The following is a 143538-nucleotide window of genomic DNA, read 5'->3' on the forward strand; positions in this document are numbered from 1 at the left end:
ATCTGTCTTCCTAACCCTCTTTTTCTTCACTGACTTCTACTAATCTACAAAGTAACTGTGGACCCTCTGCACAAAAGAAACATCCAATTAATAGCCTTAAACACTTGTGATTGTGCTGCTGCTTCTAACAATCTTGACCACCACAGCACTAAAATCAGAAATCAATTCACATCCTTCCTGTTCTCCTGCCCCCACCACACCTTGGCTCCAGAAGAAATGTTCCCTACTGCAGCCTGGTGTGCTAAGAACAATCAAAGGCAGCAGCACTTTTCCTCAACATGCTGCAATCTGAATTGCACTGAAATTGCAGCTGTTGCATTAGAAGCTCAGCACCAGCACCCCACATCTTCCCCCAGAACTGAGGCCTGCTGAGGCCTGAGCTCTCCATTTCAACACACCCTGTAAATCAGGCTGCCTGGAAGATTGCAGGCCGGTAACTGTGTGAACACAGCAGTGCATTTCAGCAGAGTTATTGAATCAGTCTCGTGGAAGGCACATCCTTTAAGCTTAAGACTCTGTTCTACAAAATCTAACCAGCAATTGCTTTGGTGGCCTGTGCAGGTTTTGGGGACTGTGCATGTTTCCTTTGGATGTTGTTTTCTTTGTTTCTAAATACAAAATTCACTGGATTCTGAAGAGAAAGCCCCAGATTCATTAGGACAAAGAACCACAGGGACATATGTGGCTGACAAGAACACTCATCATTTCTAATGGTAACACCAGAAAGAGAGGAAAAAGATAATGATTATTTAAATACCTGAAAGGATCCAAAATGTCTACATAACCTGTCAAGTGATTAAGACTTTGGTAAACTCTAAAATTCCAGATTCCTATTCGGTAATTGTCTGAAAGAAAAGAAAGCCAGAAATCTGCTTGACCTTTATTTTGCCCGGACTTTCTCACGGGATTCTGCCACAACTTGGATCACAAGTGAGGGTGGCAAATTTTCACTAGAAAACTTTGATAACTAGGCAGCATTTTTTCCTCCTCACTGATTTACAGGAAGGGTTGAAAAGGAAAAAAATACAAAAGAGGGTGAAGAAATTCTGTCATACCTCTTAGGCGTTCATCATCTTTGGAGAAGAAAAAAAAACTCTAGCACTTTCTGTGCGTGGTAAAGAAAGCAACCTAGAAAAGGACAAAGTGATTTGAGCATCCTAAATTGTACTTTCAAATTCCATGAACACAAGTTAAAAACCTGTAGTACTTCAGAGAAATGGCATACATTGAAAAGCTTTATTCCCTAGGAACTGAATGGAGCTTTTTATTTTACAAAACCCTCTTTTAAAGAGAAAACTGACTGTGTCTTTGGCTTTTGGCCAAATTCAGTTTGGAGTTGGTCAAACCAAAATGACCCAGTTAATTTCTTGTGCTCTACTCTTTCTTTCCATATTCACATTCACATCCAATGGGCTGCTGGGAGTTTTGACTCTGTGCAGCATGAACGGTTTTCCAAGATGACTTTCATTGCTCAGAGGTGTGCAATGTCAGTTTCCCATTCCCTGAGTGCTGCTATTAATATTCCCACAGCATCCAACTACTACAGCCAAGTAGACAACAAAGAGAAATGGAACTTGCATTTCTTGGTCCTGTTCAATTTCTGACATCTCAGGCTCATCGTCACCCTCAGAACTGCTGTCCTGGAAACGTGGATCCTTTTGCCATGTGGCTTTTACCGGCTTTATTGTCCCAAGTGCGTAAGACGCTGCAATGGCAGCACCAATAGAGAAAAAAAGCCAAAACCAGATTATTCCTCTACTGGTCAGGAAAAATTCCTCCTTTCAAGTGAAATATTTACAGTGGAGAAGGCAGATTTAGGAAGGACAGAATCTGCCCCTGCCAGATTTTCTAAGCTACATCTCTGCTCCAGTATTTTCTACTTTGTTCCAGGGATCCCTTATGTATTCTTAAACATTTGTCATTGCATTCAGAAGACACTGAATACCTTCTCAGTTCAGCACAAGTGTGGGGGACTCGTTGCTTTGTGCTGTTGCATTGGGTTTTTTAATATTTTGGATAACTTCACATGGTTTCTTTTCTCTCCTACATGACTGGGACTCGAGTTAATGTTGTTTCATCTTCATTTCAGACAGCCTCATTTTATCTAAGGTTAGGACACCCCAATGATCATGTGTCATTCCTTTTCCTTTTTCTAAAGGTCCAAGAGTAGAATTCAGTAACAAACAGAATGTTCATGGATCTTGGGGTCAGCTCTCGGACTTTGCTCCTCCCTGTACATTAACGCACATTTCCTTAAAAACCTTGTTGGGTTCTATGAGACTTGATATGACTGGTGTGTCACCTTTTTCCCTCTTTGAGGAATTCAGGGCATGAGAACAAGCTTTTTCACCACTCAGCAAAAACCCCAATGCCTTCTCAAAGCATGCCTTTCGGAATTCCTGAGATGCAAGCATGAGGGACCTCTCATTAATCTACCACAGCCCTGGCAAGCAGAAATGAAGATCAAAATGCTTCTGCCTAATTACTGACTTCTGCTGCTGAAAATCCCCTAGATCCTGACCTTCTTTACACCATATTGCCCTACAGTGCCTGCCAGAAGCTCTTCCTTAGCAACGGCACTGTTAGAAGGGTTCTGCTGTTACCTTCTTTGATGCCCAACTCCTCTGTGCCTCCAAAGACGGCAAACTTGAAAGAAGTCGTCTCCTGAGCTGCGTCGTTCTCAGGCAAAGGTCCCAGATGGTCATCTGGGGCAGAGTCCTGTGCATCCTCTTTGTGCCAGTGTACTTCCTCAATCTATTCTGCTTTGTTCTTTAAAGGTCTTTCAAAGAACAAACCAGAATAGACGGAGGAAATATACCGTCTATTCTGGTTTGTTCTTCGAAAGACCTCTTTCAAATCCGCAGCAATATTGTAAAAGTTGTCTTCAGACTCTTGAGGCAGTGTCTCACTCTCTTTCTTCTTTTTTTGGCTTTACTGAAATGAGATTGTTCAAGGATAGCAACACAGCACACGTCCTTTTCAGACGCAGCTTCCCTATGAGCCACCTTGCTCTGAATGTCTCCCTAAGCATATCCAAGCCCATTAAGGAGTGGTTCATTATCAAGGGTAAGCAGTGGGGAAACATCTGAGGTTGGAGTCTAAAGGCAGGAGCAAGAGTCCTTTTTAATTAGCCACATCCTTAAGTGACTTTTCACTGAATACACAGTTACACAGAAATCAAGGTATTTAGCACAGACTTCTTCCTGCCAGTAGAAACACCAAGAGCTAATATGGTTTGCTCACAGAGCTGCACATCTCAGGGTCCCTGCACCGACCATTCTCACCTTCACTTCTGGCAAAGAACACATGGCCCAGAAAGAAAAGATGACGGTGCTACATGCTGCTGTTGGAGGTCCCAGTTGAGGTCCGACGTCGCTGGTGGGAGTGGCTGCTCCTGCAGGATATCCCCGACCATGTCCCCCTACGCCTGGGCCTCTCGGCACTTGCTGCTGTCCTCCTGCTCCTGTCCTGGCAACTCCTGGACCGCACACTTTGAGTCGAGGCCCAGTGCTGCTGGCGGGAGCACCTGCGTCTGGGGGGCATCCCCGATGATGTGTCCCTTCGCCTGGGCCTCTCAGCCCTTGGCCTTGTCCTGCTGCTGCTGCCACGGTGACTCCTGGACCGGACAGGTGGACTCTGGGCCCAGCCTTGCTGACGGGAGCACCTGCGTCTGGGGGATGGCCCTGACCATGTCTCCCTTCGCCTGGGCCTCTCAGCCCTTGGCCCTGTCCCACTGCTCCTGTCACAGCGACTCCTGGAGCGGACAGGTGGACTCTGGGCCCAGCCTTGCTGGCGGGAGCACCTGCGCCTGGGAGATGTCCGTGATGGTGTCTCCCTTCGCCTGGGCCTCTCAGCCCGTGGCCCTGTCCCACTGCTCCTGTCACAGCGACTCCTGGAGCGGACAGGTGGACTCTGGGCCCAGCCTTGCTGGCGGGAGCACCTGCGTCTGGGAGATGTCCGTGATGGTGTCTCCCTTCGCCTGGGCCTCTCAGCCCGTGGCCCTGTCCCACTGCTCCTGTCACAGCGACTCCTGGAGCGGACAGGTGGACTCTGGGCCCAGCCTTGCTGGCAGGAGCACCTGCGTCTGGGGGATGTCCGTGATGGTGTCTCCCTTCGCCTGGGCCTTTCAGCCCTTGGCCTTGTCCCACTATTTCTGTCATGGCGACTCCTGGAGCGGACAGGTGGACTCTGGGCGCGACTTTGCCGGCGAGAGCGGCTTTGCCTGCGGCCAGGCCCAGCACATCTGGAATAGACCCTGTCCTCAGGGTCAGGGGACCTGCTGCATGTTGACCTTGATCTGCTGATGCTGCTGGTGTCCAGTGAGGAAGATGGCAGCGCCTGCTGCCATGCTGCATGTTGGGGCCTGCTGTGGCTGCCCGTCTCTGGAGATGGAGGCGGGGAAACCAGCACCAATGGCACAGGGGTGTGGGAGCTGGGGCTGATGGCCTCAGATTCTGACAAGCCATGAGCAGATTGCAGTCCTGACTGTCTGGCTGGCCTGGGGCCATTGAGCTCTGACTCATCCCTGGAGGCTGTAAGGGCAAGCAGGAATGTCAAAGATCACCCAGGCCCAGGCCAGGCCAGGCCAGAGCAGTGCCCCCAGCCCTCCAGCAGTGGATGCTGTGCTCTGCCAAGCCCAGCCTGGGCACTGTCCCCAGCCCAGGGACACCGGGGAATTTGACTCATACATGTTCCGAGCCCAGCACAGGTGTCACACTCCCATATGTCTGTGCTGCTTCTCAGGCCAGAGCAGCGCCTGTGAGTGCCCTCAGCAGCACAGGAGGAGCACAGGAGCAATTCCCAGGGCCTGGGGAGGCAAACAGGCTCATAGCACTGACAACAAAGTGTACCAGCACGTGGTTGTCCGGCCAAGCGCTTCTGGTTCTTCCCGCTTTGAGCCCTTGCCGAGACACAGGTTCCCTGCAGAGCCCCAGGTGCAGCTTCCCAACTTACCCCTGTTCCTCTGCCTCCTCCCTGCCTCCAGGGTAAAGGCAATCCCTGGCGTTGCACTGGCTGTGCCTCATGTCTAGATCTGCGAAGGCATCGTTGTCCTCCCATGTTGGCACTCTGATGGAGAAAGGAAGAGATGATGAATTTCTGCTGCTCTCCCTCACGGAGGTCCAGGGTGTCCCAGCTCTTTCTCCAGTGCTTTTCCAAGTTGGGTGTGAAGCTGAAGCCCAGCCTCACAGGACAGGGCAGGGCCAGGGCTCCTGGGGAAGGGCCTGGCACAGCACAGCACTTGCACCCTCCTGGCTGGTGGGCCAGGCAGAAGGACACCAACCTGATGGGGATTCGGATCCCCAAGATGAACATTTCGGCAAGAAATGCCTCACTGTCTCTGCACAGGGGGCATTGGAAGCATAAAAGACCAGCGCGCAAGGCCTGTCCCTGCAGGGCAAACACAGGCAGGGTGAGCGAGGCCCTGCTGCCGCTGCTGCTGAGCACCTGCTGTGCCCCGGGGCTGAGGGGAGGGCTCCTACCTGGATGCAGTCCCTGTGGAACCAGGCCCTTTTGCACGTTGGGCACACCAGGGTTGTGAAGGTCTTTCTGTCCTCCACAGGCTCCATGCAGATGGGACAAACGGTGTCCGGCTCAGGAGTCGCCTCCACCTCCTGCTCTGGACGGTGCTCAGGGCAGAAGGAGCTGGGGGCAAAGGGATAGGCAAAGTGAGAAATGCTGGATCTTTCACCAGTGATGACCAGAAGGGGAGAGGCGGTACCTGAACGGGGTAATATATTGATTGACACAGCCAGCCTCCTTGGCACAGGGCAGATGGAACCATCTGTCACAGTCCTCCATGCAGCACATGATGGTTGCCCCACTCTGGCCGCAGATGCCGCAGATCTGGAAAGAGCCAAGCAGCCCCATCAGCAGCAGCAGCAGCAGCCTCGAGGCCTCCCCGGGCAGCCCCAGGGCTCCGGGCAAGGCGCAGGACGTGGCCGCTGCTGGCTCCCAGCCCACAGAGCCGCCAGCTGGAGGAGGGAGGCTCCTGTGCCAGGGCCTCTGTGCCAGAGCTGCTGGGGGCCAGACTTTGTCCCGGCTGTTGGGCCGGCCTTTCTTTCCTGCTGCCTGGGCTAAGCTCTGGCAAACCTCGCCAGGCACAAATCTCCCTGCTCTTGTCAGGCTCTCACCTTCTGTGCCGCCCGCCGCACTGCAATTAGGAGATCTCGAGGGAGAAAGTCCATGAGTCCCCCGCGGTCCGTCTCTGGATGAAATAGTAGAGTGGCGAAGAACTGCAGCCAAGGGGAGAAGCTGATGAGGAGAGAGCGGCAGGAGCTGCCCATTGCAAAGGTGGAGGGAGCGCCCGGAGCCACTCACCATGCAGAACGCGTGGGCACAGAGCCCACCCTTCTGCAGTTTGGCACCGCACATGTCCGGGTCAGCCTCGGCACGGCGACACAGCATGCAGGCTGCAGGGGACAGAGCCAATGGCACCGGGCATGAGCAGCTCTGCGGGGCTCTGAGCCTGCAGCAGCATCGGCCCCAAGGCTGCTCTGTCCCTGCCTGGCTGATGGGCAGGGCTGGAGGCCTTGCAGAGCAGGGGCCATTGTGGGCACGGCTGTCCCAGGAGCTGCCTCCTGGCCCAGCTGGGCCCCACTTGGGCAGGAAGGAGGCTCCCGGCCCCGGCATGGCCGAGCAGCTCCTGCCTCCCCCTGCCTCTGCTCTGATCCCCATGCTGCCTGCTGCCACAAGAGGCCCTGGGCCAGGCTGTCAGAGGGCTGCTTTGCCCTCACCTGGCTCCCTGGCACCAGGGCCCTCCTGCTTGCTGTCAGACATGGCGGCTGTCTACGCTGAGTCTATCTCCTCGACTGACGTGGTCACTTCGAGGAGCTGTTCCTCTCTGTCTGTGGGAGAGAGAAGGGGGGGGGAGTTTGCAGAGCAGGCCCAGAGCCACGAGGCTCTACTCCCTGCTCAGCCCTGCGTGAGCCCTGCTCCTGTCTGTTTCTCCTCCCGTCGTCGCCTTGAGGAACACCGCAGTGTCCTCTGGCTGTTCCTCCGCTGATTCTGTGATTCTGGGAAGGGAGAGGCAGGTGAGCCTGCCGCACAGGGCCAGAGCCCCAAGGTGTGGGGCCCTTCTGGTCCCTGAGCAGCCACGTCCCTGCCCTACCTTCTCCTCCCGTTGTCAGGTCGCACTGACACTCGGCTTGAGCCCCGCGTTCCCTTTTGTGGCCTTCCTCGCACAGGTCACAATGGCCACTCTGACATCGGCACCGTGTACCCAAAATCGGGGCAGCCATGGCCCCAGGTCCCTGGCAACCACTTGTGGCGGCCCCCTCGGGCACCGAGCTTCTGAGATGGGTCCGAGCGTTTGCTCAGGGTGGAAGCAGGGCCGGGACTCCTGCAGCAAGTGCAGGGTCAAATGCCAGGCCCTGGGGCAGCCATCCAGGGTGGCACTGTAGGCAGGGAGGTGCTGTTCAGGCATTGCCATGCCAGGGCTCCGGCCCTGGCCAAGGGAAATCTCTGCTCCTGCCCCTGGCAGGCGGTGGCCCAGAGAGCCCGTGCGGAGTCAACTGCACTGCAGGGATTCAAACCCTGCTCTAGGTGAACTGATGTTTTCCTCAAGACCTGTCTGCAGAAAACTAAGATGAACCTGATTTGATGCTGCTGCCGATCCCCATTGGTACAGGAGATAAACCTGGACACCACCACAGCTGCCTCCAGACCTCAGTTATCCTGTCATCCTATGAACTAACAACTTTGACATTTCATATAAATGGAAAAATTAGTATTAAGCTTCTGAGAAACGTCATCTTTTATACTGACTCAGCGGAAAGACAGAAAATTTACTGAAAATTTTCTGCGTACATTTGACAGGAGAGCTTGCAACTGTCCTCAACTCAAGTCAAATACAGGAGGATGCTTTTCCTACATTATAGGAACTTTGCCAGTTTGGTCCATGCTTTCCTACTAGAAAATACATTGGAAAAAACTCAGGAAGAGAAGCACAAACAATTCTTGACAATTTTTCTCTTTCGTGTCTTTGCAAACATGCTCCTGGAAATCCAGATCCATGGCTTCTAGAACAATCAATGGGATCTCTGGGAAGCAGGGCAGGGGCTGTGACACCTCAGGGAAATCGGCCATGGAGTGGAACTGGGGCTGTCAGCCCTCAGGGAAACCAGCCATGGAGCGGGGCTGGGGCTGTGACACCTCAGGGAAACTGGCCGTGGAGCGGGGCTGGGGCTGTGACACCTCAGGAAACTCACCACGGCAGCCACGTCCAGAGGTTTTGAAGTACTTGTTTTGTGGTTTAATGCCCTTCCAAGATCAATCTAGCATCTTTGCATATGAGCATGACATACAAGGGTATTTAAAATTGAGTCTGATCCAGTCATCAAAGGTAATGAATATGACCTGTAAACTTACCTTTTCATGATTGCCAAACAATATGGAACTTTTCTTATGTCTGACTTAAAATATGCAGAATGCAAAATTCATTCTCAAGACAGGAAAAAAGAAAACAATGAAAATAGGATATAGGCAATCTTCAAAAGGCACAGAGAAGAAAATAAACATTAGAAAGCCTTAGAAAAATTCATTTTTCTTCTTCATCTTCTCAGTATTTGTTGTTTGAATGTTTGTTGTCTTACTTGACCCTCTCAAAACAAGGCATGTTACACCTTTATTGTCTCAGTGCTGTATTTCCCCAGTCGCTGACTTGCCATTTAGGCTCTGCTTTATTGGAAATATACAACAAGGAAATGTACAACTCTATGGAAGAGAGTTGCACAAGCCTCTGGATTCCTGACTGTTCACCTCTGCCAATGCTCACAGTATTGTCCCAACACGCCTGAGCTTCCTGTCTTTCAGTGAGAGAAAGATTCAGCTGAAGTGAAGAAAACAGGGCAGGGGAGATGGAAACCTTCCCTTGAGATGCTTTTGGGAAGGCCTGCAAGCACCCTGCCTTCCCTTGGAACAGAGGTGGTCACCATGCATGGTGTTGTCTGACTTGCCCTAGGTGCCCGTCTATTCCAGAAGGACTTTGGCCCACTTCATCACTTGTCTGTCCCTCCAGTTCCAGGGCCTCAAACCTGCTATGTAAGGTACTAAACCTGTAAGTCAGCTGTAAGTTTTCAGAATAAGGCACTGAGCATGGCTCTAACTAGTTTTTTTATCAGGCTTACAATATATTTTGAGAAGAAGAAGGAGCAGAGAAGGTGTGAAAAATGCATATTATATGATTGGCTTTTCGCAAATATTAATATTAATACTATATGTGTTATGTTGGAAAGTTATGTTGTATTAATCCTTTTTTTGTAGTGCTACCCTAATCTTTTAAAGTAGTGTGGTGAATATAGTTTTGGGCTACACAAACTCTGTGATGTAAGATACTTTTTCTAAATAGCTCAAGGAGAGATAACAGTAGCAAGACACCAAAACTCTGAGAAAAGAAATATTGCCTCCTTATCCGGAAGAACCAGACTTTGAGGGACCAAGACAATTGATTTATAAGGTGAGGGAGGGGTTGACAAGAACAAGAAAACACCCATTGTTTGAAAAGAATTTTGGCATCATGTATGAGATATATGAATATGCAACAGGCTATTACTTTTAAGGGTTAATCCTTTGTTAGCAAAATGTGTTCTGAGGCAGAGCAGAGCACCCAGACATCTCTAATTCTGTGCATTTTTATTGTCATTTTTTGTCCTACCTCTAATTGTCCACATTCTTTTTTCTCTAATTTTCATTACTAATTTTATAACAAATTTATTACTATTAAACTTTTAAAATTTTAAAACAAGTGATTGGCATTTTTCACAGTAGGGGTAGAGACCACACAAGAATCCAGCAGAGTCTTCCCAGCTTTTGCATCTGGGTTCTATGAAGCACAACACCCAGCACTTGCACTGCGCCGTCTTTTCCTGAGTTCTGGTGACCAGAACCATCCCATGGCCAGGCCCAGGATAATTTGGGTGCCAAAGTCCCATTGCCTGCAAACATCACACTCTTTTTCACCCAGCTGGTGCTCATCTCAGCATATTTGCTGAGTTGGCTTTATGACTGTTTTCTTTATCTTGGCAGTTCTAGCAGATGTCCTTACGGTCCCTAAATTCTGCATCCTTTGTGTCCACTGAAATAAACAGGGGAGGAGACTTTGTCTCCTTTTAATGCCTTTATTATAAGTGATCAGCTCAGGATTGGGCAGCTTGGACAGGTCTGCAGCTTCCCGTCGTCTCTCCCAGGGCGAGGAGGAGGAGGAGGAGGAGGAGGAGGAGGAGGAGGAGGATATGCGCAGCTTTGTCCACTGAAGGCAGAGCTGAGGGGTCCAGTCCTCGTGGGAGCCTTTGGGGCATCGTGACCCTCTGTTGTTACTGTTCGCTGCCTCGTTCTGTCTGCTCCCGGTTTCGGGACGACTCCTGCTCAGGGTGAGAAGGACTATGAAGGTGTTCAGCATCTCTGCAGGCTCAGCACTCCTTTCCTGACGTCCAGACATCACTCCAATCTCTCAACTCTTAGGTGGCTCATTGTTTTTGGGGTCTTTTTTTAGCAAGTTAGAAGCAGTAGCTTCTCATGGCATGCTGGTCCTTGGAGTTAATTTGCATATCCCTCCCCTCAAGCCTCTTCTCCTCACTGTTCGGGATGTCCCCACCCTTCACTGTCTCAGAGAAGGGCCAGTAACTCGCCCCAGCTAGGGCTTTTACTGATACAAACACAACTATTAACAGCAACGACCCGTAATTACCATAATGCAAGCAGCACCCCAGCAGCAACAGTGGTAACCTTTTTCTCACAGAAAAAAATTGGCAGAATTTTTGTTCATGACAGTAGAGAATTTAGTGCTTCAAAGTAGAGGGTTTATTTCTTTTTAGCATGGATGACTTAATAGTCATGAAAATGTCAGCATTACAGGCAACATTATCAGACAGATGTGGAGGAAAAAAATACACTGATATTCCTGTGCTGGCACACATCTGCAGCTGGGAAACAGCAGAGGAGCTGCAGTGTACAGCTGTTAGCAGAAAATTGGGGAAGAACTGCTCTGGTGAAATTTGGGGTTCAGGATGAGGATTCATCAGTGGTGCTGTTAACACTGTCAGAATGGCTCACTCAGTCTCTGCCAGGCTGGTGTGGCCTCAAAGGCTGCCCTTGCTGCTGGCAGAGTGTGTGAAGCCTCTGCTGAGCAGGCAGTGGCATTCCCCCGAACACCTTCTCACAGCAGGGACGGAGATGGACCCAGCCCAGCACATGGAAATGGATCTCTCCAGCTGAACACTCAGGTGAAGCGACCAGAGAGCGTGTCCAGCATGAACCAGGTGAGCTGCACATCTCCAGGGTAATGATTCTTGCGCCTTCAGAGCCACAGTGTCGCTCAGCTTTTTTTTCCCCAGGCTTTCAATCACCTCTCAAACAGACGAATACTCCCCTTTGAGGCTGCTGTGCCCTGTGCACTGGGGAGCCTGGCAGGTGGCCCTGTTGGTGAGAGGAGGGCAGCTGCAAGCAGGCAGCCCCCAGGAAAACATGGGAATTTCAGTGGTTTCTGATGCCTGAGGAATGGGGAGATGGCCTGAGCTCAGCAGGAGTTAAGCAAAGTCATACAGAGGCCTGGCTGTTATGATTTAAGGTCGCTTAGTGAATATCTGTAGTTTCTATAGATATTTCTATATCTGTCAAAGTAGAATATAGAGCCTTGTGCAGGAGAAAAAGAACTCTTTATGTAAGATATGACCTGGAGGGCATCATGCCAGGCTCCCTAGTGCACAGGGCACAGCAGCCTCCAAGGGGAGTATTCGTCTGTTTGGGAAATTGTTGATGGGAAGTTTGGAAAAATAAGATTTCCTCTTTGGTGCAGGTCAGATGGGTGACACCTGGCAGCTTGTGCACTGCCACTGTGTTAACCTGTGTGCCTCTCCTTCCCTCCCTGCTCCACAGGCAGACCAACACGGGAGCAGCAGGGAGAGGTGGCTTTGTCCTGGAGGATCCAGGAGCTCGCTGTCGATATCAGAGCCTGCAGCCTCAGCACTTATTTCTTTCTCAAACTGTCACACACATAAAAGCATTTCTGCAGCCCACTCCTATGGGATTTTCAGCGGCATTGGATATCATTTCCTTTTCCCTCAGATATCTTTTCTTCCTAGCAGGAGTGTTCAAAATCCTTTCCTCCTCTTCAAGACTCTGTGTCTCTGCATTCTGTAGCAGGTAAGAGCACATAGCATGGTGGGACAGGGCAATCCCTTCTGCCTTGCAAGCAGCCTGGAGCCACAGAGGCTGCTGTTGGCCACGGGCATTCTCAGCTGCGTGTCATCGGGCCCCAGTCTAATCTGCGAGGTGCCATTGCCGTGGAGTGAAATCCTTGGCTGGTGGCCGATCAGCCCCAGCCCGTTGGATGGCACGGCCAGGAGCTGGTGCTCACCAGGGCAGGAAGGGTCTAGGAATCCTGGCTGCTGCTGCTGCTGCTGCTGCTGCTGACAGGGCTTTAAAGCGTCCTGCTCAAAGGAGGAGTGCGTGGGGTGTGACCCCTCCCCGAGCAGAGCTGAGAATGGCAGGACCCGTGACTGTGCTGTCCCTAAGGTGCACTCACACTGCCTAAAAGCTGTCGTACAGTGTGCCTTGGGATTCCAGAAGAAGGGATGTTGAGGGCATAAAGCCTGGCCAGGGGTGCCAGGGACTGTTTCAGTCAGCCCAGGGAACTGGTGCCGCTTTGCCTGGTGGAGAAGGTGTGACAAGGAGCCGGCCCAGAGCCAAGGCACCGTTGGCTGTGGCCATTGGCCTGCAGCTGGCTCAGCGTGGAGATAGAGACTGCCTGCACTTGTACAAACCTGTTTATTATTTAAAGAGCCTCCATTAGCCTTCACTAGCAGAATTAAGCATCTTTGGTTTCAAAACTCCCATACACAGACCCCGAGCATCTACTGTGGCCTGCAGGGCTTCTAGCATGGGAGAGGAAGGGATCCGCGCCCTGCGCCACCCATGCCCTTACCTGATGTGGAAATTGTGATGATATTATTAAGGTGTGTCTCTTAGTGCCTTGCCATTCGGGAATCCCGAGGCTTCACTTGTCCTAGTTTAGCTTTCTGATGTGGAGGAGCTGAACTGCAAACTGATATGGAATTTGGTGCTGTCTGTGCAGTGACATCCTGTAAAATTTCTGTCCCAGAAATTCTGTCATGATGGCTCTGCCCCATAAAGAATGACACGGCCTGACTGTCAGCAATTTTTAGTTCTGCAATAGTGTAAAAATGCTAAAATTTGAACACTGCGTATTATTTCAAAAGAAAATATTTTAAAACTTGAAGCGATAGCTAAAATTACACCTGCAAGGTAGCAAGAGCAAATACATAGAATACTTCTCCCTGTTTGTAGATATACTTTTCATTCAATAATTTGCTGATGGGGATATGCTTTTATGTATTTAGTGACCTTTACAGATTTATTCCCTGAGTTTTTTGAGTTCATAGAATCATGGAATAATTCAGGTTGGAAGGGGCTCTAAAGATCACTTCATTCCAAGCCTGCTGCCATGGGCAGGGACATGGTTCCATGGACCAGGTTGCTCTGAGCCTCATCCCAGAGCACCAGTGGGCCTTGAACACTTCCAGGGATGGGGCAGCCCCAGCATCTGTGAGCAACCTGTGCCAGCCAGGTGCCAGAGGAGGAAGAAAGCCCTTCTCACCTGGAGCAGAGGCTGCTGCAGCTTCGTGTAGCCTTGTGTACCCGAGTGTGTAAGACAGAAAGGCCCTTCCCAAGGAGGGGTAACAGCACTGAAAGATCATTTTTGGGAGAAGCAGAGCAATGGAACGCCAAAGCAGCCTTCAGTTCTTCCAGCAGATTTGGGAACAGCTTGAAGGATGAATGACAAGAGCTGGCCTGGTGCCTGCCAGCTCTGCAGGCAGTGGGGATGGAGAAGCTGCAGTTATCTGTCTTCTTGGCTGAGTCTTTAAAAATGAGGCACTTTTCTGTAGTTCCTTTTCAAGCATTACGTGACAGTTCCCCCTAGAAGTCCAAAGGCAGCTGTTTTCTTAGCAGGAGGAAGTCAGGAAGAGGCAAAGCAGGCAAAGACATCCAATAAGTCTGGATAAAAAACTTGGCTAACCTGTTTTTTCCCCCTGCTCCAAACAGCCAATTCTGAAGCACTGAGCAGAGATCTGCCCGGGAGGAAAAGCAGAGCCAATCTCTGAGAACTGATATGCGAGCTCTGGTGAGGACAGCTGCTCCCCTGCCTCGGTGTGGGACCTGCTGAGCTGCCGTTCCTGTGCTGGGAGTGTTTCTCCTCTCATCCAGCCAAGCCAGAGACCTCCTAGGGAATGAGCAGGTAAGGTTTAAGTACCCAGATCTCCCCAGTAAGAAGTGGCATGGCAAAAGGAAATGGCCTCAAGTTGCAGCAGGGAAGGCTTAGATTTGCTTTGAGGATCAATTTCTTCACTGAAAGGGTGGTCAGGCATAGGAGCGGGCTGCCCAGGGCAGTCCCCATTGCTGGAGACATTTGAAGCATGGCAAGATGTGGTGTTTAGGGACCTGATTTGGGTGGGGGCTTGGCAGTGCTGGGGCAGCAGCTGGGCTCGATGACCTTAGAAGGCTTTTGCAACCTAAAGGATGCTATGGTTCTGGAAAGCCTTGACCCCTCTGGCTCTGACACAGCACCTGGATGCTGACGGAAGGAGGCTGGTCATAGACCCTGGAGGTCCCTGTCCCACAGGGAGAGGACAAGGCAGTGTCACCTGCAGGGAGGGTCTTGTCCCCAGAGAGCAGCCAGTGACTCCATCCCTGCCCGGGGCTCTGGGTGCACCCTCGGGGTGGACACCTGCCCTCAGGTTCCCCTCTGGGCGCCCGGGAAGGGAACCAGGTCCATCCGTGTGGCAGCTCCAGGCCTGCAGGCTCTGGGGCCCTGCAGCTCTGTGCCCTGTCACAGGGCGGCAGGGACGTGACACTGCCCGGCCACACTGCTGGCCTTGGATCCTTGCTGCTTTCCTCCTTATCCCATATGGATGTACTAGCAATCTTGTGTCTTTTCTTTAAAACTGTCCTTGGGAGAGTTCAAAGAGAGGGTAATTAGTGATGTCAAAGCCTACATATTTGACCTGTTGGCACTCAAGAGAAAAGACAAAAACCTGCTTTGCATCCTTGTGCCTGGAAGTCATTGTGACCCAGGGAAGTGAGGAAGGGGCTGGCTGAGGTCACTGAGGCTCTGAGATGGAGGTGAGTTTGCATTCCAGTTTATTGGAACAGAGGCTCATCAGAAGTTTCCTCAGCTATCTAAGGCACAGAGCCCTGGAGCCAAGTAAGCCTGAGCTGCTGCATACTTGCTGTGAGCTTTGGGGTGAGGGTGCATCGTTGCAGGCCTGGGATGGATTGAAATGCGCTGAGGAAACCAGAGGGAGGGAGGGAGGGAGGGAAATCCCCTGTTAACATGTGCCAATTCTTCTGTCAGACTCATCACGGCGGGACAGCGTGAAGACTGAAAGTGTAAGAAAATGTGGAGGGAAACAGAGAATCTGACAGGAGCATCGAATGCACGAGTGCACAAATTTTGCTTTTTGCTTGGATGTAAACTCAGGAGTTTAAAGGAATTTGGGAGTGAGAAGGGACATTTCAGAAGGAGAAGAAGAAAAAGAAGAAGTTGTTGTTACAGTCCTGGCAAAATCTTTTGTTCTAGCTAATAAAAGAACTTCGTTTAAAAAACAAAATAAAAAAATGTAGGTTTTTTTTCTTCACTATTATGTTCATTGGTGGTATATGGTGTGTTGTTTTATTTCTTGGTATTATTAACTCTGTGTAAGTTGTTTTTTGAGTGAAGCTAACTTTCTGGATAGGTTGGTTTGTATTTGAGGTAGGATTAATTCCAATAGGTTTATTTCATAGATTTCTGATAGGTATTACTGGGATTTTGGTTTTGTTTGCTGTATGTATAAACATACAGCTTTGGTAGGGCCAGCTGGGCTGTTGGAGTTTTTAATTTTTGAAAGGTTTTTCAATGCAGTGGTTTTAAGATGGTTTTTAAGAATTCATTGTATTGTTTTATGTTGTTTGTAGTTGTTGTATGGTAAGGGATATGGTGTGACTTCTTGAACGTTATGGTTTTAGTGTTCCTAAGTTCTGATTTCTTTCTGGTTTGATAGTTTTTTTTAGTTTTATTTTTTGGTACAGGGGCATTTATATGGTGGGGTTTTATAGGCAATATGTTTTTTAATTTGGGTAGTGGGGTTTTTTTTAGTATTTTAATAGTTTAGATTTTTTATTTTCATGGTTTTAATTTTTTTTTATTTTTTCAAATAACTTTTATCGATTATATGTTATTATTTGTGCACTCGCATAAAGGTAGAGCTTTGGGGACTTCTTTTAGTAATGTTTTGGGTCAGTTGTACAGTTTTGAGTCTAGTGAGTTGGTTTGATTTAATTTTTACTCGGTGTTTGTTTTTATTAGCAGTTGTGTCATTTTCAAGGTGTATTTGAGTTTTTTGGGGTTTTTGAGATATTGGTTTAGGAGGAAGTTTATGATGAGAATGTGCAGAGGTTTTGAGCTACTTTATAGTGGGATTTAAAATTTATTTACAGTTAGGTTTATTTGAGTTTTTATTAGGGTTCAGTGTTGTGGGATGTTTGTTCTGTTAGTAATAGAAATAGTTTTTGTTTTGATGTGCTGCGATGGGATGAGCATGTGCTGCGTGCCGGTGCTGACAAAGGTACAGTATTGTTGTGGTTCTGATGTGTCAGGTTAATGACTGTATATGGTTTAATAGATAGATGAAAATAGAAATAAATATAAATTTAAAATAAATATAAAATTTGAGTGGTAAACATAAATATAGATAACAGATACATATATAAAACTATAATATATGGTATATAATTGTAACATATTATCATATAGATAAATGATAGTCTATTATATATATACAAAGATACATAAATATAGATTGTAAATATGGAAATATTTTAATATAGTTAAATTGGGGGGTTTTATTAGGTTATAGACTGGGTTTTTTTAATAAATTATATACATAGAATTAAAATGAAAATTCAGATACAAATATATATGCAAATACAAATATCTATAAATATTTAAATTAAAAAATATAAGTAAAAGAAATATATAATACAGAAATTATATATTTATTATTATATTAGAAGGTATTCTCTCTAATATATATAATATCTATCAATATAATAAATAAAAATTATCAATATAAATATGATTATAATTTTGAAAAATAAAATTAATTCTTAAATTTTAAATATGGTTTAAATAAAGGAGTGTCCTTGGTTTTTATTTGGTTAGAGGCAGGAGTTTTAGTTTAAATAATATAAGTATTATAGAAATGTGAATCTTAAGATAGAAATATAGAATAAATATATAAATAGAAATTGCTAAACTATGAATATAAACTTAAATATGAATATATGTAAGTAATATGAAGAGTTGTATTATAGAATATAAATAACATTATACAGCAATATAAATTATAAATGGGAATATAAATATAAAAATATGTAAATATAGTTTAAAAGAAAGGGAGTTTTTTGGCTTTTAGTTAAGTAGAGGCAGGGGTTTTATTTTAAATAAGTGTTACAGAAGTAAAAATCTTGACGCAGAAATATATAATCAATATGTAAAAATATGTATAAAAAATATAAAAATATATAATTAACTACTCGCATCAGATGTAATATAGAATATAAATTTATTTATCAATTGACATTGATAAAGATAAATGTGTAAGTAAGCAATATACATTAATATACATTATAAATACAAATATGAATATAAAAATCAGACATAAGGATAAAACCTATTGAAATATTGTTTAAAAGAAAGGGTTGGGTTTTTTTTTTATTCTATTTGGGTTAGAGGCAGGGTTTTTATTTTAAATAATATGAATGTAGATATTATTGTTATATATTTCTAAATATTGAGATATATAATCAAGATATAAATGTATATATAAACACAAAATATAAGTAAGTACAGATAATAGGAAGAGATGTGATGGAGAATACAAATAACAGTATACATAAGTATACATGTTAAATGTAAATGTGAATATGAACCTGAAAAATAGAATTTTTAAAAAATATTTAAATACAGTTGAGAAGAAAGGGGTTCTTTTTGGCTTTAACGTGGGTTGGGGCAGGGGTTTTCTTTTAAATACTGTAAGTGTTACAGAAGTAAAAATCCTAACACAAATAAATATATAATAAATATTTAAAGATATGAATAAAAATATTTGAATAAAATATAAATAATAGGAACAGATGTAACATAGAATATAAATTTATAAATAAATCAGAAAATATAAATGTAAAATTGAACATAGATCAGTATACATTTTAAATGTAAATGTGGATATAAATTCGAAATTATTTTTTTTTTTAATTTAAATACGCTTGAAATGAAAGGGGTTTTTATTTGGCATGTATGGGTAGAGGCAGGGGTTTTATTTTGAATACTGTATGTGTTACAGAAGTAAAAATCCTAACCGAAATATTACTTACTATGCAAAAATATGTGTAAAAATATACAAATAAATTTAAGTTTTAGGGATATATGCAATATAGAATATAAATGTATTTATAAAATGAAATGGATAAATGGACAGTATACATCAATATACATTATAAACAGAAATGTGAATATTAATATGAAAAAATATTTTTTAAAATATTTAAATATTTTTAAGAGAAATTGTTGGGGGTTTTTTTCTTTTGTTTTGTTTTTTATCCTATTAAATTACAGGCAGAAGTTTTTTTCCTCTTCCCGGTTGTTTTGGGGCATTTATTTCAGAGCAGTTTTTGTCGGGGGTCGCCCTTGTTCTTTTTTGCCGCCTTCCCTGCCCGCAGCCCCGAGGCACGCTGCGCCCCTGGCTGGGGCGGGCAGCAGTGCTGCCGCCTTGTGGGCAGAGCGCGGTACTGCAGCCCTGCACAGAGAGGCCGCCACCTTGGGAGTGGCTTGTCGCGGACTTTTCCTTGACCTTCTCAACATGGCAGCGAAAAGGGCGGGGAAGTGGAGGACCACGGTGGGTGTAACTGGACTGCCTGCATGGAATACCGACGTCATGGCGGCCCGATGGATTTTTCTGTGGCGTTTCAAGTGTATCCGACACATGCCGTGGGCTCAGCGGCGCCGCGGGCAGGCGTATTTTTGCGGGTTTGTGACAGGCATCTGGGTAAACGCCTCTCTGTGCCGGGGTCCTCTTATCGCCGGCTTTCCCGCCCTCAGGGAGCCGACCCGGGCCGAATTGTTCCGAAGAGCCGAAGAGCCGAGGGTGGCCGAAAAGAGCCGACTTGAGCCGAAGAGGCGAGTGTAGCCAAAAACAGCCGAGTTTACCCGAAGAGCCGAGTGTAGCCGAAAACAGCTGAGTGTAGCCGAAAACAGCTGAGTTTACACCAACAGCAGATGATAGCCAACTGTAACCGATAGCCGAGTGTAGCCGACATTGGCCGCGTTTAGACCATGTGCCGAATATGACCGAGTTTAGCCGAACCGTGCTGAGTTCAGCCCAAGAGCTGAACTGAAACGAGTTTAGACCAAGAGCCGAACCAAGCTGAATTCAGCCGAGTTTAATTAAACAAAACCGAACGACGCCGCAGCGCTCTGCCTGCAGTGCGCCGGGGCAGACAGCAGGGGGCGCTGTATAAAGAAAGTATAAAATATCAACTATCTATAAGAAGGAATAAAAGCTCTATGTCACGTGCAGCATTAAAAAATTTCAGGCTCCCAGGGAATAAATAGTTTTCTTTAAATAATTTTCATTTTGGAGGTTTTTTTTACTCCCAGGTAGCCTGAAAGTTTCTACTGCTGATTTTTTATTCTAAAGCTAGAAAGGAAAACCAAGATCAGAAATAGAAGAAAAGGAAAGGAAAAGGGAAAGGAAAGGAAAAGGAACAGGGAAAGGAACAGGGAAAGGAAAGGGAAGGGAAGGGAAGGGAAGGGAAGGGAAGGGAAGGGAAGATAATGTTCTGGGAAGGGAAGGTTCCGGGAAGGGAAGGGAAGGTTCCAGGAAGGGAAGGGAAGGGAAGGGAAGGGAAGGGAAGGGAAGGGAAGGGAAGGAAAGGAAAGGAAAGGAAAGGAAAGGAAAGGAGAGGAAAGGAAAGGAAAGGAAAGGAAAGGAAAGGAAAGGAAAGGAGAAAGGAAAGGAGAAAGGACAGGAGAAAGGAAAGGAGAAAGGAGAGGAGAAAGGAGAGGAGAGGGAAAGGGAAGGAAAGGGAAAGGGAAAGGAAAAGGAAAAGGAAAAGGAAAAGGAAAAGGAAAAGGAAAAGGAAAAGGAAAAGGAAAAGGAAAAGAAGCAGGAGAGCAAGAGGGAAGGGAAGGGGTGAAAACAGAGTAAAAAAAGAAAAAAGAGTTGGAGGGAAAAAGAGAGGGCATTCGGGAGGAGCGGTGCTGCCTCAGGTCCTTCCCCGCCCAGGGGTGAAGGTCCCGTTTGATGCCCGGGAGGGACTGCAGCTCCCGATGGCGTGGGACGGAGCCGTGGCTGTCAGCCCGAGACTACAACTCCCGGCAGGCCCTGCTGCCGGCGCGGCGTGTGACGCAACAGCTGACGCGGCACATGAGTGGCTGGCATGCCAGGCGGCCGCGCGGGGCTGTGCGCTGGCAGCTCCCGCGCAGGACGGCGCCGCGGCAGCGTAGCTGGAGGGGCGAAGCCTCCGTCTGGCCGCCCGCACGGCGCTGAGCATCGCGGAAAGGGCGTCCGCCGAGTTCCTCGGCCTCACTCAGCGGTGCCGGGGGCGGGGGCGCTGCCGCCTGCCGATGGTGGAGGGCGAGGCGGTGCTTTGCTGCCGCGGGCCGGGAGCTGCAGGAGCCGCCCCGGGCAAGCAGCGCCAGGCGTTCCCGCGGTCCCGGTGGGGCGGCTGCCCTCAGGCTGGCAGAGGCGCAGCAGCCCCCGAGCTGCAGCCGTCTCCCTCGGGCTGCTGCCGGTGCTGCGGGCGGAGGTGGCTCCGCCGCGTGTTGGGCGTTGCGAGCAGAGAGTGCTGCAATATCGCCGGAATGACAGGGCTGCTGGCTGCCTTAGTGCTCGTGGCTCTTTCTTCCATGAAAACGGATGGAGCGGCGCTGACCGGTAAACCCAGAGATGGCCAGAAGAATGCCCAGCGCAGGCAGCAGGCGGGCTGTATCCTTCGGATGGCACAGGTGCGATCTGCAAACTCACCCCCTTACGCCCCTGCCCTCCGGAGCCCCATGGAAAATGCTTTCCAACATTGTCGAGCTTCTGAAAGACAAGACTTGTGATTTGACACTAGCATCCAGAAAAGGTTTCTGTCTAGATTAGCAAATGCCTAAATTGTTCTTGGTTACATCCCATGACCGGTTTTATGCAGTGACTTTATACTGCTTTTAGGATTTTCTTGTACAATGGTGAGAAAATAGGCAGGTCTGGTACTGGTTCTTTTTTTCTACTTCACATTCCATGAGATTCTTTTATCCAAGCACTTGTTTTAAAATTCTACTGTAGGCGTTTATGGTTCACTTTTTTTTTCTTTGCAGCACCCGTGACTTTTTTTTTTGTCTAAATCGACAGTAAATATAACTGAGTAAAATTACCTTGGTTTTCTTCCTTCTTTTTTAACTGAATGGTTTTTATTAAAAATCCTATTTGAATATGTAGAAAAAGTGGGTATGTCCTGTAATATATCCTAGCTTTTCTTGTTTACAGGGTACTCAGAAAATATGTCTCCCTTAGAGTCCCACAGAAACATTCTCAGGGTGATCTCTATCAAGGTATGTATTTACAAATAAGTGATCCCTTTAGATATTTGCCTGTGTACCTTTTCCTGTAATTCAGAGCTTGCGTTCTGTGGGTTTTATGATAAACCTATAAAACATGTAAAAATGGTTTTGCAAGTCTTAATCGTTGAAAGCAGCAATAAGTGGATTTAGAGCCTGTTCTTGACCAGACAAAGGGAAAAAGTGTGACTTTGATGCTGAACTTGTCATTTTTCATTTGACTTGTCTTGAATTATTTAGGAATAGAGAGAACTAGAAAAAGAGAGAAATAGAATTGGTTATTGAGCACTCCTCAAATGCTCACCATGATTCAGTGTAGAGCTGAAGGGAAGGGTGATGGAACAGAGCTCTGTGCTTTAGAAGGAAATAAATTTAAACCTGACCTCCACACAGAGTCTAACTTAGTCTAACAACTAACTTCTGTTGTTTTAAAATACAAAATAGGTTTAGGAATGTTGGAAGTTAGTATTTTGGGGAAGAAATGGCAGTTCCACAGAACATTCCATTTAACAGAGGCTCTCGGAACGATTCATTTTGTAACTGCTGTCACTGCAATCAGTTGGTGGTTCAGCCTTGAAATGTGCACTCGCCCTTCTATAAAGCACTGTTTTGTTTGCCTTTCAGTGCTATGAGTCTTGATAAATTGGAGAAGAGCCCAAGAGAAATTTTTCATCACTTGATAAAAAAGGTAGGAAGTGACTTTTTTTGGTTTGGTTCTTTTTCTTTATTATTTTCTGGAAATAAAAGTAATTAAGTATAGGTACTACTGGTTTGTTTCTTCCAGTAGCAGGTGATAATAATAGTAGTAGTAACAGTAAAAATAATAATAGAAATAATAATAGTAATGTAATACTACTTAAACTGTCTTTATCCATTGAACTGGCCATTTCAAATCAAAACTTCTAAACACAAATCAAACCATCATCCTTGTAGAATCTTTCACAGCAGTGGCCTAAAGATCTTGGTTTTGTTGACAGGGTTTATTGGTTCTGGAAGAACAAGAGGGAAGTACAAGTCTAACTACTTCTAGCTCACAGACCCGTCCAGTGAATACAGCTTTTTATTTTGATGGGCTTGTGATGACTTTGAAATCAGTTGGTCATTACAGTAAAAAAAATTAATGTTTTTTTGAACATGACAGCAGAAATAACTTTAAGCACCAACTTAATAATAATAGATCACCAATTTAAGTTAAAAATTCATGCTATACTATCAAAATTTAAAGGTAAATTATTATGTATTAGGTGATGGTATAAAGTGTATGTTCTAATGTGTAGGATGTATGCAAAGATGCATATCTGAAAGTCCTTAGAGGAAACAAATTTTTATGTCTGCTGTTTGACTGTTTATCATACAATATTTGGTTTTATTTCCCAGGGATCGGTGAATTTTAACTTTGGAGTCCTCTATGCTAAGGATGCTCAGCTTACAGATGATGAAATGTTCAGTAATGGTGAGTTTTTCACCTTCTCTTTAATTGCTACGCTGATCTGAATAAGAAAAAACAAAAGCAAGAGAAAAAAAAAGGATGGTTTATTATTTTTTACACTGTTATGTTTGTTTCCTCAGTATTTGCTGCAGCTCTGCTTACCCAAGCTTTGGGTTCCTTCTGTCCCACTGGGAGTTGCCCAGTTTGGTTGCATCTGGTGAAATTCACCCTGAGACCTTACAGAACTAGCTCAAACTACATGAGAGCCATTTGCAGTTCTCTCCAGACACCTGGAGAATGGGTGATGTTTCTGAGGATCTGGCAAGTATACTTCTATCAAAACTCAGTCTGTGAAATTTCTGGGGAAAACCCTTCTGTGTCCTGAAGGGTTCAAACTCTGGTGAGGATCCAGTTATCAGGTGCTCACCTGGATGGTTCCAGCTCTTAAAGTGAACACTTGTACTCTTGCCCTGTAGTTTATATGTATTGTATTTTTGTTATTTTGCAAGATTTTACAGCTTTGCAAAATACTGGGCATTTCACTCTTTGGAACCTCTCAGATCGTTCTTTGGTGCAGCACCACCTCATGGGACACTTGGCTGCTGTCCTGAAGGGGTTGGTCGCTAGAATTGTAAATCCTGGAGAGTTTATAAGTCTTCTGTCCCCAGGGAGGTATCATGCTTTGTTTACTTTTGTTCTGTTTGTTAGGCACTGCTTCTCGTTGGAAGTATGAATTTCAAACTACCCTGTTCTTTTTTTAACAGTTTTCCTGGTTCTCTCCGTACGGCAGGGAAAGACTCTCGTATCCTTGTCGTCAGGCTCGGTGCTGTCCAAGAAGATACAGAGACTAAAAAAATCATAAGAAGCAAAATATGACTGCAGGGAAAACAAGCTGGAGAGAACAAAAGGTGATATTGTTATCCTTACCCTGTATTAGAAACATCCACTGTGCTTTGATGCTGGTAGCTGCCAGAGGCTTGTTAGCTCTTTGTAGGCAGGTGTAGGTGTTCACTTGTAGGCTTTTTCTCTGGACAAGTCAATTCAAACTTTGCTAAGCTTATATTTGCAGATTACTCTCTAGCACAGTCCAGCATGACATTTTTGAATATTGTAAAAATACCATGTTACTTGGAAATTGCTAATAATGAGAAGCCTTAGGGAAAAATAAGATTTCAGGGTTGGGAGACGTGAGAAGAATTTTGTGGGGATGTTAGACTGAAATAAAGCACACTTGAAGCTGGACTGGCACGCTGGCAGATCCCCTATTAAACAGTAGTGCTTAGATTAGCCTGGGGGTTGCCCATTGTTTCTGTAGAAATCAATGTTTCCTGGTCTTCAGAAGTAAGCTGCTTTGAAAAGCTGGAAGGTGCAGCATAGTGACAATCCGTGTGCTTTGGATTAAAAGTAGATTTCAGAAGGGTCCTAAGCCTTTGTCATTTCCTCGAAGTCGATGTAATCGTATTGAGGAGTTTTTAATTCTGTGCTGCCATGTCATCGATCAGGGCCCTGTCGTACTAATCATCATACAGATACAAAACAAAAAATCAGACCCTGTCCCAACCACTTAGAGCCCAGAACACGATTTCCTCAGGCTGCCATTTGTGTGCCATCGGTACTCACCACGGAAGTGAGCTGGGGATTGTTGCAGCTGTTGGGAACAAACCGCTTCTCGTCACACAGAAATGGAATTGGGATGACGCCTCGGCCAGCCCCTCTCTGCCATCGTCTCCTGAATCTGCAGCAGAGCAGTTCCAGTCCATCCGGGCACGTGTAATCCAGTTCCTGATGATCTGAGCACACGGAGCAGCACTCAGCTGCTGTGGGGGGCTCAGGGAAGGCAGAGTGTGCATTGTCATCTTCCTGAACCTACAGACGAATCAAAGTGAGAAGCTACAGCGTGGAAATCAGTCGCATATATGCTAAATAAAACTTGCAGATTTTTTAAAGAATTGTTTCTGCTTGTTCTTTGTTGTGCTTCAGCGCTTAGAAAACCTCTCTTTAAAATCAGTTCAGTTCATCAGTTGAACTTTTGTTTGCAGACCCTTGCTGAGCAGAATTTGTTGCAGACTCAGTGCACACTGTGCTGGCCTCCCGGGAGTGTGAGGAGCTCATGTGTGCTACTTTTTGCTTTAGGACACTCTGAGGTATTTATTCCTTTTGGGATACATGATGAGAATTCCCAAGAGAGGTAGTTATAAGGTATGACATCGTGAAAAAGCCTGTGTGGTTGCAATGTTGTTGCTCTCAAAAGTTAATTTTTTCTTAGCCAGTAGTTAGCTTTTTGCTTTATTTTTGTGGTATCAGTATTTTATTGTTTAAAAAATTGCTTCAAAATAACTTCAGTGGCTGGCCATCGGTACCTTGTTCAGATTTGCCTGTTTGCTTGTACTTAAAATGTTCACATCTTGTTTATCCTTCTATTTAAGAAACTGCTGCCCAGCCAACTAATAACTGAATATCTATCTGTCTGGGACACGGGGAGAGGATTTAGGTAATGTCTTTGTTTCCGGAAAAAAGTTGTAGTGTAGTTTCAAAGTAGAGGAGAAGGGGGTGAAGACTCTGATGCTGTTGGAGCACCCCAAGGTCCCCAGGAGAAGGAGCCCCACTGGGCTGCAGGAGCAGGTTTGTTCTCATGTAATATTGAACAAATTATAAATATAAATATGAAAATTATAAATATAAAAATATATTTTAAATAAATAAAACGGGCTTTTTTTATTTGTCAATAGGCAGGGTTTTGATTATAAAAATTAAAAATACAAATAATATAAAGGTAGAAATGTTAGTATAGGAACATATCATAAATAAATACAGATATATAGAGATATATATATATATATATAAAGTTTAAAAACAAGAAAAAAATAGTAGCAGTAGATATGATACATAATATAAATAATAATTTAAATCCATTTGTAGAATTTTATATATATTATATGTAATTATTAATACACTGCATCAAAAGAAACTATAAATATAAATGTGGATATAATTATACTAAGTATAAAATATTTCAATATCGTTTGAAAAAAGGTGGGTTTTTGTATTTATTTGGTTAGAGATGGGGGGTTTATTTTAAATAAAAGAAGTATTTTAGAAATATAAATCTAAGTCTAGAAATATACAGTCAATATAGAAAGATATTTGTAAAAACATGAGCGAACGACGCCTCCTTCGGCCGAATGGAACGAGCTCAGCCGAACCAAGGCGAGACCAGCCGAACCTGACGGCCTCGAGCGAATCGAGGCCAGGCTTGCGAGGCTGCCTGAACCGAGCCGAGCTCAGCCGAACCGAGCCCGCTGCTCTCGTGCGCGCTAATTAGCGCGAGTGCGGTCACAGCGTAATGAGCTCCTGTGCCACCCCGCGCTCCCGGTCGTGTCCGTGCGATGGCCGGGCCGCCCGCGGGACACGGCAGCAGGAGAGCCCCGAGCCAGGCGAGTTAAACGTGAGGCGGCGCCGCTTGCCCGCCCTCAGGGAGCCCCGAGCCGAGCTGAGCTCAGCCGAACGCACAGAGAGCGGCTCCGAGTTCGGCCGAATGAAGCCGAGCCGCGCCGAAGGCACAGAGAGCTGCTCCGAGTTCGGCTGAAGCGAGCCAAATGCACGGAGAGGCTCCGAGTTCGGCCGAAGCGAGCCGAGCCGCGCTGAACGTACAGAGAGCGGCTCCGAGTTCACACGAAGCGAGCCGAGGCGTGCCGAGCGCACAGAGCGGCTCCGAGTTCGGCCGAAGCGAGCCGAGGCGGGTTGAAGAGTCGAATACAGCCGAATTTAGCCGAAAATAGCCGAGTTTAGCCAATTACAGCCAAATTTAGCCGAGCAGCTGTGAGCCTTGAGGTGAGCGTGCATCATTGCCGGTTTGGGATTGAGTGAAATGCACTAAGGAAACCAGCTTTGGGGAGGGAGGCAGGGAAATCCTCTCTTAACATTTACCAATTCTTCTGTCAAACTCATCACGGCAGGACAGCGTGAAGACTGAAAGTGTAAGAAGATGTGGAGGGAAACAGAGAATCTGACAGGAGCATCAAACGCACAAGTGAAGGAATTTTGCTTTTTGCTTGGATGTAAACTCAGAAGTTGTAAGGAATTTGGGAATGAGAAGGGACATTTCAGAAGGAGAAGGAGAAGAAGTAACTTGTTGTTACAGTCCTGGCAAAAGCTTTTGTTCTAGCTAATAAAAGAAGTTAGTTTAAATTTAAAAAAAAAAAGTGGTTTTTTTTATTTTCTTCACTTTTATATTCATTGGTGGTATATGGTGTGTTGTTTTATTTCTTGGTCTTATTAACTCTGTGTAAATTGTTTTTTGAGTGAAGCTGACTTTCTGGATGGGTTGGTTTGTATTTGAGGTAGGATTAATTTCAATAGGTTTCTTTCATACACTTCTGATAGCTATTACTGGGATTTTGGTTTTGTTTACTGTATGTGTAAACATACAGATTTGGTAGCACCAGCTCTGCTGCTGGAGTTTTGAGTGTGAATTTACTAGATGGCCTTTGCTAAACACAGAATAATTATGTAAGGTAACAGCAAATTACCCAATTTCCCAATTTATCTAGCTATGTAACCTCACCACAAAGTTTTATATATTACCAGTTTTCTGTTCTTCTGCTCCAAGTAGTTGATGCAAAAAAGAAAGCGCCGTTATTTCTCTGAAGAGCTTTCTTCTATAGCAAGCTCTTTACTGCCCTTGAATCTGAGTCAGAGGAGCCAAACAGCTGCAGCTGCTCTGAGGGCTTTTATACCCGGTGGGATTCGCTCCCTCCCTTTTCCTGGGTGCCATGGGAACGAGAGGCGGGCACCATCAGGGGTATATTAACCCCAGCCTTGGCTGAGGGGCTTCATTCCCTGTCTGGGATGTGCTGGGGTGAGGGCTCTCCTCTCATTTCAGTGAAGAGGCTCTTTCAGCTTATCTCAGGTTGTTTCCAGCAGGTGTTTCTGGGCATCTAAAGCACAGAGGCTTGGAAGAGACTGTGAAGAAAACACCATGGAATACAGGGAGCATTTAGGTTTGTGATTTTGGGTTTGGTGTTTAGGGGTAAGGTGCTTTTGTAATTTATGGTTTTGCTCTTTTTTTTTTTTTTCTTGGATTTTTTTGGTGGAATTTTTGGGGTTTTTTTGTTTTCTTTTTGGGGTTTTTGGTTGATTTTCATTGGTTTTTTGGGTTTTTTTGGTTTTTGTAGGTTTGGTTTTTTTGGGGGGGTTCTGTGGGGTTTTTTTGTTTTTGTTGGGGTTTGGGGGGTTTTTTTTGTTTGTTTGTTTTGTTTTTGTGGGTTTTCAGGTTTGGCTTTTTTTGTTTTTGGGGTTGTGGGTTTTTTGTTTGTTTGTTTGTTTGTTTTTGTTTTGGTGGTGGGGGGGTGTATTTGAGGAGTGCAACTCCCTGAAAATCCAAGCTGTGTAAAGCACAACATTTTTTTCAGCAGATTCATCATATCACAAGAGGGATCTGCCCCGTGTTGAAATTGGGGCTTCAGGTGAGTTGAGGATTGTGACTGGGAGAGGGAAGGTGAGCAGGTATCCAGTTAGGAGTTATTGTCAGCTGGGAGAGGTTTGAAGGCAGCAGGGTGAGAAAGGGTGTTTATTTGTTTATTTCAGGGCCCCTGCACACAAGGCTTCTCAGAAGCCTAGCAGAGGCATTGCCATGTCTTACAGGACACAACGTCATCCACTGCACTCACAGGAATGCCATTTAACTTTGCCTTTCTCTGACCCTGGTGCCACTCCTAATAAAGGCCACAGCCTTGGACTCAGGATGAAGCTGGAGCCTGAAGGAGCCAGGCACACTCAGGAGAGGGCAAGTAGCTGCCTTGCTGGGATTTGGCCCACATAACTCTGGACTCATACTTTGGTTTTGGTTTTCTTTATTGTAGCTGACCGAGAGGCTCACAGGTGATCACGGGGCCCTCCGAGGCAGACTCATTTCAGGTGCAACGTGGATTCCCATCACCGATCATCCAAAAGATAAGTTGGTGGCCAAGGCTTGGAGATGGGAGAGTAGCAGGTTGGGTGTTCTTGTGACAAATTTAAAATTTAGCAGAGGAAAAGCAATCTTCTGCAAGGGCCTCCTAGGACAGCTAAAGGGAGAGGCACTACTTTTGATGGCAGCTTTCAGGCGGGCAGTGCAGAACAGCTCTGGTTTGTGTTGTGTTGTCCTGTTTTGCAGAGAAAAGAAGAAATCTCACAACTTAATAAAAGTTGTAAAGCCCGGTGTGCCTTTATTACGACACGCGCCAGACGCAGGCCCCCCCAAAAAGGCATGCGTACCCCTGAAGACTTCAGGTCTCCTTTTTCCCCCTTCCAAATGCATATGCATACAGTTTCACAATAAGTTCATACATATTCATTCCGCATGACATTTATCACCAATTCTCCTTTATCAAAGGAATTCTTAGGTGGGGGGGCAAATTGACCTTGTGGTCATTTCTGTTTTTCTTTCTCTGTCGTCTTGCTGTCTCAGGCATCTGACTTTTCCTTCAGCTTTGGCCTCACAGACTTTTCACCTCTCTTAGACACTTCACCTAATTCAGAATGGATCTCTACTCTGTCTCAGTCCAGTGTGGCGTGTTCCCTAGTGTGTCTTTGGGGTCCCTTTTGCCTTCTCCCCTCGAGGCCCTCACCACAAGCATGATGTGTCGTGTTTAATGTCCCCCTGTTTGTCACGTTCTGTGTCACGGGTGTCTGCACACATTTGTGCCGGAGCTGTTCTGCCCTGCCGCATGGCCTGCTGCAAAAGGACAAGCCTGGGGAGCTGGAATTTGTAATGTGGGGTGTAATTGGGCTCTAGATGCTATTCCTAGATTGATATAAGGTGTTTGCAGCTTGTGAGTTATCCTGGAGGTGTTTGACATATGTTCTAGCTTTCTTTCAGGTGCAGATGCATTGCATCCTTGGCAGTGGGTCAGGGTTAGGAGGTGCCGGGCCTTCTTAGGAGCACAGTGAGTAGCAGACTGGGGGCGTTTTGGCTGATGTGGTGCCAAGATCAGGCACTGATGTTTGGTTCTCTTTAATCTAGCTTTCTGAGAGACGCCAGTGTGGTGCCAGCAGGACCTTCCCAGCTGACGAGTTGGCCTTTCTTTGCACCTGACAGGGATCAGCATCCCCAGATGTCTGAGAGGTAAGTAGAGGGCTATGACCCACAGAGGAGATGAAAGCGGGGTGCTGGTTTAGGAATTACTGGCAGGGGTTTTTAAATTCAATTTGGAAGTGGGTGTTATTCATGAAGTAGCCCCTTAGGCCCCATAAAAGCAAAGTCTCACTTTTGATCACAGTGCGGAGGTGTGCAGGGCAGAGCAGTCCCGGTGTGTATTGTGTCACTTGTCTATTGTGCATTATGCGTTGTTTGTGTATCTCATGTCTTTTACCTTAGCACTTTGAGGGGCCTGTCAGAAACCTTGGCATCATTGTTAGCATCTGTGATCTCTGCATTCCTTGGCCTGGCACCCAGGCCATAGATGCGATTCTGATACCTGTCTGAGCTCCCTAGTCAAAAGTTCTCTCTTTGGAAGCATCCAGTCAGATGTCTTGTCAGGTCTTTTCCTGAGCTGTACGGACAGCTATGCCCCACCTGGATCCATTATCATGCATTAGGACTTGTAAGAATGTGAGGGCAGGTAGAGGATTCTGACCATAGGATTCCTAGGCATCCATCTTTGCTGTTCTTGGAATAAATCATTCAGGTTGCATCTTCTTCCTCCAGGGTTCTCTGAGCCTCATCAGCTCACCATCAGTTTGAACTCAGTCATCTCCTTTTGCATTCTCTCAGTCCTTGCAGCCATTTTCCTTGCCAAGAGATTTCTGTTCCTGTTGTGTCCTCATTGTCTGTCCTGTCCTGTCCTGTCCTGTCCTGTCTGTCCTGTGTCACGGTGTCTGCACACATTTGTGCTGGAGCTGCTCTGCCCTGCCACGTAGCCTGGTGCAATAGGAGAAGTCCTGGGGACTTGGATTTTGTAATGTGCGGTGTAGTTGGACTCTAGATGGGATTTGTAGATGGACACAGGATCTCTGGAGCTCTTCAGTTATCCTGCAACAGTCTGACTCTTGTCCTAACTTTTTTTTCAGATGCACCTCCTCAGGTGACTGCAGTAGTTCTGTAGGTTCCGTCTTCTCAAAGGGAATAGGGCTCAAGAATTCATCTTCCAGAGAGTTATCTCAAGTCCTGGCTTTTATTGTATCTCCCTATCTTGGCTTATGTTGTATGTACCTATATCGTGTGTACCTATTTTGGATTATAGTGTATGTACTCACATTGTATGTACCTATGCTGGCTTGTACTTTGTGTAATTACACAGCATGTAAGTGCGTCACCCTATATTGTGTGTACTTACAGTCTATGTACACTTGCACTGTTTGCCTCAGCTTATATTGTATGTCCTTATATTGTACCACTTATGATCAGAGCTGCCCTGCCCTGGCCCGTAGTCACAGTTAGGTAGAACAGTTACAGAAATTTTACTGTTCATCTGTCTTCTATTGGATTTTGGGTAGAAAATTTATCAGTCCAGAGTGGGGACAAGTCCTAGCTGTCAGAGAGCCACTCATTGACCCTTCCTGTCATCTCACAGGTCCCCGAGGCTGCTGATTTCCCCAGAATCTACTATTTGACGTCAGGGAGCAGCAGCCAGAAGATGTGTCACAGCACGTTCTTCAGCGTCTCGAGTAAGGGCCGCAGTGAGCGTGTAAGTGGAAAGAGTGTGTGAGCGTGTGTGAGAGCACGTGACTGTGTCTGTCTGTGTCTGCTCATCTCTGTGTGTGTGAGCGCATGCTGACTGGATTTAACCTTGTGTGTGTGACTTTTGCTTTCCAGGTTTTGCAACTCATTGTTAAATTTAGAATAAAAAATTTCCAGCCGGTTTATATTGTATGTACTGACATGGTATGTACCTATGTTGGCTTAAAACGCCGAAAAACAGACGAAGATGAGCAAGAAAAAACCCGGAAAAAAACCCCAAGATGGGCAAGAAAAAACCCAGAAAAAAATTCCAAGAAGGGCAAGAAAAGACCCAGAAAACACCCAGAAAAAATCACAACCAAAGGATAAATATAGAAATGTGTTTCAAATATATGCAGATATATAAAGAATTGTTAAATTATTTAAAATATAAAATAACATAAATCAATACGATCCGTAATACAAGCATTACTGTATATATCTTATATATTTAGTCATCGAAATTGGCAAGGAACACACAGGGACTCACTCCAGATTGCTGGCAAACCCACATCCCAGGTGCGGATGGGACTACCCACTTATTGTTTTTCCTGTTGGGCTTGACTACTTCGGTGCAGACGTTGCCTCTTCGCCTAGCTAGGGTTGCATTGCCAAAGCATCTGCCCCGGCCTGTGACTTGACTCAGGGTGATTCCTTTGCGAGGGGTATCCCATCTGCACTGGTGAGGGGCATCGGCTGTGGAGTAACTGAAGGGAGTGTTTAAAGCGACTCCTTCGTAAAAGGGGGGTTTGACATCGTAACAAAGCCAGCAGGATTTGGTTAGGTTAGGGTTGGATTCGTTCAGGGATACAAAGGTAGCTTCTAACATACGAAGGATTGGGTCTGATTTCGACCCGACTAAATGGCCTATCTGAAAGGCTTCCGCATGGCCGGTCGGGACATTGCTGACCCCTGTGGGTAAGGTTTTGGGGTAGGCTGCACTTCTCCCTTTCGGCACGCTTTTAATCACTTTGTTGGGTCCGACCACTCGGGGTGCCGATGGCTGGAACCTGATAATTCTCACATTCACCCTCTCTTTCGACCCTTGAAGGACTACTGTCCACGTTCTGCCTATGGCCCAACTGGGGTGATCTGGCTGCAAGACCGTCATGTTGTAGCCTGTGCATTTCCGAATTTTTGGGACTTTATGGCGCTTTCGATAAAAGCTTCCCTGGAGGAAGACAGGTGTTTTGCAGCCACTGGGTGCCCAGGTGAACTGTAAGAATTTGTCGGGCTCTTGTGGATCCCACCAAGGCCCCAACGGTCTGTCATCTGTGACTATGGTTTCGCAGCCCCAGTGCCCACAATATCGCCACCCTGGGTGATTGCAGTAGCTTTTCCCAGGGTTTGAAGCTGGGCACCAGTAGGATAGGTACATGTGTGGGGCGTGTGGGGAATTGGGGTCTACCTTTGGTTGTCCTGGAAACAGGTCGGTGATGCGGAGCACGAAGGATGGGGTATTCGGTGTGGTGATTTCTTTGAGCACCTTGTTGCTACTAAGGTGTCGCATGACCCACCTGAATGGCCGATGGGGGTAGTGATCTGGGTTGGCTTGCCCTCTGGCGACAAGCCCCAACAGCAAAATCGCACAGAAACACCGTTGATGCTTGGGTCTCACCCGTGCGGGTCTCTCGGGCGCTGCCTGACGGCTTGGTGGTCTGTCTCTTTCCTCTGGAATGGGGATGTACGCGTCACGAGGATGTCCCAAGAGCATGTCCTGTAAACAGAAACTCGCAATTCTCGTCAGTCTCATTCTGCTCGCTATGAAGGTCAGGCTTAATTGACTTAAGTGGACACCACCTGATTTTACCATCCTTTTTGACAGCTGCGTACCCTTGCCCCATGAGCATCAACCTCCAGCCCCGCTCCCATTCGCCTAGCTCGTTTCTAATTACCACCTGCGGGCCCTCCTCTAGCATTTGAGTAGCCCAGTGCTTTTGAACGGGACTGTTTGTTTCATCTCCCCTAGGGAATTGATTCAGTGCTAGCAAAGCAGTTACCAACATACGTGCCTGATCTCCTGGGGGAATGGAATTGGCAAAGCCCTCTGCTTTCGCCAATACTTCTATCTTGATTTTCAGGGTCTGATTTGCTCTCTCAACTATGGCCTGCCCGGTACTGTTATAAGGGATACCTTGCACTAATGTGATGCCCCATTTTGTGGCGAATTCTTGCACTGGTTTGGAGGTGAAATTGGACCCGTTGTCCGTTTTGATCTGCTTGGGGATACCGAGCCAAGCCATGGCTGTCAGCCAGTGCTGGATTGTGGCCTTGGAGTTTGTTTAGGGGTGCTGTGTGGCTATGATCGTTCCGCTATAAGTGTCTACTGTCACTGCAAGCCATGCTCGGGGCTTCAGCGATTGACGCCAGGTGAAGTCCGACTGCCAGATCTCTGAAGGCTTGAGACCTCTCGGGTTGACCCCACAGATCCATAGGGGTGACTTCTGGCAATGAGGGCAAGTGGCCACCACATGTTTCGCGTCCGCTGTCGGGATTCTGCGTCTCTTCGCCAGTGCTTTGGCTCTGATGTGGAGCGACTCGTGCAGTTGACGAGCTTTCTGCAACGTCCATACGCCTTTCGCTGTGGCATCCGCTTTGTCGTTGCCGACCTGGAAGTAACCTTTGACTGAGTCATGGCTGTTGATGTGGATGACTGACACGGTGCCTTGTCGTGAGGAGAGTGCTCCTTCCAGCATTAGGGCTGCTGCTGATGTTGACATTCCTGGTCCTGCCATGGCTAGACAAAGCCTTGCCACGAATATAGAGTCCATTACTATGTTGAAGTGTTCTTCTTGGAAGAGTCCGCACGCCAAGACCACTGCTGCTGCCTCCAGTTGTTGCACTGACAGTGTGGGGTCACATGCTTTGACGCAATGCCATTGTTCTCCTGCCTGCCACACTGCTGTTGCGGTCGAAGTCGTGGAGGAAGCATCTGTGAAGACCGTTGGTCCCAGCTGCGGTCGGTCCATGACCCTTGGTGGCATGTCCATGTCGACTACGGTCAGCAGCTGAGTCCAGGGTGGTCTGGCAGAATAGGAGATTTCTCCTCCGAAGCCGGTGAGAGCAAGGGCTAGGTACTCCGATATTGTGGCTGACTCCGTGGTCGGTTGCTTGCGGAACGGAAGGTGGATGCTTGTCGGCTCTGTCCCTAGGTGTTTCAAGGCGAGTTTCCTGCCTTTCTTGATGAAGTTAGCGATGCATTCGATTCCCGGGGAGAATGCACAAGCAGGTCTTCCGAGGACCACCCATTGGATTGGTCGGGCCTTTTTGCAAGGTCCTTGGGCCAGTGCTTCTACTCCCCCCTTCAGTGTAAAGTGGACGTATAGGTCCAGGGGCACGGCTGGATTCCACCTGGCAAGTGTGCCAGTGGACATCTGGCTTTCGATGAAGTCGAGGGAGCTTGTGGCTTGTGGCGTCAGCTCCTTGGGTTCCCAGGGGTGCTTTCCTTTCAGGAGGTCATATAGAGGGTCCATGACCTTGGGAGGAATCAGGACGATGTTGCGAAGCCACTGTAGCGATCCCACCAGGCGTTGCATGTCGTGGAGCGTCCTTATGTCTCGACTGACCTTCGCCTCAGGGGGTGTCACGTGGGAGCTTGTGATCCCTACTCCCAGGAAGGTCATGCAGGATCCTCTCTCGATCTTTGCACTCGCGATCTCGAAGCCGTTGGCCTGAGGGGTCTCCGTGATTGTGGACGCCAGGTGATCTACTTGGCTTGCCGATGGTGCTGCGACTAGGACGTCATCCACGTACTGAATGATGGTTGTGGTGGGATAGGAGTGTCGGACTGGCATCAGTGCTTTGTCCACGGTGATTTGGCATATAGTGGGGCTGTCAACAAGGCCCTGTGGCAATACTCGCCATTGGAAGCAGAGGTTGGGCCGCTTGCCGTTTCGAAACACCATGGAAAAGGCGAATCGTTCTCTGTCCTCAGGGTGCAGAGGTATTGAAAAGAAACAGTCCTTGATATCCAGTACTGCGCACGGCTGCCCTTCGGGGATGGCTGAGTTCGTGGGTAGCAGTGTCTGGACTGGATCCATGGGTCGGATCGTCTTGTTCACTTCTCTCAGGTCGTGGACGAGACGATAGCCTTCTCCGGACCTTTTGGGGATCACGAATACAGGGGTGTTCCACAGGCTGGTGGAGGGTTCTATGTAACCCTTTTACAGTTCGCGGTTGACCAGTTCCAGCAAGGCTGCCGCTCAAGGCTCTGTCAGGGGCCACTGCTCGACCCATATGGGGTCTGATGATTTCCAAGTCAATTTGATTGGCAGCAGAGGGTGTACGGCAGTGGCCCTCAGGATAAATTTGTAATCCGGAATCCTAGCATGGAAAGGACGTCCCTTCCTAAAAGGGATGGAGAATTTTGCAGGATATAGGGATAGATCGCCACTGTCTGTTCTGGTCCCTTTTTCGTGTGAAGTGTTATAGGCACCAGCTGGGTGCTTTTCCATGCCCGGGACTGCCCTCCTACTCCGTTCACTGGAGGGACTTCTTTGAATTGCCAATGTCCGAGCCAATATGCTTGGGGAAAAATCGTGCAGTCTGATCCCGTGTCCGCCCAGAACTGAAACCCTATGACGTGGGGATCCTGACTGCCGTAAAGGCGGCATGTCCCCCACACCATCAGGGGTTCCTTTCCTATTCTCATGGCCAGGACACAAGGCCACCCAGGGATCCCGCTCTGGGGCGTCCCCTGCTGGTCCTGTGACACTGGTGCGGCTTGTGGTGGTGGGGGGTGTGAAGGTGTTACTGGCAGTGCTGCATAGCTCTGCCATTGCACTGTAGGCAGGGATGCGAAATTGACTACTCCCTGTGGGGGCATGGGGTATGAGGGTCCCCTGCCCCACTGGGGGTTGCTGTAGCTGGGCCGCTGCATGCTCCAGGTGGGAGGAGGCTGGATACGGCCCGGCTGCCCCCTCCCTCTCCCGTTTCCCTGAGGCCTGGATCTGCATTCCTTAGCTAAATGCCCCTTCCTTCCACATGCCCAGCATGGTCCCCTAAGTCCCCCTTGGCGTGGTGGAGCAGCTGCTGATAGGCGTCTTGGCTGGGGGCAGTTTACTGCCAAGTGGCCTGCCTGGCCACACTTAAGGCACACCATCACGCTGGTTATTGCAGTGTGAACTGCTGCTTGGATGGGAGCTAGATGTTCCTCCTCTGCAACGTGTCTGATCATGGCTGCTATATTAGACCCCTGCGGCAGTGATCTTAAAATGTCCTTGGTGGCTGAGTTGCATTGCTGGCGTAGGCACTCTGCCAGCACCGGACCCTTAGCCTCTGAGGGTAAAGCAGACAAATCTAATGCGGCCTGAAGCCTGTCCACAAACTGAGTGAAGCTCTCACTCTCACTTTGTTTTATGGAGGACCATGGGGAGGGTTTGGCTACTACTTTAGAAGCATCACGGATGGCTTCTCGGGCAGCACGGGTTGTTGTCATAACCTCATGGGCCCGCAGACCCTTGGCCTGCACCTGGGGAGTGATCATTGTGGGGTCTGTACCCATTAACCTCTGTATGCTGGAGCCATGCAGTGGGTGGTCTGCCCCCGTTACCAAGGCTAGCTGCTTCATGCAATTGTCTTCCCACTCTTGTTTAAAAACTATCGTCCCTGCCCCATCAAAAATCATTCTACACGTCTGATTAATATCAAAGGGAATCATGTCATCCCCACCAAAAAGGCCGTCAATGAGTGTGGAAACCATGGCAGAATTAATTCCCTTGTCTGCAATCGCTTTAACAATTGCCTGGACATCCTTTGGATTGACTGGGGAATAGGTCCTTTGGTTTCCGCCTGCCCCCACCACGCAGACTGGGAATACCAGTGTCGCAGACAGGGCCCACTCGGCGCAAGCCATCTTTATTTTCCGCCAGTTTGTAAGCGGGGTCCGGTCTTTCTCTGATAACCCCTTCCCCCACGCGGGAGCACTGTAATTAGTGAACTTACATGCCGCTGCTCTCTCTCTGTTAAAGCTAGAATCCAAATTGGAATCCTCCGATTCCCTCTCGAGCCCGTCCCAGCTCGAGTCAGAGTCCGAGCCGGAAGTCGACTGACTGGACACTTCCGGGCTGCTCTGCCTTTTTCTCGGGCTCCGACCCCGCCCCTTCCTGCGGGGGTTGGGCCGTTCCCTCCCCCTGGGGTTCCCCTGCCTCCTGCTGGGGGAGGTCCTTGCCCTATAAGGACCTAATTTGAATAGAGCGCTCTGATTGGTCTTACGCTCCACCGCAGGGGACGCCCCTTCTCCCCGCTCGCCCGCGCATGCGTTGTTAATCAGGCTGACTGCATTTCCGCCCCCCGCCTTCTCCTTTCCGCCCTTGCCATGCAGCTCGGTGCCATTTTCAAACACATATGGTGAGGGCAAGTTTTCACCGATGCCTATGGGGTCTGACAATCCCGCCGCGTTCCGCGCCTCCTCCGCGAGCCCCTGCCAGAACGCCCGCGCGTGTTCCCCCCCTCCGATGGTGAGTCCGCTCGCTGAGGGGGTTCCAGCGATTGCGCCTCCGCGCACCCGCCCGGATCAAGACCCTCCGCAGTCTGTCTCGCCGCGCCCACCCCGAGCTGCGGCGTGGCTAATAAACAAGTTGGCGTGGCTTTCCAGGTTTCTTGCTCTTGTCGAGCTTTTTGCAGAGCCTGGACAACTCTGCCCCACGATTTTAGGGCTTTCCCTGAACCCGAAGACATAGTGTCCTCCGCCAGAGCTTTTGTACAATTACCCCACACCCCCGGATGTAGGATATCCACAGGGCTTTCTATAGCCCCAAGCTTAATCAGTCTCGGCAATGCGAGAGTTAAGTCCCTAAGTTTACATTCTATACCCCATTGTGCATGCATTTCTGTTACGACCTTCGCGATAGCGTCCATGCTCGTCGCTGCTCCGGAGGCGTCCCTCCCGCTGCACTAGGCCAGCTGTGCAGCCGCCATCCTCTGTCCAGGCAAATCCCCGTTCCCCAGGCGCTGATCGGCTCCCAGGTTTTCGGCACCAGTTGTTGCCTTCTGATATAAGGCAAGGCGACCTGGTTCTGAGGAACAGCATGGCGACCCAATTCTCCAGGGTCGCTCGGGCCAATGAGCACGCAGACACCAATGTGGTGGACGGTCAAAAGGCGTTTATTATCTCTTCTCGTGGGGTTTTATAGTCTAAGGGGGTCTCTACGTCAGAGGGGGGTCTGCCTCTACTATCTATGGTTAGTAAGGAGTGGAAAGTTACCAGGGGTAGAAAGTTACTGGGTGTGGAATGGAAAGTTACTGGCCCTACTGTTTGAGGGGCTACATTCCTAGGGTAATTTCTTATCTTAGGGGAACAGGGGGTCCTGCCTCTCCATTACATCGCGTAATCTTCCGACCGCCTGTCCCTATCTACCACAGAGTTACTATAGCACAGATGAGGAGAAATAGTATTCGTTTAACCCAAAGATTGCCAGGTATCCATGACAACATGTTCCATTCCCATCCTTTCCACCTTTGGACTGGTACATGAGCTACCTTTGTTATTTGTTTGACCTATTTTCCGTTGCCATCTCTTTGCAAACAGCAGTTTGAATAATTTAATTTTCCACAAACTCCTCCTCCTTCTGCTAATAGACAATTTTATATCATCCAATGCTGAAATATTGCATTCCTCATTGGAATAGATTGGTCGTCAAGAAGGTAAAGAGCTGTAGCTGACTGGTTGGTTATTTCAAACACAGCTTGTAACCTAAATATCTTATTCAAATTACAAATGGGTTCTCTGGTGTGGCAGTGGGGTGTTGGACTTTTATTTGTTTAAGAAATTATTTAAAATGTTGTAATTATTTGTTCCTATTCACCCCTGTTCGGTTTTCCTAATAGTCTCTCCCTAAAGTTGTTTACCATCTAATTTCCTACCTTTCCCCATGTCAGTTCTGGTATTTCCAGATCTTTCCCTGTCCATCCTCCAAACTCTGCCCCTGCAGCTTGTCTGTCATTATTTGCTACATCCATTTATCTAGAAAGTTAGTTGTCAGTTATGATATTTCCCTTCACTCGTTGGTATTCACTCTTCCCTTCCCTCTTGGTTTTATGTTTATGTATGTCCCCTATACTCCTCCTATCTGGCCCTTGATTGTTGTTAGGCTGTCTCCTCCCGGGGGACAGCCCCTCTTTAAAAATCACCTTTTTCTGTCTCCCCTTCAAGCTCCTGCACCTGTACCACTCTTTTCACAGGAAGTAATAATGACAGTTGTGAGATGCAAGCAAGGGGTCGTTCCCTCTTTCCTTTGCCTCAATCTGTCAGCATGGGTCTACACTTGTGTGGGGTGACGTTATGATGTTTGTATCCCCATTCATCTGTTCTGTGCCTTATAGACCGGCTCTGAAGAGTGGAAGTTTTGTTTGGGTTTCTCTTATCAGGAACACAGAGATGAGCAGTACATAGGGCTGTTTTTCACTTCTTGCTTCAGCTTGCTGCTTTGCTTGCTCCCTTTTCTGCCCTTGCCTCTGCTCTGCTTTGGCCTCTGCTTATTAGCTAGTTCTAGCTAAACAGTCCACATCCCTTCATGGACTGTTTCTCCTCTCCTGTTTCTGTGACCATCTCGAACCTGCTCCAGACTGGGACCCAGGAACACCGAAGGTTTGCACCGTTTGGCTGCAGCAGCTGCCTCAGCACCGGAGGGACTGAGAACAGAGCAACCACCCCCAAAAGAGACTTTCTGATTTTGTCATCTTTCTCAGAGTGGTGTCATCGGGTATTGTTCATTTTTTGTGCTAGGGGGGTGCTGGGCCAGTCAAATAAACAGGTTCTTTCCACCTCTCTCCAAGGAATTTTTTCCCGAACCGGTTAGGGGGAGGGGCCGTGTGGGTTTTTCTTTCTGGAGGGGCCCTCCTTTGCAGATTCTTTAACAAATTTGCCCTAAACCAGGACAACTTGTCGGCCGCTTCTCTCAGTATGGGACCTCAGCTTGTGACTGAACCGCTGCCCTCTGCCTGCCGGTGGCTGAAGTGGGGAGTGGCCACTTGTGATGCGTGCCGAGAGGAAAGGGGGTCAGAGCTCACCGGTGACCAGTGTCATCTCCTCCTCTTGTGACCGGGGCACGGTGTCACTCTGGCACCTCATATTAATTCATAAGCATTGCAAGTGGCTGGTCCATAGTGTGGTATCATTTTCTCTAGTGGCCATTCATCTTTTCCCCATTTTGGGGTGCTCCCTCCAGCCAGGGCTGCTAACACTGATTGCTTTCACTACTTAAATCATCATAGATTTTGATTCCTAAGTGATTTCCCTGAACTTGTGGTAGGTCTAATATGCCCCATATAACATTCCTGAGCAGTTTGGAGGTAAGCTGTGACACTCATGTTGGCTTCAATGCCAATGGTGTCTTTTCAAAGCCCATGTTCTGTTAGCAAAGGGGCCTTCCTACCCTCAGTCATCAACTGGTGGGTCAAAAGACAGCTCGTGTCCTGGCCTCAGCAGTGCTACAACAGTAGTTACCCCACTCGAAGAGTTACAATGTTTTTATTTCCAAGCTCCCCTGCAGGATTGCCAGCTACATTTACATCTGCCATCTGTTTGCTCGGATTTGGAGAAGAACTCGCTAAAAAGGGCTCAAGTTCTATTCTGGTGTTGACATTTGCACTGATAATCACAAACAACATGTGTTCTGTTTGGGGAACTTTCTTGGAGGCAACTTAAATATAGGTGGTCCTATTTTTAGGGGTTTCCCCCCCCCCAAAAAAAACCCCTTGTCCCTCCCCACTGCTTTACAGTCTTCAAAATATTTTTGGTAATGATGGTAGGAACATCTCAGCCAGCTGCCATTAGTGAGCTTCACAGGCATTTGATTGATGTTTGGAACAACTGAAAGAAGGGTAATTGGGAATTCAGGCCCAGTTGTTTAAACCCAAAGATAGTCAAATCACAAATGCTTTTCCAAGTAGACACCCCCTGTCCTATTTAGGCAATAACTGCCTGATTCAGAAGAATGAAGTCACCATGGACTTCCTTCTCCCCAAATCCTGTCCCATTATGGACCTCACTTAGGTTATTGAGCCACTATTTAGATTCCACTGAACTAGTCACCCGTAGCTACTCTTCAGATCCTTCTGGCCCTCCACAAACCCAACAATAGCTAAAGTTAAAAACTTTGGCTGCTTCTTCTCCTAAGGCTGGAAATGGATTCTTCCATTCCTGGCCTAAACTTAGCTGACAAAAGAAAAGTAGAATTAGTAAGGAAAATATTCTAATAGTGTATTCTAATGACCTAGTCTAATTTTCACATTCTCTTCTACACTACCTGTGGCCAATGGATGCACTACCTAAGATAAAGAAACTACCTAAGAAACTACCTAAGATAAAGAAAACAATGACAGCAAGTAGTAGCCCCCCCAGTGAGCATAGATTCTAAAGGAAGGATGCTCATACAGACTATTTCAGCAGACAGTCTGTGGCTAGGTACATGTGGCTTGCCTCCATGTCAACGCACTGGCTGCTGCTCCAGACCACTCCTGCAGAGTGTCAGTCAAAGCCTGCTGTCCTTCTTTTCCAGCTGAGATGTCCAAATCTCTGGGGCCTTAGAGACATTGACCAGAGTGTGATAGGTTCATCTGTGTTCAGCTGTCTAGATGGCTCTTTCTGTGGTCAGTAACACTTGGAAAGTTCCACGCCACTTTGCAACCCATGGTACGTCTTTCCATTCCTTAAGCAGAACTAAGTCCCCTGGTTGGATGTTATGAACAGCCAAAGTCCAAAGGCAGGGGCTGTGCCAGCTGAGCCTCCTGTTGAAGGGATTTCACAAGAAACAGCATCCTGGCCACATATTCTTTTAAATATACATCACTTACATCTACACCCCACTAGGTTGAGAATTACTTGGGTGAAGAATGCTAAACAATAATTCAAGGGAAGAGAACTGATTTTCTCTTTTGTCTGTCGTTCATTCTTGCCAAAGCCAATGGCAAAAGCCCTACTCATGGCATCTTGGTGGCTATTGCCAGATTCAAAAGGTGTTTCTTTATTTCTCTCTTTGATTTCTTTCTACCTGACATAAGTTCTTGTGGTGGCACAGGGTATGGAGGATCAATTTTTTTCCTAAAGTAGCCATAACCCTTTGAAGGATCTTTCATATGAGTTCCCCTGAGTCTGTTGCTTCTACAGTCCTGTATCTTGGGATAATTTGTTCCAAAAATACCTTAATAGGTGATTCTGTAGTTGCTGAAGGAGTTGGGAATGCTTCTGGCCACCTTGTTAGCTGACATACTATTACCAGAAGATATTTAAGCCTTCCCACTTGGAGCATCTCACTTGGCATTTTTGGAAGGGACATACAGCCTAATGCCTCCCTCCTCTGGCAGCTTTCTTTGTAACCCTGTTAATTGGCTTCAGCACAAATCAAACAAACTTCAACAGCTGCTTTGCCAGACTAAAAAGACCCACAGCAAAATACATCTTGAGGAAGGCTTCCGCCAATTCCTCCAGAATTCCAATGACTCCCTTCATGGAGTTGTTCTAATATTTGTATGGCCAAAGCTTCTGATCTCCATTGTTTGCCATCTCTTGTAAACCAATTATTCCAGTTTTTCCTCTGCCCTGCTCTTTTTAATTATCTCCAGCTCCTCTGGTGGAAAAGACAGTTTGTCTGGCAGGGATTGAGTCACTGGGAGCAAAGGGAGGGTCTTGGAGAGTTCTGGCAAAAATATTCCTTTCTGAGTTTCTTCATCTGCCAGTCAATTGCCTATTGTCTCCTCTGAGTACCTTGCCTGATGTCCCCTAATGGACATAATTGCCCCCCTTTTTGGTAAATTCACTTCCTGCAAGAGAGGAGTAATTAAGCTGTCATGCGCTAATGTTTTTTCCTCTGCAGGTTAATAAACCTGTTTTCTCCCACACATTTCTAAGTGTGGGAGGAAACAGGTTTATTTTATGCACCCCACATGCATGCTTAGAATAAGTACGAATGTTAATTCACAGGCTCTTGCAAGCACATACAGCTCCGCAGTCTGACCTGACCATGTGGGCAGCAACATCCTCCCGTCTTCTAAATCCCATCCCTTAATAATAGCGTCTCCTGTAACTTGCTTCCCTTCTACTGCCCATGAAGGCTCATTAATGAACACATTTTCTCCCTTAGGCCAGGGGGTGCCTCCTAAATTTTCCCTAGCCCAGGTCTGAAGGTTCATCACGTGAATGCAGTCATGGGTTTCTTCCTGGCGCCCCTCTCCAGGACTGTTCAAAGTCCTTGTTTAACAGGAGGCTGGGTTAAAGCCTTTCCCACTTCTCAATCCTACATCTTTCTCTTCCATCTCTTCCATTCAATAAGTTTTAGACTGTATTAACCAAGCCCTGGACATTCACTTAGAGGCTTTTTTGCTTCACAAAACTTAAATTCTATGTGAGGCTTTCGTAAGTCTCACAAAACATTATCTTGTCATCAATTTTCAGGCTTCAGTTACTACTAAAGCCATAGCTGCACAATTCTGCAGACAATGAGGCAAGCCTCCTGGCCTCAGGATTTAATATCTTAGAAAAGTAGGCAACAGGCTGCCCTGTAATCCAGTGTTCCCATGGTAAAATTATTTTAGTATGCTCCTGTTTAACATCCACATAGAATTCAAATTCTTTTTCCATGTCCAGAAGGGCTAGGGCAGGAGCTTCACAAACTTACAATAGGGTTAGTTTCTGTATCACTTTTTACAATGTTATTTTGCATTCCCCATGTAACCAGCAAATCCCTCTCCAGTGACCTATAATTACAAGTAGGAATAAACAGAAATTCATGCATTTCAAACCTAACCCCCACATGTGCTAATCTGTGGTTGAAAGAAACATATCCTCATGTCTTTTCCACTTACCCCCTGAAGAATTAAAGAACTTCTTGACAATTTTTCCTTTGAAGGCATAAAATTCAAAGTGGATTGAGAGGCCCTTGTGTCTACCAGGAAAATACCTCCTTCCGTTCCAGACGCACCATAAGTGTTATCAAGGGCTCCAGTGTGGTGGGTTCCCGGATATAATGGGAACCTCTGACGCACCTAGTAATCCATCTCCATTCATCGCTGGACTTGATCCTCCCAAGGATCTAGTTTCTGTGGGCAAGCTTGCTTTCAGTGTCCTTGCAGATAGTACACTGATTCCTTCCAAGACGCTCTTTGGGTGGGCTCTCCCCTGCTGAGGAAAGGATCCCTCTGCTCTCTCCTTGTGGCCAAACTCATCCTTTCTGTCCTGGGGGCCCCCTTGGGCCCTGCAGTGACTCCCTCCACAGCAGTAAGAACACTGCCATCACCTTTGCCTTCACCTTTTCCTCATCCCGTTGTACATACACTTGCTGTATCTTTCTAACCAGTTCATACAGGAGCTTTATTCTGCCCTTTCTTTAGCCTCCAGCCCCCCTACTGCCTGTGGGTGCTCAGTCTCCCACAGCTCAAAATCATTTGTTTCTCCAGTGACCCAAATCAAATCCTTAAAAGAAAATCCTAATCCTACCATGTACAATTTGCATTTCCCAGATATTCTTTGCTCCTCCTCTTTGTGCTCACCCTCTTTGCCATACGCCATATACTAGAGCCAGTCTCTGTCCTGCTACAGTGTCCAAACGTGGCCCCTGCCGGCACACCCAGAGGGCACAGCTGGCAGCACCACAGGCAGCTGGGGTGTCTGGCAGCTTCATGGGGCCCAGGATGTCTAGCAGCCTCGTGGGGCTTGGGGGCCAATGCTGCCCCTTCCTGGGGGGAGCGGTGGTGGGGTCAGGTACTGCCTGGAGCTCAGCCCTGGCTGCCCCACAGCCCCAGCCCTGGCCCGCACCTCCCCATGAGCCCCAAGCCCATGCTCACAGTCCTGCACTTCTGTGCCTGTCCTGCCATTTCCCACCATAAAGAACACCTCTTCACCCTGACTCCTTGTTTTCCCTGTCCTGGAAGCTGGGGATACAAAGAACCTGCAGCTGGATCAGCTGGCAAATTTTGATGATAAATGCCTTCTGCTACTACTTGCCTTAACCATATTCCTCCACATTCCGCTTCAACCAATCCTTTCCCAACATACCAACACCATCTGTCCCCTGTTGCTGAGACCCCTTCTCAACTCCCCTTACTGCTCCTTGGGCATGGATTGTCTTTATTTACCTCTGGGAGAATGTGCAAACTACCTCAATATTCTCCTAAGGGATTCTTTGGGATCGTCATCCCTTTTGCCAGGACCTGTTGCTGGCTTTACCAATGCTACCCTCTATGGCTGCCCTCTCAAGTTTACTCCCCAAAAATCCCATTGACTGCTGACATTTTCAGTGGTCCTTCCCTGTGGACTCTTCATGGACCCTCTAGTCCGCTACTCATCTGTCTCAAGTGGACACTATTGGGTACCCAACCAATTACCCAGTGTCAGCTGCCACCAAAGGGAACTGATCACCAAAACTGGGTGAGGGGTGCCTTCAGCTCTGCTCACTGCCATGGGATGGTGAAAGGATCCCAGAGGAGTGCTCATTTTCTTAGGAAAATTAATCCCTGATGCCAGAGGGTTTTGTCCCAGAAAGAGACAGAGGAATCCCATAACTTTATTGGAATAAACGGTGAGGCCATGGGGCATTTCCCATGGAGACATTCAAGTGGTTAGGGGATGCAGTCCCCTAAGTTTCCCCCTGCATCACCCTCTTCTTTGCTTCATTGACTGAGGTAATCAGACAGACAGTACAGACTTCCTGAATCGCCTACTCTATGCTGAACTCTAATATGCACTCTCACTTTTGCTATATAAAAGAAAGAAAAAGAAACTCTTCCTAATTCTGTCAAGTCACTGTTCTCTTGCTCTGGCTTCAGGAATTTAACATAGCTTTGGCTGAGCAATAGTCTGTGTTGATTAGTAACATTTTCTAGAACTAAGAATCTCTTCTATTACTTCACTAGCCATAAGTGGAACAAAAACCTGACATAATGAATCCTCGTCATAACGACCTTCAGAGCTCAAGAAAAAGGAGAGAGAGAATAAGATCAAGGCTACTGAATGCAGAAAAGGAGTATTTATTCCTGGGACATGGGGAGTTAGACCTGAGCAATGGCAACAAACAAAGCAAAGGTGGGAGGAGAACAACCAAAGGAGACAGAATAGGAGAAGAGCACAAAGAGCAAGAGGGGCAGTCAGTTTGGGTTTTTTCCCCTAATTTCATAGGGGAAGGGTTCTTTGCCAATGTTAAGGATGAAGAATAGTCTTAAATTAGTTGTACAGGTTTTTGGAGGTTTCTGTTCCTTGTGATCTGTGGTGTAGATGGCATCATGAGAACATGTGTCTTATTTGGGCCAATGCTACTGAGGTGGATTTCTTTTGTTTATCCTTAACCATGCCAGGAGATCCTTTCCACACATGTTTAATTGGTATCCCAATAAGTAACTTTACTGGTTTTGCAAAATGGGTAGGAGTTGGAGGAAAACAATAGGTGGAAGCAAATAAACCAAGTGCAAAGGATCGCTGGTGTAACATAGCCAGCAGTGGTACAAAATTGGACATATGCTAAAGGTTGGGGATTAAGGCAAACAGCGAGGGCTTCCAAGCAGCTATAATAACACAATCACAGAATGAAAGCGGAGTAGAGCCCCAAGAACTAGATTTGTTAGGATCACTACCTGGAAATTATTGCCTGGTTTTTAACCACTTTTTAAACCCACAATCAACTTCTGCGAGCAATGTCCTAGTCCCATGACCCAAAAATAATCATGTCATCCTTAATCTCAATTCTACATGGTATCATATAAATATTGCTACAATTGGACTTATCCTGGAAGTGCTGGTGGAAATGCAACTGTAGGAAAGCTTCCACCAGGTGTCTTTTTAATCAACTAAAACAACTAAACATAACTTCAGCTGTTTAAAATGAGATGCTCACTGATGTAGATACTATTAGACATGGCACACTGCAAAATAGAGCTGCTGTAAATTTATTGTTGTTAGCACATGGGCAAGGGTGTTAGGATTTTGAAGGAATGTGTTGTATTAACCTCTCTGACCATTCTGCATCCATTCACAGGAAACTCAACTACAAAATAACACAAATAAATTGACTGCAAATGACTGGGGTTTGGATGAATGCTTTGAGGGATGGGAAGGAACTGGATGGTTGAAAGATATTGTAAAGGGAGCTTTGTTATTACTAGCAGTCATTATTATATTGCTTTGTGTTATTCTATGCATCATGAAATTGGTGAACCGCTTGGTAGAAAATACGGTGGAAAGGGTCTGGATGGTGCAAGAAGGAGAAGAAGGGGGAATTGTAGCAATGTATCTGAATCACTTAGACTACAGGGTGCACCAGCCATCCAGCTTGGAACTGTTCTTATCAGAATTTTCTCAGGGCCCTCTGGAATTCATCAGGGTTACTAAGACATAAGCCGTGGTAAAATAACGAAGGAGAAGCTGAGAAACCAAATTCCAAGACCGAAAGAACTCAATAACGGGAGGCGGCAAAGCACCTGGACTGTAACCAAACACATCTTCTGAGAGGTGCATGCAGAATGCCTGGACACGACAAAGGCACCAATAAGAAATACCTGACTAGCAGGTGCCGAGAGTTAGAATGTATAAGTTCATCATGTAAACAAGAAATGGCTTCTGCTCAATCCTAATGGGCTGCTGTCCAGAAGTCCTGAATTTCCCACAAATGATACTTACTAAAAGGGCTCCTATTTTAATGATAGAGTTACTGTCTACAGAAGGATTAACGGGAATAGTTCTTTCAAATCCTTCCCTTGCTGACATCAGTAAGTTTCACCTTTTCCTGATTGTACTGGTGGCTATACATTAGTTATGAATAGAAGGGAATGAGTGTTGGGATTCATAAAATTAGAGGGTTTTGAGAAAGTGGTTAAAAAGGCAGGCCTCAGACAGCAGACTTGTGAACATTGCTAATACAGCAAAAAGTTTTCTAAGCAGTAGAGCAGACGTGAGAAATAGAACAATAAGCTTCTGTGATCTGCCTTTATAAGTTGCAACAAGGTTATTTAATGTATATCTTTAGAAGGTTAGTATGAATGAGTCTCTGTGCTTTGTCTCTGTCGAGGTCCGCCTGAATGAACGGGTGACGGATGATTTTTTGGTGCAAGCTAACCAACAAGGCACAGGGGATTTGCAGTAAAAAATCAACAAAATGCAATTTTATTGAAATAACCACAGCTGAATATGTGTTGGTGAGGGAATCTGGGGAAGAAAAGGGTAAGACAAGGGAAGAGGGAGGAAAGGAGGACAGGTACGGTCTATAGCTACCGAAAAGTGTCATTGTCCTTCGGGGGTCCAGCCCTCAAAGCTCACTGGTGCACATCCCGGGGAGATCTCAAAGCACGGTCAGATCGCACCCCAAAATATACCGTTTTTCATTGGGGGAAGGGTGGCCGAAATTAAGTTTACCAAGGAGGGAATAGAATAGGGACAGAAGGAGGGGGTTGTTTATTCCATTGTTTTCATGGCCGAATGCTCGCAGGTACGTTTATTCTGGGCAGTTTTTCCCCCTCTCCCTGACCTGGGGGGCGTTCAGTCCCAGTCTCTGGAAGGGGGTGCCAGGGGGGTGCCAGGGGGGTGCCAAGGGAGTTTCTTGTCTTGTCTTGGTTCCTTGATGAGGGGATTCGCATCTCTGTTTGTCTGTCACGGTGGTTGAAGGCAGGCAAGAGGGGTCTTCTCTTGGAGGGGAGGAACCACCCCAGAGCTCAGACCAGCCAGGTCAGGAGGTAGGGAGAAAGTCCAGATCCATTGTTCGGAAAGGGCAGCATGCCCCTTTTGATTTCAGCATGGCATGTTCTGCAAACACCACCTGTGAACACACTGAATAAGCATAAGACTTTCTTTCCCAACTGGCTCAACAGTTTTTAACCTTTCAGTGGTCTTTTCTCTTCATGACAATCGTGAGGCAAAAATGAAAGATTTTCAGATAGACTCTCACAGTCTCTCATAAACGAGCCATTGTGTTAGAAAATAAGTCCCTATTGTGTTAACTACAATTACGTGTGTTTCAATGATTGGATAGAATTATTGTCAATATACTTTTGCTCTATGTGTGATTGGCTGAAACTTAGGCTGAGATGGCTTTAGGCTACCCTGTAACGTGACGCTTCCTTGGCATTCCATTGGAATCAGAGAGCTGTGAACATCCTGTCTCCATTGTCCTAACAATGTACTGAGACTGATGTGTGAAATAAACAGCTCACGACACTGATTCGGATTGCCCCGTCCCCGTTCATGCTTGTATATAGTAGCCGCGGCAAATGGTGCCTCGTGTGAGGAAAGTAGACAAGGATAAAAAAGAAAATTGTGGAAAACCTGGCCGCCGGACACCCAGGTGTTAATCAGGAGGACTATATCATCCCCCTCATTGTCGGCAGCCGACATGTTTGTAAGTAATCCTTTTCTAGGGGGGGGCCTGGGTGACAAAAATGGGAAATCATTTATCTAAAACCAGGCGCCCCCTAGAAAAGGATTCTTGTTGACTCAACAAGCAACTTTCATTTTCTTGTCGTTTACTACTTGAGTTTCATAGCTTTACTGTAAAATTTCTGCTTACTGTCTGCTGGAGGCCTATTTGCGCTGATCCTGAGCATTGCTATGTAACAGCACAGCAACTTAATGCTGTGAAAGCCTAGTCTTTGAAAGAAATATGAATCACGTCTGACAATAGTTACAAGTCATTGTTCAAAAAACTGCGGTCGATTCTAGGGTCTTAATTCAAAAGCTTCTTCCATTCCAACACCTTCGTCTACTATTTTCGTGACATTTCGAACACTCTCTGTGCTTCTACTTCCTAATTCTCTCTCTTGTATGACAAAAGCTTCTCGGACCCTTTTGTTCATCATTCGCTGCACACACTGAAGTATGCAGGGTATTACTATCAATATCAATACCAGAACACCCAATACATAAAGACTTATCTTGCAAAGTTGCTTTAGCTAAGGTGCAAAGCTCTATTCTTGAAACAAATCATCTAGCCAGGAATCACCATCTTCTTTAATTTGAGCTGTCAAATCTTTCAGTTTTGGTATGCTTCTGTGAATGGATTCAGAATGATCGGACAAATTCATACAACACAATCCTTGAAATTCCTCACAACCATGCTCTTGTGCCAGTAAAAGAAAATCAATTGCTGCTCTATTTTGAAGTGTAGCATGTCTAACACTATCAACATCGGTTAACATATCACTAATTGCAGAGGATGTGGCATTCGTTAGTTTGTTCAGCCAGCACCCAACATGATCTAATTGTTTCAATGCCACTGCTGAAGCCAACTGGGGTAAAAACAAACCTGCTCAAACTTTTCCTGCAGCTTTCCAAGGCATAAAATCACTCTGACAGTTCTCCTCATAATGAGGAACGGCTCTCGTTCTCCTTTGTTTCTTTTTCATAACTGCTTTTGGAAGTTTTTTGGACTAAACATTCCAATTCAATGAGGGATTGGTTCCATTGTCAATTCCACCCAGCTTACCATTGGATGGTTTTTTGACCAAAGGCAACTCTTTTACTGGCACACCAACCAGACAGGTTGAAAAAGGTTTTTCTGGTTCCAAGTTAGGCAAACATATAGTATCTGAGCTGGCTGCCTTGGCTAAGGTCACCCAAACATTTGTTTTTGGTTATTCCACAGGCAAATCTGCACAACAAAAAACAATTAAAATCCACCAATACGAACATACAACTTGCATTTGCTCCATCTTTTTCTTGAGCTAAGTTTTGGCAGAATCCTTACAGATATATCAATTTTAACATTTTGTTCTCCACAAAAACAATAACCTAAGCTTTTGCCAAAAATCAGCTCTGTTAAACAAACATTTAACATACAATTGACATACTCATAAATAACATTTGAGGAAAGTGAAGGGAGACAACCATCCGATTGATGAGCATCGATCTTCAATTTATTGATCCAGCTAACACACTTTTACAGTAGTCTTAATTAAGCGCATACATATTGCAAAACCTGAGCTCATCATTGGCCACAGATTACATGCCAACCCCTCCTTTGCTGCCAACACCTGTGATTTCTTGTTGAGGCCAATACTTGTTTTGCTCATCCTGTTGTTGACTTGTTATTGACCATTCTCAAGGCCTCCACGTTTTCCACCATGTTTTTCTCATCACTTACTCAAGGACATGGTGTTTATTGTTGTTAATGAAAAAAGCCTGAGAACTTGCTGCTTACAGCTGCCTTTTACTTTTTAACCAGCTGTATGTGCTCATGGCCTTTTTCTATAAGCCATGTTTGAACAAAGCTCTCCACAAACATTAACACAAAATCAGAGTTTGCAGGTTCCACTGATGCACAAAGAACGTCAGGCACAAGGAACGTCAAGCGTGACTTAGGATCCCTCTGTTCAGCTCACGTCTGCGTACTTGCTTCTTCGATTCTGGGCTCGTCAACAGGTTCTGAGGTGCAATATGGTTTGACGTTTTTGGCAGGGACTTACTTAATTCCAGCACCTGTGGAAATAGAAGCATACCCTTTGCCCCACGTTATTAATCAAAAAGGACTTTCAATCTGTCTAGATTCAGGGTTTCTAATTAGAACAGGAGGATTTTCTTTCAGTTTTGCCTGTGTGTTATTTGAAAAGTGCTTAAAGATTGGTGGATCAGGTTCTGCACCCAAACTGTTTGGAAAATTAAAAACATACAAAGCCTTGTTCAGCCTCATCTGTGGTGTGACCACAATTCCCCCTCTCTGTTGATCTAAAATGCATTTTAATGTTTGATGTGCTTTTTCAATAATTGCTTGGCTTATGGGAGAGTGAGGAATACTAAAGATGTGACGAACACTTCATTTGTTTAGAAATGTAGGTAATTTATGAGATATATATGCGGGACTATTGTCAGTTTTTACTTTTTGGGGTAGAATTAATGAAGCAAAAGCTTGCAGGAAATGATGACAGGCATGATTGCTTGTTTCACCTGTGTGAAGAGAAGCAAAAATTGCACTAGAGAACGTGTTTACTGGGACATGAATATTTTTGAATTTAATAAAGGAAGGGTATTTAGTGATGTCTGCTACAACTGCAGACTTTGCAAACTTTGTGTGTTGACAGCTCTTGGAGAAACAGGAGGTTGCACAAGCTGACAGTCAGGGCAAGTACTGATGATACCTTTAGCTTGAGATTTTAGAGATTTGAAACGTTCGCACAAGTGCTTGTGTGTTTTGGTGGAAAAAAGCATGGCTCAATTTTGCTTGTTCAAAAATGTTTGGCAAAGTGTTTGAAATAACCATTTTCAGTTTGTCTGCTTTCGCGTTTCTTTCTACTAAAAATCTAGGAAGTGAAGAATGAGCTCTGATGTGAGAAACAAAATATGGATTAGTTCTATATTGCAAAGTTGTAAAAAGACCTGAAAGGTAATGATATAAAATTTCATTACTAACGTCTTTTATAATTGACTTTTTTTACATGACTTGTGAGGGTTCCTCAGGGTGAGAGAGATAGACTAGAATCTTGGCTTCATGATCAGAAGGCTGGATTTATTAAATTATGATATATAATACATTAAGACTATACTAATAGGAATAGAGAGACAAGTTCAGAAGCTGCTCAGCTAAGAATAGCATAGGAATAGAATCTAAAACAAAGTTCTGTGTCCAGGAAGAAAGCAAAGACAAACTCTCCCGTGAGTGGTCAGTAAATCCAAACACTCACAGAAGACCAATCGCAGATGCACCTGTTGCATTCCACAGCAGCAGATAATTATTGTTTACATTCTCTTTCTGGGGCCTCAGCTTCCCAGAAGAGGAAAACTCCTAAAGAAAGGATTTTCCACAAAAGATGTCTGTGACAGACTTTTCTAATCTCTTAACTACAATAGCAACATAAGCAGAATTTGTGATTAAATTAAAAGGTTGAGGGAAAAGCTGAAAAGTTTGAACTACAGCAGCAAGCTTAACAATTTAAGGAGACTTTTCTACTATTTGAATGTTGGTCTTTTAAGCATTAGTTTTTTGATTCAACTAAGTTACGACTGATTTCTGACTTTTGCTAGAGCTATCAGTGAAGAGGATCACTGCATTTAAAGGTTCTTCACTTAATTTAGGTTTTTCTCTGAAACTCAATTTTGCTTGCAATAGTTTGTGAGCTGGGTAGTGAACAGAACAAATTTCTGGGAGACTTAAGAATGCATATTGTAAATCGTCAGAATTTTGCATTGCTCAATTAAGGTAATCTTTTTTCAATGGTGAATAGATAACTGAAAATTCTTGGCTTGCTAAAGTTAACAATTTGGTTCTGGCTTTAATTATAATGTGTGCAACTATTTCTAAAACTGTGAAAATAGTCTTTGGAAACCTGTAGGGAGGAAAAATTTACTCTATTATCAACAAAGGATCTGGCTCAGAAGGGTCTTACTGAAAAATAAGGCTACAAACTTGCATCGTCTCTCTTAAAGCTGCAAAAAAGAAAGGGCTTTTCGGAACACAGCGATGAGCTTGTCTTCTTTGAAGAGTTAATGTCGCAGCTTTGGATCTTTGTCGTAGAAATGTCAAGTCCAGCATTTGGATTTCAGTTTTAACAGTAGCACAGGTTCGCTTTATCTCTGTCTGTGTTGAAGCTGCGATGAACAAATCATCCATGTAGTGTAGAATTTTGGATCTTGGAAACTTCTGTGAACTGAAGACAAAACTTGTACCACTAGATATTAGCAAATCATATACATCATGACAACCATATCTTATGACAGGTAGAAAGTTGTTTTGGTTGGAATGCCTACACATGACAATCTTTTTTTCACATGACTAGGTTTACAACAAGCAAAGCAATGAGGCTTTTTATCAGAGTCTAACCACACAGTGCTAACAGAATTTTTCTAATTTTTTTTTTGTTTCTCTAAAAGCTTTTCAATTTTATCTATTCGTTGTGTCAAATTATTTTTCAATGTTTTATTTAAAGCATTGACTTGTAAATTTGCAAGATTTTGAGAGTTCATGACTCTGCTGCAAGCTGTCAGCATTTGTGGGACAGTTGGAGGCTGATCAGGCAAAGTTAAAATAATTTTTCTACATCCATCATTGGCATTTACAAAAGCAAGGTTTTGAACAATATAGGAACGGGCTTGTTCATCTGGGCATTGCCTTTCAACTGCTTGAGTTAATTTATCTAAAAACGAACTATAAGGTTCTGCTTCACCTTGTTTAATCAGCAGATAAGAATTTACATTTGTGCTAGCTGGCTGTACTGAAAACAAGGCTTTCTTAGGAGCATCTTTAATGTTTGCTAATACAGGCTGGCGTAAGTCTACTGCTTGATTTTCTGCTCTGTGGTAAGGTGGATCACTTGCTAATTGAACAACATCTAAATCTGTATAATCAGTATCTGCATATTTTTCAACTAACTTATTAAGAAGTTTTTTCTATTGTAATTCTCATAGTAGGTACTGTGAATTGGTTAAAATTAGAGAAGCCACATTTCGACAGTCAGCAGGGACTAAATTATAGGAATAAAAAATACTTTTCAGCCCATTGTTAAAATAGGCAGAAGATAACTCACTTTCTTTCAAAGCTTGACGTAATTCTTTTATGTCATGGTGGGTAAGTCTTCCGTATTGTGGGTTACGATCATTGCGACTATATCTTAGAGGTAATGCAAGGAGTTGTTTCTTTGAGTCTAAATATTTTTCTAATTTTTGATTAATGTGAGACTAATTAGGCAGCTTTAATGGAAAGTCAGAACTGGAGCTGACAGTTTCACTGACAGCAGCTGTTTTGGGAACTCTGCCAGTGTCTAAATTCTTGGCAGGGACGTTGCTGTAGCAACAAAGTTTCTCAGGAACTCTGCCAATATGGACAGAAGAACACGCCCTTGAATTCTTGGCAGAGACATCTAAACAACATGCTCTCTTTGGAGCTCTGCCATGAGGGACAGAGGAGGGCTCAGCTAAACAACACATTCCTTTTGAAGCTCTGCTAGAAGGGGCTGGGCAAAGGGTGTGTTCTTTGGACTGAGGAGGAAAGCTAAGATTCAAACTTCTTTGGGAAAGCAACTTTGAGTTTGTACTTCTGATAATTTCTAAAGAACAATGACATGTTTCACAAAGTCCCTTTGCTTGTGGAGATTCAGCTGGAGAACAGCTAACATCAGACTGAGAATTTAACATCTTATCTTTTCTCTCAACAGCAAAAGAAATAGATTTCTAATTCTTTAAAATCTCAGCTTGTTTCTCCTCAGAAACCCTTCAAAAATCTCTTGCTCTTTCCTCAAACTTCTGTCTGGGCAGAGTCCCCTTAGTTTGGCTCAATTCTTGGCTGCTGCTTGCTGCATTTATCTTCTCTTCTGCCCTGTCCTGTGGATGAGCTCTATTCACTGCTATTTCATCTTGTACTTCAAAAGGCTGGCGAACAACAGAAAAACCTGGCAGAGGCTTATTTGAACAATTTACCAAAAAAGAACTCTTTGAATCACAAAGTACTTTACCTGCTTAAACCGAATCTGAGGGGTTGCTTTCTTGAAAAGGGAAAACAGTCACAGGAGTGACCCTTACAGCTCTTTGACTTGACAAAACAGACTCTAAACTAGTTTCTGCTGTCTTTGCATTTACAATTTTAGAACACATAATTCTTTTATCACAAAACGTCTGCAAATTCACATCTCTTCTTTCTGCGCTGCTGGCACTCGCCCTGAAACAAACTTCATGAACTCTTACGTTCTCGGAACACAACGAATATTCTGAACGCTTTTCTCGACATGGAAAGAGTTCATCATTTTTTGGAGGGATGCTAGAGAGATTATTTTCTGCACCATTTTGCCATCAGCAATTTATATACAGCCACAACCAGGGACGGGACACTCGAATCGGTGCCGTGAGCTGTTTATTTCAAACATCAGTTTCAGTACATTGTTATGACAATGGAGACAAGAGACATGAACAACTCACTGATTCAAATGGAATGCCAAGGAAACGTAATGTTACAGCATAGCATAAAGCCATCTCAGTCCAAGTTTCAGCCAATCACACATAGAGCAAAAACATATTGACAATAATTCTATCCAATCATATGAAGCACACGTAACTGCAGTTAACACAATAGAGACTTATTCTCTAACACAATGCCTCGTTTATGAGAGACAAAGCACAGAGACTCATTCATATTAACCTTCTAAAGATATACATTAAATAAACTTGTTGCAACCTAAAAGGGCAAATCACAGAGGCTTATTGTTCTATTTCTCACGTCTGCGCTACAGCTTAGAAAACTTTCTGCTGCATTAGCAATGTTCACAAATCTGCTGTTTGAAGCTTGCCTTTTTTACCATTTTCTCAAAACCCTCTAATTTTATAGATCCTAACCTCCATTGTCTTCTGTTTTCCTTTATAAACTTTTTAAATTTTCACAGGAGAGTGAACGTGTTTTTCACACAGGGAATACCAACAGACTGGGGAGATTTCAAGTAGGAGGGGACACAGAGACACACCAGAAAGCCCCCCTAAATCGTCCCTTTGCCCTCCCTGCACTGGCCTAATTAACCCCTAAAATGCCTCCAAAGTGTCCCAAGTCTTGTCCATGGATGGGGGGGGGGGGGGGGGGGGGTGAGTGGGGGCATCAGGACACACCCATGTCTCAGCAGATGCATGCCCAGACAGGTTGAGGAGCGAGGCTGAGAATGCTCCTAAATTTCCCCCGGCCCGATGACATAGCAGGGATTATTGCATCTTGTCAGGCCACATTTGTCAGAAAAAATGGGTTCAGGCTGAGCATTGAGCTTGCAGAGCGTCTCTAGGCACTACCCCCAGGCTCTTTGTAGCTTTGCCAGCCTGTTCCTACCTGCTCCATTTCACCACACAATGCAACTGCCTTTGAATGTGCAGTTCAGACTCTGGTCTCCTGGATTAATTAATTAATTAATTAATTAATTTTTTAATTCAGGTTTAGAGCTTGACTAAACTTGAAAAGTTGCCTAAGCTTGAAAATTTTAGGGTTCCTTGCCTAAAACTATGAGGGCTGTCATGACCATCATGGACCTGGTGAGATCACCAGTTCTCAGATTCACTCTTGGGTGGCAGAACATGCATTGAATTTTCTTGGCTCCTTATGGATCTGTCAGCAACTTAAATTATCATATTAAACAAAAGGCAGATGCCATTTAGCCCACGAGCTGCTGGGAGCCAGCAGAAGAGATGCTTGCTCTCATTTCCTCCACTCAGTTTCTCCAATCTCCAGCTGTCTATTTCCCAGACAGAATGAAAGTGCTGATTTTACTCCTGATCCTGTGGAAGGGCATTCTAAACTGTTTTTACATGAAGTAAATGGACAATCCTATGATCAGAACCAGGGAGACCCTGCATGCAGCCAGGAGGAGGAGACGCACAAATGGGTTTGTGGAGTGTGTGCATCTGAGGGCTTGGCACAGCAGCCCCACCAGAGTACAAAGCTCCAGCAGACACTGGGGCACAGGGTATCCCAATGCCATCAGGCTACAGAGGGACAGAACATGTCTGTATTTCTGGAGTGATGTGGGATCCCAGCAACTGGAATCAGCCTGACTGGGAATGAGTGGCTCAAAATATCCCACTGTTACATTCCCAGATGCTCTGTAGATTCTTGGCAAAGGCCACCTAAGGAGAATGTGTGAAAAAGGAGGTTTAGTCTCCTGTAAAAATTTAAAAGTTTAATAAAGGATAATAGGAGACAAAGATAATAAAGCAAAGATTTACCACTGTGTGCTTGGCATTTTGCCAAGACCACACCTGCTATTTCTGTCTTTATGTAAAGATGCCCTTTACATACCTTTCCTATTGCATCAGCTTATTGCATATTCATAAAGAATTATGAATATTTAAAATTTTCTCCAAACTAGTTTACATGTTGCAAGAACTGCTTACCATGGCTCCTTCTTGGATCTGCCTTTTTAGAGCATGCATATTTTTTGGCCGTAGTTTTGGTCTGTTCTTGTTACCACCTCCACTTTGGACTTTGGTCCATATTTTCTACAGATGGTGGGTGCTGATAATTGGCAGTAGCAGGGGTCTCCATCACATGTTCATTGAATGTTATCCCAACCAAGCAGGCATTTTAACACAAGGATCTCACTAACATTTCACTACTATGTCTAAGTTTAGTTAACAACAGAAATAACAAAAAACTCCTATATCTTTATAGCAAAGTTACTTTAATATTATACATGTAGCATCCATTAATATTTGTGAAAAGCCAATATTATAATATGTATTCATAACAAAGGGATTTCAGTTTTCCATAGCAGCTTCTGACAGGACTTGTCCTCCAACCCTTGCATCAGCTTTGTTGCCACTCTTTAAATAACTTCATATTCTTCTTAAATAGGGGGCCTAGAGTTGCACATGAGGTGAGGCTGCAGCCATGCCCCTTCCAAGGGAGGCTCCTATCTTCCTTAACAGACACCTGTCTTTCAAACCAAGACAGTTTTCTAGAACTCTAGGAGCCCTGGCAATCAAGCAGTTCTTCACTTATGGTACCACTTGTCTCACAGCCGGGCTGCTTGTCCAGAAGGTTGATGTTAGGGTCACTATCAAAAGCCTCACTATAACCCAGGAAACCTTCAGAAAACATCTTTCTGTCATGAGACAGGTGGCTCATAGTAGGATATCAAGTTACTTAGAGAGGATTTTACTATATCAAATAATTTCTAGGGCAATGAGAAATACTTCTGGCACAGACTTTGAAGGAAGAAACAGCTGTGAGAAGTGACACTAAGGGGCAAGCTGAGTGGGAATCCAAGAGTACTTCAGATGTCATCCTCTAGAAAAACAGAATTGCTCCCATTTCAAGTTAATTTCTCTAAAGGGTGACCGTGAAGTCCCAGGAAAACCCCACCTTCATTCCCTAGGTAACCTGTCAACAAAATCATCAGTCTTACAGAAGAATGATCCTTGATCTTCAAACAGAGTCACACCCCAAGTTAATCCCTGGCTGTTTAAGTCTTAATTTCAGTTTAAATCTTCAAATTTACTTCCTTAAGGAGCTGATCAAAGTTCACCTTTCATCTATAGATTGGAGACGTGGCAATCATTCTTACCTGACAACAGGTAAAATCCAGCTCTAATTCTAAAACGGCATATTTTGTGGTGTTGAGCTGGATCTCTGCTTATCTTAAAACTTTCATTGACATTGAAGCTCCATTTGCACCTAATTGCCTATGTCACCAACACAGAGCTCTCATATAACAGATAAGATTTGACCTTCAGGCAGCAAAGTGAGTTTTAGGCAAAGAGATACCACATTTAAACTTCAGGATCTGATTCTTCTGTTCATTTTCCTTCCCTTCTGCCACTGGAAATTTCTCTGGCAAGAAGAAAAATACCTGTCCGATATCAGTGCTCATCTTTGCTGACTAAGGCAGGTAAGCAGATCTCTGTTATTTCTTTCACTCCTGAGCAAGTGGTGAATATGGTGCTGCTGTTGGGGTGGAAAGGAACTGGTCTTTTCCTTTCATCCCAGTTGTGCACACAAGCTCTTCCCATCCCCCAGGTCTCCTCAGGTGCAGGTGGCAAGAACTGAGGGCATCAACAGCGCAGCTGTTCTCAAAAGGGCTCAGAGAGGAACTAAAAGTTATAGGGAATGGTCATTTGGGGGGAAAGTTGAGATCTGGACTGGCCTTCTGAGTCTGATGTTTGTTTCCCAAGGACTGTTGTGCTACTGTCCGGGAGAGGCAGCAGAGCAGGAGAGAATTCCCCCTCTGGAAAGGACAGTTGGGCCCAGGGTACCCCCTTAAGGCAGGACCTTGAGGCAAAGTAGGACTAATTATAATGCTGGAACTTCCTTCTCAGTAAGTGAGGCTGGTTCCAAGTATGACCACTCAGAACTCTTTCCTGTTGGAAGTTGAAACAGTGTGAAACTGCCTTGATTTTATAGTAACTCAGGATGATGATAACTCCCAGAGCACCCACAGGTGAGTTGCTCATACAGAAACATTATTAAGCTTAAAATTTCCCAATTAGTACCTTGATTGATTGATTGATTGATTGAGCTTACGAATTTGTAAGCAGCAAACCTCAGGTCATCATGGCATTGTCTAATTAATTAATCTCATAATTCCACAGTGTTCAGGGATCTTTAGGGATCTGACAGGTGTTACAGAGTCAAACTCACTCCATTTTCCGCCATTCTGCTGTAGCACTGATTCTTGCTGTTAGTTGCTCTCTGTCGCCGTGTGTCTGTTTAGCAGGGCTAAACAGGAAGCTTAGAGGGATGGAGAAATTCTTCCTTTGTGTGTTTCTTGTTGTGTTGAGCTTTTTACACCTATGTTCCCATGGCAGGGCTGCTTGAGAGGGCTTAAAACTAGGTTTAAAGGGGTAGGGGGATGAAACCAGGCTCTCCAGAAAGAAGCCCAAGGGTGGTAAGGCAGAGTAAGTGCAGGTACACTAGTGCATGCAGCATGGATAACAAACAAGAGGAGCTGGAAGCCACTGTACAGGAGGAAAGCTATGATGTAGTCTCCATCATGGAAACGTGATGAGATGACTGTCATGACTGCAATAGATGGCTACAAGCTCTTCAAAAGAGACAGGCGGTGAAGAGGTGGAGGGGTGGCTCTATGTATTAGGGAGGCTCTTGACACCATGGATATTAAGATTAATTAATTAATGATAAGGTCGAGTGCTTATGGGCAAGAATCAGGAGGAAGGCCAACAGCCTGGTGGGAGTCTGTTACAGATCACCCAGCCAGGATGAAGAGGGGGATGTATTATTCTACAAGCAACTGGAGGGTGTTTTAGGATCACCAGTGCTTGGTTCTTGTGGGACATTTAACCTGCAAGATTTCTGCTGGAACAGAGAAGAGAACACAGCAGAGAAGTGGCAGTCCAGGAGGTTCTTAGAGTGTCTGGAGGAGAACTTCTTGTCACAGCTGGTGAGTGAGCCTACCAGGGGAGGGACTACACTTGACCTGCTGTGTCTGGGGTACAGTGATCATGAAATAATAGAATTCTCAATATTCTGTGAAACAATGAGGGGCATCAACAAAGCTTCCACTCTGGACTTCCTGAGAGTGGACTTCAGCCTATTGAAGGACTGATTTGGAGAGCACCTTGGGAAAAAGATGAACATACTTGAAAAGAGAAATCTTGAAGGCACAGGAGCAACCTGTCCCTATGTGCTGAAAGATGAGCTAGTGTAGAAGATATCTGGCTTGAATGGACAGGGAGATTTTAAAGGAATTGAGGAAAAAAAAAGGCTTATTTTCTTTAAAAAGAGGGGCAGGTAACTCAGGAAGTGATTAAGGATGTTGTTAGGTCATGCAGAAAGAAAATTAGAGAGGCTAAAGATCAATTAGAACTTAATCTGGCCATTTCTGTAAAGAACAATAAAAAGCATATCTAAAAATTTACTAGCAAAAGGAGGAGCAAGGAAAATCTCCATTCTTTATTGGACTTGGCGGGGGATATAGTTACCAAAGAAGATGAAAAGGCTGAGGTATTTAAAACCTTCTTTGGCTCAATTTTCAAAAATAAGACATATTGTCCTCAGGACAACTGGCTTCCTGAGCTAGTAGATGGGGATGGGGAGCAGAATAGCCCCTCTGTAATCTAGGAGGAAGCAGTTAGAGAAGCAGTTAGAGACCTGCTGAGCCACTTAGATGCTCACAAGGGACCAGATGGGATTCATCCTAAGGTGATGAGGGACCTGGCAGAAGAGCTCACAAAATCACTCTCCATCATTTATCAGTTTTGGCTCAGCAGGTTGGCCCCAGAGGACTGGAGGTGCCAATATGATGGCCATCCACAAGAAGGGCTGGATGGAGTGATTTGTGGAAAGAAAAAAACTCCACAATTTTGGAAAAGTTGTAAAGCCGGTATGTTTACTACAGCACTGGGCACATGTGGGGATCACTCCCCTTAAAAGACATGCATACCTCTGGGAACTCCAGATCCTTTTTTTATTTCCCTTATTAATCCATATGCATGGAATTTCACAATAGGTTGATATTGACACATATTAATTTTACTGATTTCACATTATATTTGTAGCTAGTTACACTTGCAGCTAGTTACCCTTGCAGTTAGTTTTTTATCTGAAAATACAGAAAGAACTCCTGAGTCATCCTGCCCTGTCTCCTGCAGCCTCTCCATCTGTTTTAAAGCCCAAGGAGCCCCTCTCTTATCTCTGTCTTTTGGCTGAAGCAGCTTCTTTGAGCATAGATTTTTTTGCAAGAGCAGGCAGTCAGAACAAAAGGCTATGTTTGCAAATTACAGACTTAATTCAAGACTTAATTTACCTAAATCCAAAATGGATTTCTACTCTGGAAAATTTCTACTCTGTCTCAAGAGGATGTCAGAGTGGGAAACTCTGGGCCTATCAGCCTGACCTCGGTGGCAGGCAGGTTATAGAACAGTGCCATCACCCTGAGTGCCATCATATGGTATCTATAGGGTGGCTAGGGGATCAGACCCAGCCAGCATGGGTTTAGGAGGGGCAGGTCCTGCCTGACCAACCTGATCTCCTTTTATTAAGAGGTGGCCTGCCTGGTGGATGTGGGGAAAGTTGTGGGTGTATCTACCTGGACTTCAGCAAAGCCTTTAACATCATCTCCCATAGCATTCTCCTGGAAAAGCTGCAGCCCACAGCTTGGACAGATGCATCTTTGCTGGGTTAAGGACTGGGTCATGGTGGACCCAGAAAGTGATGGGGATGGTGCTGTATCCACCACACTGTGGTCTCCCCCAGTGATCAATGTTGGTCCCAGTCCTATTCAATATCTTTATTGATGATCTAGATGGGGGATTGAGTCTACCATTAGCAAATTTATGGATGACACCAAGCTGTGTAGGAGCATTGATCTGCTGGAGGGTAGGAGGGCTCAGCAGAGGGACATGGACAGGCTGGATAGATGGGCCAAATCAAACTATATGAGGTTCAATAAGACCAAGTGCCATGTCCTGCACTTCTGCCACAACAACCCCCTGCAGCACCACAGACTGGGGACAGTGTGGCTGGACAGCAGCCAGGCAGAAAGGGACCTGGTGGTACTGGTTGACAGCCGATTGAACATGAACCAGCAGTGTGCCCACGTGGCTATAAAGGTCAATGGCATCATGACCTGGATCAGGAACAGTGTGGCCAGCAGGACTAGGGAAGTGATTCTTCCCCTGTACTTAGCACAGGTGACGCCACACCTTGAGTTCAGTGTCTAGTTCTGGGAGCGGCCACCTCACTCCAAGACCTTTGGCTTCATTAATGATATGGGACTTGATGGTGATTTAACACCAGATGGCCGCTAAGTACCACACAGTTGCTCACTCACTCCCTGGTGCCCTACAGCCCCTTGGAAAACTAAAACTTGTTGGCTGAGATAAGAAGAGCTTGAAACAAAACAAAACAAGCAATGGCAATTAAAAAAAAATATTGTTGAAAAGAAGAGAGGGAAAAGAGAAAGAGATAAATAGAGAGAAAGAGAGAGAGGAGCAAAACCCAAGTGATGCCCAAGGTAATTGCTTGCCAACCACTGACTGATGCACAGCCTGTACTTGAGCATCAATCAGCCCACTTCCAGCCAGCTTCCCACAGTTTACATAAAGGTCAGGATTTTTTATGGTCTGGAATATTCCTCTGGCCAGTTTGGGTCAGTTGTCCTGTCTGTACTTCCTCCTCACTTCTCATGCATCTGCTTGGTGGCAGAGCAAAAGATGTTGAAAAATCCTTGACCTGGGGTGAGCACAATGGAGCAATAATCTTATCAACGTTGTTCTCAATACCAAATCCAAAACACAGCCCTAGACCAGCTACTTGGGAAAAAAGCACCTCTATCCCAGCTGAATCAAGAACAGAGAAGTCACTATGCTCATTTACCTCCATGTACCATAAATAGAGCTCAGAACAACCAGTGAAGAGCCTGTGCTATGGAGATCAGAGTGGACATGAATCCTCATCTTAGTGGTCAATAATTAATTTGAAGAAATATTTCTGGAAGTCCCTGTCTTTCCTTAGGAAGTGAAAAGGGGGAATTTGTGACTAAAACCATGTGAATTGAACATTTGCCCTGTCACTGCTCTTGATCCATCACCATGCCTGTTCTAACAGCATCCAATTTAGTCTCATGAGGTGTTGCTCTGAGGCCTGTAGGTCATCTTCTCTGGGAAATATCCACACACTACAGTGTAGGGTGAATGACTCCTGCTTGGAAGTCATCAGGATGTCTCACCTTCTCTACTGCTCATTAAACACGGAATGTTGAACGTGAATAAACTAATAAAGATATCACACCAAATGTGCTGCTGTGGGGGCTGAGGTCAGGCACATCCTGGAAATGCGAAAATGCACTGAGAGAGCTAGAGCCAGAGAAGGAAAGGATCTTTAGTGTAGTGCAGCAAAGTCAACCCTGGTGCAACTCCCTAAATGATTTCAGGTTTATTCTGGAGCTGATGCACTGTCACTCTTCAGCCTAATTGTTTCCAGAGGGTGATAACTTTGGGATAGCAAGTGCCATGGATTCCCCTTCCTCCAAGGGTGGGCATGGGATGGCATAAACTGTTTCTTCCTACTTTTCCTCCCATTTCAGTGTATGGACAGAGACACTCTTGCAACCCAACCTTCCAGAAAGGCTGTACATATTTTCAGGAAGAAATCTTGAAGGTGTAGGAGCAACCTGTCCCTATTGCTGACAGATGAGATGGTGGGGGAGGAGACAGGCCTGTCTAAATGGGGAGATTTTGCAAGAAGTCAAAATAAAAAAGATAGTGTATGACCTTAAGAAAAAGGGGCAGGGATCTCAGAAAGAACACAAGGATGTCATTAGCTCATATACAAAGAAAAATAGAAAGGCATAAGCTCAGTCAGAACTCAATGTGGCCATTGCTTTTAAAAGATGATAAAAAGTGGTTTTATAATTATATCAACAACACAAGGAAGACCAAAAAAACCCTCTATTCTTTATTGGATGTGGGGGAAAGAGTATCACCAACAATGAAGAAAAGGATGAGGTTCCTAACGCCTTCCTTGCTTCATTCTTTAACAGTAAGATCTCTTATCCTCAGCACAAACCTGAGCTGGTACATAGGAACATGGAGCAGAATGGACCCTCTGTAACTCAGGGGGAAATAGTGACCTATTGAGCCACTTAGACTCCCACAAATCTATGTGATCAGATGGAATTCATCTGGGGCTGATGAGGAAGCTGGTGGAAGAGCTTACCAAGGTGCTCTGTATCATTTATCATCACTTCTGGCTCGTAGGGGAAGTCCCAGATGAGTGTAGCTGCCAATGTGATGCCCATCTTCAAGAAAGGCTGAAAAGAGGCTCTGGGAAACTCCAGGCTTGTCAGCCTGACCTCAGTGCCTGACAAGATTATGGAACAGATAATCTTAAGAGTGACCACAAAGCACATACAAGACAACCAGGGAATCAGGCCCAGCCAGCTTGGGCTTAGAAGGACAGGTCCTTCTTGGCCAACCTGACCCCCTTTTATGACCAAGTGACCCATCTGGTGCATGGGAAAAGGCTGTGAATTTGTCTATCTGGACTTCATTAAAGCCTTCAACCCAGTCTTCCACAGCATTTCCTGGAGAAGCTGCAGCCTACAGCTTAGATAGGTGCATCTTCACTGGGTTAAGAGCTGATTGGAGGCTGGGCCCAGAGGATGGTGGGAATAATGCTGCATGCAGCAGATGTCTGGTCGTCAGTGGTTTCCCCTAGGGAGCAGTTGTGTTTAAAATCTTAATTGATGAGGAGATTGAATGGACATTCAGTAAATTTGTAGATGACACCAAGACGGGTGGGAACATAGATCTCCTGGAGGGTGGAAAGGCTCTTTAGAGGGAGTTAGGCTGGATCAGTGGGTCCAGACCAACAGCACGAGGTTCAACAAGACCATGAGTTTTGTCATACAGTTTGGCCACCACAACTTCCTGCAGCACTACAGGCTAGGAGCAGAGTGGAAAGTGGCCAAGCAGATAAGGATCTAGGGGTACTGGTCAACAGTGTCTGAACATGGCCCAGCACATGGCCAGGTAGGCAAGAAGACCTCTGTTGTCATGCTTTGTATATGGAATAGTGTGGCAGCAAGACTAGGGTAGAGATTGTCCCACTGTACTTGGCTGTAGTGAGTCCACAGCTTGAGTGCTGTGTCAAGTTCTAGGCCCATCAAAGACATCAAGGTGCTGGAGCAAGTCCAGAGAGAAGGGAAGTGAATCTGGTGAGGGGTCTGGAGCACATGTCCGATGAGGAGTGGCTGAAGGAATTGTGGTTGTTTAACCTGGTGTAGTGGGTTGACTTTGGCTGGATGCTACCAAGGTACCCATCAAAGCTTGCTCCATCACTGACCCTCTCAGATGAACAGGGAAAGAAAATATAGTGGAAGATTCATGAGTTATGGACCAGGAGATATCACTCACCAAATACTGTCAAGAACAAAACAGACTCAGGGATATTAATAGAATTTGTTACTAAAAAAAGCAGGGAAGGGCAATGAGAAGTAAAATTAATCTTAAAAACACCTTCTCCCCACCCTTCCCTCCTTCCCAGCTCTACCTCTTCCTCACAGTGGCACAGGGAGATGGGGAATGGAAGCAATGGTCAATTCATCACACCTTGTTTGTGACCCTGCTCAGGGAGAGGAGTCAGAATCCTTCCTCTGCTCCAGTGTGGGGTCCCTCCCAGGGCAGACACTTTTCCACAGACTTCTTCAGTGTGTGTCTTTCCCATAGGGAACAGTTCTCCATGAACTGTTGTAATGTGGGCCACACATTCATGTTCTTCAGTTACAGTCCATGCCAGTGTGTGTTGCTCACAGGATCACCAGCCATACCAGGAAACCTGCTCAAGCCTAGGCTCTTCTCTCCATGGGTCTGCAGGTCCCTGCCAGTACTCTGCTCCAGCACGGGCTTCCCATGGGGTCACAGCCTCTCTTGGGCATCCACCTGCTCCAGAGTGCAGCTCCTCCAAAGGCTGCAGGTAGATCTCTGCACTGTGTACCCTCCATGGGCTGCAGGGGCACAGCTGCCTCACCATGGGCTTCCCGACAGACTCTCAGGGGAATCTCTACTTTGGTACCTGGAGCACTCCTGCTCATCTTTTTGCACTGACCTGGCTATCTGCAGAGCTGTTCTTCTCACATGTTCTCACCTCACTATTCTCTGGTCTCAGTTACATCTGCACAATAACTTTCTTTTTAAATATGTTATCACAGAGGCATCATCACAATCCATGTGTAGCTCAGCATTAGCCAGCAGGGAGTCTGTCCTGGAGCCGGCTGGCATAGGTTTTGTTGGACACAGGGAAGCTTCTCACAGAAGGCACCCTTCTGGAATCCCCCTGCTACCAAAACCTGCCCATGTAAACTCAACAGAGTGAGAGAAGGGGTGACCATATAACTCTCTATACCTGAAAGGAAATTGTAGCAAGCTGGGAGTTGACCTCTTCTCCCAGAAAACTAGTAAAATGCCAAGAGGAAATTCAAGCCTTAAGTTGTGCTGAGGAGGTTTAGGTTGGATGTCAGGAACAATTTCTTCACTGAAGGGTGGTCAGGCATTGGAACAGGCTACCCAGGGAGGTAGTAGAGTCAACATCCTCAAAATGCTTAAGAAAAGACTGAATGTGGTGCTAAGTGCCTGGTCTAGTGGTCTTTAATCAAAGATTGGACTCTGTGATCTCAGAGGCCTTTTCCAACCTAAAGATTCTGTGATTCCAAACCAAAACTGGTGTTTTAAGGTGTCCATTAAATTTCACAGCAGGAAGTAGGGACTGGATTGAATTTTCTCTTGCATTCCCTGTCACAGCTTCCTGAGAGCATGCTAGACTGAAATTCCCAGAAGCTGCAAGTATAATTGAGATCTCTGGAAAGGCACAAGTTTTCTTGATTTCTGATCTCAGCTTTTTGAGATTTGGCACCTTCAGGAGTCACAGCTAGTGACAAGTGCCAGGAGAAAGATCTGAAGGGGTTGGGACAGGATTTCCCTTCTTTTCTCACTTCCCTTCTGTGACTGTTCCAGGTCAGCTGCAGGATCATCCCACCCCTTGGACTGCAGGGATGGAGCAGAAGAGATGGGTCCTGTTGGCTCTGGCACTTCTTCTGGCTATCCCTTTCTCAGGTAATGCTTCCATGAGCTGTTCTGTTCCTTTCATTCTGTTCCTTTCTGTTCCTTCCTGAGGGATTCCAGCCTGCAGATGATCAAAAGTCGTGGAGCTGAGGGTCATGGTCTCCTGAGCAGCCCTGATTCGAACTCCACAAGAGCCAGAGCTGTCCTGCCCCTCTGTTTTGGGGAATCCAGCTGTTTGAAGTCAGAGGTGAAGCCAGGGAAGACCTAAGCCAAGACAGCTGTGCCCTGTGCAGCTCTGCCCCAGCGCTAGGAGCATTTCCCTGTCTGCATTGGCAGTTGGCATTGTCACAGCCACCTTGCTGCTGGTGACACAGGGCTGAGAAAGGGCAAGGCCAGCTGGGGAGGTGCATGAAATGGCTCTGGATATGCTTTTATGCATTTATTTTTTTTTCTTTTCCCCAAAATAATCCCATCCTGTACAACTTGTATCATCCTGTTTTCTCCCTCTAATCTATTACTTTCAGTTGTTCCCCACTGTGACTCCTAGACCTGTTTCCTTCACACCAGTACATTTTCTGATGGATTTCAGCCTGATGCTCACTCACAGACAATTTTGAGCTCACCTCTCCTGAAAATGTAGTTGGAATAGGATACAATGTAGTTGGTCAGGATGCAATCATTCCTTGCACCATCTCTTCCACATAGCCACTGGACAATCCCGAAGTGCAGTGGAGAAAAATCACAGATGGGCACAGAGAGGACATCTACACACGTAGGTAGTTTGGGGGTGAACAGATGCAGAAATAGCATGGATGGATATCCGTGCCAACAGATGGATTAGACACTGGGAATGTGTCCCTGACACTGAGGAATGTCCAGCCAGCAGATGAAGAAATGTACAGTTTCACTGTGATATCCAGGGATTGGATTGTTGATATGGCCACCAAGCTCAGCATTGCAGTTGGAGACTTTCTGGGCTGGGCAGGGAAGGGGGGAAACTCTTACAGAAGGAAAAGAGCTCTCCAAAATATTACTGTCCCCCAGCTGATGCCCCCCTCATATGACCCAACACATCACCTCCCCACTCCCAGCATAGGCCAGCTGTCAAGATGTTCTGCAACTTCCATGCCTAGCCTGAGCCCTGTTCTGACCACATGGGGCTGGAAAATTGCAATAATCCCTGCTGGGGAGGTGTGAGGCTACCTGACAGACATCCAAGTGCTCAGCATCCGTGGCTGTGGGACTGATGGGAATGAGGCCCTCTGTCTTGTGACTTCTCAGCTGGGGTAAGGGCTAAGGAGATGTTCTGTGCTGCCGGTTCCCCCCAGCTGGACAGTCACCACCATTTGTGTGCAGGTATTGATAATGTCAGATGGAGCTGGTGAACCTTGATTCACTAATGAGAAAGAGCATAGAATGATGGAACCAGGGAATCTTAGAATCACGCAAAAGCATGAGTTGGAAGGGACCTTAAAGAATTTCTCATTTGAATTTCCCAGCCATGGGCAGGAGCAAATGCTGTCCAACCTGGCCTTGAATACTTCCAGGGATGGGACATCCACAGCTGCTCGGTGCAAGCTGTGCCAGTGCCTCACTCTTAGTCAAGAATTTCTTCCTAAGATCGAATCTAAAACCCCTCATCCAAAGGGGATTAGAGATGCTTTTGGGAGAGGAGAGAGAAAAAGCTTCAAGACAGCGCCCATTTCCTAGTATTACACAGGACAAATTCATATAAAATCCAGCTTTGACCAGGAGTGTGACTCTGAATTGTGTGTGGTGCATCCCACCTCCTCACACTGGTGAAGCTTTGGCACAGTTCCTGTCAGTGACCATCTGTGCCCATCTGTAGTTCTGGCATGGAATGGGGAGGTGCCTGGGCTCTACTGTGCTGTGTCCTGCTTTACCAATCCTCAAAATTGGATGGGGGTCCTACAGAGTCATTCCAAAAGAAGAATACAAAGCACACACCTTCTCCCTGCCTGCTCCATGAAATAATGGGGAGCTGAGAAGTGAATCCATCCCACACCATAGCTCTCTCAAAGCCAAAGGAATTTTGGCATTTATGGCCGATGAAGTGCAGGATGACAGAAAGACTAATGTAAAGGTTTTGTGAAAAACTGACAAACTGGCAGGAAACTCTGGGTTAAGAAAGAGCTGTGAATCAAAGGAAGAGCTGCTTTCAAGGAAACAAACTCCTCTCACTAAGAAACTCCCTTGTCTTTAAGGTATTGGTGAAGTGTTCATTGAAATTCAGGGCCCCCAAGGGCGAGGGCTAGAGCTTGGCTGCAGATCACACAGATGGTTTCCAGAACCTGTTGTCCAGTGGGTTACTGAGGATGGGCAGGGGCTCTCTGCAGACACTGAAAGTAACCAGGACAGTGATAAGTTCTTCAGTGTCTGTAGTTGAGTCACAGTTACAGAAGAGTAAGTGGGAAAAGTCACCTGTCAAATCCTGAACCCACTGGTGCAGAGGGAGAAGAAAACTACTGTGCACATCTCAGGTGAGTTCTGTTGTCCCCAGAAGTCTTTGCTGGAGGCTCACTGTCTCAGGAGCCCTGTGAGGCCCATTGCAGTGCCAGGGAAGCTGACAGCTATCTAGTTCAGCCAGACCCATCCCAGAGCACCACAAGGCACTGCAGGCAGGACAGGTTGCAGCGTGAGATGAGCAGGATCCCTCTTGCCCCTACGGATGTGCACATCCTGAGGGAAGGCAGGCTCTGACCACCTGTGTAGGATTGTGACTATTTCTCCATTTACCTTCACAAAATCTCTTGGGGTGGACTTTTTTCCCCAAAGGAATTTTGGAATTTTTTTCCCCAAAGGTTCTGTTTTTCCAGGTGCATCTCAGTGGGTGCCTGCCTCCTGGATACAGCTCCCTTTATTCCTTCTCACCCTGGCGGCTGGTGCTGTTCTAGTATTTCAAGGTAAGGCCTCTTGGTTCACAGGACCTCATGTTCTTAGACGTGAGGCTGCAGGATGTAATTTCTCAGCCTCTTGTAAGACTACTCTCTGACAAATAGGATGAAATACCATGTAGAGTCTACTTCTGGCTCACAGATGCATTAGCTTCCACGCAGCTCAAATTCTGAGTTCTCCTGCAGGTAGAATTTTGCTGTCTGTCATCCAGAGGCAGAAGGGAGATGCCACCGCATGCATGAGAGCTTGGGTGGACCATGGCATCTACAGGCAAGAGAAGGAAGGAGGATGGGATTGAGGTACTTTTTCTGGGGTGAATTAGAACGTCCCTTCCTCTACCTCCATTGGTCTCATTCTTCCCAATGGTTCCAGTGGAGCTCATTCATCAGATCTGGATCTTTTTTCCTAGAAGTGTCAGTGGTGCCTCCCACCTTGGTAAGGGCCTGTTCAGAGATCTCTGCCTCTGCAGACATGGCTGGGGAGAAGTCTTGTTTCCCCAGTCCAGTGCCAGGTGTTCCAGCTCTGTGGTGTCTGAGGGCACGGCTATTCCCCTTTCTGGGAGGCTTTTGGGGACTTGGTTTTCCTTCCTGGCTGGGAGCTGGAGCAGGGCCCTGCAAAGCCTTGGGAACCTGTGGCAGAGTGTCATGACCAAGGGCCCACACCAGCACCTCATTGCTCATGGCAAGGCAGGACTGACCGCTCCCCAAAAGCTGTACTGACCTCACACCAGTTGCCTCTCTCAAGCTCGGTGCCTTCAGCCTCATCTCCATTTCTGTCTGTATTGTGGTTTAGGAATGGAACTCCCCAATTCACTGCTCCCATTGAGACTCCCTAATGACACACCATACTTTCAGTCCCCTATTCCTCTCTCTTCCTGCTGCTACAGGATGGAGTTGAGAACTGGAGGCACAAAAGATGAAGATCATGGTTTTAGACAAGAATAATTTACTGGAATCAGCAATGAGATAAGAAAAAAAACAATAACAAGAACAATATTAATAAAGGAAGTGTAAAAAAGAGAGAGTCATTCATATGCAAAATCCACATCAAGGACCCCATGACAATAAACAAATACAGGATGACTTCCTTCCCTGCCCTTTCTTTTTGACCAGAAGGCATCCCTTTTCCCCAGAAGAGACAGTGTCCCTTTCCACTTCCCACCAACCCCATGCCAATGATGTGAGTTTGTAACAAATCACATTAGGGTCCTGGTCATGCCCCTTTCCCAGCCATTGCAAAAATTAACCCTGTCCTGGCCTGAACCAGGACATTTTCCACCACTTAATTTATACCATCTACTCATTTAAACGTCCTACACCCTCCAACATATATACATAAACATTCACATATATATGTGAGGTATGTTTGTATACATAAGTATACAAACATAGGTATCATCTCCATACTCAACAGCCATCCCACCAAGATGTCTGCTGAGTTCATTTTATCCATGACTGTAGGTTCTATCTGTCCTAGATGTCTTCCAGAGCAGGAGGGTTGGTGTCTTGTCAGTTGTTTTGCTGCATCAGGACCAGCTACCTGGTATATCTGGAATGGTCCATATTCATTGCCTATGGTAGTTATGAAAAACAACAGAAGCAGAGAGGGCTCTAGGCAGACTTTAGAGACCCTTTATTACACCCTGGATACTTAAATCCAGGGGTTAAACTCAAAGTTCCTTGATTCTAGATAGCACAATGGAGAAATAAATCCCCACCAGATATTCTCAAGAGCTGAAAATCACACAAAAGTTTACTGCCAAAATATAGAAGATTAAGCAAGCTTTGGCAAAAGGATTAAATACAACATGAAATTCAACATGAAACCACTTATAGTGACATTACTTAGTATTAGTTTGATAGCAACTTAATTTACTTAGCCCATTTAACCTAGAAACTTTTAAGTCCTTAACATGTGAAGTCACCCACAAAGTTTCATGAAAAGAGAATTAGGAGAAGACAGAGACAAAGACAGAAAAGATATAGAAAAACCACAGGCATAGCTACCAACTCCTAGGGTTATGACGTTGGTAAGACCAGAACCCCAAAAAAGCCACCAAGGGCAGACAGTTTGGTACTGGATGGTCATCCCTTTTAATCCCTTGGCACTTTGTGGGCCCACCTCCTAGACGGGATTTCTGGAACTTCAGCCAATCAGAGGCTGAGCAGGAAATTCCCCCTGCTGTTTGACTGATTGACAGCTCAGTCAATCTGAGGGGTCTGGGGGCAGGGCGCTGTCTTACCTGAAAGAAAGGCCTGACCTGCCTCCAAACACACACACACACACGCACACACACATGGACACACACATTCACATACACAGACGCACACAAATAGATACACAAACACAGACACAGAAATGCAGAGACACAGACACACAGACACAAACTTAGATACACACAAACAGATACACACAGACACACACACAGAAAGACACACACAAACAGATACAGACAGACACAAAGACACACAGACACATACAGACAGAGAGATACACACATGGACACAGAGACACACACAGACACACAGACACATGCACAGACACAGACACAGACACACACACGGACACAGAGACAACCAGACACACAAACACAGACAGACACATACAGACATGAACAGACACAGACAGACACATAGACACACACAGACAGACACACACAGGGACACAGACATACAGACAGAGAGATGGCACAAATGCACAGAGACATACAGACACAGACAAACAGGCATGCACACACAGAGACAGACGCAGAGATGCAAAGACACACATACACACATACAGACACACAGAAAAGCATTGACTTGAGACACTAAACTTACCCAGTCTCTGACATCTTTCCAGTAGCTTACAAGAAGGCTGGAGAGGGACTTCTTACAAGGGCACAGATTACTAGGACAAGGTAGAATTGATTTTAAGCTGTAGGAGGGTAGATTTAAATCAGATAATAGGAAGAAAATCTTCCCTGTGAGGGTGGTGAGGCCCTGGCACAGATTGCTGTAGGAGCTAAGGATATCTCATCCCTGGAAGGGTTCAAGGCTGGGTTGGATAGGGCTTAGAGCAATGTGGTCTAGTGGAAGGCTGGAAAGAGATGATGGTGGATTGGAAAGAGAGGTCTATAAGGTGTCTTAAAACCCAAACCATTGTCTGGTGAGTTGACTTTGCAATTCTGCATTTCTATGAGACTCATTCTCTTGTTGGACTATCAACAGATGACCAAGGGGAGGTCCTATGTGACACAAAGAGAAGCCTTTCCATCAGCATTCTCTGATGGATTAGTGCCAGCACATACCCACAGTTCTTGGAAAAAAACCTCTGCCAAGCAAGAAGAAGGTGCATGAGGGTCTAGCGCAGTGCAATCATACATCTCGCCCCTCTGGAAATTCCCACTTACACAGTCCTCCAACAAGTCCTTTGTTATATTTCCCATCCCCATGCAGATGTTCGGGACTCCAAGTTCCCAAGATGCAGAGCTGCCCCAAAAGTGGGCTTTTCCCAGCACTGACCAGGACATCCTGGACTCTTCCGGATCCCATCCTCCCTGGGATCTAAGGCCATCTTTTCTCCCATTCCCATTCTTTCCAGCTGGGATGCTGGCAGAGGAATGTTCTTTGCTCACTTGGCAAGCAGCATAGCCTGGGTTCTTCCCTGTGGCCAGACCATTGGGGTGTGAGGAGGCAATGGGGGTCCTTTCAATATTCCTCACCAGCAGCACAGCAGCTTCAAGCTCATGTTTAGAAGGGCTCACAGTGATGCTGAGACCCCTTTCAACAGGTAAAAACTGTAGTGGAAAAAAGTTTCCATGTAACAAGGAAGAATGCAGGTCCAGAAGAGAGGCCAAGGCTCCTTCCCAAAGCAAACTCTTGGTGGAAGAGGATTTGAAAGCCAAGGAAGAGATCAGTAAGGGTGCCTACAGGTCCATCAGAATGTGAAGTCCCCATCTTTGTTTTTCAGGGCTGAGTTATTTTCCAAGGCCTCTGAATTAGAAAGGATTGTCTGAAGAAAGAAAAGTCTGGAGAGTATAAATTAGAAATAGGCAGGACATGAGGAAACTGAATTGAATTTCTTGTGCCCTCCCTGCATAAAGAAAGAAAAAGGAAAAAATAAAACTAGATAAGCAGGGCCATTCCTCATCAGGCCTTTATCTTTTTGGAAGCAAACAATGCTCCACAATCAAAATGACTTGTGAGTTAGTCCTTGGAGTGTGTGCCTTGTGCAGAATTTCCTTGGGAGCAGCTCTTATGTTCCATGCCAGTGGAACATCTTTGATTGCTGATATGGCAACTGGAGGTCATCAAGGTCCCTTTTCTCTCCCCTGTCCTTGAAGGTGGTGAAAGAGCAGCGTCTCCTTGGTCTTTTCTAGGAGGAAAGGCCTATGTCACTAGTGGAAAAAGTCCTCGCCTCAGGGGAGGAAAAATCATTATCTCTGTGACACCAGTCTTTTTTCACAGGAAGGAGAGTGGAGTCCCTGGAAACTGTTTGGCTGAAGAACCACCAGCACCTCTACCAAAAAATTCAGACTCTGCAGGAAGCTTTCCAGAATGAGCAGGAGTCCACACGGTGTGATATTCAGCTCCTCAAAACAGACCTGGAGAATATATTAGGTGAGCAGGGCCATTCCCCCAGCAGGCTGCCTTTTCCCTGGAGGCAAAAGCTGCTCTACAGGCAAACTGTCCTGGGTGATTGTCCACGGCAGCTTCTCAAAGCAGATGGAGAAGTACAATCCCTATGTGGGGAACAGCTTTTTTTATCAAGAATACTCAAAGGGAAAACCTGAAGAGACTCTCTGACAGTGAATTTAAATAAGGACACTGCTCTCTCCCTCAAGAAGGTAATGAGAGTGTCCCAATGACACTGTTCTTTTTCTTTATAGGATTGAGAGTAGAGGCAAATACTACAAACGCTTTGGAATCCATGTGGAAGAAGGACGTCCATGAAGTGTCCCAACAAGTTCAAACTCTGCAGAAAGCTTTTCAAAACACCCAGCTGTACACACAGTGAGACCTTCAGATTATGAGAACAGACCTGAAGGATGAACTAGGTGAGCAGGGCCATTCCCCAGCAGGACTTCATCTCCCTGAAGGTCAATCTGGCTCTACAGGTAAACTGACCTGTGAGTTTATCATTTACCTTTTGTCAGAAAGGGCAGAACTTCCTTGGGAGCAGCTCTTATATCCCAGTCATCTGGAACACCTTTGTTGCTGAGGTGGCAACTGGAGATGGTCAAGGTCTCTCTTCTCTCACTTGTTGTAAAAGGGAGTGAAAGAACATCTCCTTGTTCCTTTTTAAGAGGAAAGTTTTGTGTCATTAGTGGGACACGACCTCACCTCAAGGGAGAAAAATCATTGTCCCAGTGACACCAGTCTTTTTTCACAGGAAGGACAGTGGAGGCAAATGTCACAGGGAATATAGCATTCATGTGGCAGAAGGACCTCCTGCATCTCTCCCAGCAAATTCAAACTCTGAAGCAAACTTTCCAGAACATGAAGGTTGCTATACAGCGTGACCTTCAAATGATCAGAAGAGACCTGGAGAACAAACTAGGTGAGCAGAAGCATTTCCATGACAGGCATTCATACCTCTAAAGGCAAAGGCTGCCCTACAAGCAAACTGTCCTGGAACTTGTCCGCCACATCTCCTCAAGGGGGATGGGGAAAGACAGCTCTTACACAGGAAACAGTTTTTGTGCTCTGTGACACCACGCAATCCTCATAACAAAGAATATTATCTCCCCAGAGTACTCTCTGGAGAGATAGAGTGGGATCATTCCTACCCTCCATCCTTCCCAGGGGGCCTTGGTCAAGCCATTAGGAAGACCCACAGGGAGTGGGAGATACCTAAGAGAGCCCTAAGAGATGCTCTGACAGGGATTTTATATGACGAGCTGTGATGACGAGCTTTTGGGCATTGTCATTACCGACCAATGGTCTCTCCCTCAAGAAAACCATGAACCATGAAACCTTTGTCCGAATGAAAATGTTCTTTCTTCTCAGGAGGGACAATGGAGGCAAAAACAAGCACCTTAGAAGCCAGGCTGGAGAAAGACCACCATGAAGCCTCCCAACAAATTCAAACTCTGCAGGAAAATTTCCAGAAGAGATATGAGGCCATACAGTGTGACCTTCAGAGGATCAGAACAGACTTGGAGCATGACCTAGGTAAACTAAGGCTATTCCCCAGCAAGCTTTCATCTCTCTAAAGAAAAAAGCTGTTCTACAGGCAAACAGTCCTGTGAACTTATTCTCAGGACTCACCTCCTCAAAGTGGTTGAAGAAGGAGAGTCGTTACATGGCAAACCAGTTTTCTGCTCTGTGACACTGAAACACCTCCAAGTTGAAGAACCCACAACTAGCCCAACCCTATGCTCACCTGCTTGGCTAGGGGGCATCGCCATGGCCAGTGCATGAGGTGCGGGCAGGAGAGGGCACTGGCAGCACCCAGCACTCTCTGCCAAATGTCCAGGGACGTTGCCCTGGGCAGGCACAGGGTCCATATCCAATCTTGGGAACCACTGACCAAGGCTGAGGTACAGTGAACGTTCCTGGGACCACAATGGGTTCTGAGGGACAGGTAGGGGATGTCCCACCACATCTTCCTCGTGAAAAAGAGTGTTGTTTCCCAGGGCACACAGATGCTGTCTGGAGAGATGGACTGAGGCCAGTGCTGCCTTCAGTGCTGCCCAGCAGGCCTTGGTCAAGCCTTTAGGGAGGACCACAGGGAATGGGAGAGTCCTAAGGGAAGGTGCTCTGCCAGGGAGTTTAAATCAGAGCTTCAAGGCATTGTGATTGCAGGTTGCCAGTCTCCCCCTCAAGACAGCAATGAGACTGTTCCAGTGAGATGCTTCTTTCTTCACAGGAAGGACAGTAGAGGCAAATACAAGGACTATGGAATCCATGTGGAAGAAGGACCTTCTACAGCTCTCCCAGCAAATGCAAACTCTGCAGGAAGCATTCCAGAACATGAAGGGGTCCACACAGTGTGACCTGCAGATGATAAGAGCAGACATGAAGAATGAACTAGGTAAGCTAGGCCATTCCCCTGCAGGCCTTCATATCTCAAAAGGCAAAAGCTGCTCTACAAATGTCCTGTGATCTAGTTCTTTGCCTCCTCCAAGTAGGTGCATGGGGCAGAACTTCCTTGTGAGCAGCTCTTTTGTCCCATGACAGTGGAACATCTTTGATGGTGAAATGGTGCTGGGAGTCAGTAAACGTTTGTTTTCTCTCCATCACATTTGGAGGGAGTAAAAGCACAGTGTCTTTTTAGTCCTTTTTAAGAAGAACCATCCCTTGTAACTTGTGATACCGTACTCATCTCAGGTGAGGCAAAACCACATTTCCACTGACACCAGTCTTCTCTTACAGGAAGGCAAGTGAAGGAAAATACCTCAAGGGTCTTGGAATCCATGAGGCTGATGGACATCCAGCAGCTCTCCCAAGAAATACAAACTCTGGAAAAAACTTTGCAGACCTCACTGGGGTCCACAAAATATGACTTAGGTGAGCAAGGCCTTTTCCAGCAGAACTTCATCTCTCTGAAGGCAAAAGCTGCTTTACAGGCAAATTGTCCTGTGAGCTTCTTGTACACAGCTTCTCAAAGTGGATGGAGAGGGACAGATTTTCTTGGCAAGTAGCTCTTGTGTCCCCACCTGTGAAGACACCTGAACACTGAGATGATGGCAGCAGGTGGTCAAAGTTCCTCTTCATTACCTTGTCTATGAAAGGAATGTGTAGTGTAGGCTCTCTATGACCCAATATGTGGTAAAGGGGCCCACCTCCATGCCTTAGTATTGTCTTCTTGCTTTCCCCACTTCTCTTCCCCTTAACAAATATTGTTGTCTCCCACAGCCCATAACTGCTGTTTGGAGAGATGGAGGGGGCTGATCCCAACCCTCCATCCTGCCCATCAGGCCTTTCTCAAGCCTTTGGGAGTGCTCACAGGACCTGTGCTCCTTCCCTAGCACTCCAGCAGTCAATCCATCCAAACCAGTTCTACTGAGCTGGGAGGGTCTTTGTTCTCCTTTTTCCAGAGCCCATGTGCCCCAGAACACTGGGAGTTGGAGACTTCAGGGAAGGAAGGACCACTACGAGTGTGAGAGTCCCAGATGAAATGTAGGGGCTCAGGCCTTGGGCAAGGCCTGCTCCTCTTCCCCCTGGCCCAGCAGTGCTCGATCACTTTGACAGGGTCTCCAGGAGTAACTGGTGCAGTGAAAGTCACCTTTGCTTCCTGGCAAGCCTTTCTCTGTGAAAGCCTTTAGTTTAGGGTCTGGCCATTCCTCTGGCCTCTCTTTCCCATTTGAAAAGGAAAGGGAGGCTGAGTTCATCTCACAGCACATTTTAGTCCTCCTCGGTCCTCAGAGGAAGCAAGCTGGAGCCATATGCCCCATGTCTGGAAAACAAAATTATCACACACCCTGATGTTTTCTCTGGGAGTCTTTGATGAAATGAGAGTAGAACTGGTTAAGAGAAGGGTGCGTGTGTGTGGTGGGGGAGTAGGAGAGCATGGGCGTGGCATCAGTGTGATGAAGGAGAGCGAGCTGGGTGTCATGTTAAGAGATATCCTCAATCCCGTTCTGTTTGACTGTGTTGTCAGCGCCCCAGCAACACTACGAGCCTTGCATCTGACCATACTGTCAGTGTCAGAGTAGGGGAGCATGAGAGTGGCCTCATTGTCACCAAGGGGGGAGAGTTGGCCAATTTTGCTTCATTGCCAGAGCAAGCACTTATTTCCTGCTTTTCTCCTTTCCCACAGATCTTCCAGTCCTACAGTCCTACAAACGTAAGCATAAGTGAGATGAGGAAGTGAGTACTCAAGAGCCTGAGTGCAGCTCTAGAAAACACATCCAACCCCCTCAGATAGCTGTTTGGGGAAGAACACACTCAGGGAAGGGTGGTTGGCTGACTTTTTGCTGTTATGTGCTGCCCAAGGCCCTGCCTGTGTTCCTCAGGAGCCCTCTCCACTGTGGGGAGCAGGCACAGCTGGCTTGCAGTGGCCACTGCAGCTCCATCTTCCACTCCTGATTTGGCTCTTGGGCCTCTCAGGAAAAGTGTCTGAAGCTGATCTTGCTCCACAGCAGGAGCAGCTCCTTCTCCTTTCAATCAGAATTGAGCTAGAGGACCTCAGTTTGTGGCACTGCACCTTGCTTGAGTCCTACCAGGGTTCCTCCCATCCCCTGATGCATGTAGAAAGCTGAGGCAAGAAACATTCCCCTATCCTTGTGGCACTGCAGGCTTCTCTTCCACTCTAATCCATGTGCAAGCAGTATCATGCACTGGTGGTCTCCTGTTATTGAGGAAAAACGTGCTTAAAGCTTGAAAATCCCCTTCAGACTTTGGCAAGGAGTTAATCCAAACCTAATTACAGCTGCTGGCAAGCAAACCTAATTCCATCTGCTGCCAACTCCTGATCCTTTCTCTCAGGCTACCCCCTGCCAGCAATGCAGAGATGGAGGCAGAGAAGGTTGAGCAGCACAGCCTCATCCTAGCAGCTGCCTGCTGTAGTCTCAGGAGCACTGGAAGAGTGTCTGGCATTTGGTATATGCTGGCTGCCACTCTCTCTGGCAGAAACGGACATGGCAGGAGGAGAGGGAGAAGCTTGAGATATCCTAAGACAAGAGCCTGCTGAGTGCACCTGAGCATGGAGAGGGGGAAGGACAAATGAGAGGGGGATGATGGCAGAGAAGGGAAAGGTTCAGCAAAGCAGAGCTTGTGTTTTCTGCTCCTCATGGCCTGACTTGACCATTGCAGGAGATGTCATCCTGGATGCTGACACAGCTCATCCCAGATTGGAAATCTCTGCAGATGGGAGGACAGTGAAAGATACTGGTGTCATCAGATTCATGCTCAGAAATCAGAAGAGATTTGATTCCCATCTGTTTGTGTTGGCAAAGGAAGGATACACTTCTGGGAAACACTATTGGGAAGTAAATGTTGGGACAAGAAGAAACTGGGCCTTGGGTATTGCCTCTGAATCTGTGGCTCGCAAAGGGACTTTGACTCTGTGTCCTGAGAATGGCTTCTGGGTTATCGCATGTGTAGACGGGCAAGATTATTTGGCCTGCACGAATCCTTGGACCTCTCTGACTGTGACTGGCTATTTGTCAAAGATTGGGATCTTCTTGGACATCCCAGCCAAGAAGGTTTCTTTTTATGATGTATTTAAGGCAGTAGCTTTGTACACTTTGAGCATTGCTGATGGCAGCAGACAGGAAGGCAAATTCCTTCCCTTCTTCTCTACAGGCCTTGCTGCTGCTGAGCCTGACACTGAACCACTAGCAATACTGCAGTTTTATGATGATGATGATGATTAGTTTACTCTGCATTTCAAAGGTCAATACTGTGATTGAATCACATTGTAATCAGGTTGCTGATTTGTGTCTTCTGAACAAAAGTATTGAATTAGAGGACAAATCTGCCATAGCGGTCAGCTTTCTAAATCATGCATCAGAATGAAAAGTTTTTTGAGGGAAATTTTATTTTGTCAAGGGAAATAAATTTTCTTTTGTGATAGTATGAAAAAAGCACTTGTGGACTTAATGCACCCTCTTGTGTCAGTTTTAGTGATTGCCGGTGTAGCAGTCTTCCTTCTCTTCCCCACTCCCCCTTCTGTTACAAACCTGGAAATACCATTATAATTTTCAGAGATAATAGCTTGTATATTTGTAATTATTGAAAATGGGGCTGGTTTCTTCTAAAACCAAAGTGGGAGATTTCAATTCTCCATTGAAATGTATATTGAAAAACTAGAAACACATTGGAAGAGACCCACCAAGTAAACCTAGACTAATCCAATATTGTCATCAGTAGTGGCCAGTATCCCAGTTAAACTACCAGACTAAGAGGCCAGAGAATAGTACCTTAGTTTAGGGAAGGAGAGAGGGAAATTGAATTAATTGCCTTATGAGGATGTATTCTTTTATTTGGAAAACCATCTGAAACTGCAAAAGGAGCAGCCAGTGTTGGGGTGAATCTGGGATAAAAAGAAAGTTTTTCATGGCCTGGTAATGGTAAAAGTACCTTTCTCTTCCAATTGATCTTGAGGCATGGGTGAGATGCCTCACCTCTTCTTTATAGAGAATATCTGGAGAGACTACCTAAAATATTTGAAACCGTTCTCAGGACCCAAAGAACTCATTTGCAGGGCTAAATCCTTTTCAGCATGATAAATTCTATTCCACGCCCCACCCCCTTGCCACCCCCCACCACATAATTACTTTCCAACCTCACTTTTTCCTTTTTAATATAACTAAGCCAAGTGAGATAAAGCAAGGAGTAGGTTTCTGTGCACCAGATAAAATTTACAGCTTTTGAAAAGCTCCTATGGTGCAGAATGTTAATTGTAACCTGGGACTAGAGCTAGAAATAGTAAATCTTTAATAACCTCATGTGCTGCTGCTGGGAAAGGGGGGAAGATTGAACGATCTGTTCCGCTAAGCACACCACTGTGATGTCCCTGGATCTCAGTTTCAGTGATGGCACAAAACTTGGAATTTAAAAAAAAAAACCTAAAAGTAGTCCAAGGCACACATATATAAACAAGGGCTGTCTCCAGATTTCTCCACTGTTCAAGAAAAATTTGATTTTTCATGGTGACACATGTGATAGGGCAGGAGTCATGGATAATTCCAGGAAGGGGTGGGAGAGCTCAGCTGGGGAAAGGAGCCTGTTCAAGGAGTGGTCCCATGGCTGGATTTCCTCCTCTTCTGTTTTTCCTGAGGCTTATCTTGTTTGCATGCACAGAGACAAAAATCCATTTTTAGCTTCTCCCTTGTATTCCTTTCCCCTGTATAATTTTACTGTGTATTTAAGGGGATATCTACAAATCCAGCACCAGACCAGAACTTCTTTGCAGCAGGCAAGCACAAAGTGGAAACATGTTGTCTACCCTAAAAAGTTTTGCAAGGTTATATTTTGTAAAAATAAATCCATTTTCCTCAACTTTGTTTTTTATTCTCAGGTGGTAAATTAATCTATTCTGCTGTTTAGCTGTGAGTTAAATGCTAGAGTAATTTGAAGAGTATGAAAGAGGGTTAAAAATGTAACAATCTTCTAAAAACTTAAAATAAACAGGTTTAATGACCCAGCAGAACAATTCAGAATCAAGTGATATATGGCAGAGGTAAGAGATCTGATGCATGGCTCCAGTGCAAGGGGGCAGAATGTCAACATCATTTGCAGGTAATTGTTTTTGTACATGGCTGGCATAAAATCTGCAGCAATCCAGCATTTCAACATGCTCCTCAGTACAAATAGGCAGCAAAAGCAGATACTTTAATATTCAACTAGCAGCACTTCTACTGTACCTAATTAATTTATATAAAAGATCTATCTCCTGGAGAGAGAGAGCACAAAACCCACTGTAAAGCTGGAATGTTGCTACAGGCATGGATCTGCAATTTTTCTGATTTTCAAAGTGTGAGTTTGTTGCTGGGTTAGACACACCAAGGTAGGGCAGGTAATTCAAAACTGGCTCCAGAGGTAAGGCAAGGTATGGTGGACTCCAAATATTTTTAGTTCTCTGACACAGTTTCCAGCTCATGAACAGAAAATAATCTCCTGATGGCTGTCACTATAGGACACGAAAGAACACAAGCTCACATCGCTGTTCTCAAGGTGAAGAAAAAAGGGAAGTTCATTTTCTGACTCTAACATTTACAGTTTTCGAAAAGTGACAGCGGATTGGAGGGTGACAGTGCCACCTCTCCAATGACACTGGTCAAACTAACAGTCTATTAACGTTCTCTTCCTCCATAAAGGAATGCAAAACAATGAGTTATTTACAGAAAGTGTGTGAGAAAGTTTACTACAAGAATGTCAACATCAGAATGTTTAGAAAACCTTAAAAAACCAAGGTGACAGATGGCTGCTTGTTCTAGTCTGCAAACTAAGCTGTTGGTCTCATTTTGTTCTTTATAGACAAGTATGCTCATCATCCAAAAATTGTCTACCAGATTTAGCACTAATTAGCTGCAATGCTGTTGCATACAGGTAAAACATTATAAAATAAGAGCCTTGTTACCCTTGTAAAATCATGGCTCAGGCCTGCTACTTCAGCTAAGTATGGCTAACAGCTCACCTGAAAGTAACTGTGAGAAAGAAATTCATAACCATGAGAACCATCCTTGTACCCATGTGAAAAAGGAATGTAAACATCTTTAGGGAAGTAAGTTTTTGGCGAGCATATTCTAGCAACTACTAACCAATGAACTGGGGAGGAACAAGTTGCTAACCAATTAGAATTAAACATGATACTTTTAGAAAACTACAGAAATATGAGCTGTGAAGAATGAAGATGAGCTATTGCTGCATGAAGGCTTGTCAGTCTCTACTGTGACATCTGGGAACCCCAATGTGATGCAGCAATAGCTGACCGCGAGGATAGTGGTGGAGAAAGGGGTCAGTAGCAGGTATCTGGCCAAGAGAGTCGCGAGAGGTAAGGCAGCCAGAGAATTGAGAGAGGTAATGCAGCCAGGAGAAGAGCTGCAAATGCTCAAGGTGAGCTGCTGGGGATAATGGGGGTTCAAGGCTCGACCAAAGACAAAGCTACAGTGAATATATGGACATTCATGTAGGGCAAACAATGGATAAAAATAAGTCCTTATGAACTTATTACTGTGGTGCAAAAGAAATGGGGTGAGAGTAGTTGTACCGACTGCTTTTTTTGTCAAAACGTGGGAGGAAGTGGGGCAAGCTTATGGGAGACAGCTACAAAGGGAGAAATAGCCACAAGATTGCTAACGATGTAGTGCTTGGTTCGGGACTTATTGCTGCAATCAAAAGCCAATGGAGAAGCAGCAGCTACTGCTGCTGCCACCACCACCTGGCTCATGAGAGACCCTCTGTTTAACATCCCGTTTTGACAAACCTGTTCTATCCTCCTCTGCCTATGAACGACAAGAGATAAGATTACAGTGAGGAGGATGACTGCGACTCGGCAAGGCAGACCTTTACAACCTTCAGACTGTGAGCAGAGAGCAGAGGTCAGACCCTGCAACAACAACGGGGGACTTTCTTTGCCAGATACAATCTGACACAAAGCAAGATCCTGGTACAGCTGATTAGGTCTGTGATGTTTGCTGGATGAGGAACCATGGAACTGTAAGTATCCTAAGAGTGGGATAGTGTTCTGATAAAGTCGATGCAGCTTGCAAATATTGCAGCACTTTCTCCAAATTAGAGCAACTGTTATTACGGGTTAAAAAAACTCTTTTAACTCTTTCCTAAATGAGAGAGACCTTGATTTAAAACTCCTGTGAGCAGCTGCAACAGGGAATGCTAAGAAAGATACTGATAACGAATTTGGGCACAGATCCAAGGCCCGGATCCTGAGAATGGATCCTGAGAACGGATCCAAGGAAAAAGATCAATCCCCCTGCCCACAGTTTGCCCCATGGCTGGTTTTGGGTCCCTGGGCTTGAAAGCCCCCTCAAACGTAAGAGATGGTCTGAAGTCACTGGCCTGACTGAAGCAAGATGTCTGCCAAATGTTTGCAGGTGTGCAAGATGTCTGCAGGTGTGTTTGCTGGACCAATCCCATAGAAACCAATCCTGAAAACAATGGGTCCCGCTCACTGCTGAGATTGCTTTGACATGTTTTGGAGCTGAACTGTCTGTACTCATTTTCCAATGGCCTTATTCTTCCATTGTCTTTTACCTGCTCTCCCCTTGGTGGTTTCAATACACTTATTCTTCATCGTCTTTTACCTGCTCCTCCCTCAACAGATGACTATAATAGACCCCTGAGTTAACTAAGACTTTTAGATGCTCCCAGATGTGACAAGATGGATCTATTGGCTAGACTACGAGGATTTCGTCTCTCCACTGGTAGCTATACCCCTCCCCTCTTTCTCTCTCTCTCTACCCTTTATCTCCATTCTAAATCCTTCTATCACATTTGCTGTAAGCACTCAATAAAGGTGCATTTGTTTTGATTAATACTGAAATCCTCTCTGTGTTTTTGCACTCTGAGATCAGTTACTGAACCATCACGATCCCCACTTGTACGAGTGGATTGTGACATCAACTCATCAGAGCTCCCCCACCCCTTCTCAAGTCCCTGCGCCATGTGGCTCCTCCACCTGATGCCTGCCAGGAGCCGCTTGCCTGATGCCTGGTCAGATCCGTTGCATGGCAGGATCATAGCCTGCATGAAATGCTGAAGCTATGGCACATCACTATCAGAACGCCTAGAAGATGCTTTGAAATACATTTGCTAAAATTACCCTTGTATTCTCAGTGAGCTGTGATTTTTAACAGGATTGTTTACTACAGAGATTCAAAGCTGCCTGTGTAAATGTAGTTTCTTCCTACATTTTGGTAACACGACAAAATCTAAATTCTTTTGTTGCGGTGTGCTGTAATGTCCCATTTTAGACTTCCAGGTCGCTTCCCAGGTGTGCCTATACGCTTCTCCCTTCCCCCTTGCCCCCATGCTGAGTGAGTCCTGTCAATCAGGCTTAACATTCCAGGAAGGTCGTCGTGTGGTTGGTCAAGTTCAAAAGATGCCCCTATGCCCAGAGGTCATTGGCCTGTCTGGGTGTCATCTTCCCCTGAGACCCTGCCCCTCTCACCTGGTTGGTGGCTCACCTGTCCCCTCCCCTCCCCCCGCCCCGGGAGCTTAAAAAGGTAATCAGACCATGTGCTTGGGATTCTGTTGGACCTGTTGCTCACATTCAGACCTCTGTAACCATGGAATAAACCTCTGGATATATATCCCTCCAGCAGAATCCATCTCCTTTTCCTCCTCACCATTCGCCTGAAGCCTTCCTCCTGAGGTAAACAGAGTTCCTAACAAGCCTGGACTTGTTCAATGCCTAGCTGCAATCTCCAGCAAGCTATAGGTATCTCTGGGGTGATTACACCACAGTTGCTGCCTTTGGCCTAGCAGCAAGGGTCAGACTGGCCCAGGCACAATCTAACTGGTGATATTGGGATTCATATTCCAATATTCTTTAACAAAAATGCTGGTATATTGCATGATTGGTAAAACATGCCATGTAGGATGTATACTCCCTTTTCAAGAATTTTGATTTAAGGTCTGGTTGCACTAAATTAACACTGATTCTTTGCTAAGTTATAATGGTGTTAGCAATTACCACAAAAATTAGAAACTTATATACCTAAAATATTTGCAACTGGATAATATTTCAGTTTGTAGACAAGAAGGCTTATATTCGTAAGATTGGATGTCCCCTTAAAAAATCTGGGGGACCCCTCCTTGCAAATATTTAGGGTAGGTATTAACGGAGCAGCAATTAATTTTCAAACCCGGACTCAGCACACTGCATGATGCACTGGGAGCGATTAGCTAAGTCATATATCAGGCATTCATTTGCTAACATTGAAGGCAAACCTTCAATTTTATCTGCAGCAACTATTTGAGGCTTAGCTATAATTAGTACATGAAACTCCACTGCAAAGGCAGACAAATTATGCCAGCTTTACCAGTTTGCTTGCTTTTTACCCCACATCTTTATTAAAGTAATTTGTTGTGAATCTTTTGCCATAAAGACACTTGTGACGGCATTTTGGTTCCATATACCTATTTAGTGACTCAAGAGTGCTTATTCTTCCTTGCCACATATGAATTGAAATTGGACTAGATATCAAAACAGTTTAAGAACACTGATGGACCACAACTGCCATGAGCAGTAGCTCACTCCATAAGAATAATCTGAAACCCTGACTTTGCAGCAGCTTATATATGTGTCTTACACACCCATTGACTTGAGTTACTTGTGCAAAACTCACAGCAATACTATATAAGTAGGTTCTTGTTGTTTTAGCCTTCAAGTATTTATGTCCCATTACCTTTATAAGCCAAGCTCAAATCTATTGTATAGACAATTTCAAAAAGGTGCAAGTTTGAAGGGCAGTTTGCCAAAATCTACGCTGTTGTCATTTTTCTGAGTAAGGCTGCACTTTGAAAAATCCTGACAAAGTTATACTTAGACAAGAAAAATCTCCACTACTAGTATTTTCAATAATATTTCCAGTTACCATGAACTATTCTCAAAACTAAATTACTTAAAATCATACTTATCACACCTTTATAATCTCTCCAGTAAATCCATGTTGCTGCTATTTCAGTCATGGAACAGTTGTTTACCTGCATGTTGGTCATTGATGTTTAACTGTTGTATGACAGATTTCTAGTAACTTTTTCATAATGATAGAGTCAAAATTAGTTAAACTCAGTTGTTTCTGGAACTTTTAAATGAACAGGCTCAACTCTGACCTCAGTTCTGTTACATTTAAGTAATGTTAAGTTCTATTAAGCTTGAGTGATGTTAGGTTTACATTCTGTTAATCTGAAGTTCTGTTACATTTAATTTGTGTTAAGGTTCTGTTAAATTTAAATTCTCTTAAAGTTAAGTTCTATTAAGTTAATTTCTGTCAAGATTAGGTGTTGGAAAGATTAAGCAAAATTAAGTGTTGTTCAATTTAAGTTGTTATTTTAAGTTCTGTTAGGTTCTATTAAGATCAATTTCTTTTCAGTTTCAGTAATGTTAACTTTAAGTTATATTAGATATACTTTCTGTTATATATAAATAACATTGAGTTTCAGTGAAATTAATTTTAAGTTCTGTTGAAATATGGTTGTTTACATTAAAAAATGCAATTCTTTTGTTATAGAGATGAATGATGTGAAGTTTGCATGAGGCTAACATCTGCTGAAATCTGCTCATTTAACTTAAAAGATATAGTTATTTTGTTATAAACCTAAGATGGAACTGACTGAAACAGCTATGATGAAGCATTGGTAAACACCTGTTTAAAGATATAAGATAATAACTTATGTAAAATATGTGAAGATACAGTTTGTTAGACTCTTGATTTCATTGAAGATTCTATAGTGTAAATGTTTTGCACTGGTTAATTAATATAATTATTTATAACAACCTTTGCTGTTTTATCTTCCATAGATAGCACAGAAGAATGACTAACAATTCCAAACTAAACTAAACTAAAGAGTTGTAAGATGTTTAGTGCTTTCTTTCTTACTTTTATTTTACTTTAATGTCATATATGCATAGATCTGTGGAAAAATATGATCTTGACTTCTTAGGACAATTATTGCTGATATATTAATGATTCCGATTATGTGGTTAATCTCATAATATGAATTCACTGACTTTTTATAATAGACATTATCCATAAGATATTATTTGAGGTAATACATATGCATTCCTTTCATTGTTTGCACTTTGTTTATGGTACCATTTACCATTTAACTAGAGAAAAAAATAAATGGTAAAAACAGTAAGAAAAATGGTTTATAATAAGTATTTAGCAGTAAAGTATTCAGCTACCCAGTGGATCCCAAGAGGTCCAAACATATTAGAGTCTGTTTAGAAAAGAGAAAGAGACAAGTGTACCCACTATAAGGTATATGAATGTTATGAGTATACTGAAAAAGGGATAAACCCCTTTTGGAAAATGAAAGAACTGTGTAAATATAAGGAATGCCCAACAGAAACTGATAACACATTTCAGGAGAGCTCTAAACACCTGGTTTTGATCTCTAGTACTACAGCATAGGCTAAATTGTCAGGAGACTGGTCTGGCAGCTACACAGCTAGAATAATAAAACCAGCTTTCTTCTTATTACCCAAAGAAACTGGATCAAGTTTAGGAGTTCCTATATACAATGATTTAGGAGAAACCAAACAGAAGAAGCAAAGTGCAATAGAAATCGAGAAAATCCAAAATTGTAAAAACCAAGTTCAGACTCCAATATCTATGTTAAACAGAATCATCTGGCTCCAGGGAGTATTAAAAATAAAGAATGCAATTATCAGAAACATTTCAAATGAAATAAAAAAAATTAGCATGTGTAAATAACCAAGAACAAACTCCTACACTTGATTCCAGTTGGTGGGATAACCTATGGATTTTCAATAAGAGTGTATGGGAAAAAGTTTTTCTCACTGTGTGTTTATTTAGAAGATTGTTCTTTTTACTATGCTTGTTTCCCTGTTTCATTAAAGTAGTATTGGCCATGCAGACCAACCTAAAGAAACCAAGAAAGGTAACGAAGTTAAGTAACCACGATTACCAGAGTGCTCAAGAAATTTATAATCCATACAAAAAATTAAATATGAAGCTCATGAGTAAAAAATTGTAAGTTGATGTGAGCTTAAATTTAAGCTCGATCAAAGAAAAAGAGGGGGGACTGTTATAAACAAAAAATCTGCCAATATTTTTTGTGAGAAAAGGTTACAAAAATCAGCCAGATCACTGTTGCTGCTGGAGTTCTGCCTGTTTTGTTATTGTAATCACGGGTCGTTGTGGCTAATTGCTCCTTTTGTATTAGCAGAGCCTTGCCCGAGGCTAAGTTGTACTTTTCCTCAAATATTGAAGAGATTGGGGGGGGGGGGGGGCGGCATGCAAAGTGACTCCAGAACCAGCATGGTATGGGGGCTACTGCTCCAAACGTACTGAGAAAACCCCAAAACAACGAGCCAACTAAGAGTTGAGAGATTGGAGTGATGTCTGGACGTGACGAACGGAGTGCTGAGCCTGCAGAGATGCTCAAAACCTTCATAGTCCTTCTCACCCTGAGCATGGGATTCGTCCCGAAACCGGGAGCGGACGGGGCGAAGTGGCAAACAACAACTTCTGAGCGGTCACGACGCCCTAAAGGCTCCCACGGGGACCTGATTCTCAGCTCTGCCCCTAGTGGACAAAGCTGCACATATCCTCCTTGTTATGAACAAAAATTTGGTTAATTTTTTTTTGTGAGAAAAAGTTACAAAAAGGCAGCCAGATCACTGTCCCTGCCAAAGTTCTGCGTGTTTTGTTATTGTAATCACGGGTCGTTGCGGCTAATTGCTCCTTTTGTATTAGCAGAGCTTTGCCCGAGGCTAAGGTGTACTTTTCCCAGAATAGTGAAGACACCTGAGAAGGTGAGGGGGGGTTATGCAAAGTGACTCCAAGACCAGCATTCTTTGTGGGACCCCGACTCCAAATGCACGGAGAAAACCCCAAAAACAATGAGCCAAATAAGAGTTGAGAGACTGGAATGATGTCTGGACGTGAGGAGCCGAGTGCTGAGCCTGCAGAGATGCGCAACACCTTAGGAGTCCCTCTCGCCCTGACCATGGGAGTCGTCCCCGGCAGTAACATTGAGCCGACTGAGCTGGGAGGACTAAGATCTGAAGGGGATCACCACGCCCTAAAGGCTCCCATGAGGACGTGATCCCCCAGCTCTGCCCCTAGTGGACAGAGCTGCGCATATCCTCCTCCTCTGAGTCGCCCTGGGAGACACGACGGGGACTGCAGCCCTGCCGAGCTGCCCAATCGTGAGCTGATCACTTATAATAAAGGCATTAAAAAGGAGAAGAAGTCTCCTGGCCCTGTTTATTTCAGCTGGGGCGCTTGTCCGGAATAGCCACGCCGCAAGAGGACTCAGGACTGGCCATCTTGGATCTTCAGAGGACAGCTGGCTATCAGGACCAGAGGGATCGGCTCAGGAGCAGCAACGCAGAGGAGCACCAGAGCACCGGACTGGTGAGAAATCCGGTGGCGGGAGTGGGAGACATGCGCATGTGTGTGTGAGAGAGATGCGGGCCGGCAGCCGGACCCTCAACCTGAGAGTGGACCCCTTAGTACCACGTTTCCAGACTCCTGCGAAGGGGCCGGCCAGAAACAGGGGGAAGCACGTGGAATTAGTGTGAGTGAGTAGTCTCCCAAGGGGGAATAAAGGGCCCCCCCCCTCCAGGCGTGCGGAGGGAATTACTGTGTATGAATGGGACGCACCTAAAGTAAGTCCTGACAGAGGGAAGTCAGGCAGATTTGTAAGTCTCGAGAAGGATTCGAGTAAGATTTGTCAGTCCCGAGAAGGATTCGGGTAGCTCACAAGCCCTGCAGGCAAAGTAAGTCCTGACAAAGGAGTCAGGCACAAACCCCAGCGAAGGAGACTGTGGTTTGCTTTTAAGTCCTGATATGGTGAAGCCTAAAAATTGGCAGGTTAGGCAAACTAAAAATCAGGCAGTTATTTTTCCTGACTGAGGGAGTCAGGCACGACCCGGTTTCTTAAGGCCGAGGCTTCGTGTATTCAAGTCCCGATAGATGTAAGACCTGACGTTGGGAAGTTGGGCAATCAAGAGATCGGGCAGTTGTTTCAGTATAAAGTCCTGAGCATCAGGCAGAAATTTGAAGTTCAGTGGAGGAGGCTGAAGCTCCTCAAACAAGGTTGTTTTTGAAATTACCGGTCAGTAAAGGCACCTTTGGGACTTTTTACTGTTGAGACCTGTAAAATGGGAGGGTGTAATAGTAAAAAGACCAGCAAGAGACTGAGGGATATACCTCCCAGTAGCCCCTTAGGAGAACTGTTAGTAAAATGGGATTCTATAGAGGCCACGGAGGGATTAGATAAAGTGAAAATGATCCATTACTGTATGGAAGTGTGGCCAGAATTAGACTTGCAAGGAGGATGGCCTTGGTGTGGGACAAAGGATAAGTGGGTGTGCCAACTATTAAATAATTATCTGACAGCTCGAAGAGATACTGATCCTGAGCAATTATTGCATGTGGCTTGCTGGGCAAAGAGCGCTGTTGAGGATGAAGGGGTGCGAATTTGTAAGGTACAGAGGAAGAAAGAGGGGAATGAAGGAGGGGATGATAGAACTAGTAAAAGATGGGACCCCCTAGATTATTTGCCTCCTTCTGCCCCTCCACCTTATAATCCTCTTCTTCAAGAACCTCAAATGGCAGGTCCGGTTCTTCCCCCGGCTGCCATCTCATTACCACCTGCTCAAACTCCTCCTTCTACCTCTTCAGCTTCCGCTATGGTAAACCCAGTATCTCCTCTGGTAACCACTCCCTCACAACTCCCTTCAGCTCCTCCAGTTCCTTCTGCATCACCACAAGCACCTACTCCACCTGCTGCATTCTCCACCCCTTCTCCAGCTCCATTTAATATTCATTCAGGCTCTTCTCCCCCTCCTATTGCTGTCCCTTTACCTCCTCCTAGTTGGGACACAAATGCCTCCTCGCCCAGTAAACAGCTATCAGCAAATACACCTGCTGATGGGCAGAACGTTCAGGGTAACCCAGATATCCCTCAAAGTAGTTTGGCATCTGAAGATGGGCCGTACTGTAGCACCAGATCCAAGACCTCCAAGGCGGAGAGACTGTTTCCCCTCAGAGAGGTTCCTATGGGAGGAATAGTGGGAGGTGTTGGCTTTGTGAATGCTCCCCTAACTGCTTCTGAGGTGAGAGGATTCAAGAAAGAGTTGGGGCATTTAGTTGAGGACCCAGTGGGCATAGCCAACCAAGTGGATCAATTTCTAGGTCCAAATATCTACACTTGGGGGGAGATGAATTCCATCCTGAGTATATTTATTTTCCCCAGAAGAGGTCCAGATGATTAGGGCGGCTGGCATCAGAATTTGGGAGAAAGATAACAGTCCAGGACCCCAGGTGCCATCAGGTGAACAGAAATTGCCACTAACGGAGCCCAGCTGGAACCCTAACCAGGAGGAGGGGAGGAAGGCCATGAGGGAATATAGATCTTTGATAATACGGGGGATCAAAGAGTCAGTTCCCAAAGGAACTAACACCCAATTGGCATTTGAGGGTACACAAGAGAAGGATGAAGCTCCTGCTGCCTGGCTTAATCACCTAAGGCGGAACTTCCAGTTGTACTCTAGAAGAGACCCAGACACCCCAGAAGGTCAAATGCTACTGAAAGTCCAATTTGTTACCAAATCTTGGCCTGATATAAGGAGAAAACTGGAAAAGATGGAAGATTGGCAAGAGAAGGACATAAATGAGTTATTAAAAGAGGCATTGAAGGTGTATTTAAGGAGGGAGGAAGAAAAAGCAAAGGCCAAGGCTAAGATCATGGTTGCTGTAGCTAGAGAAAGTGCAGGGTGGGCAGGTCCACCACCAGGAGGAGGCAAGGATAGGCCAGTACTGTCAGGTGCAAGAGGGATGGAGACACCTCAAGGCCCTTTGAGAGAATGACATTGCTCATACTGTGGAAAGGCAGGACATGTCAGGAGGTTTTGTAGAAAGCTCAGTTTCGATGTGGCAATATCCAGGGAACAAGATAATTTAGGAAAGATCCTTAAAGGTGACGATTAGAGGGTCAGGGGCTTTACACTGTAGGGGACCCAATGCAACATCTAGAAGAACCCTTGGTAAACTTTGAAGTGGGACCCCTAAATGAAGAATTTGAATTTTTGAGTAGATACAGGAGCAGATAAGTCCTGTTTCAAAAAAGTATCAAGAAGTATAGTATAGTATAGTGAAAAAACATCTGAAGTTAGACAAAAACAGCTAGGTAGAAAGGATATCCAATAGCACCAAAACTGGTCAGTAACACTAAACTTGTAATGAGTGATGTGAAAGTAAGAGGTACCTTTTTGTTGTCTTGTTGTGTGTGTGAGAGTGAGTCACAAAGTCAGCCTCAACTTCCCGGGCAGGTGGGAAGGGGGCAGTGGAAGTGTGTGTATGTGTGACCTGCAAACCAGGCTTGTGTCCCCCGGGCGAGTGGGGGCTGTGGCCAAAGAGTGTGTGCGACCTGCAAACCAGACTAGTGCTCCCCAGATGTGTGAGGGAGCCGTAGCTGTAAGAGCGTGAGTGACACGCAGACAGCCTCACAGGTGAATGTGCACCAGAGGCAACCAGAGTCAGGGCCCTTCCAAGAGGCCCAGAGATACTGAGACCTGTGGGCCAACCCCAGGGTGAGGGGGGCTACAGGGACCCGGGATTATCTAGGAATAATGATCCAGTTTGTGTCTTGAGGGTGTGAAGGAATGTGTGAAACTCAATGAGAAATAAGAGTGTGAATATAGACGAAGTGTAAGGGGTTGAGAGAAGTATTTAAGCTCTAAGTGAAAGTAAGAAACAGAAGCAAGAGATAAATAGATAAGATCCTGAAAAATAGAACAGAAAACCAGTGAATTAAATACACAGAAAAATAAGAGAATAAAAGCACTCTGGGAGTTAAGTTAGCTAACAGAGATACAACTCCTTGCAAAATACAGAGTATGCAGAAGTTGATGAGAGAAACATGCAAGCTATGGAAAAAGAGAAGTTAACCAATAACATTAAACAGAGAAACTGAGTTTTGATAGAATCATAACATTGCAGACCATTAATGCCTGTGTTTGAAAGCCCGTTTCAGGTACTCTTCATTACTAATTCGACTGTGCAGACCAAAGGAAAAAGGTTAGACCCACATCACTCTCACCCCCTGGCACTGGACCAAGATTCAACATCAGTTTTTTTCCCCCCTGGCATTCTGGCATTGGACCGGACTCCACCCCATTCTCCCTCTGGCATTGGACCGGACTCCACCCCTTTCTCCTTCTGGCATTGGACCAGACTCCCAGTTTTTCCCTCTGGCATTGGGCCAGAGTCCATACCACTCTCACCTCCAGGCACTGGATAAGGACTCAAATTCACCTAAGTATACTGTGATTTAAAGTTGACTCTCAGAAGGAAGAGTCAAAAAGACTGAACTGTGTGGGAAAATTGGTATCAGAGTTCTAACATTGCTTAAAATGTTTCAAGACTGTTCTGTGTAAAGTATATTGGTAAAAAGTTTAAGACTGTAAATAAGTAATTCTGGTTAAGTTCCCCAATTTAATTCTAAAGACTCCAAGTTAATCCTTTACAGAGCACTCCCCTAGAAGAAACCAAAATTGGTAGGGAACAGACCAAAAGAGGTTTAACCAGAGAAGCAGGTAGAAGGGACTCTAAAGAGCTTGGAAGCTTCTTCTCAGTAAAATTCCCTAAGAGGCAAGGCCGGGTGGGCAGGCTGTGCAAGATGACCCATACCAGACTCGTGGGAAGGGTAGTAATGATGGCTCTGATTGCTGGTGGTGCTCTGGGGAGCCCAGCAGAGCTGTGCAGTGAGTGCTACCAACCCCTCTATGAGAAGGAAGTGAGCTCCTTGTTGAGAGTCCACATCAGTTCTAACCCTGATTGTGTTAACCTCTCCCAATTGGTCCTTTATCAGAAAAATAAGACAGTGTATTAGATAGCCCACAATATTGCCACTTTTAGGCAGCCACTCCTAGGAGAGTGCTCTATAGAGGAAGCCTGGTTGTGCTTTGAATGTGATGCTGCTGAAACAAGCTCAGTAGATCTAGTAAAAAGAAAAGAAATGGTGAAAGTGGTAAGAAAACTTGTTTGTAACAAGTATTTAGCAGTAAAGTATTCAGCTACCCAGTGGATCCCAAGAGAGCCAAACAAATTAGAGTCTGTTGAGAAAAGAGAAAGAGACAAGTGTATTCACCATGAAGTTTATGAATGTTATGAGTGTACTGAAAAAGAGATAAACCCCTTTTGGAAAATGAAAGAATTGTGTAAATGTTGGGAATGCCCAACAGAAGCTGAAAACACATTTCAGGGGAGCTCTAAACCCCTAGGTTTGATCTCCGATACCACAGCACACACCAAATTGTCAGGAGACTGGTCTGGCAGCTGCACCGCTAGAATGATAAAACCAGCTTTCTTCTTGTTGCCCAAAGAAATTAGATCAAGTTTAGAAGTTCCTATATATAATGATTTGGAAGAAATTAAACAGAACAAGCAAAGTGAAATAGAAATTGAGGAAATTCAAAATTGTAAAGTACAAGTTCAGACCCCAATATCTATGTTAAACAAAGTCATCAGGCTCCAGGCAGTATTAAAAATAAAGAATGCAATTATTAGGAATATTTCAAACAAAATAAAAAGATTAGCATGTGTAAATAATCAAGAACAAACTCCTACACTTGATTCCAGTTGGTGGGAGAACCTAGAGATTTTCAAAAAAGATGTATGAGAAAACGTAGTTTTTCTCACTGTGTGTATACTTGGAAGGCTGCTCTTTTTACTATGCTTATTTATCTGTTTCATTAAAACAGCATTTGCCGTGCAGACCAACCTAAAGAAACCAAGGAAAGTAACAAAGTTAAGTAACCGTGATTACCAAAGTGCACAAGAAATTTATAGTCGATTCAAAAAATTAAATATGAAACCCATGAGTCAAAAATTGTAAGTTGATGTGAGTTTAAAATTTAAGCTCGATAAAAGAAAAAGAGGGGGGACTGTTATGAACAAAAATTCTGTTGATTTTTTTCTGTGAGAAAAAGGTTATCACTACTGTTGGGGTGCTGCTTGTGTTATGGTAATTACGGGTCGTTGTCGTTAATGGTTGTTTTTGTATCAGTAAAAGCCCTGGCTGGGGCGAGTTAACGGCCCTTCTCCAAGACAGTGAAGGGTGGGGACCTCCCCGAACAGCAAGGAGAAGAGACTTTGGAGGGGAGGGATATGCAAAATACTCCCAAGGACCAGCATGCTGTGTGGGACCCCTATTCCAAATGCACAGGGAAAACCCCAAAAACAACGAGCCACCTAAGAGTTGAGAGACTGGAGTGATGTCTGGATGTGAGGAGCAGAGTGCTGAGCCTGCAGAGATGCGGAACACCTTTGGAGTCCCTCTCGCCCTGACCATGGGAGTCGTCCCCGGCGCTGAGAGCAGGCGGGAAGGGGCCGGGAACAGTAACAACGAAGGGATCATCACGCCCTAAAAGGCTCCCTGGAGGACCTGATCCCCAGCTCTGCCCCTAGTGGACAAAGCTGCGCATATCCTCCTTCTCTGGGTCACTGTGGGAGAGACGACGGGAGACTGCAGCCCCGTCGAGCTGCCCAATCGTGAGCTGATCACTTATAATAAAGGCATTAAAAAGGAGAAGAAGTCTCCTGGCCCTGTTTATTTCACTAATAATCTTCTAACTACCCAGCACTACTTTAACATATAGACAGGATTTTTGTTCTTGGAGGTTTCCTTTTCTAAGCACCAACCAGCCTAATTCTCTTAAGCTTGCAAAATCAGACAAGATCACAGCCTGGAGGGGAAAGGGTACCATGATAAATATTGCATGGGCTACATCAATACAATTTATTCTGCCAAGGAGAGGAAAAGCAGATAAATAATTTATTAAAAGAACTGGAGCTTAGCAATGCTGGGGAGCAAAAAGCCATGCTGGGGGGGAAAAAGCCATGCTAGGAACAAAAAGAATTAAACACAGAAATTTTAAATCGGTCAGAAGCTTAAGTACTTTTAACACTTGGCAAACTGATAAAGACCTGACCTTTTCAGAACAAGAGTACTGCAAAGTATGCACTTTACAGTAATTCACCTGTCCAAATAAATATTGTGGTGATGTTGGAAAAGAAATGAAATTTAGCAAAATGTGTAATTATAGTTTAGTTATGAGTTGTGTGTGAATTGGTTTGTTAAAAGCAGTTTTGCAGTTTTGTAGCCGTTGATAGTGTGTGTCTTGGGTTTGTGTGTAACCTAGCAGGTAGTCTTAGGAATTTAATAAATAATTAAACTAGTGCAGGAAAGTAAGAATGCTAACCTGTCTGGAGGCAGCATACAATGCTCTTAGAATAAGATAAGCAGAAGGTTTATGATCTTGCTTGTGAACTAAGGAATGTATCACAAGAAGTCTGTGACTAGGCAAGGGAAAATGTTTCTTGGAGACTTTGTTATGAATCGCATGTATAAGAGGGAAGCACCCATACGTGAAATCGGGGGCTCGGGTTTTTGGGACGTGAGTCCCCCCAGCTCCCCGGGCCCTTAATAAAGCACCCACAAAACCTATCCGAGTTTTGTGTCATCTATCAATCGGGCAACAGTTTTTCTGGCGACCGCGGCAGGACTCCGAGGGCAGCCGGGGCGGTTCCGCGTCTCGATCCACTCCAAGCCAGCACCGAGCATTTCTCGAGGAGTCATCGGTCGTGCCCGACCCCCGCGACTGTCGGACAACCTGCATCAAGGTAAGCCCGAAGGTGCTTTATATTGGAAAAAGGTGATGATTGGATTTGGATTTGGTGGTTGGTAAAAAAAGCCTAGGCTCCGGCCATAAGGCGTCTAAGGACGCAGGACCAGAACTCGCCTCCTGTTTTTTTTTAGGGAAGGACGGCGAGAAGGTATATTGGTTTAAGGTGTATTGGTTTACTGGGACTAAAGGTAGAATTAAAGGCTGTAATATGATGTCTTTTAAAACTTTTAAAACCTTAGTGCAAGCCAATGGTAAAATACCTGGAAATACGCCATTAGGTTGTATATTGAAACGATGGAAAAGTGAGGGCTATTATCAAGAATTGGATAAAAGCAAAATGATAGATTATTGTAATCATTGGTGGCCTGAATATGAGATTGGGCAAGCGGGATGGCCGGTGAATGGTACACTGGAATTGGGGATAATGGAATCTTTGATGCAATTTTTAAGGAGAAATGAGAAATAGAATGCAATACCATATTTGGATTTGTTTTTCATTTTATACCGGAAAGATGAATGGCAAAAGGAGTGTGGTATTTTGGTTTTAGAAGTGAATGATGAAAGGGAGTGTGTGGGATGTAAAGAAAGAAAGGAGCGTAATTTGTATCCTTCAGTTGAGGAAGATTTGTCTTATTGTATAGCACGCCCGAGGGCTCCGGTTGCTCCTAATCTGCCCCCTGCTCCCCCTGCGGATATCGCTATAAAAATGGGATCTAGTGAGAGTGATAGTGATGGTGATAGTGAAAAGAATGAGAGTGTTAAAAGAACTCCGTTAGCAGGGCGGACTCGCAAGGGGAGGAAGGGGCAGAAGGGGCCACAGTTAATTGCGCTGTTAAGGGAAGCTGTGGGACCACAGGGAGAAAGGATACTTATAAAGGTGCCTTTCTCCCCCGGGGATTTGGTAATATGGAAGCAATCAGTGGGGAGTTATCGGGAGGATCCTGAAAGGGTGGCAAGAGTGGTTAAAATGGTAATAAAGACTCAGAATCCGGACTGGAATGATTTACAGGTATTATTAGATACTATAATGGATTCCACGGAAAAGGAAATGGTTATTAGAGCCACTAGAGAAAAGGCTCGTGAGGAAATTCGGTTGAGACAACTAAATGAAACAGTTGATGAATTGGTACCTAGTGAGGAACCAAGGTGGGACCCAAACTCTACGGGAGGAATAAGGGCTGTAAAACGATATCAGGAATTGTTGGTGGAAGGAATTAGGACAGGAATACCTAAGACTGTGAATTGGTCTAAGCTGTATTCGGTCAAGCAGGACAAGAATGCGTCTCCGTCTGCCTTTTTAGAATGATTAAAAGACATGGCTCGGAAGTTCACTAATTTAGATGTAGAGGATCAATCAGGAAAACTTCAATTGGCATTGTTGATATTAGGAAAAAGTTACAAAAGCTGGAAGGAGAGGATACCCGGAGTTTGGATAAAATGTTGGAGGTAGCGTGGAAGGTATACAACAACAGGGAAAAAGAAACTGCAAAAAGACAACAAGCTAGTATTCTGGCTGTAATGCAACAGACAGGGGCAGGAGGAAGACCCATTAGGGGTCGAGGTCGGGGAGGAGCTAATCGCGGACAGAGGGGGCTGGCAAGAGGTCGGGGAGGATTTGGGTTTGCACCTAACATGGGGAGGTTGGATCCAAACCAGTGTGCGTTTTGCCAACAATTGGGACACTGGAAAAATGAATGCCCGGTTAGAGGAGGTATGGGCATGGGAAACATAGGATTAAGGACAGGTCCAATGGGGAATGCTCCTGTGGGAGGATTCACGGGAGGTCCAGCAGAAGTCGCTCAAGCACTAGTTTTGGGAAACTATCAGAATCAAAGCTGACTAGAAAAGGATCTTAGGGTAGTTTTGGAGATAGATGGAAAGGATCAAGAATTTATGGTAGACACTGGAGCAACATATTCTGTACTTAATAGACGATTGGGACCTTTGAGTGACACAACAGTACAGGTGGTGGGGGCAACAGGGAAGCTAGAGGAACAACCATTTTTACAACCTTTAAATCTTAGGTTTGGGGGGAAGGAATTAGATCACCAATTTTTCTATATGCCAAAGTGCCCCACACCCCTTCTTGGCAGAGACCTGTTGTCCCAACTTAATGTGAAAATAATATTTGAGGGAGGAAGGGTGAAATTGGAAATTCCTGAGGAACAAATAGCAGGCATTTTTGTGATCAAGGAAGTAGATGCCTCTCCTATTCCAGAAGAAATTGAGCAGGCTGTAGTACCCTGGGTATGGGAGTCAGGGGTTCCCGGAAAATCTAAAGCTGCACAGCCAGTAAAGGTGGAACTAAAGGAAGGGGCCCAACCAGTGAGGGTAAAGCAATACCCCTTGAAGCTTGAGGCAAGGAGGGGAGTAGCCCCGTTAATTAAACAATTTTTGGCTCAAGGAATATTACAGGAATATGAATCGGAGTATAATACTCCAATTTTTCCAGTAAAGAAACCTAATGGTAAGTACCGTTTGGTACAGGACTTAAGGGCTATTAATGAAATAGTGAAAGACATACATCCAGTTGTTGCTAATCCTTATACCTTGTTAACATCTGTATTGGAGGAGTTTAAATGGTTCTCAGTGATTGACCTTAAAGATGCCTTCTTCTGCATCCCACTGGCAGTAGAGAGTAGGAAATATTTTGCCTTCGAGTGGGAGAGTCCTGATTTTGGGAGAAAGAAGCAGCTTACGTGGACGAGACTCCCACAGGGATTTAAATGCTCCCCTACTATTTTTGGAAACCAACTGGCCAAGGAGCTGGAGGAATGGAAGATAACCCAGGTAACAATATCCCCATCCTTGTATGTAGTCCTGCAGTACGTGGACGACATTTTTCTGGCTACTAAGGAAAGGGAAATGTGTGTGGAATTAACAATTAAATTACTCAACATGCTTGGCCAAGCACGGTATCGGGTTTCTAAGGAAAAAGCTCAATTGGTCAAAAATAGTGTTATTTATCTCGGTTGTGAGATCACACAAGGGCAGAGACATTTGGGAGTAAACCGAATAGAGGCAATATGTGCTATTCCTTTGCCTCGTAACCATCAGGAATTGAGATCTTTTCTAGGAATGGTGGGATGGTGTCGACTGTGGATCATGAATTTCGGTCTCCTAGCCAAGCCACTGTATGAGGCCTTGAAGCAGCATCGGCTGGAGTGGACAACACAGCAAAAGAAGGCCTTCCAGGAATTGAAGCAGGCACTAAAGGAGGCCCCAGCCCTAGGACTCCCTGACCTGACCAAGGAATTCCAGTTGTACGTGAATGAGAGGCAAAAAACTGGCATTGGGGGTCCTCACCCAGAAGGTGGGATCCTGGAAGAGGCCAGTGGGATACTTCTCTAAACAACTGGATTCGGTAAGTTCCGGGTGGCCCTCGTGTTTACGAGCCGTGGCGGCAACAATAATTCTTATTCAAGAGGCCCGGAAATTGACTTTGGGGGCAAAAATGAAAGTGTTTGTTCCCCATATGGTCATGCCGTTTTGGAGCAAAAGGGGGGTCACTGGCTATCATCCAGTCGAATGTTGCAATACCAGGCTACCCTGAGAGAACCGGATGATATTGAAATAAAGACTACTAATCATGTTAATCCAGCAGAGTTTTTACGCAGTGACCAGGAGGCTGGGGGACTGGTGCACGATTGCGTAGAGGTAATTGAACAAGTATATGCCAGCAGACCCGACCTAAAGGATGAACCATTGGAAGACCCTGAATGGGAGCTATACACTGATGGATCCAGTTTTGTCGAGAATGGCACTCGCTATGCCGGGTATGCAGTGGTAACATTGGATCAGGTAATAGAGGCAAAGGCTTTGTTACCTGGAACTTCGGCCCAGAAGGCAGAGGTGATTGGACTCACCAGAGCCCTGTATTTGAGCAAGGACAAAAGGGTTAATATCTGGACGGATTCTAAATATGCCTTTGGTGTGGTTCATGTACATGGGGCATTATGGAAGGAAAGGGGGCTTTTGAATTCACAGGGAACCAACATCAAGCACCGGGAAGAAGTGCTACAGCTCCTGGATGCGGTACATAGTCCCAAAGCAGTTGCAGTTATGCATGTTAGAGGACATCAGACTGCGGAAGGAGACGTATACAGAGGAAACCGATTTGCTGATGTTACAGCATGGCAAGTGGCACGGGAAATATGGACTCAAATGGCATTGGTACCGGTAAGAACGAATCCGGCTACCCCATACCTGAATCAGGAGCCCAAATATTCAATAGAAGATGGAAAACTAATAAACTTGCTAGGGGCACAGAGGAATCAACTTGGGTGGTATGTTACACCAATGGGACAAATAGTGGTACCTACTCGCATAATGAAATTTATTTTGGAATCAGAACATAACAAATGTCATTGGGGGGCAGAAGTATTGGTAAAATTTTTGAAGAATGAGATAATCTCTAATCAAATGTTAACAATGGCATAAAGAGTTAATGCAATGTGCCCGGTATGTTTGAAAAATAATCCAGTAGTTAGGAGACAAATACAAATGGGAAAGCTGCAAGTCGGGCCACAACCGGGAGATTACTGGCAGGTTGATTTTTCCGAATTGCCTAGGGTACAGGGATACAGATACTTGTTAGTGTACGTATGTACGTTCTCAGGGTGGCCGGAAGCTTTTCCATGTAGAACTAATCAGGCTAAGGAGGTGGTAAAAACCTTGTTAAAAGAAATAATAGCAAGATTTGGAGTACCTTTAGGATTGTCATCAGATAGGGGTCCGCATTTTATAGCCGGGGTAGTGCAGGAATTAGCACGACTGTTAGATATAACCTGGAATTTGCATACCCCCTGGAGACCTCAGTCTAGTGGGCAGGTGGAAAGGATGAATCAAACCCTGAAAGGACAAATCAAAAAGATTTGCCAGGAAGCTAAACTGCACTGGCCTCAAGCTTTGCCTTTGGCCCTACTCAGGATTCGAATTAAACCAAGGGAAAAGGTAGGCGTAAGTCCATATGAGATACTATATGGCAAACCATATCATGCAACTGTATTAAAAGGGGAGGTACATGTGAGTGGGGACCAAGCGATTGCAGAGTATGTTATGTCACTTAATAAGATCTTGAATTCTTTAAGAAATACGTTACAGTGGAATAGACCGCTCACGCTGGAGAATTCTGTCCACGACATCCAGCCTGGGGACCAGGTGTACGTCAAGAAGTGGATCACGGATCCGCTACGAGAGTCATGGAGCAGACCCCACCAGGTGATGATGACGACCTACACGGCGGTGAAGGTACAGGGGATGGATGCTTGGATCCATTACACCAGGGTAAAGAAGGCACCGTTCCAATGGGAAACCCAGATGGTGTCTCCAACCTGGATGATCTTCCGTGCAAAGCCGCCTTCTTAATTATATTACTGCTAGTGATCATGAGACTATTACCCGTTCAAGGGTCTACTCTAGTACAGGTTGAAGAAACAAAGGTTACAGTCATGGAAGGGATGGATGTTCAATTAACTTGTGTTATATTTGACAGCCAGAAAGTTGAGGCCGGTGAAGTTATTGCAATATGGCAATGGGGGGCTGAAAGAAGCCGAGGCAAGATCGGAGTTGGTCGGGATCAGGATAAACAACAAGGAAACACGGTACTGAACCTTACTAAGGTAACCACAAACGATAGAGGAGAATATATATGTTTGGTCAAGATACAGGATAGTTTTGATTACAAAAGAGTGAGTAGGAGGGTTTTGCCAGGGACAGGGGATCATGCTGAAAACATAAAGGTTGATCCAGTATCAATGGCAGCGGACATGTGGGATGGGTCACCCCTTAGAATAAATTGTTCCTTCCTAGTAAGATCAAGATATCAAAGGAAACTACGGGTCAAATGGTGGAAGCAAAATAGGGAACTGACCTGGGACAGAATAGAGGACGGGACCAGTTGGTGGGAGAAAGAAGGAAAAGGTTGTGGGTGGTCGAATGTCACTAATCCTAGAATAGGAAATGCAGGGTGGAGGCATGACAGAATGACGTTATCCTTACAGAAACGTGGTAGAAGGAGTAGACGGGAGGCTAATGATACAATAGAACGGAATACTGAGCAGGAAAACTTAGTGGTAGGATTAATTAGAGATTTTGGGATCATGCAGAACGTGACTAAAATAACAGCTTGCCTACCATTACCACAGGCTGCAGGTGAACCAATTCCCTGGGGAATAATACCGGTCACCAAAATGCCTGAAACATTCAAGAATGTTTCATGGTCCTGCCAGTCAGTTCCCAAACCAGTGGATGTATGGAAGGATTTGTGTATGTCCATTCAGGCTATGACTAGAGAGGAATGTGAAAAGAAACCCAATCATTATGGTTGGATTCAAAATACCAGGAGGTGTTTAATTGCAACCCCAACAGATGAGCCATGCAATACAGTACGAATAAGAACAAAATCCCACCGAAATGAGATGAGTTGTCAGAATGTCACACAGAATTTTGACACCTGGAATAGTTGGAAGACATTATGGGGACCCAGTGTTTTGGAACACTATAATTACCTTGGGGAAGTACAATGGTGCATCCAATGGTCAGGAGTAAAGAATCAGTCACATCATAGGGCCCTCATCACGTCTACATCTTCCCGAGAGTTCAGACCGCAGAAAGAGGATTGGAATTGTACTGAGGTTTTTACATGTGATACACCGGAAGACCAAATTGGATTGGTACCGGTGAAAATGGCATTAAAGTGGGGATGCGAGTGTAGGGGGTATGATCACACGGTTAGCAGAGAGTCCATGGATGGACCTATAGATTGCAGATATACTACTGTGCATAGCCCTGGAAATCTAGTCTGGGTGTTGGGACATGGACAGTGGACCACACATTTACCTCTAGGTGGATCAGTAACACAAATCACCCTAGGGGTTCCCACATTGTGTCCATACTGGAAACAGAATAGATTGATCCAAAGGAAAGGACTCAGAAAGAGGGAAGAATCCCTAGAGGAGCAGTGGCATGAACCTGGCTCAGAAGTACAATTTGGATGGATATTAGAGTCATTATTCCCTCCGGTAGCGACATATCGAAATAGAGAAATGCTCAACAACTTGTTAGGACAGACAGAAAGGTTGGCAGCAGCTACTAAGAAGGGATTTAAAGATCTAAATTTGCAATTGCAAGCTACATCAAGAATGACCCTACAAAACAGAATGGCATTGGATTTGCTACTGTTAAAAGAACATGGAGTTTGTGGTTACCTGAGTAGGAGAATAGATCATTGCTGTGTATACATTCCAAATGTTACACTTGAAGTTGAGAAAGATATTTCTCAACTGGCAGAAGTGGAAAAAAAAACCAAGGAAATTGAAAAGGAAGCACAGCATAACTGGATAGGAGCAGTATTTGATTCTTTGGGGCTTCACCTGTCTGGCTAGATTACATCTGCTATACAGTATGCACTAATGTTTTTAGTATTTTTAGTGACTATATGGACTGTATATAGATGCCTCTTGGGTGTGATCGAAAAGGAAAAGAAGCGATCTCTCCGGTTGCTGAAGGCGATGACCCGCGGGCGGCAGAATGAAGAACACTCCCCACCTCATTATGAAGATGTTACTGTCAATACTGTTGATTGAGCATCCTTGCAGCAGCACTGAAGGATGCTCAAAAGGGGGGAAATGTTGGAAAAGAAATGAAATTTAGCAAAATGTGTAATTATAGTTTAGTTATGAGTTGTGTGTGAATTGGTTTGTTAAAAGCAGTTTTGCAGTTTTGTAGCCGTTGATAGTGTGTGTGTTGGGTTTGTGTGTAACCTAGCAGGTAGTCTTAGGAATTTAATAAATAAATAAACTAGTGCAGGAAAGTAAGAATGCTAACCTGTCTGGAGGCAGCATGCAATGCTCTTAGAATAAGATAAGCAGAAGATTTATGATCTTGCTTGTGAACTAAGGAATGTATCACAAGAAGTCTGTGACTAGGCAAGAGGAACGGGGAACTGTTTCTTGGAGACTAGGCAAGGGGAAGGGGAACTGTTTCTTGGAGACTTTGTTGTGAATCGCATGTATAAGAGGGAAGCACCCATATGTGAAATCGGGGGCTCGGGTTTTTGGGACGTGAGTCCCCCAGCTCCCCGGGCCCGTAATAAAGCACCCACAAAACTTATCTGAGTTTTGTGTCATTTATCAATTGGGCAACAGTGATGGTGTTTTTATTTCATGGACCAATTAGGTTAAAGCTGTATCGGACTGTCTGCAACGGCAATGAGTATCTTAATAAGTATAGTACATTAAAGCGATTGATCAGCCTTCTGGAATCATGGAATCAGTGCTAATTATTAATTGTGGGGACCCATGGTACAACAGAGCTCAAACTTTCTTTATGGGACGTTCCAAAAGGCTGCTGGTTTTGTTCAAGATAGAGGTCCAGGTCAGGTTTTGAACAGATCAGTGTGGGATATGCAGTTGCTCTGCATTTCACTCAGTCCCTTGGGAAAAGGGACAAGATGTTCAACTGCTGTATTTCCAGACTGGTTCCTGCCCAGCTGCCCCTAACAGTCGGAGTTTCCAGCCAGCCCTGCTCTGAAAACCATCAAAGGCCCTCGCAGAGCCACTGCTTGGGCTCCCTTTGGGGTTTGTGCTTCTTGCAGGGCTGAGCAAACCACAGGCAGGGCCTTTTTCCACCCACAGAATTCTCACCTCGGCAGCAACTCTAAAGCTGCCAGAATCAAAGACAAGGGGGCAGGGGGGACCCTCAGGTGCTGGCTGCCACCTGGGGCTGGCCAGAGCAGGGCTGGGCAATGGCCATCCCTGTGCAGTGGGGCTGGACCATGGCTGGGACCCACCCTTGGATGGCCACTGGCTTCAAGGAGCAGGAGTTGGGAGTTCCTTCCTGCTCAGGGCTCCATTCCCCAGCTGCCCTTGCCAGCTCAGATCATGCAGGGGACGAGCAAGAATGGAGAAGTCTGGAAACACCAGGAGCTGCCATCCCCCAGGACAGGACCCCCTTGGCCATCACGTGTCCCCCCTGGGACAGGATCCCCCCAGGGCAAAACACCCCCGCTTCCCGCTCCTGTGTCACTCAGCACAAACAGCCTCTTCATTCTTCTGCAGGAGAGAGAAAATGAAAGTGTTGGGGGGGCACTGTCCGACTCCCCCATCTCCCACAGCCTCCTCAGCCTTCCCTGCAGACCCCTCACCCCTGCTTCCCCCACCCTGGGCTTTTCCCAACATGTTCCCTGCTCAGAAGCTCCCCAGGATCATCAAAGCATGAACTGGGGGTTTGTGAAATTGAGGGATAAAAGGAAGGAAACGGAAATGAAGAACGGAAAATGCACCTTGGGGTTGGGGGGGACACAGACTCAGAGCACCTCTGAATCCCCTCTTGTTGCCCCCCCAAATCAAGGGCAACTCTCTATGCTGCATTTCCAAATCTTCAGTGAGGGTTTAGACAAATTCTTAATGGAAATAAAAGGCAGTTGGACATTTCATGCATCTTTCATGCAAAGATTGTGAAATAATTTAGTAAAGGTAGGAAGTCTGCCACAGGGACAAGGCTCTGGTTGGAGCAATTAGTGCTGAGGGGTTGGTGGTTCTGTTTCTAGGAGGATCAGCTGCTTTGCCCGTTTCTGGATCAAGGGGCTCTGGGTGCTAATTTGCTGATCTTGGCCAGAGAGGCTGGCAAGAAGCAGAAGCAGAGGTAGATCCTTGTTTGCAGTGAGGCTGGTGGGTAAGGAGCTGTGTCTCAGTCCCGGCAGTGCCTGTGCAGGGGGTTCATGCCGGGAGCCCTGAAGTCGTCCAGTGCGACGCCCTGCCCGTGCTCTGGTCCTGCCTGGAGAACAAGGCGCTGCCTGTGCGGAGCGCCAACGTCCGCACCGTGGCCACCAAGCTCGCCTCTGCCCTCTACAAGGTGATGGGCACCCAGCTGAAGAAATGTGCTGCCAGCAAGCCTCCACATGTGTGGGAAAACCTCTCCAAAATGTTGGGCTGGTGAAGGCGAGATGTTCTCCAGAAAGCTGAGGAAGCGCTGAGTTGGACACCTCTGGATTTGCCTTTTCAGCTGTGCCAAAAATGACAAAATCCTAAGGAAGGGTGTGCATCTGCCCCTTCTCCCTCCATTGCCCTTCCTAGTCATGGCATGGGGGGCCTGGAGCAGCTCCAGATGGAGGACAAGGTGAAGGGCAATCATGGCTCAGCCTCACACAGAGGTGAGGGGGGAGCTGGGCCAATCTCTGCTGGGAGGAAGGGTCTTGTGGCAGCCCAGAGAGGCTGTGCACATTGCCAGGGAACAGCTGTGCCCTGCATGTGCCCCTGCAATGAGCTGTGCTGCTGCCAGTGCCCCTGGAGCTGTAGGGCTGCTGAGCTGTGGGGCAGGGAGAGGAGCAGGAGGGTGCATGTGCAGCTGAGCCATTCCTGGAGAGCACAGGGCTCTGGGCTCCCTGCTGTCCCAGGGCAGCCCAGAGGCCAGGCTGTGCCTGTGCCAGCTCTGGGCAAGTGGCTCAGGGTTTTGCCCTGGCCTCCCTCAAGTGTCTGCCAGCAGGAGCATGTTTCCCTGTGCAGCTGTTTAGAAGTTTGCAGGAAATGTGTCCCATGAAATATGGAGCTTCCGCTGCTTTAGGTTTGCATGGTGTCATCTGTTAAACTTTTTGTCTCCATTTTGCAGATCTGACTGGTTACAGTCTTACCGAGAAGTTTTCTCGGGACACTTCGGATGCTCCCTCACCCACAAAGTCCTCGCCTCCCCTCCAGAAGAGCTCTCTTTCCTCCAAGCTCAGGAAGAAGCTGCCACCTGTATGAAGAGTGTTTGAAGAATAGGATTGATGCGTTAGGCTTCATAGTTACAGCTGTACATATGTTCTGATCTTTAGATGTAGTTTTGAATTAAGGTCTTTTGATTCTGTCTTTAAGTTTTGATGACATTTTTTAAAATTCTATATATTTTATTTTGATGATGAAAAAAAGTAAATAAATAAACAAAATTGAAAAAACCAAAAGGAGAATGTGAGACCAGGACCTGCCAGCCTAGAGATTATGGGAGTGCAGCTCACTCGATGTGCCAGTGTCTCACCACATCCTTTCCTCATTGGGCCTCTCCTCTTCCTCTTTAGCCATGTTTTCTTTGTGTCATTTGTGCTGCTGTTTTAAACTTGTCATTGTAAGAGGGCCACACATTGACCTGTTTGAGGGACAATGGATCCAAAAGATCCTGTCTAGTTAAAGGTTTTCTGCCTAGGTGTGTTCTGTGCTCACCAAATGCCTGAGCAAAGAAACCAAGAGAAGTGTGCCCAAAACCCAAAGCTTTGCTCCTTTGCAATCTCTCATAAATCTGGCTCACAGGTGTCTTCAATCACAATTCCATAGGTAAGAAGAAGTCATATATTTCACTGGGAAAAGATGCACTGCTTTGGCAAAGTCACCTGTATGTATATTTACCTGGGACAGCAGTCCAGCTGAGTTGTTTGCCCCTTGTTTGCAGAAGGATGAGTGCGCTGGGAGGCCAATAACAAGTGACAAGGGCTCCTCCAATCTGCACTGCAGCCTGGGTGCCATTCAGCCCAGAGCTAGGGGATCATTTGTTCCCGTGGACCAGTGCTTGCCAGTGGAATTAATTCCTGCACAGCTGGAAGAAGCAATTCTGGATTCAGCTCCAGCTGTTGATGGTCTGCATGATCATTGACAATGCTGCCCTTCCAGAAATTATTCTGCAGTTTCCTTTCATAGTCATTTGAAGCTTTTAAACTTCACATTTCAATTTGCTTTGCCTTAGCGAAAAACACTTCTGGGCCCAGTGCAAACTGTCACCTTTTGACAGCAAAGTCCTCATGGTTGCCAGCTTCTGATGTTACACAATGTCACCTGGGTGCCTGTGTTTGCTTGGCTCTGGGTCTAGTCCCGGCCTAGTAAAGCCCAGGCAGGGTGGCCCGTTGCAGAGAAAAATGGTCCGTGAGCTTATGGGGTTGCCATCAGCAGCAGAGTGAATGTACCCTTTGGGGATTCCTCTGGAGACAAATTTAGGGACCTATACCATGCCACAATATTCTCTTAGATCTTTCTGAAATATCCTTGAAAAGGCTGTGAAACCACATCTCCTTGCACACCCACTGTTTGCAGACGGGCATTTTTGTCCCTCCTCAAAGTCATTGCTCTTGCACATCAGAAACATGAACATCCACCAACAGGAATGATGCATGGTCCCGCTGCTGCTGCTTCAGAGCACTGGGCAGTACAGACCTGGGTATTACCAATATGAGCACTTAATTAGCATTTCATGCTCCTTCAAGCTGTCCAGATCTCAGGGCTTTTTGTTTCAAAGCAGCCACTGCACCATCTCTAGGGAAGAACAGGAAATGGGAAACAGCGACTGCCAGCCTTGCAGGGGTGTGAGGGAAAACCTGAAGTGTCTGCATCAAAAGATGAATGGGAAGAGTGTAATTGCCAAAGCAAACGCTTTATTAGGATAGCAGGACCAGTTCTTTACTGCATGCTTGCATGAAGATCATTTGGGATCTCCTTTTTGTATCTCACGCAGAAAAGGAGCTCTTAATAATACCACGCTACTTAAACCAGATTGGGATGTAGCTCTGTAGTGGTTCACAATGAAGCAGATTGCCTGCTGTGTCACTGCCAGCCCTGCTGAGCCTGCGAGGGACTGTAGTGTATCCCATGCCTGTTTTGCCTCCAAGCAGAGCTTGGTTTTCCTTATTAGTGTGGAGTAAATACAAGAGTAATGAAATGGACAATTAAACTGGCCACTTTGGAGGATATGCTCATGCTTTGGCATGTCAGTCCTGTACCTCATGCTCCCAAGGCTTGTTACTCATCATGAAATATTTTAACAAAAAAACCTCAGCTCTCATGTTACATCTGAATAAAACTGCATCAGATCATCAAGAATTCTGCTGTCAGGAACAAGACAAGAGCCTTCCGACACTCACTTGCAGATGTCCTGGATTGCTGCAGCCCTTTGTGAAAAGCTGCTGCAGACAGAGTTGGTTTGGGCCTTTATGAAAGATCTGTGGAGCAGTGTGCAGGGCTCTCCTGACAGGAAACTGTTTGTCCAAGCCCAGGGACACGGTGCCGGCAGGAGTGGAGCGGCCCCGCTCCCAGCCCGAGAGTCTGTGAGCTGAGCCACGCCGGGGAGAAAAGGCAGTGAGGGGCTCCAGCCCAGCTGCTTCACTGCCCTGCCCGCTCCATGCAGCTCTGCCATGGGAGAAAGCTGACGCCAGACGAGCCACCGAGCTTCCATCAGCTGCTGGAACTGCTCCGTGACAGCTCCTGCTCTTCCGAGAGAGACCCCGGCGCCTTCTTGGAACGCGTGTCATGGGGGGATTCTGTTTGTTAATAAACTGTTGGGGGTTTTCCACTTCCATCTATTAGGAATAATTTCCTATTGCTGGAAAGGGATTGTTGGAACACTTTAGAGGAAACAAATTATTGCACAATATCCTGTTTGAAGTTGTCTCAAACTGTGGGAGACAGATGGCTTCACACAGGAGCATCCCCAAGGCTGCTGAGGGGAAGGCACAGAGGAGGACAAACCCAGTATTTCTGAGGGAACTCCTTGACACAAACCCAACCTGAGTTGTCAAACAGCAGACCTGATATTTCGGGACATGGGCCAAAGGGGAAGCCTTTCAGTGTGTTTGGTCCAGGCTGGGTTATGCTCAGGGCAAAGGTGTGTCAGTGTGTTGGATAATACTCTTTTCTTGACCTAGAGATGGGGACACTGAGAGGTGTTTTAAAAACTTCTATTCCATTTTCAGTCTCATGAGAAGGGTGAGACAATACAGATGTTATAATTCACACCATCACAATCAGAAGCCAATTACTTCCTAATTATAATACATTATAAGCGTTTCTGTGTCTATCAGCCTTTTGCCATGCCATGTTGTAGATGCCTTAAAGCCAATTATTTAAAAATACTCTTTGTGGGTCCCACTACAATGCATCTTTCATAGCTCTGTTTTTCCAAAATCTTATTTGCAAGGCCATCTTCTGAAACTTTTTTCCAGCTCCATTTCTCTCTCAACAATATCTGTCCTATTCCATGGCATTTTTAAGTTAGCATTTATTGTCTCAAGGTTTATATACAGATTCATACTGCGTGGGCCTTCTATTAGGCTCTAAAAACTTTCTACAAATCCATTTCCCGCATCAGTGCACTTGGCTCCTTCTCTCCTCATTGCGCCTGGCAAGCACAGGAGCCCAGAGCTCCTGCAGAACCCATCACAGCATTCAGTGGGAGCAAGCTCCAGTCCTCACCTGGAGCTGTGGTGCTCAGCATTTCACCGCATTGGAATGAGGAACTGTTCCTGCTCTTTCAGAAGGAGCTAAGGAGCTTTGGCCTTCAGATCAATTGTCTGCAGGCTCCTGCAGTGCCTGGTGCTGCTCCCTTGCCAGAGGCACCATAGGCCAGGGGGGCACATCTGGGCTGCTGTGTCTGGCTCTGGGGCTCCCTGTTCTGGGCAGTGAGGAGGAGCTGCAGAGGCTCTGCAGGATGGACAGGATGGGCTTTGCGGCTGGAAGGAGAGCTGAGGGACCTGGGCTGCTGGAGCTTCTAAAGAGGAGGCCCAGGGCTCCTCCTGCAACTGCTCCAAGGGTGGCTTCAGAGAATCCCAGAATCAGCAAGGGTGGAACAGGCTATGGAGATCATCAAGTCCACCCTGTGCCCTGACACCGCCTTGTCTCCCCTGAGCCTCCTCTCCTCCAGGATAAACAACCCCAGCTCTCTCAGCTGCTCCTCACAGCTCTTGTGCTCCCGACCCCTCACCAGCCTTGCTGCCCTTCTCTGGACACGCTCCAGCCCCTCCATGTCCCTCCTAAATTGGGGCCCCAGAACTGCAAACAGCACTCGAGGTGCTGCCCAAGCAGTGCTGAGCACAGGGGAAGAATCCCTGCCCTGCTCCTGCTGGCCACACCATTCCTGAGCCAGGCCAGGAGCCATTGGCCTCCTTGGCCACCTGGGCACACTGCTGGCTCATGTCCAGCCTGCTGTCCATCAGTCTCTGCAGGTCCCTTTCTGCCTGGCTGCTCTCCAGCCCCTCTGGCACCTTGTTGAGGGAGGGAGGCAGGGAGGGAACGGGTCCACATCCAATCCTTCCTGAAATGTGGTGTTTGCTGGCACTGCCAGTTCCCAGATCTTGGCATTTCCCTATTACAGCGACCTGATGAGGTCTTCCAGGGTGAGAGAAGTGGACGAGAATCTTGTTTCATGATTAGAAGGCTAGATTTATTGATATATCATATATAGTACATTATAACTATACTAATAAGAATAAGGAGAGAAGTTGCAGAGGCTGCTAACCTAAGAATAGCATAGAAAAGAATGAATAACAAAGTTCTGTGTCCATTAGAAAGCAAGGACAAACTCTTTCTGTGAGTGGTCAGCAAATCCAAACACTCACAGAAGCCCAATCACCGCTGCACCTGTTACATTCCACACCAGCCGATAACAATTGTTTACATTCTTCTTCTGGGGCCTCAGCTTCCCAGAAGATGAACCAATCCCAAAGAAAGGATTTCTATGAAAAAATGTCTGCGACATTTCCCTATTCTGGCAAAGCCCAAGTCCAGCAATTTGCTGGCAAAGAAAGCCAAAACCAAGCAAATACCTGGTACCTACAGCAACCTGATCTCGGGTTTGCTGACACCGCCAGTACCCAGATCCGGAATTTTTCAGATGCCTGCACAGCACAATTCCAGCAATTTGCTGGCACAGAAAATTAGCATCTGGCAATTTCCCAGTGCCAGCACATTCCCCACCCAGATCTGGTGTGCGCTGGCACTGCCAGTGCCCACATCTGGCAATTTCCCTCTTCTGGCACCACTTATGTCCAGCAATTTGCTGGCAAAGAAAGCTAAAACCTGGCAATTGCCCCTTGCCAGCACCGCCAAATCTGGGGTTTGCTGGCAGCAGGACTCCAGGAAGGTAGGAAGGCAAAGAAGAAGGCATCCAGATCCAGTCCTTTCTGGAGCCTGAAAAGGGCTGTTTGCTGGCACTGCCAGTGCCCAGATCTGGAAATTTCCCTATTCTGGCACAGCCCAAGTGCAGCCATTTGCTGGCAAAGAAAGCCAAAACCTGTGGTAGCTTCCTGCTACTGGGCCTGGCACCACCCACATCTTGTGTTTCCTGCACCAGAACCCAGATTTGGAAATTTCCCGGTGTCAGCAGAGCCCAAATCCAGCACATTTCTGTCGCTGGCAATGACACCACCCAGATCTGGTGTTTGCTGGCAGTGCCAGCACCCAGATCTGAAAACTTCCTGGTGCTGGCACAGCCCAAGTCCAGGGATTTGCTGGCACAGGAAGCCAAAGTTTGGAAATCTGCAGGTTCTGGCACCAGCACCATCCAGCTCTGGTGTTTGCTGGGACTGCCAGTGCCCAGATTTGGAAATTTCCCAATGCTTTCGCAGCCCAGGTCCAGCAATGTGGCTTTAGCTAGCTTAGGCAGAGAAATTTCTTTGGACTGTGATTTTCCTTTTTCTTGGAACTGTTTACACCTGCTCTGGACTGAAAACCCAGACAAACACCGGCAGCAGCTCACACCTGTGGCCCACCGAGGTCTGGGATGCTGCATTCCAGCACCAGAGGGACTTAGAAGAGACCGAGGGAGCCAACTACAACCCACAAAAAGGACTTTCTTAATTTGTCATCTCTTCAGCACTGTCAGAGGTTTTATTTAATATTATTCATTTTTCATGCTTGTGAATACTTTACTTGTTAAATAAACTGGGGTTTTTTTCACTTTTCTCCAGGGAAGTCTTTTCCTGAACTAGCAGGGGTAGGGGCAGCTTGAACTTGCTTTCTAGACAGACCCCTTTTGGAGGTTTCCTCCCCAAATTTGCCCTAAGCCAGCACAAACAGTACTCATGAAAATTTCACCAGTGGCATAATTTCCTGGTGGCAAATCTTGTGACAGAAGCTTGACCTCGTTCTCCATGAGAGGTTCTTGGGAAGAGCAGACAGGAGAAGATTCCTGGAAAACTGAAACAGCTTTCCAGAAGTGAAATGAAAATGAAAGAAACAATCCAAGATATTTCCCTCTATTTATTTCTATGCTCTCCTTTTCCATGTTGCATCCCAGTAATTCCAGATGCACCTCACCTCTAAGATCGATGACTTAGTCATTTTTAGACACTCTAAAATACCATGAGCCACACACAGTTTTCCTTCCCCTGTTTTTACTGGAAAGCAACACTGCGGTTGTAAGTGCAGTGCTGGGGTCAGGTCGGAATCCTACCCCAAGGGAAGGTGGCCCGGCAGTGTCTGACCCTCAGCAAGGACAATGCACAGCAGCGAGCGAGGGGATCGCTGTGCCAGTGTGCAGGAGTCAGGGCTCTGCATCTGGGCTCAAGGCTGCAAAGTTCCCGTGTTTGGACGCACGGAGGGGCTGTCCCCGGGGCGCGCGGGGCTCGAACGTGGGGCTCGTGGGGCGAGCGGGGAACGGACACGGGGACGAACGGCCCCGGTGCTTCAGTTGCAGCGGCGGCAGCGGCGGCAGCGGCGGCAGCAGCAGCGGTCGCGGCGGCAGCAGCAGCGACAAAACAGATAATTTAGAATGCTCTTTCTCTTTTTCTTTTTCTTCCTCTTTCTCTTTTTCTTTTTTTTTTCTCTCCCTTTCCCGCTGTCGGGCACCCTTCTCTTGGTGTCCGTTTCCCGGCGTCCCTCTCCTCTCCCCGCCTCCCTCTCCCCTGCCGGGCCGGGCCATGCCCCCGGCCCGCCCCCGGCCCCGGGCGGGGCTGCCCCGTGCCCGGCCCCGGCCGTCCCGCCGCGGTCTCGCCTCCGCCCGGCTCTGGCCGTACTGGCGGTGGCGCTGCCGGGCGGGCATCAGTGCCTGGGGCTGGGGCGGCATCGCCCCCCTTTGCCTCCGCCTGGCCCGAGCCCAGCCCCGGCCCCGGCCCCGGCCCCGGCCCCGGCCCCGGCCCCGGCTCCTCCCGAGGCCCGCGGAGGACACACGCGGCGCGGCCGCTCCCGCCGCCTCCGCTGCGGCTTCCCCGGCCCGAGCTCCGCCGCTCGGCAGCGCGGCCGCCGGCCCCGAGCCTCCCGTGTCCCGTTCCCAGGAGCGAACGAACGCCTGGGCATGGCCGGCTCGGGGCGGGTGAGGGGCGCTCGGGGGCCGTTGCTGGCCCCGGGCCGAGCGCTGACAGCCGCGTCCCGCCCGCAGGGAAGGCACAGGAGGCCCTGCAGGAGCGGCACCGGCTGGGCTGAGGGCAGCACAAAGGACTGAAAGTGCCCAGCCTGGCTGGGGCTGTGCCAGGAGGCCCCAGGGCCTCAGGACAAGGTGTCTCCTCCCAGCCCTTGGTGGCCGGACCCTGCTGTGCCCCAGGGCACCAAGACTTGGCTTCTCTTTGTCTGCAGCTGCCATCAGTGCCTCCAGTTCTCTGCTCTGCCTGGGGCCTGGGGACACTTTCTCTGTTGTGTCCCTGACAGGGATCTCTTCAAAGTACAAGAAACTTCAGTGTTTCAATAGAACTGAGTTCTTGAGGGTTCTTGAGGGTTGTGTGACATCACAGAGCTGGCTGTGACCTCACAGAGCAGGGTGTGAGGCCATAGAGCAGTGTCTGCCATCATAGAGGGTTGCTCTGAGGCATCAGAGAGTGGATTGTGACATCACCTGGTGGCTGTGTAACATCATAGAAGAGGCTGTGTCATCACAGAACAGATTGTGACATCACAGGGTGACTTTGTGAAGTCAGTCTTCTGCGATGTCACAGCACTGCTGTATGAAATCACAGGGTGAGATAGAGTTGGCTCTGTGACATCACAGGGTCAGTGTGATATCACAGGGTCAGTGTGATATCACAGGGTCAGTGTGACATCACAGGGGCTGTGTGAGGTCACTGGGGAGGTCGCTCTGCCCCAGCCCCCCTCACAGCTCCCCCCAGAGCAGTCCAACCCTGCTCATGCACAGCAGGGTCCCCTGTCCCCCCGGGTCCCCCTGCCCCCGGCCCCGCAGCCTCCCCCAGAGGATGTTCCACGAGATCGACCCCAGAGCCTGACACGGGGAAAGGGGGCCAGGGCCCTGGGGGTGGCACAGGGGGACAGGGACCCCCCGGCAGCGTTCCCATGTCCCCCAGGGCCAGAGCCTGGGCCAGGGCTCCTTCACCCTGTTATGAACGAGGGCTTGAGAGCACTGAAAAAATCCCTGACAAGGGATCAGCAAAAACCAGATTGAATATTAAGGGACATCAGCACAAAGTTGCTTGGCAAGAGTCACTCTGCTCCTGACTGGACACTTCAGGCACACCAAGGAAACAAAGCAACAAAAAAACCAAACAGAATCCAGGCAATAAAACCAGAAATTAACCTAGAACTGTCCCTCTGTGTGTGTGTGTGTGTGTGTGTGTGACACAAGGACAGCAAGGGCAAGGATAAAAGGAACATGGCCTGAAAGCTTAACAGAGCTCAAACTTAACAGGACTTTACTTATACATTAACCTTAACTGATACTTTCAACCTCACAATTTAGCAAAAGAGCAGAGTATAACAGCATGTAACCTAACTTAAACCTATGACTTTGCAATTTAACAGAGGAGTAACACTTAACAATATTGAACTTAACATAAAACATATACTAAAGGTAGCCGCTTAGCAAAAGAAAACCTCTCAGCAGCATTTAACTTTACTTAGGCCTTGTGATTTAACCTTCCGTACAGGCCTGACTGACTCAGCTATCCAAGGCACTCAAGCCCCGCAGAGTGCAGCATTTCTGCCAAATTTCCCCAGCACAGGCACTCCTGTGTGCACACAGACATCAAGAGTCAGTGCAAGGCACCTGTGAGCAATTCCCCTGAGGGCAGGGAATGCTCCCTGTGGATCCTTTGGCATCTCCCCAGCGGGTGAAGGGTTGAGCCTGGAGGAGTGGGGGGATCGGCCCAGGCTCCGTCGTTGTTCGGGATCCCCGAGTGCAGCAAACGGGAGAGTTCCCAGCTGGGAGAGGCCCCACTCAGAGGGAGTCGCTGGCCCAGGAGAGCTCCAAGGGCTCCTTTTGGAGCGCTGTTTGCAGGGCCCCAAGAGAGGGGCTTCAGTCCCAGCAATGGCTCATCCTGGCCGCACTTGGCACCAACAGCTTTCTTTGGCAGTGTGAGAACAGGGATGTTGTGCCGCTGAGGGAACAAAAACAGCTCCCAGGGCTGCTCGTACAGGAACCAGGAGCTGGTTGGGCAGCAGCAGTGCCTGGAGCAGACAGTGTTTGTGATGAGCTGCACAGGAGCTGAGCCCAGGGGCTGTTGGCCAAGGCCGAGCCCCAAGGAGCATTTCTCAGCTGGCAGGGCGGCCTGAGAAGGGGAGGGGGGAATGCAGCAGCACAGGGCCTTGTGACACCAAGGGACCATTGTGACATTGTGGGGCCCTGTGAGACCAAGGGACCATTGTGACACTGTGAGGCCTCATGGAATCATGGAGAGCACTGTGACATTGCTGGGCCTCATGGAATCAAGGGGACTGTACTGACGCTGTGTGGCTCCATGGAATGTAGGGATCATTGTGACATTGAGAGGCCCCATCGAACCAAGGGTCCATTATGACACCACGGGGCCTCATGGAACCATGGAGACCATTATGACACTCTGTGGTGTCATGGAACCAAGTGGTCATTGTGACACTGTGGGACTCCATGGAACCAAAGGTTCATTGTGACATTGCAAGGCCTCATGGAACCATGGAAATACAATTGAGACACTTTACAGCCTCGTGGAACCAAAGGGCTATTGTGACACTGAGGGGCCCATGGAATCAGAGAGACCATTGTGACACTCAGGGGACTCATGGAGACCATTGTGACACTATGAGGCCCCATGGAATAAGCAAAGCATTGTGAGACTGTGAAGTCTCATGGAACCAGTGAGACCATTGTGACCCTGGGAGGACCACTGTGATATTGTGGGGCCTCGTGAAACCAAGAGGCCTTTGTGACACTGCAGGGCTGCATGGAACCAAAGGTCCATTGTGACACTGCAGGGCCTCATGTCATCAGTGGTCCATTGTGACAGTGGGCAACCAAAGGAGACCATTGTGACACTGCAGGGCTGCATGGAACCAAAGCTCCAGGGCAACACAGAGTGGCCTCCTGTCATCAATGGTCCATTGTGACACTGTGGAGCCAAAGGAGAGCATTGTGACACAGCAAACCCCCAGGGTCCAAAGGTCCATTGAGACATTGCAGGGCTCATGGAACAGAGGAGTCACGTGACATTTTGGGGCCTGGGGAACCACGGAGACCATTGTGACACTGCAAGGGCTCATGGAATCCTTGGCACCATTGTGATACTGCAAGGGCTCATGGAATCCTTGGGACCATTGTGACACTGAGGGGCCTTGTGACACCTGGGGGCCACTGTGACATTGTGGGACCCCATTGAACCTGGGGGCCAGTGACACTGCAGGTCTTCTTGTAATCAAGAGGCCATTGTGACACTGCTGGAACCCATGGAATCAAGTCACCATGATGACACTGCGGGGCTCCATGGATCCAAGGCACCATTGTGACACTATGGAGCCCCATAAAACCAAGGGAAAACAGAACAGGTCTGGCTGGTTTGGCTTCCCATAGACTGCCTGACTGGTCCAAGTGACCTTTGCATGTTGAGGGTCACTTCTCATCTGCTGCTGAAACACTGGGGCTCTGTGCTTTCCTTCCCAATGGAAAAGAACTGTCCTTCTGCTCCAGACACCCATGGCCAGAATTGGGATTTCACCTCCAAAGTTCCTTATATCCAGGGATTGTTTCCATAGGAATATTGCCAGGACAAGTCTGGCTGGCAGTAGTTTCACAAGGGTCACCTCTCATCTGTCCCCAAAACACTGGGGGAGGCTCCATGCTCTCTTTCCCATGGGAAAGAACTGTCCTGCTTCTCCAGGTGCCCATGGCCGAGATTGGGTTTCCACCTCCAAAATTCCCTAAATCCAAAATCTGCTATTACTGACATGTCTAGCTGGCCTAGGCCTACTGAGGCTCTCACCTGCCTTCCAAACCTTGAGGCTCTGTGCTTTCCTTCCTATGGAAAAAAACTGTCCTTCTCAGCCAGGTTTCCCTGGCCAGAATTGGGATTTCACCTCCAGCATTGCCTGTTGTGATAGACTGGAGGAGATTGTTGGCTCTAAACATTTTGTGTGGGGGGGAGGAAGGGGCAGGTCCAGCCTTGCCCTGCCCTGTGAGCCCAGCCCTGCCCTGCCCTGTGACCCCAATCCCCCCAGGGGCCCCCAGTGGGTTTATGGTTTCTACCTGAACAGTGGCACACTGAACCCCCAGCCCCGCCGTTCCACCCTGGGCACTGGGGCCCTCTTGGCTCTACTCAGTGCTGCTGCTGTACTCGGGGCACCCTAAACCCCACTAGGGACCCGTGTCCCCCCACTGCAGGGATTGTGCGCGACTCACACTGCCCCGATCCTCCACGCACCCGGAGCTCCGTTCGGGGTTTGCGTGCCAACTCACCAATTCATCTGCCACCTTTACTTGAGTTTGGTGCACAGGAAAAACACCAGCAGGATATCCTCAAGAAGTCAGGAATTACACAAAATTTTACAGGCAAAGTACAAAAAACCAAGAAACTTTGGAAGAGGATTTCATGCAACATCCAATTACAAAGAAAATACTTATCATAGTAACTTCACTAACTTAGTTCATTTGACGTAGAAATCATTGAACACGTAAGCTGTTGAGGTACCCAAAAATGTTCCATATAAAGAGCATTAGAAGGAGAAGAAAGAGAGAGAGACAGAAATACAGAAGCTCTATAGAAAGACACACATATGACTAACAGCTCCTAGGGTTCCAGTGTGGGTGAGACACAAACCCCAGGAGAGGGCAGAGTCGATACCAGGGGCTGACCTTGCGCTCCGTGTTTTTAAGCCTCCGGGCCTTTGTGGGCCTCCCCCCAGGTGGGATTTCTGATCACTCAGGCAATCAGGGCTGGGTTAGCACTGTCCCCACTGTGTGACTGATTGACAGCTCATCCCACAGTGTCTCAGGACATTGATCTCATCCATCCTCTGATAGTGACTATGGTGACAATAGGGAACCTCATGGAACCATGGGTCAGTTGTGACCAGGTGGGTCCAAGGACACCACGGTGACATCAGGGAACCTCGTGGGAACAAGTGGCCATTTTGATGCTGTGGATCCCCATGGAACCAAGGGAACATGGAACAGGCTGATGCCTTCAGTTTTAGCTGTCATATTTCCAGATTCTCTACTGCATTAGTCTGTAACTCTGGACTTCATACACAGTGTTAGCAAGTTCTCTTCACAGTGTAGTCAGACAAAACAATCCTTTTCCAGCCCCAGAACCGGACACTGTTGCAGCTTCAGGCACAAAAAGTGCAAACAACAGCGAATTGAGGAGAGCAAACCGGGAGGATGGGACTGCATAGCCTGAGGCTGTAATTGGACAACTAAGCCCAATATTTAAACAGACCAAACCTTATGAAAGTGTGAAAACTCCTGACCAGTCATCCATTTTGAGTGCAGCCTCGGCTGGGCTCTTGACCTGCTCAAGGTGAATCCTTTGAAGGCCTTTTAATAAATCCCAGCAAGAGGCAGAAGCCATGAGAAAGCTGACAACTCTTTGTGAGAACAGAGTTGTGGAGCAGTGAAAAACAACTTGTTTTTCCTGAGACAGAGCTCTAGGACTGTGGAAAACAACCTACTTTCCCTGAAAAAGAGCTGTAGGACTGTGATAAACACCAGCCACCTGTATAAACTGTTTTTTCCCTCTTAGATAGAAAAATGAAGACTATCTCTCACAAACAACTTTTCCTGCACATACACACCAGGGGTTTGAGTGACCAATCAATACAGGGTAACAACTTTTTGCTGACCAACTGGGGATAGACAGGGGATGTTCTTAAAAAACCCTACAAAAAGGCCTATAAAAAGACCGTATAAAAATAGCACAGGATTGATCCTTTCTTTTTGCACCATAAAATGTGTCTGGCATCCCTCTTTATCGGGTGCTGTTGCAGTGCCCTTTTATTTCATAGCTTTTTGGATGGTCTGTTCCAGTTCACCCCCTATATGTTGTCTTTCCCCAAGCTGGATTATTCCCAGGTTATATCCCTCTCCTTTTACCCTTCAATCATTATAATCCCCACCCTGTATTCCAGTGCCTTCCCTATCCATCCCTGTAAACTCTGCCCCTGTTCTGGACCCTTCCCTGTCAGTCTCCTGTAAACCCCTCCCCTGCAGGTTACGCCCCTTGGGATTTCCCCTCATGGATGATGCCCCATTGGCCCATGTGACCTGCCCTCTCCACGCCCTTATCCCATTGGTTCCTGGGATGTATTCCCCTCCTTTTGCTCCTCCCTCCCTGATTCCCTATTGGCTCAGCGATCGTGCCCACCCACAGTTCTAGTGCTGTATAAAATCCTGAGCACACTGGTGATTGTGGCTCTTTGGTTCCTGTTCCCTTTGACGAATAAATCTTCCTCAGAATCTCACACTGAAGGCCTCCCTCTCCTCTTTAGTCTGCTCCCTGACGCTGACACCATTCCAGCTGTGGAGCAGGTGGCTCCAAGGTTCAGCTCTCCCTGTTTCAGGGGAAGCTGTTCCCCACTCATGGCACACGGCGCCCCTGAGCCAGCTGTGGACTCCAGCGAGGTGTCAGCCTGGGGCTCCTGCTGGGCTGAGTCTGCCCTCAGGCAGGGCTCAGCTTCCCCACAGCATCTCGGTGTCACCTGTGAGACCCATGGAGAAGACACCTCTGTGCCGTCTGCTCAGAATTTCACTGCCAGGACAGCAGGAATGCAACCCAAACCTGCCTTCAACCTGCGGGGGTGGGGAACTCCTGTACCAGGGGCTTTCTTGCCATTCTGCTTCTCATGGCCAAGACAATTTCCCTGCCCTTCTGCCAGGGCAATGCCCTGTGCCAGCTCTGCTGTCAGGCTTCCCTGGGGTGCTGCCGGCACCAGTGGTTCCTTCAGTATTGGAACTGGAGTCAGCGAACATGACTGAGCCCTGGTGAGCTCTCAGGATGGCCAGGGACAGCCGATCCTCCTGGCCCACCCCAAAATTCACCCAAGTCCTGCTGGAGCCGATGGACCCAGCGGCCAAGAACGACCCAAGAGCCAGGTAGAACCACTCGCCCTTTCCAAGGACACCATGGTGGCTCTACCCCACTGTGGCCAGGCATTACAGGCGACCGTGTAGGGCCCCTCACCCAGGAAACCCCACAGCCCCGCAGGGCCCTGTAGACAGGTAGACCCAGCAGCCCCGTCCTGCCAGGGTACCAAATTTCCAGACCAATAAATAATTTCAACATACTTTTGACATATGAAGATTTTTTTTTGGCATTTAAATTCTTTTGAGTAAATCAAGAATTTTGGAGGTGTTATATTGTATTTGCAGGGATGCCCAACGAAGGCAGCAATGTTGCATTTGACTCCATGTTCTCAGAAAGCTAATTTATTACTTTACAATACTATATTTTATTAAAGAATACTGTACTATACTATACTATACTATACTATACTATACTATACTATAGAATGCAGAAAGGATACTTAGTGAATGTTCAAAAGATAATAATGAAAACTCCTGACTCTTTCCAGAGTCTCGACACAGCTTGGCCATAATTGGCCAACGAGTCAACATAACTCACACCAGAATCCAATCAAACAAATCACCTGTGGGTAAACAATCTCCAAACACATTCTGCACATGAGCACAACACAAGAGAAGCAAATGAGATAAGATTTGTTTTCCTTTTTCTCTGAGGCGTCTCAGCTTCCCAGGAGAAAAATCCTGGGCAAAGGGATTTTTTCAGAGAATGTGAACGCCACAGTGTTAGAGATGAGTAATGAGATGTTTGGCTCTCCCAATTAAAGGGTGAACATGATAAGTATGTTAAGAGAAGTTGTACAGATGTATAGTTATGTTACTGCAATGTGTCCCCCCCGCCCAGCATTGTTATCCCGGGATGATCTTGGTAGTCCGGGCATTTGCGGAGGGGCAAATTGTTCCTAAGGGGCATGGCTTAGCACCACCTGTCCTCCAATCCAGTTCCAAGAAAGCAGTCTACACCAATGGACAGCGACCAAGAGTCAACAGACAGCCTTTGGGAGGAACTAGGGCTGCCTGTTGCAAAAGCAAGGATATAAAAGGGAGAGCAGCCATTGTGTGGATGAGCCAGCCACGTGGTTACCAGCCACAAAGTGGGGGAAGCTCCCAGCACCATATTTTTTTCCTAATTTAGTCCTTTTTTTGTAAGTTTTATTAAGTTTTTAATAGACCTTTCAAAATATTGAGAAGTAAATGGTGATTTCTCACAGGGAGAAAAAGTTGTAAAAGAAAGTTTCTTTGAAATTATTTCTTTTTCTTTTAAACCCAGGCCATTCCTACCACGCTGACAGTGAACCACCGCCTTTCTCACCACTTGGACACCCACCCCCTCCAGTCAACCCACTCCCCCTGGACTCTGCACAACTCCCAACACACCATTTGTCTGGGGGAAGGCACAGACTGTGTAAAGGCAGCAAAGCCCAGACCTGGCCTGACTTCCCTGGACCACTGGAAAGGAGGAAACCCAGATCCATGGACACAAATGGACACAGAGCAAAGCTTTGCTCAACGGGTTTATTGATTCTTGATGATTGATTCTTCAGGGGAAATGGCCCAGGGTTCAAAGAGTTCAGGGGTTTCCTCCAGTGATGATCATCTCCTCATGCCACTGGAGAGGAAAAAGGACACTGGTCCTTCCAACCCTAAAAGATAAACCCCAGAAAGTGACCTCTGGAGCCCACTGGGCCATGGCTGGGCTTTGTCTACAGCCCTGTCCCTGCAGGCACGGCTCACCTAGGCATCCAGAGAGGCAGCCAGGCGCTTCTGCCGCAGGAGAGCCCGCAGCTCTTTAGCCACAGGGGGCTGGGGAGAAAGGCAGCGTTAGAGACACACTGGGGGCACCGGGCCGCACTGGGAGGCAGGGGAGAGCAGGGGGGCCTTGGGGAAGGGACTGTGGCAGCAATGGGGTGCAGGAGCTGCTGTGCTGCTGCCCAGAAGCACTGGGCTCCTGGCCAAGAGGCACAGCTGGGTCAGGGGCTGCGTCCTGGCTCATCCAGGGAGTCCTGGGGTGACAGGGATGGAATGCAGCAGGGCCCTGGGCAAAGGCTTCACTGGGGAGGAGCCCTGGGGCAGGGCATTGTCTGGGCTGTCAGGAGGGGTGCACTGGGCTGTGCTGGGAAAGAGTGGGATGGCCTAGGCTGTGGTGGCCATGCAAGGGGAGGGTCTGGTACCGGCAGAACTTGTGGTACCTACCAGAGGCGTCTCCAGGACCACGACATTGTCTAAATCCAACTGCAGAGAGACCAGGAGACCTCACTGGTCACTGGGATGTCCCCAGTGCCAGCAAGGGATGGGGGGGACACCACTGTCCCCCAATTCCCTGAGGGGATGCCCTGCAATGCCAGCAGCCCACTCACCTCCCGCAGATCATCTTGGGTTCCTTCAGGAGTGCCTGGAAAGTAGAACAAAGGCTGGGTCCGGACTGGACCTTGCGGGTCTGTGGGGGGACACGGGTGCAGGGAGCAGGACGCAGGCAGAGGGATGGGAATTCAGGGCTTCCAAGGAGATCACTTTGAGGTGGGGGGAGACCCAAAACCACTTATCTGGGGTCAATTGAGGGCCCAGGATACAGGGCTGGGGGTGTGGAAGGAGCAGGGTGCGAGGTACAGGGGAGGAGAAAGGAATTGAGGTGTAGGGACATGGGAGTGCAAGGGAGGGGCTTGGTGGGGACAGAAGAATGAGGACAGGTGGGGACAAAACCAACAGTACTGGGAGATGGTGTGGGAGTGGGGGGTGAGTCAGGGAATTGTACAGGGGGACCCCTCTGCAGTGGCCAGGAAGAAAGACAAAGGATTGAGGGGGGACATGAAAGGAAAGGCCTCAGAAATGGTCAGTGGGAGGGCAGCTGGGGACCCTGAATGGGACACAGAAGAGGGACCAAAAGGGTGGGATGGGAGGCCAGAAAGGGCAGGATGTGGGGACAGCGTTTGGCTGGTGCCTCACCTTGGCCTGTGCCGGGGGGCAGAGCAGGATGGAGAAGAGCAGGGCCACGCTGAGCACAGCCACCTTCATCTTCCTCTGGCTCTGGGCAGTGCTGCCTGAGGCTGCAGCAGGTGAGGAGCACCTTTATCCCTGCCGGGACTCCTCCCTGCACCCTCCCTGCCAGCCCCCAGGCCAAAGCCCGGCTTGGCACAGCCCCCAGCCCTGGCCACAAGCCCAGCCCTGGCACAGAGCCCATCCCACCCCAACTGTGGCACAGATCCAGCCCCCTTGCCCGGCATCCCTCCAGCTTCCTGCACGGGGCAGCTGGCCCTGGAAGGGCCCAGGCACCTGGGGGGCCAAGGGGAGCAGGCAGGGAGCCAAAGGCACCTGGGGACCCTGTGGGGACAGCCCCCAGTCCAACACAATCCATCTTCCAACAGCCCCCAGAGCTGAGCCCAGCCCCAAACCCAACATGTGGGAGAACAAGGGGAGCAAGGGACATGTGATCAGGTGGCTGATTGGCATCTCAGGCACTGCAGACACTGGGGAGCACTGGTAATGCTGATCCCCTGCAGACAAAGCTGAGGGCTTGGGAATGGCTCAGGAGTGACAATGCCCACATCCACACAACCCGATATCCCTTTCCCTGCAGATGCCAAACCCGACCAAGCTCCATGCCCAGAGCACTGTCCAGAGGGGAATATGCCCTGCCCTGCCCCTCATCCTGTCACACGTGCAGCCACGAACCCCCCCAGAGCACCTGGGTCATGGCCCTGGCTCTGGGCCCAGGCCAGCACTGGCCCTGAGCAGGATGTGCCCATCCCAGGGACATGGGGAAGTGGGCACCTGTCCCCAGGCAGCCACCCCGAGCTAATTGGGGTAACAGAGGTGCCCTGTGAGGAGGAGGGGTGTTGGTGCCCTGCCAGCATCTCTGACAAGCCCTGTTTACCCAAGCCCTGAGGCACCAGGAGGACGTTCTGACATCTTGAGCTTTCCAGAAGGAAAATCCACAGTGAAGTGGTTCCTGAGAGCTGTCCAAAGCTGTGATTCCTGTTTGACATTCGAGGGCATTAGTGAAGGATTCTGCACATCTCTTTCCCCAGGGACAATGTGGATCCATCAGAGAAGTGTTATGACTCAGCTGGGAAAACATTTCAGGCCACTGCCTTGACTGTTTGCTCTGGAACTCACCCAAGGAGGAGCAGGGCCCAAGGGGGAAGATTTTCCTAGGGGCTTTTGCTGCTTTGTGCCCTTGGAGGAGAGATCAGAGTGTCCTCATGGGAGATTCTTGACCAGATGGACAAGAGCTGTGACATCATTGGTGGGCTGAGGTCACCTTGGAGAGAAATTGAGGAAGTGTCTGCAGGACCCTAAATACTGAATGAATGGATGAAGGAGATTCTCACTGTCCTGACCCACTATCCAGCAAAACCACAGCCAAGGGAAGAGGCCTGGTGGAATGAGGGGGGAAGCAGACCTTGTTGAGCCTGGCGCACACTGGGCAGTGTGGGGTGATCCCCTGCGGGTGTCCCAGCTGTCAGTGCAATACCACTGCTCTGATGGACTGGATCCTTAAGAAACAAAAGAAGTGATCAAGCTCAGAGGAGGAGGGGATCTGGTCGCACTTCTCTTCTCTGGGAGTTTCTCTCCAAGGGGGGACATTCCATGAGAATGGGGATGCAGTAAAGGACAGGGCTGAGGGCAGCTGCTCCCTCTCTCTCTGGGCTTCGGAGGAGGACGCTGGGAGCTGCTGCTTGGGAAAAGGAATTGGTTGAGCAGGTGGCCAGAGCAGCTTCCCCAGGCAGGTGCTGTTAGGTGCCTGCAGCACTGAAAGCGTCTCCACTTGGGGCTGCCTTGACAACTCCCCCAGCCCAGCAGTCGCCTGAGCCCGGATGGTTCAATCAAAGCCTCACCAGAGGGACGAGAGGACTCCTCACATAGCAGATCCAGCCGGGTTTACTAAGGGAAAATCCAAGGGTCCAGGTGAAGTGAGGGTGAAGAGGGAAACAGGAGCAAGCAGGAACACAACCTTTGCTGAAGGGAACCAGAGGCGAAGAGCCAGGAACAGGGCTGGGGCCAGGGTATATAACTGGAGGAAGGCAGGAGGGGTCAGGGTACAAATGATCCAATGGGGAAGTGATTCAGGGGTGGGGTTAAGGTGGGGTGACACGGGATGCACCAATGGGGAGGCAGAGTGGGAGGAGTCTCTAAGGGAAAGCCAATGGAGGAACGGGGAGTACAGAACTTTCTGGAACTGGGGGACGAACAGCAGTCGATTGACAACAGCACATTAACATTAACAAGCAAAGAACCATGGGGAATTGCAGCAGTCCCTCACCTTAACTTAAACAGTGCTGTCCTCCCATGGCATTCTGGGTTCCTCTTCTCCATGGCTGTCTCCAACATCTTCATCTTTTTATTTATTAAATAAATATTTCCCAGTGTTTTGTCAATTGTTTTCTTAAAACACCTCAGTGCTGCTGAAACGATAACAACTATGAGAAGGACCCACAATAAACTTTTAAGAATGGGGGCCACCCACACAGGAACACTCCACTGCATGAGCTTTTTGTCTATCATGTCTACAACTTTATTTTCAGTAAGAAGAGTCTTCATTTGCTCTTGCATTGGTTTGATGTTGGCCTGGATCGATGTGCTTTTTGATGGCAGGTTAAAACAACAAAGCCCTTTGAAATCTTCACAACCATGGCCATGGGAGAGCAGCAGGAAGGCGATGGCCACTCTGTTCCGAAGGGTGGCATGTCTGGTGGTTTCCTCGTCCACTAGAAGGTCTGATAAGGCAGCGGACGTAGCGTTGGTCTGCTTACTAAGCCAGCACTCCAGGTGAGAAAGCTCACCGAGGGCCTTGGCAGCTGCAACCCATGGTAGAAAGATGGAAACAATGATGGTGGCAGCAGCTGTTAAGGTATTTCGGTGTGTCCTGGGAGTGGCCATCTGGTCCTCAAGTGAATCAGTTATCAACTGTTCGAGCACCGACAGAAACATGAATGGTCAAGTTAGTTGTCATTGTGATTTTCTTCGTTTTGTTCCCATGGAAGGGAGGGCGAGGGATTGGCAATTGGGACAGGTGGAGACAATTGCCTTGGCTTGGTCTCTGGAAATCTTAAATTGACGTACCAAAGCTGGAGCATTCTGACAGAAGAATGCATTGCTTAGACAAGCCTGTTGAAAGACATGTGGTGCAGCAGAGGAAATGTGGGTGGCACTTGTTGCTATTGCTAACAAGTCTGCTCTCCGGTTGTCCTCAGTGATGTCTCTTGGCAGCTCTGTGTGCAAGCGGACGTGCAGGATGTGATAAGGTTGCTCCCTGTGGGAGATGAACCAAATTAATTCAGAGAGCAAGCTGTATAATTTTTTATTTTGGACTTTCTTGAGCAGGGCACGCTCTGCCTGCTCTGCTATCTCGGTGACAAACACAGAATCTGTGATTAAATTGAAGGGTTGTTGGAATGTTCAAAACGCCCTCACTGCTGCAGCAAGTTCTGCAGTCTGGGGGGAACCTTCAACAACCCAAATATCAGACTCCTCCTTCTGAGTGTGCGGGTCCCTCCAGTGAACACAGACTTGTGAGAATTGCCTGAACCATCAATGAACTCTGTGATAGCATTTTTGAGTGGAGTTTTACTTCTATATGATTTTGGGGACAAATGCAGTGAATCTTTACAAAGTCTGTGTTTAGGATAATATATGGAAATTTTTCTGGGATAGCTGTCTAATGAAATATGTGGGGGTTCATTTGTTTGTAATAGAGAATGCAATTGTTCCAAAATATAAAAGAGGTAAATGCACACCAGATCGCAAGCTGCGAGGGTCCGGAGGCGATGTCAGGCTTTAATAATAAGTTTGGCTACAACTTCTGGTGGGGTGGTAACTGTTTTATGTGGTTGGTGTGGCAGAAAAAGCCACTCGATGATGATGAGTGGGTTTTTTGCAGTATCATCCCACTGAAAGAGCAATGCATGGGAGTTTGGGCACTTACCAAAAATACCGAGGCATAGGGGAAGGGACCGGTCTGTCCGATGTGCCTGGCGGTGTTTGATGGCGTTGGTGACTCTCTCCAAAGCCTCACAGGCTTCTGGCGTTAACGAGCATGGGGAAGTCAGGTCGCCGTTTCCTCGTAGAAGGTTGAAGAGCGGTGTCAGTTCTTCTGTGGTGAGGCCCAGGAGAGGTCAGATCCACGTGATGACGCCGCACAGCTGTTGCATGTCTCTTAATGTCTGGGAGTGCTTGTTGATAGATAGAGTTTGAGGCACGATGGTCCTTCCTGTGAATAAAAACCCGAGGTGCTTCTGTGGGCTCAATAGCTGGATTTTTTCCTGAGCTATCTGAAACCCCGCGGTTTCGACACCTGTGACACTCTTGGAAAGGTCTGCGTCTAAGTGAGACTTGGTGGAAGCACAGATTCGTACGTCTTCCATATAATGTAGGTGTGAAACTTTGTCCAAAGTTTCTCTCATCTGCCTCACGATCGTCATTGGGGACCACTGAAGAAAAGACCCTTGTCTGAAGTTTCTGGCCCTGTTGGAGAAAATTACATGCCAAGGGCCCCGAGACCTGAGCACAGCTCCTGGCATTGCTAAGCTATTGTTCCCAGGTATGTTTGCTGTATGCTACACTGAACCCAATGAAAGGAAGAAGGGGGCACCTTGCCTTTTTGCAACAATAGTCTTGGAAGTTGTCCCACCTCTCGGCCTGGCTGGACTTCTGCTGAGTTTTGGGAGGTCCCCACTAAAAACCCCTCACTCGTCCTACAACTGCCGTGACAGAGACTGAGATGTAAGAAGCCTCTCCATCAAAGACCGAGACATGAAATCCCTACGTGAAAAGGGCCCCCTACACTCGGAAACAAGGACTGGGACTGAGGCCCCTAACCTGGGGGAGGTGTGTGGGGGAGGCAAGCTGACCAAAGCAAGATGGATGTTGCAGGTGCGAGCAGTGGACCAAGAAGATAATGGCTCTCGCCCAGTGCTGAGAACGTGGACTGTGTGTACCCTTCTCTAATTACCACTTTTTCCCCCAAAAATACAATAGACTACCTTTGATTCAGTTTCAAGTTTTACCCCTTCCCCCATCAAAAAAAAGAGTATAATAAGAGTTTGGATGAACTGCAACCCTGAGATCTCCCCAGACGTGACCTGGTGAACTCCATTGGCTGGACATTGAAGGACTTCGCCATTCTATGTTTGGTAGCTCTATACCTTCCTTTCTCTTCCTCCCTCTTTTTCTCTTTTCCCCAATTCCTCCCCAATGCATTTTGTTGTGGTTATTCAATAATGGTACATTTGTTTTGATTATCACTGCAACCCCCTGTACCGTGTCGGTGTTTTTTGCACTCTGAGATCAACCCACGAACCATCATGAAACCCGTTCATAAGGACGGATCGTGACAGTTGCATACATAATATATAAATCTTCTACCAAGCCTTAAAAATTCTCTACAAATTCATTTCCAACATTACTGGGTCTGGCACTGCCAAGATCTGGTGCTTGCTGCTGCCACCACCAGTGCCCAGATCTGGAAATTCCCTTGTTCTGGCAAAGCCAAGTCCAGCAATTTTCTGGTAAAGAAAGCCAAAAACTGGTAATTTCCCACTGCCGGCACCGGCAATGCCAAGATCTGGTGTTTGCTGCCACTGCCCGTACCCCAATCTGGACATTTCTCGGTTCCAACACAGCCCAAGTGCAGCAATTTTTTGGAAAAAGAAGACAAAATGCAGCAATTTCCTGATGCCAAGACTGTCACCACCCAGACCTGGTGTTTGATGGCACCGCCCATGCCCAGATCTGGATATTTCCCTGTGCCACCACAGCCCAAGTGCAGTAATTTGCTGGCAAGGAAAGCCAAAACCAGGCAAATACCTGGTGCCTACACTACTCTGATCTCATGTTTGCTGACACTGCCAGTGCCCAGATCCGGAATTTTTCAGATGCCTGCACAGCATAATTCCAGCAGTTTGCTGGCACGGAAAGTTCGCGTTTGGCAATTTTCTAGTGCCTGCACATCCCCCACCCAGATCTGGTGTGTGCTGGCACTGCCAGTGCCCAGATCTGGCAATTTCCTGGTGCCAGCAAAACCCAAATGCAGCAGTTTTCTGCAAAGAAAGCCAAAACCTGGCACCACCCAGATCTGCTGTGTTGAGGTTGGTTTAAAAGAAGAGGGAGACCTCAGCTTAAGGCTATGGGAAAACCCTCTTTAGTTGGGGTGAGCAGGAGCTCCCGCCCATGATCCACTCGTTCAGTTATGCAGATTGTCACTGGCAAGTTCTGAGTTCTCTTTGCTACCATTGGTTACTTTTTACTGCAAAAATTGTAATATCCTTAATCCTTCTTTCCTCTTGGATCCCTCCCTCAGATCCCACCTTAACCCCTTGTGAAGGTCCACCTGAAATGAACGGGTGACAGATGATTTTTTGGTGCAAAAAATAACCAACAAAGGCACAGGGGTTTTGCAGTAACAAATCAACAAAATGCAATTTTATTGATGATAACTACAGCTGAATATGCGTTTGGTTAGGGAATCTGGGGAAGAGAAGGGTAGGACAAGGAAAAAGGGGAGGAAAGAAGGTTAGGGAAGGGGTATAGCTACCAAAATGTGATGTCTTCAGGGTCCCGCCGCTGAAATTCGCTGGTGCACGCTTTGGGGAGATCTCAACGAACAGTCAAACCGAACCCCAAATATACTGTTCTAGGTGGGGGAAGGGTGGCTGAAATTAGGTTTCCATGCAGGGGAAAAGAATAGGAACAGGAGGAGGGGGAGAGGTTATTCCATTGTTTTCATGGCCGAATGCTCGCAGGTACATTTACTCTGGGCAGATTTTCCCCCCTCCCCAAGTTGGGAGGGGGTACAGTCCCAGTGTCTGGAAGGAGGTTGCCAGGGGGGTGCCAAGGGGGTACCATGGGGGTGCCAATAGGGTGCCAGGGGGTTCCTTGTCTTGTCTTGGTTCCTTGATGAGGGGATTCGCATCTCTGTTTGTCTGTCACGGTGGTTGAAGGCAGACAAGAGGGGTCTTCTCTTGGAGGGGGGAGCCACCCCAGAGATCAGTCCAGCCAAGTCAGGAGGTAGAGAGCCATTGTTCAGAAAAGGGCAGCATGCCCCTTTCAAGTTCAGCATGGCATGTTCTACAAACACCACCTGTGAACACACTGAATAAGCATGAGACTTTCTTTCCCAACTGGCTCAACAGTTTTTTAACTTTTCGGTGGTCCTTTTCTCATGACAATTGTGAGGCAAAAATGAAGGATTTTTGGATGGACTTCCACACCCCTCCCCATCTATAAATGTGTAAATATCCCTGCTAGACCCTGGACCCGTGCTTTTTTCTGCTTCACTCTCCGTACTGTGCACACCGTCCTGTTTGTTGTGTTTGCCTTCATTAAAGTTCTGTTTCCAGAGCACCAGATGAAAGCAGTCTCTGTCTGTAAAGTGGCCAGAGCCGGTTCTCAGGGAAACCACTGGTCAACAGTGCGGACGAGGACCAGAAGGTTTCACTGGTGTTTGCTGGCACTGCCAGTGCCCAGATCTGGAAAAGTCCCTGTTCTGGCACAGCCCAAGTGCAGCAATTTCCTGGGACAGAAATCCAAAACCCGGCAACTTTCTGCTACTGGCTCTGGCACCGCCCACATCTTGTGTTTGCTATGCCAGTGCCCAGATTTGGAAATTTCCCAGTGCCAGCAGAGCCCAAATCTGGCAGATTTCTGTCGCTGGCAACGACACCACCCGGATCTGGTGTTTGCTGGCAGAGCCAGTGCCCAGATCTGAAAACTTCCTGGTGCTGGCACAGCCCAAGTCCAGTGATTTGCTGGCACAGAAAAGTCCAGGCATAGCCATGGAGGAGAGAGCCCCGAGAGTGCCCAAGCTGCTCTGGCTGGAGGAGGAGGAGGAAGAAGGCCCTGGAGCTGCTCCAGCACAGGAGACTGAGGAGGTGGTGCCGTTCAATCCACCGCAGGAGGGTGAGTGGCAGTGCTGAGCTGCAGGGCTGGAGCCTGCAGCCAACTTGGCCCCATGCCATGCCATGCCATGCCAGGCCATGCCATGCCATGCCATGCCATGCCACGCCATGCCCTGCCATTCCCTGGGGAAATGCCCATGGACAGGACAGAAAAGGGCTGGGCAGACACCCCACAATGGCCGTGCTCCATCACCTGGGGCATCCCGGGGCTCTCCCTGCCTGGGGAGCGCAGGGCTGGGCTGTGTTCTCCGGCCTCTCCGGCAGCCCGTTAGCTCTGGCTGCGCTCGCTCTTTGCCAGATGCAGCCAAGGACCAGACTCAAGAGCAGGAATCCAGCCGTGGCCTCTTCCGCAGAGCAGCGCAGGTACCTGGGGCCGTCCCCACCTGGGCCGGGCCTGCTGGCACTGCTCGGCCGGGCCCGTGTTTGGAGCAGACCATGGAACGTCCCTCTCTTCCAGCCCTTCCTTCTGTTGCAGACACTGCGGAGGCTCCTGTGCCTTGGCCGCACAAAGACCGGCGGCACCGGCACCGAGGGCACGGCCCAGCCCGACTCCAGGCCCGCCCAGCTGCGGGCAGAGCCTGCTGCCAGCTCAGCGTCCTTGGAGCTCGCAGCAGCCTCTGAGCAGGACACGGCCCAGGGCAGGGCGAAGGCTGACATGGCCCTGACTGAGGGCATGGCCACCATCCACACCCAGGCTCAGGGCATGCCAGACACTCAGGCCATGCCCACACTGACCGGGACTCCTGCACGCACTCTGGGGGTTTTCCAGAAGTGTGCTGCTTCTCCACAGCAGGTAAGCAGCCTGGGGCCAGGGCTGAAGGCCTCCCAGGATCATGTGGCCCCTCAAGCTACATCCACTGGACCCCCTCAGCCTTTGAGGCCATCACAGTGGGGTGGGAAGGCAAGAACTTCTTGGGGGAAGCTGGGCAAGTTGCTCCCTTGGACAGCACTCCAAGTCTTCCCCACACTGCCTCCTGCAGGTGCAAGCCACGGTCAGGGACATTCTCCAGAGACTGACATCCTTTGTCACCGTGGACGCTGGGCTGCAAATGGAGATTCTGAGCCTGATGGAGGAACACCCTGCTCTAGTGGTGATAGCCTCCTATGCTGTGCCCCAATGTGTGACAGGTACGGAGCACAAGTGCCTCAAGAGCTCACCGGCTCCTAGGGCCCCTTGCCCTGTCCAGTGGGCTCTGCCAGACAGGCGGAGAGCTGCGGGAGCCTTGGGCCCCTCTGTTTCCTGAGGCTCTGCCATGCTCCCTCCCTGCCCCTCTGGGCACCGGGGCTCTGTCCCCCGGCCCCACGCAGCTGCACAGGGCACGGTGCTGACGCACAGCTCTGGTCCCACAGAGCCGCCGCGCTGATGTGGAGAGCCATGGGCACGTCCGGAGTGGCCGCCCAGGAGGTGCTTCCAGCGCTGCTCTCTGCCATGGAGGAGCAGCCACCCTACGGCAGCTTGTCCTGCGGGGACAAAGAGGCCATCCTTGCCCTGGCTGTGAGTTTCTGGAGCTGGCCTTTGCTCGCCCTCTCGGTCACCTCTCTAGCAGCTCTCCCTGCTCTCCCCAGCCTGGGCTGAAAGCTGGCCTAGGGGCAGGCTCAGGGGCAGCAGGCTGCGTGCTCCCCCTGAGTCTCCCCTCAGGCCCTGCCTCATGGACACTTCAGCACTGAGCGCTGCCTTGGGGTAGGCAAGTGCTGCTTGTCTTGCCAAAGGGCTGCTTTGTCTCCTGCAGGCAACTCTGGTGCTGTGGAGGATTGCCCCCATGTGCGAGTGGCACTGTGCCATTTGCTTCATTTTCCCCAGCTGTTTGTGGCTCTGTTCTTGCAAATTGTCACTGCCACAGAGCAGATGCCAGGGGACGTTGAAACCTGGAGATTCTGGAGAGTGTGCCGGGAGGAGCATGGCCTTCCCTGCCACCCCCACAGGTGCCAGTCGCCCTGTCCTTCCCACGCCCTTGCGGCCAGGGTCAGCGCTCCCAGAGTGACCTGGCCTTTGCTCGGCACGCAGGTTTGCAGTGCAGACCATGAGGGCTCTGCTCTCCCAACTGGGCTTTGGCAAGAATCTGCTGGCTCTGGAGCACAAGCAGCTCTGGGACACCCTGCTCTGTGCTGACACCCAGCATTATGCAGCAGGTCTGCTGGCCAGGTGAGATCCCCTACTCCTGCCACCACTGCCAGCATTTGTGCCCCTGCCCGGAGTGCCCCACACAGTCCCTGAGGCTGTAAGCAAGAGGGCCTTGTCAGCGAGGGAGGGCAGAGCAGACTGGGAAAGGCTGGGAGAGGAGGATGCTCAGCAGTAGCCACCTCCCAGGGGGCCCATGTGCCCTTGCAGAGTGCTGGGGAAAGATCAGACCTCTGTGAGACCCTGCCTGGGAGAGGTCTGCCCACCCAGCTCAGGGCCTTGGTGCCTTTTTCCCCTGGCAGGGAGATGCGCTGTGGCTTGAGCCCCTTGTGTCCCCACATGGCCTCACACCTGCTCAGCCTGCTCGTCGGGAAGCAGCCCCGCTGGCATCTGCCTGCCCTGGCCTTCTTTGTAGAGGTGAGCCTGATGGCCAGCGCTGCCTGGCTGAGCTGCCTCCCAACTCTCTGGCCTCTCATAGCTGCAGCCGCCTGGGACGGTGCCCGTGCCCGCTGCTGCCGCCTGGGCCCGGCCCTGTGTGGCTCCGGGCTCCTGCCGGCTGGCGCCCCTGGCACTGCCCTCCTGTGCCTTTCAGCTCCTGGAGTGTCTGGACCTGAGCAAACATGGTCCCAGTGCCCTGCTGGTGGTATCCAGGCACCTGCCGAGCCAGTGCAGGGACAGGCTGTGCCTGGCACTCAGAGGCCTCGTGGTGCTCAGCCAGGAGCCCTCGCTGGTGAGAAGGGGGCAGTGGCTGAAGCCACGCTGGCAGTGTGGGGCTGGGCAACGCAGACCTCTGGGCTTGGCTGGGCTTTGGCAGCAGAGACAGCTGTTCCCAGCTCTCCCGCCTCCTGCTTCAGCTGCCCCAGTGCCCCAAGCAGCTGTTGGTGCTGCGGCCGTTCACAGCTTCACAGCACAGCCTGGTCTTACACACAGGGAGGAGGAATACGCGGCCTGTATCAACACCTGGTGCAGCAGCTGGCTGATCCAGATGCAGAGGTGGTCCAGATGAGCCTCTGTGTGCTCACACGTATGCTCCAGGACAAAGACCTCCTGCTACCCAGTGTCACCGCCCTAAAGCTGGCTGAGTCCCTCCTGCCACACTTTGAGAACTGTGCACTGTAAGGCTCTGTGCCCCCAGCCAAGGGCACTGGACATTGCCTGGAAACTTTGTGCTCTGTGTAGTTCTGAGCCTTTGCCCCAATGGCCTCAGAGTAGTTGGTGCTTGGGACTTTTCCTTTCCTTCCAGGACAACAGCCACATGCAGCTGCTCTCCATTCAGCTCTTCTGCCAGGTGATGGAGCTGGTAGTGGAAGAGGGGGAAGAGCTTCTCACAACAATCGTGAACCAGAGCCTGCTCCCTCTATTCTTGCGCTGGCACGATGAGAACCTGCACGTGGCTGAGGTGAGGTTTTGTGCGATGCTGCCGCATCCCTGGCAGGGGGCTCGGCCGCCTCCTGCCCTGGCACTGCTGGACTCCAGCCTCCCCTGGCCGTGGCGCAGGGACACAGGTCCTGTGCCCTGGGCTCTGGTGCCACCTGCGGCTCTCTGCCGCTCTCCAGGCCTCTTTCCAAGCCCTCCTTTGTGCGGCACGCTTCCCGAGGAGGAGGGACCTTGAGGAGCTGTTGACGAAGGCGCGGCGGATTAAGTTCGCTGAGAGCCTGGTAAGGACAGCCCGGGAGCCCGAGCCCTACCCCCGGAGCTCGGTGTGGGGCCCTGGCAGCTGTGGCCCTGCCCAGCACCGCAGTCGGGCCCGCCAGCCTGCGCCCCCCGCGCTGCTCCCTGCCCTGGGCCGTGCGGGCCAGCCCGGCCGGTGCTGGGCGCAGGGAGCGCCCGGCCGAGAGGCAGAGCCCGTGCCGAGCCTTCTGTGTCGGTGCTCCCCGCAGCTGCTGCAGGATGAGAGACGAGTGGCCGAGCACCTGTGCTGGGCCCTGCCGCACCTGCAGAGCCCACAGAGGCCCTTGCGAGAGGCGGCTGTCAGGTTCATGGGTGAGCCAGCAGCCCGGCGCCCCTCCCTGCTCCCGGCCCGGCTGCTGCCCCGGCTACAGTGAGAGCCGCGCCCGGGCCGCTGCAGCCGGCTGGGATGGCCGTGGCAGAAGGCTTTCCTTGGATTCCCTCAATCTGGCCTCTGACCTTGGCTCTGTTCCTCTCTCTTCCAGCTCTTCAAGCCCTGAAAGAAGAGGAGAGTCCATCGTGCATGAGCAAACTGCTTCAGATGACCTTTGAAAGAAGATCTTCAGGACTTTGTCCGATGGATCAGATGTACCAGCATCCATCGGCGATTTCCAGTGCCCATTGAAGATGGGACCGCCTGCAGAGCAGGATGGACCAGCTGGAGCTCCAGGCACAGCTCTGGCTGCTCACAGCTGAGCCTGCGAAGCTCCAGGAGCTCCTGCCATCTCTCTCCCTGTTGGCAGCTCCCTCCCTGCGGCCCTCAGGCCCTGCCCATCCCCTTTTCTGCCTCCCGGCTCACCCCTTTGCTTCGTTTTCCCTTAATAAACTGTTTGGGTTTTTCACTTTACCCACGTCTCCGTGGAGCTGAAGCAGCACAGAACCTGAGCCCGGGGACGCGCAGGGCCCTGCTGCCGTTCTCCTCCGCACTGTGTTCCGTGCACGGACAGAGAGGAACAAGGGCAGCTCAGGCTGCAAAGGTGCCTGTCCTGCTGCTCCAGCTGCACAGCACCGTGGAGTTAAAGGCCATGCTGAGCACGCTGAAGGAAGCAAGGACCCTGGGTTTTAGAAGAGCCAGCTCAAGTATGCTGTGAACCCAGCTCTGCGGGATTCCATGGCAAGCATCCACTGAGGGCAAAGGAGCTTGCAATGCCGGAAGGTTTCACAAAGAGCTTCCTGAAAGAACAGCAATGCTCCATCCCTACACAGGGACAGGAAGAGGGCAGAAGCAGAGACCACCGTGGCCTAGCAGTGAGCTCTGGGTGTGCCTAAAAGCAAATGGAGCAGCAGCAGCAGCAGCAGGGAGTGGCTGAGACTTGGAGGCGCGACCGTCCCAGTGGCTGCAGCGCTGTCAGTCAGTGCCTGCAGGCTCGGTGTGGTTCTGGCAACTCTGGTCTCCCCACAATGAGGAATGGCAGCCCCTGCCTCAGGCTCAGTCAGAAACCCAACCAAGTGAGACCAGAGGGAGGAGACCCTTCCCACCTCTCTTGGGCAGGGCTGCAAAACAGCCGCTGCGTCTTCCTGCCCCTCTGTTTGGGCTGTGCTGAGCCCAGAGCCGGCCAGCTTGTGCTCTGCTGTCCCAGGAGTGTTCTGGGCGGGCAGGAGAAGGGCTGCGTGCACGGCAGAGAGTCCTGCAAGGGGCTCACCAGAGCCTCCTGCGGGAACAGGCTGTGGGGTGTGGAGGGTCTGGGACATCACACCATAACAAATATGATCTAGTGAAGCCAAATTTATTATCTTTTAAAAGAGCATATTTAAAATAAATCTCTGCTGTCCACACGTCTCTACCTAATACATGATTGGTTAATCCTAGGTGTTCATGCATCTAAAATAAAATGCTGATTGGATCATCTAATATTTTACGCATCTTCCTGGGGTTGTCTGGCCTACCCATGGCTCTCTTTCTCAAGCTTGCTGACAAACGTGCTGAGTCCTGATGACTCTTCTTCTTGTGTCTTTTTCAAGGACATACTGAGCCCAATTCTGAATATGTCCATAATTCATTCTTTGTGAACGTGTTCATTGTCGATTATTACAAGCAGACTGGATTGTGCATCGGCTGAATATGGCCACTCTCTTGCAAAAACTCCTCCATTCTGTCTCTGAGCCAGCATTCGAGCCGGTTAAACAAAATCCTCCCTCTCACGCTGTAAAGAATGTGGAATTAGAGTTGGAATGTGACCCTGAAATAGAAGCAGCTCAGCAACTAAAGTAGAAAAAAGTTACTGCAGAAGCTATTGTAGAAGGGACTTTTCTCTCCAATGATGTAGAAGCTTTTCTTGTAGTAACTAATGCTGCAAGTAGAGTTTGAGAATCTTTCGATTGGAAGATTTTAGAAAATATGAGAGCTGCATTTTCACAATTTGGTTGAAAATCCCAACTTGCACGGTCACTTCTGCAGTATATTTTTCCATCTAACGCATTAATTCCAGCTGATGTGCATACCCTAATAAGACTTAGAATGCCACCCCATCAGCAGGTGATGTTTCATAAAAGCTGGGAGGAAAAGTGTGCTCAAGAAGCAGCAAGACCTAGAGTGTAGGGTGATCCTCTGTATGGTTTAACAGCACAACAGTTACTCTGCAAAGGGCCCTGGGCTACTGCCACTGCCCAGGCTAGGAGCATTGATCAAGTCTTACAGATGAGCCAACAACTATCATATAATGCTATTCTTGCACTTCCAGATAAGTTACACACTATGTCTTTTACACAGATTTGTCAAAGAAAGAATGAAGACTTTGATAAATTCGTAGACAAATTGCATGAAGCTATCTATAATCATTCTGATTTACATTCAGACACAAAGATACAATTGGATGGACTTTGGGATCCTTACTCCATTCCAAATGGCTTTCCCTTCAGTCACAAGAGGCTTCCATCTCTTCCAAAAATTGCCTGCTGAAACTCTTCTGCTCCCATCCAAATCAGTTCACTACTCCAGCATAACCCTTGAAGCACGGACAGATGACTCTTCAACTAATTATAGTAGAAAAGAAGGGTATTTATTGCAGCCCTGGTCACATGTGAACTAGTTTCCACAGACACGTGCAAGGAGTTGCAGACTCCTGCTCTCTATTTCTACAGAAAAGGTTTTACATTAGGTTTCTAAGGACCCATAATACATAATTATTACCTGCCTGCTTCACATTTTTATCAGCTGAATATCTATTACAGCTGCGCAATTGTATTCCCTGAACTGGATCGGTGGGATTTTGAAATGAGGGAGTGGTTGTAGGGGAGGAAGAAAGCCGTCTTCCTCATGGTGAACTCTCCTCCCATGGCCAGTTGGCATGACCTTTTGACCTGCTGCTCATGGTCCAAGCCTCTCCTAACTCTTCAATTATTCTCAAGGCAAGGTATTTCTATGGTCTCAGCTTCTTCACAATTGCTTCCTCTATCCCTGTCACTCCTAGCTTTATGTTTCTAATATATTCGGTACTCTAACTAAGGCACATGATTTCTGCTCGCTGTATTACTAACTTAGCTTCTTACCTCATTTGAAAATCTTAACTAAAATATGCAATCTTCTACTATCCCAATTCTATTCCCAGCTGGCCCCTCGACCCATCTGCACTTTTCAATTATGCTCATTACATTTTCAGCTAACCCCTTGACTCACCTCAGGCACATCCCCGACTGCCTCTCTCCCAGCAGCTCAGAGCTGCATTGCACAGCGCTTGCTGTGCACCACAGAGCACAAAGCAGGCTGCCTGGTGGGCCTGAATATTTCTGCCAAACACTCTGCATCTCATACCTTTGCTCTGGCTCAGTGCAGGACTGCAGGGTTGCAGGCGCTTCCTCCCAGGGCTGCGTGAGGCGCTGGCTCCTGCAGATGTGCCCTGCCAAGCTGTCCCTGCCTCACGCTGGCCTCGCTTCCCCTGGCACAAGTGCCGGGCCTGAAGGAGCTGCCCTGTGCTCCAGCCTGCCGAGCAACCTGGCTCCCTGCCCCGGTGTCCAGAGTGCTGCACACGCTGCTGGCCTTTGCCAGGAGTTGCAGGGCAGCCGTCAGAAGAGGAGGAATCCTCAGCCAGCTCAGTGGCCCGCGGCTGCCCTTGGCCTTTCTCTGCTCCTGGGCACACTCCAGACGGCCAATGCCTCCAGGCCAGGCTGTGCCCAGCACGGCTGCGCTTCCCCTCGGCAGCAGCCAGCGTCCACCTGGGCTCTGAGAGCGGAGGATTTGCCCGCTCGCAGCAAGAGGCACCCAGGGCCCGGCTGCTGCCTCTTGCAGCTCCAAGGGCCTCCTTCCAGCCTGCCTCTGCCGGGGCTCAGGCTGCTCCGGCCTCTGCCGGGGCTCTGCTGGGGCTCCAGCCCGGGCAAGGCCGGGCCTGCTCTCACCTCACAGGCGCTGACAGCTCTGCACCACAGGAGACCTTCCCGCGCACCCTCTCTGATCTTTCTGCTTTCTCACTTGAGCAAGGCTCTCCTCCAGCCAAAGAGATTATTGCATTTAGGGATACAAATCTAAGTGGCAGGAACCCCATTGCTCTCCAGTCACAGCT

General features: G+C 47.3%; 1 protein-coding gene, 1 long non-coding RNA gene and 1 pseudogene across 3 annotated transcripts; 2 read left to right on the plus strand and 1 right to left on the minus strand.

The window, feature by feature from the left end:
* Positions 1-4267: 4267 nt before the first annotated feature.
* On the minus strand, positions 4268-6777 carry LOC128938387 (PHD finger protein 7-like). The gene is made up of 10 exons (XM_054278569.1): positions 6735-6777; positions 6319-6410; positions 6132-6233; positions 5720-5844; positions 5481-5643; positions 5282-5388; positions 4954-5067; positions 4689-4807; positions 4487-4532; positions 4268-4382 (listed from the first exon to the last, which is right to left on the minus strand). Exons 1-10 carry the CDS (start codon positions 6775-6777, stop codon positions 4268-4270), a joined length of 1026 nt encoding a protein of 341 aa, XP_054134544.1.
* Positions 6778-22146: 15369 nt separating this feature from the next.
* Positions 22147-25033, plus strand: LOC128938574 (uncharacterized). 2 transcript variants are annotated; one of them, XR_008483167.1, is made up of 5 exons: positions 22147-22191; positions 22280-22343; positions 23033-23108; positions 23225-23992; positions 24765-25033. It is a non-coding gene; the product is annotated as an uncharacterized LOC128938574 (long non-coding RNA). The 2 variants fall into 2 exon arrangements; XR_008483168.1 differs by lacking the exon at positions 24765-25033 and adding an exon at positions 24676-24743.
* Positions 25034-38150: 13117 nt separating this feature from the next.
* Positions 38151-81884, plus strand: LOC128938388 (E3 ubiquitin-protein ligase TRIM58-like; annotated as a pseudogene).
* The last annotated feature ends 61654 nt before the right edge of the window (positions 81885-143538 follow it).

The sequence above is a fragment of the Melozone crissalis genome, unplaced genomic scaffold (genome assembly GCF_028551555.1).
Source record: "Melozone crissalis strain CALT ecotype California unplaced genomic scaffold, PUWL_Pcris_2 ptg000026l_1, whole genome shotgun sequence".
NCBI classification, from domain to species: domain Eukaryota; kingdom Metazoa; phylum Chordata; class Aves; order Passeriformes; family Passerellidae; genus Melozone; species Melozone crissalis.

Coding starts and splice junctions, on each gene's coding strand:
- LOC128938387 (XM_054278569.1), bottom strand. CDS start 6,777: ATGTCTGACAGCAAGCAGGAGGGCCCTGGTGCCAGGGAGCCAG. Junction 5,644..5,719: donor CAATATATTACCCCGTTCAG/GTACCGCCTCTC, acceptor CTTTGCCCCCAG/CTCCTTCTGCCCTGAGCACC. Junction 5,068..5,281: donor GGGATCCGAATCCCCATCAG/GTTGGTGTCCTT, acceptor TTTCTCCATCAG/AGTGCCAACATGGGAGGACA.